Source organism: Rattus rattus, chromosome 5 (genome assembly GCF_011064425.1).
Source record: "Rattus rattus isolate New Zealand chromosome 5, Rrattus_CSIRO_v1, whole genome shotgun sequence".
Classification (NCBI taxonomy): Eukaryota; Metazoa; Chordata; class Mammalia; order Rodentia; family Muridae; genus Rattus; species Rattus rattus.
The window spans coordinates 136,159,497-136,265,751 of NC_046158.1; the positions used below are offsets into that span (position 1 = coordinate 136,159,497).

A 106,255-nucleotide genomic window follows, 5' to 3' on the forward strand; every position below is an offset into this window, starting at 1 on the left:
ACCTTCTCCTGGTGTTCCTGCTGGCCCTGGTCCCTCCTGCTGACAAGTTCCAATTTGCTGAGGCCTGGCTGTCTCTGTTAGGTCATGCCACCATTGCTGATTTGTAGTCGGTCTTCTGACTGCCCAACTGGACTGCTAGTGTATTCCTGAAGTATATTCCAGTAGATCCAGCTGACCTGTGAACTGAACTGCTAATTTACTGACAACGTGGATGGGAATTAATCCAAAGAGCCATTTCTAAACAGGTCCCCTTCCCCCATATCCTTTCTTTTCCACAACCTCTGGTGGGTGGTGGGCTAGGAGGGAGGTTAAAGCATGTAAGAATGATCATTAAAAAAGTTACGGGCTGGAGGGATGGCTCAGTGGTTAAGAGCACTGACTGCTCTTCCGAGAGGTCCTGAGTTCAATTCCCAGCAACCACATGGTGGCTCACAACCATCTGTAATGGGATCTTGATGCCCTCTTCTGGTGTGTCTGAAGACAGTGACAGTGTACTCATATACATGAAATAAATCTTAAAAAAAATAAAAATTAAAGTTACACCTGTCTCAAAATTCAAGAACGCACAAAGCCCTGTGTTCAATCTCCAGTACCTCATAAATAAAACCAGACACAGCAGCGAACAGAAATCCAAGGTCCTCCCCAGCCACAGAGTGAGTTTGAGGCTAGCTCATGGGAAAACTATGGTAGCTCATGTCTGTAATCCCAGTTCTTGGGAGGCAGAGGCAGGAGGAATGTCTCAAGTTCTAGGCCAACATGGACTACATAGAAAGTTCCAGGTCAGCCAGGTCCACACAGTAAGACCCTGGCTGAAAAAAAAAAAAAAAAGCAAGAAATAATAGTAAATAATCTTTAAAGTAAATAAATAAACACGGGAGGGGGACTTGTGTTGCATACCTGCAAGCCAGCACTCAGAGATGACACAGGCTTTATGCTAGTCTGGTCTACACAGTGAGTTCCAGGATAGCCAGGGCTACGTACAGAAATCCTGTTGGAAGAAAAATGAAATTTGGGTGTTTTTCTGTCGCTCTTTTGAAATGGAGCCTTGTGTCGGCAGACTGCCTTGATCTAGTTTGCTGTGGGGTGAGGATGACCTTGAATTTCGAATCCTCTTGCTTCCCAAGGCTTTCGCTATCGGGCCTGGGTTTCTGGATTCTGCTGTTTGTTCGGGGCGTGTGTGTGTAAGATTTTTCTAATCCTGAGCACACTGTCTCACTCATGCTAGGCAGCCTCAGCCCCAAACTTTAAGGCCTCAAGCACTCCTCGTACCCCAGCCTCCTGAGTGGCACAGATCGCAGACACACACACATCAGCCCAAATGGGCTCACTATTAATCGATTTCTTGTAATGATGGTTTTATAATATCACGTTGTACAGAGAAAAGGAAGGGAATTCCTTCTTCTACTGTTTGTAATGGCATTTGTTGTGTAACTACGTTCCTGGCGGGAGAAAACTTTAGCTTTTTAGTAATTATTGCGTAAGAACTTAAGTCCTAGGACTGGAGAGATGGCTCAGTAGTTAGGAGCACAGACTGCTCTTCCAGAGAATCTGGTCTCCACTCTCAGAACCCACAAGTCGGCCCACAGAGGGTTGTAACTGGAGTTCCGGGGATCTGACGCCTTCTTCTGGTCTCCATGGGCACGGCATGCACACGGTATACAGACATACATGCAGGCAAAACAATCATATACATAAAATAAATCTTAAAAACAACAACAATGAAGTCCTCTAGTTAGCGTGTTGAAGCTCACAGTAGTCCTGGCCCTTGGGGGGCCACAGCAGGGGATCAGGATCAAGGCCAGCAAAGTCAGGTAACATCTGATCACAGAACTTTTATCCTTTTGTTGCTTTTTTTCCGAGACAAGGTTTCTCTTTGTAGCCCTAGGCTCCTGGAACAGGTCAGCCTGTGTCCTGTGTCCTCTGTCCTGACCTGTAGCCTCTGCCTCCTGAGGCCTGGGATGAAAGACACCAGCCACCATGCCAGGCAAGAATATTTTTTTAAAAATTAAATTTAAAAGATGGTGCTACTTCCATTTTTATTTGTATAATTTCATGTTTAGATGAATTTTTCACAGACTAGCTTCTAAGTCAAGTACTTCCAAACTTTTTTATTTAAAAAAGAAACTTCCTTTATAAAGGGACTACAGTCCCTTGGGATGGTGTATATTCTCTTACTCTATTCCTGACACTCCACTAGAACAGCTTGTCACATAGCAGGACATTCATTTCTGAACTGTCTATGAAAGGAACTGCAGATTCCATAAGGAACCCAGCTAAACGTGTTTCTAACTCAACCTTGGGCTAGATCAGCAAAAATGACCTGGGCTGAAAGCCACCAGGTAGAGGCAGAGGAACTCCCAGGCAGGAGCCACAGCAGGTCAGGATAATGGAGTGGAAGAGTTGCAGTGAACATTTCTCAGACATAAAAACACGCCACTCTCTTCTTCTCCAGTCTCTTTGGCCTCTCTGACAGAGGCAAGATGACGAAGGGAACATCATTCCTTGGAAGGTGTCACACTACGACACTACCGGGACTGGCGGTGAGGAATCTAAATTTGTCTGTCGCAGATTCAGATTCCGTGATGGAGCGTCGCCGAGGAGGGCAGCTGCTGCAGCCGTTCATCTTGAGAATTCCAATCATAAAATAATTGTTCTGGTTTCAAACAAACAAACAAACAAACAAACAAAAAACCAAAAATATACCACCCTTCCCCAAGGCCTTTTAAAGACACTTGTGGATTGTAAGGATCACCAGTGTCCTTACAATTCAAAGGTTCACAGGAGAGAATCTGTCACCCTCACGACAGGCTTTACTGTCTATGTACCCACTCTTTGGATGAGGACACCCCTTGGGTTTTGCGGTGAAATGAGGTTTAAGATAAAAGAGGGGAGGATAATTAAAAACACACTAATAGCTGGTGTGGTGGCACATACCTTTAGTCCCAACACTCAAGGCTGGTGGATTCTAAGTTCAAGGCCAGCCTGGTCTACAGAGAGAGTTCCAGGCTACACAGAGAAACCCTGTCTCAAACATGCAAACAAAAAAGGAACAAACCCTCATACACAAAACAATGTACCATGATTCTTACTGCAAACTGCAACCCAGACCGAATGACCAAGGCAGTGAAGGACTAATCGCTATACAATACGCCATTAGTAAACGAGCGGAGGTGTCTTGGGGCAGGGGTTCATGGATAGCAAATACTTTGAGGTATGCACGGCTCTTGCTTCTATCACAAGCACCCCCAGAAAAGAGAGTGAATAAAACTAGGAGTTGTAACACCGTCTGCAGTATCGGCACTGGGGAGGGAAGGGGATCGGGAGTCCACAGGAATCCTCAGGTACACAGCAAGTGCATTAGACACTGTCTCAAAACAACATCCACTCACCTCCCCCCAAAAAGGAGAAAATAAAACTCCTGACTCAGGAGCCCATTCCTACTCCATGCCACCTACAGCCATGTTGGAGGGGTTGGTCCCTGGTGTGGACAGACACAGAAGTAGAATGCTACAGGGATGGAGAGCTCAGCAGTCAGTCAGTCAGAGGACCCGAGCTCATTCCCAGCACCACACACAGTGGCTGCCTGTGACTTGGGAAAACCAGATTCCCTTCCCTTTTCCAACCTCCATGGTTATCGTATTCATATGCACAAACCCACACTCCAACACAAACATTCACACACACACACACACACACACACACACACACACACCACACACACACACACAGAGGCATGCTGGTGCACGCCTTTAATCCTAAGTCACGAGGCAGAGGCAGGTGGATCTCTGAGTTCTAGGCCAGCTTGGCCTACAGAGCGAGTTCAACAGCCAGAGCTACATAGCCAGACCCTCTCTTAAATAAATAAAATTGTTGTTTTCTAAATCCTCTTCCTTTTTTGACGGTTTATTTTGTGTGTCTGGGAGTTTTGTCTGCATGTCTGTCTGTGTACCATGTGCATGCAGTGCCCGCAGAGGCCAGAGGAGGGCATCAGATCCCCTAGAACTGCCACGTGGGCGCTAGGAGTTGAACCTGGGTCCTCTGGAAGAGCGGCCATTGCTCTTGACCACGGAGCCATCTCTCCAGCCCTCTCTAAATCCTCTTAATTAACATTTACTTATCTGTTTACTTATTGAGGCCTTCCCTCCCCTCTCTGGAAGGCTGTGGGGGTGGAGCATGGAGGTCAGAGGATAGCTCTGGGCATCAGTTTTCTGCTTCCACCAGATGGGTGTCAGGGACCAAACACCGTCGCCCTTGGCAGCAGCAGGTACTTTTGTCCTTTGAGCCACCTCAGCAGCCCCTAAGTCCCCTCCAATGCTGAGGAAGATAGTACCTGGAGTCTTCTACATGCTAGGTAAGCACTCTACCACAGAGCTACACCCTGACCAGTAAAACTGCTTATTCCTCAATTAAAAGCACACCATTCCACGGTAGTACTTAATCTGTGCCCGGGAGCCAGACAACATCAAGGAAAGAGCCTTCGGCACCCCTACCCAAGTCTGACCGCACCCCTGCAACACTTCCAAGTTGGCATGTGGTAATAAGCTCACTGACATATGCCTTTGAGGCAAACCGTCTGCATAGAAAATCTTTCTACTAAGTCTAAGCAGACCAAGGCAGAACTGACTCTAAGAAGTGATACAACTTTTAGTAATACTCCTCTCTCTCTCTCTCTCTCTCTCTCTTTCTCTCTCTCTCTCCCTCTCTCTCTCTCTCTCTCTCTCTCACACACACACACACATACACACACACACACTTACTTTTTTTTTTTCTTTTTTCTTTTTTTTTTGGAGCTGGGGATCGAACCCAGGGCCTTGCGCTTGCTAGTCAAGCACTCTACTGCTGAGCTAAATCCCCAACTCCCACACTTACTTTTAAAAACACACAAGCCTTAGATGGCAGAATGCCAAGGAAGTGAAGCGATCTCTACCTGATCATGCACAGGCCTTTTTTAAATTACATTGTGTGTGTGTGTGTGTGTGTGTGTGTGTGTGTGTGTGTGTGTGTGTGTGTGTGTGTATGCACGTGCTTAGAGGTCAGAGAGCAATGCAAGAGTTGGTCCTCTCCTTGTACCACATGAGTCTCCGGCCATCGTAACTGTCTTATTTTTGGAGACAGGGCCTTACTGTGTGGTCCGGCAGGCCCTGAGCTCACAGAGACCGACCTGCCTCTGCCTTCAGAGCACTGGGAGCTTCTTTTCTAAACAGATGAACAACTTGGAGGTTACACAAGGACAGTCAGCACCAGAGGCAAAGCTGAGACGCCATGATAATCACACCTGCCCTCCCGTGAGCACAGGCTACTCGAAAAAGACTAACAGCTGTGATATCTTTGCCTTACCAAAGCCTGATCTAACCACAGACAAGAAACCTGAGGTTCAAAGGGTGGGCAAAGTTACTGAAACGACCCGCTATAACCCCAACTTCCAGCGCCACATGCTTCCAACCACAAGGAACTGTTGGCCAAACTCTTGGGGTAGCCCAACCAATGGGCTCCCCAGGTTGAAGCATACAGCCTGCCAAGATAGTCGCTCACAAATTAAATAGAGGTTAGGACTAGTGGTTCGTATCTTTAATCCCAGCACTTGGACAAGGCGGACGCAGGTGGATCTCTGCATGTTAGACGCCAGCTTAGTCTACATAGTGAGTTCCAGGCCAGCCAGACCAATATAGGTGCAAAAGAGACATTAAAACAGGGACGCAACAAGTTGGCTCAGTGATAGGAACTCTCTCGGCTGAGCCTGACAACTTTGAGTTCAATTTCCAGAGCCCCGCAGATTATCTTCTGAGCTCCACAAGTATACACAGATACTAAATAAAATGCCAAAACAAAATTGTCTTTTTTTTTTTTTTTTTTTCCGGAGCTGGGGACCGAACCCAGGGCCTTGCGCTCGCTAGGCAAGCGCTCTACCGCTGAGCTAAATCCCCAACCCCAACAAAATTGTCTTAAAGAGGGGACTTTCGTGAGGCTTGATGGGAGAAGGCTTGCTAGCATGCAGGAGGGCCTGGATTCTACCCCAGCACCAGGGGTAGAAGAGGTAAAAAACTCGGACGACCAAACTCAACAACATGAAAGCTAAACGGCATGGGCTTGACTGACAGGGTAACGGCTTTAGGTAGTTAAGTGGGAATCCACGTGAGACAGAGACAAGAACCTCTCGTGAGCCACCGTCTCCACCCTGAAGGCTGGCCTGCTATGGCTCCTCCTCTACCCACTCAACCTGATCTCTAAGCTCTTCCTTAGTCTTTAGAAGAGGCCCGGGGGGCCAGGCACGCAGATCCAAACCTCTTCACCACATGAGGTGACTGCCTGTCACAGCTGGTCCCTTTGCCACTCTGGTAACAAGGGCAGCAGCCAGTGATTTCTTTTCCAATCAAAGTGGACTCCTGTGACATTTACTGCACCCTTGTGACCAGCAAGTATCCTAGGAACCAGCAGCATGAAGGCTCCCCAGAGGTCAGGACCCCAAGCTGGAACCAGGAAGGCTCTCTCCTTCGAAGGCTGGGCGCAGTTTCTCAGTATAGGTGTTTGGTTGTTCTAGACAGGGTCTCCTGCTCTACAGTGGCAGTTCTCAATATGAGGGGTCGTGACCTCTTGGGGTGTTGCGTATCAGATATCGTGTATATCAGATATTTACATTATGATTCATAACAGTAGCAAATTTACAGTTACGAAATAGAAACAAAATTTTATGGTTGGGGGGTCACCAAAGCACAAGGACCACAGCATTCGGAAGGTTAAGAACTAAGGCTCTACAGCTAAGGCTGACCTTGAACTCATGATGCTCCTGCTTTTTTTTCTAGAGTACTGGGATTACTGACATGGTTCAGAGAGCTATTAAGAAAACCTCCAAGTCAATGGGTCATCCCCACCCCAACCCCCACCTCTCTACCCCCCTCCCCTAGTTTTATGGGGGAGCTGAGGACCTTGACTGGCCTGGAACTCTCTTTGTAGACCAGGACGGCCTTGAGCTCACAAAGAGCCACTTGCCTCCACCTCCAAGTGCTGAGATTATAAATTTGTGATACCACGCCCAGCACAGTTTCTTACTTTGTGGGGAAAACAGTGGTGGGGGAGGGGGGAGGGCCGGGGTGGGGGAGGGGAGGTTTCTTGCCACAACAATAGTAATGTATTCTTAGTGCTGGGGTCCAAATTCACGTTTGCTAGAGAGGTTTGACCTTACCAGAGCCAGGTGTGGCAGGGTACACGGATTCAGGAAGCTGAAATACAAGAAGGATTCCAGACTAAACAGGACAACATAGGGAGACCTTCATATCGAGAGAGAGAGAGAGAGAGAGAGAGAGAGAGAGAGAGAGAGAGAGAACTAATAGTGCTACTTGGGAGTCTGAAGCAGGCATAGCCTTGAGCTTGGGAGTTTGAGGTCAGCCTGAGTAACAGACAGACTTTGTCGCAAACCAAACACCAGTCGGAAAGTTTTCTTGTCAAAATTATCAACACATCTGGCCAAAGCCCCTTCTAGGCCGAATATTATAGCTGAAAATAAACTCAAGCCAGACCTCACTGGCTTGGAGCACACAGATTTATGATATTGTATGGTTCCGTTGTTATCAATAACGATCCAGAGGCCAGGAAGGGCACCTAGATGTTTGACTTTTCCAGAACAGCAGCGTGAAGAATAATCTCACGTGAGTTTTAGCTTCGTGTGCAGCTGCTTTGAAGACATTAACCCAGGAGTGGAAGTGCCTGGTGTAGAGACGCGCACATCTTAAACTATATTTACCAAGAAGACTGACCTGGCAACTGTCAAATTCATGGTATATTTAGGCTAGGGAATTTGTTTATGGGAAATCCTGACACAGAGCCAGCCCCCCCACCCCCAACTCTGGATCCTTCTAAGAAGGTTAGGGAGAATCCAGACCTGTGACCCAGCATTCAGTTCCCTCTGCTGCTGGCCATGGGAATGCATCACTCATCTGGACAGACTTGGGGACACTGGCTTAGCAGGCTGTCACTGGTGGAATCTGTGGGGAGTTCTGTGGGCTTGTGACTGCCCACCAGAGGCTCCTGTCCCAAAGAGAAGATATGGCTCTCAGACCTGCTACACATGCCTAACATGAGGTCCAACTTAGCAGCTAAGAACCAGGTCACATCTCCAGGTTCACCGGGCTGTCCCTCTATTTCCCCTCCATGCCACACCTATATGAAGGTCTCTGCCTCTTGCCAAGACCTAGTTGGTTCTTACCTTACTTACCTAAGATTTCCCATCTCCTTCATTCTTTCATAGGTCTGTGGATGGAATATGACTTGGCCAAGAAAATGCTTGTGACCAACTCTCTGAGCCTTGGTTTCTCCATGGGTAAAAAGGAGGGTTCTGGGCAATGTTTTAGATTTTGGATGGCCATTTTGGTTTAAAGTATTTTCAGGCAAGTCTGGCTTCTATGACACCCATCTTAAGAGGCTTTTAATCAGCATCCTGACTGGCTTAGGGCTTTCTGGGCGAGAAACTTAACTTTTGTTCCCAAAGTTTCTGTGACTACAATGCAAATGAACAACAAAAGTTGAGTCTGATGTAGCAATGACAGTTGTTGTCCCTGTCCCTTAGGTAGCCTCAGCAGGGTGACCCCAAGCTCAACAATAAAATAATGATTAGAAAATGATAACATTTAAAAAATAATAATCAAGGGAAGCCTGTTCCAATGCCATTGGTACTGGCACGAGGGTCTCAGGTTTCTGGGCCTGTATGATCACAAACCCAGAAAAGGTCTCTGTGAGCTGGAATTAGGATATGCCAATTAATGCAGACAGCAAGAGACAGTCGGCCAGTCAAGTAACTTGTTAGTAAGGAAAACTTGAAGAAAAAAGACACCAGCCTGGACTGTTGACAGCGCCTAGATTCACCCTCTGCATCTGGGTTTAGCCACCAAGGGAAAGGCTCAGGCTCTACCATCAGACCCACCTGGGCCAAAGGACACTGGCAAACATGGTAAGTCAGGGACCAGCGAGTAACTGTGGTCATCTCCAAATTGTGACACAGTGCCCGCCTTTCCCACGCTCCTGGGGCGCAGCCTGTACTCACCCCTGGCCGACCCTCTGTGCTAGGCTTGGGGTGTTATCCAAAGTGGCCTTCGCCGCGACCCTACAGGCTGACAAAACAACTGGTCCCTTAGCACCTGGGAGTTAGCCTCCGTACCTACTGAGCCTCAGTTTCCCCATCCCCACATGGGCAAGCTCCCAGAGGAGGAGACGAACTTACGGGGACTGGCACCCTTTATGCTCGGTAGTGCCCCCACCCCCATCCAGGAGCACACAGTAGGCGCTCCGGAAACACTCTCTGAAAGGAGGAGCGGGCCACTTCCTGCCCTGGAGCTGACTCCGGGAGCCCTGGTCCCACCGCTCCGCCCCAGGCCCGGGCCATGTGGCATTCCTAAGGTGGGTGGGCGCAGGAAGGAGGTGCCGCGGGACCGCCCCCTCCGGCGCGTGGGCGGAGCGAAGCCCCCTAGCTCTGCGGGCCCGCCCCCAAGGGTGGGCGTAGCTGGCCACGCTCTGCACAAAGTTTGTTTCTGCCTCGCGGCGGTGGGGGAGGGTGCGGCGGGCGCGATGGGAGGAGAGGGGATCTGACGTCAGGTCGCGAGGTGCTTTCCAGCCGCGAGCTGTCAGGCGGGTGTCAGACCCGGCAGGTACCCGGCGCGTTCCCCAGCGCCCCCCGTCCCGGCCCGGTCGTCCCTCACCCCACCGAGGCCGCGTGGGCCGGAAAGCCGCCGGGGAAGGTAAGTGCGGGGCGCCGGAGGGCTGGAGACGCGGGAGGAGGCGCGCGGACAACTTGGAAAGTTTCTTGGGGCGCCGGGGCGGGGGAGGGGGCGTCGTCCCGGCGCGTGCGACAGTGGGTGTGTGAGCCCGGGGGTGTGTGTGAGTCGGGACGGCGGAGCGCTGGCGTGGAATGTCCCGGGGGGTCCTGTTCGGCGTCTTTGTGGGAGGGGTCGGCTCCCAAAGATCCCAGTCTGGGAGAGGGCGGCCGGTGCCCTGCAGCGGGGTGAGCGCGCGGGGAGCGGGTTTGTTTGGTTTCAAAAGTGCACGTTGCTAACCGCCCGCAGCCCCCCCTCCCGCACGGTGGCGGAGCGGGACCGGGGGCCGCCGAGTGACAGCTGGAGGTGGGGGCCGCGGGCGGGGCTCCGACGGAGAGGGCTTGGGAGCCCGCGCGAGTTCCCCTTTCCTTTGGAACAAAGGAAAGTCTGTCTCCGAGGCATCTGTCACTCCCGGGCGGGCCAAGGCTGTGGGGCGCGTGGGGCTGGCGACGCGAAGAAAGTTTGTGCGCGCCGGGACCCCGGGGCCAGGCGAAGGGCAGCCGGGCGTCTTGCGGGGGCTGTGCGCGTCCCCGATGCAGGGGGGCGGCCAACATGGAGTCTGGGAGCAGAGTTGGGGGGGCGGCGCGGAGGTTGGAGCCCAGCCCCCTCTTTTCCCCTCCCCCTCCGGGCCGAGTTCGGAGCACAAAGCCGAGCGCGCACGCTCCGGCGGCCCCGCGCCCCAAGAGTCAGTCTGCGCGGAGTACCAGGGAAGGGGCTGAGAACTAAACTTTTTCCTGTCCCAGAATGGACACGTGAGTTTTCTTTCTTGCAGAGTTCGCCCCAATTCCCAAGCGCCGGGTGGCGGGCCGGCAGGGGAGCTGTTGCACGCACCGTGACTCTGGTGGGGGACAGTTGAGTGAGGGTGCCTTGAGCGCCGGCGGATTCGTCGGCGCCCCATGAGCCATGTGCTCCGCTGCGTCTGGGCCGCGGGGGAGGCTGCGCGCTTTGTGTGAACTGCTGGGAACACCAGCCTCAGTGTGCGGCCCTGGAGAGAGTATCTAGAGCTGGGCGAGTTGTCAGAAAAGTTCTGTGGGAGTGGCTGCAGATGGTGTTGTGGGTGTGTGTAGGAGATTGATGGGGTGCAGTGTCCAAGGGGTGCCTCCAATAACCCAGTTAGTGTAAAAACTGATGGATGGCTGATGTGGTGACGTCTGTGTCCTGGATCGGAGAGATCGTGGGTGGGCAGGTCACTTGGGGTTCGTGGGTGGGCGGGTGCAGGAGTTGGGCTAGTTCGGAGAGAGCCTTAGTCGTTGGTCCTAGGTATGGGGTGTAAAGCTGTGTGTTTGTAAAATTCTGGGAACTTGGGGATGTGAGCAGTGGGTTGGGTCGGTTTTCTGAGCAGTGTTCAACTTGCATGAGGGGTATTGAGGTATCACTGGTGTGCGTGTGCGTGTGTGTGTGTGTGTGTGTGTGTGTGTGTGTGTGTGTGTGTGTGTGTGTAACCTGCAGACAGCCCTAGGGTGCAGGACCCATAGGTAGAAAAAGTTCCCGCTGAGGGGTGCTCTTCTGGCCCCCACACAGGGAATTCTGAAGACTGAGTTCTGGCAGGCAGCCAGAGTGGAATTCGTAAAGATAACCTTGAGTAAACTTCTCACCCACTGCCAGGGCTGCCTCCCTGAGCTGGTATCCCAGCTGTCGTGGTGGCCGAAATGTCTGCCCTCAGAATGCATCCAAGTTGTGCTCCTCTGAGTGAACAGTGCCCGTTTCACCTCCAGGTGGCCTGGCTGAAGGTAGACCCTTCCCTCGAAAGTCTGGCTTAGCCAGCCCAGGGATCTGGGCTCAGGCCCAAGTCGAGGAAACAAAACCTGGGAGATGCCAGAGTCTTTTGGCTAGGCCTGCTGGGGAGCTGTTAAAAGGCAGAGAAGGGAGGAGCCTTGAGATTCGGGCCCAGCCTTGGCCTAGAACTTGTGCTATTAAAATGTAAATTTCTTTTGCTTTTGTGAACTGGAACTTTGTCTGCTGGAGGGGCAGCTGATACGAGTTATCTAGGCAGAAACCTTCCTTCGCGGACCAGGGGCGGAGGAGGGCTTCTAACTCTGAAAGGAGGACATTTAACTAGGATCGCACAGCCCAGTGGGAGTTAAAGCTGGGACCAGAGCCACACTTCATTGGTCAGGATTCTGAGATTAAGTCTCAGACCAGGTCAGAGGCCGGACCAAGGAAGACCGTCCAAGAAACAACCATAGGAATGACTCACTACCCACCACATGCACAGTGGCTGGCGGCAGGACGTACTGAACAGTTACCAGACCCGCCTCTGGGCCTTGGAGGGAAAATTACCCCATACCAAATCCTTTATAATGAATCTTAAACGATGGGAAGTTTATTTTTTCTACTGTGTGTGGATTTTCATCTGCACCTCAGAGGTCAAGAGAAGGCATCTGATTTGCTGCAACTGGACCTGTGGTTGGTTGTGTCCTCCACGTGGGTGTGGGGAATGGAACCCACGTCGTCCGTAAGAGCAGCAAATGCTCATCAGTGCTGAGCTATCTCTTCCAGTCCCAGAAATTCACTTTTAAAATAGGTGTGGGGACCGGGGGGGGGGGCTGGAGAAATGGCTCAGGGGTTTAAGGGGTTTAAGAGTACTTGTTGCTCTTACGGAGAGCCTGGGTTCGGATCCCAGCACAGACACAGGGCTCACAACAATCTTAACTCCAGTTCTAGAGATCTGCCTCTTCCTCCTGTCCTACCAGGACTCTGCATACGTGGTGCACAGACATACATTAGACAGAACATCTGTATACGTAAAATAAGGAAAATCCTGGAGGTGGGGGGGAGAAGGGATTTGGTGGGAGGGGAAAAGGTGAGAGAATAGAGCACTTCGGTCAAAGAATATTTATATATATATATATATATACTAAAATCCTTCTATCCTCCCCACCCCTAACTGACTGCAGAACCGTTTTGTAGAAGCAGCCTGTTGCAGATTTCCCTTCACACGTGGAAACCTAGCAGTGGTCCTTTATGACGGGCCTCTTCCAAGCATGTGCTCAAGGCCCATCCATGTTGTAGTAATTATAATTTATTTTGTTTTATGTGTGTGAGTGTATGTACACACCACATGGATGTCCGTGGAGGTCACAAGAAGGCATTGGGTTCCCTGGAGCTGTACGTGGGTTGTGAGCCACCTCGTGCTGGGAACTGAGGTCCCCTGGAAGAGCAGCCAGTGCTCTTAACCACCGAGCCATCACTGCAGGCCACTGTATTTCTTTTTATGGCCAAGTAGCTCATTCGCTCAACCATCTGTTGGAGATGTCTTGGTCGTTTCCACCTTTTGGCTCCAGTAAGCATTGGTGCATGGGCTTCTGCATGGGACGAGGTGTGCGTTTCTCTTGAGTAGCTAGAGAGCAGCGAGACTGTGAGTTTCCCCCTTTTAGGAGTTTTCAAAAGAGTTACGTGAGGTAATAGGAGTAAGTTTCCAGGACAGCCCAGAAAACAGAATTAGAGCTGAGCATTGCCCCCAGGGAGGCAGAAGCAGGAGGGTCCACCTGGGCTGTGTAGTGAGTCTGTCTCAGGACCACGGGAGGAAGCTGTAGTTCTTTCTGGTCCTGTTCTGTTTTTAGAAGAGGTGCCACCCATGTCTCAGTCATCCCTCTATGTTCCATGAATTGGTGGCATTTAGGATTCATCCGCCTTGCTCAGGCTATGGTGCCACTGTCCGGGATTTGACACCATGACCCTGCTTGTGAGGGAGAACTCACTAGGAGACTAAGGAAAGGGGGACAGACGCTAATATCCCCATCCACTTTGTCACTTGCCCCAGGCTGCCCAGAGGTCCAGCTTAGTCCCCAAGCACCATGTCGGACAGCGATCTAGGCGAGGATGAAGGTCTTCTGTCCCTGACCGGCAAGAGGAAGCGCAGGGGGAACCTGCCCAAGGAGTCAGTAAAGATTCTCCGAGACTGGCTGTATCTGCACCGCTACAACGCCTACCCCTCTGAGCAGGAGAAACTAAGCCTCTCTGGACAGACCAACCTCTCCGTGCTGCAGGTAAGAGGGGACCAGGCCCCAGTCTCCAGCTCTGTCCCCCGGGCCCTGTGGCCTTGACCTACCATAACCCCTGCTGGGATAAGATGAGAAGCCCACTCCTGGCCCTAAGGGAAAGACACCGAAGTGAGGTTGCTGATGCCGCTCTTGAGGCTTTGGTCCCTGTGAGGGGATGAGGAGTTGTTACTGTTGGCCTTGAAAGTGAAAAGGCACAGGAGCAGAGAGAGGTGCATCCCACAGCACTGTTGGAACGGGACTTGCTTAAAAATGAGTTGAATGGACTGAGGAGATGACCCAGGGATTAAGAGCACTCCCTGCTCTTCCTGTGGATCTGTGTTCCGTCCTTGGCACACATCAGACAGCTCAGAGCCTTCTGTAACCCCAGCTCTCAGGGCCTCTCGCCTCTGCAAGTGCACGTATGCCCGTGACTTTCTTTTTTTAAATTTCTTGATGGAAAAGAGAAGGTCTTTTAGCAATTGAGCTGGAGGTAGACAAGCTGGTACACGCCTGTGATCCCAGCCCTCAGAAGGAAGAGGAGGAGGCTAGACATTCCTCTCCTGTGCCTAGTGGAACTGTTAGGAGGAACACATTTTAAACAGGATATAAAAGGACCTTTGTGAACCACATTCAGGGGCACTCGAGACGTTTGTACTAGAAGTTGTGTCTCTTTTCAGTTGTCCTGTCAACCAGCAGATGGGTTTGCTGTTTGCATAGTGCTGACCCACCACTGCTCTGGGACTGGGTTGGCTCTCACCTCCCGAGTTTATGCAGTAGGCCCTTGGCCTAGACCAGAGTCCTGCCTCTGTCTTGCTGGCCTCACTGCTCCTTTTGTGAGCCAGCAGGCCTCCTCTCGATTCTCTTCTCTGGCCTGTCTACCATTTCTCCAACCCACAAGCTGGCTCCTTCCTCCAGTTACCTCACCTGATCCTGCTACTTGCCAGGCTTCCCACCTTTTTGTTCCTCCTTCGGTGAAAAGGCATGGCAGGTGGTCAGCCTGTAAAAATCCTGGGACCTAGCTCTGTGCCTTAGATAGTGGTTACCCCAAGTCTGTCTTGAGACACAGTCTAGACTCAAGTTATAGGACTTGATTGTCACCTCACTCTTTTCGCAAGGACTCTGGACCTCAGCCAGTCTGCTGCTGTCGCTCTGAGCCTCGTCTCTTCATCTGACAGGGAGCGTTCTCGACAATTCAAACAACAGTTGGGGTGCTGGTCGTCTTTGTTCTTACCCTCCAGGAGCCCATAGCCAGGGTGCTCTGTAGCACGGAACATTTACATTTAATTCCGGGGCCCTGCTCTTCCTCCTAGGATACTGTCAAGGAACTTCTAGGCTGGGAGCGTGGGGTACAGATTGATGGATACTAAGACAAGCCAATAGAGACTGGGTGACACAGAGCCCAGGGCCTCTGTCAGGACGCCCTGGAAGGTGTCTTTGAACTTATGTGCACTAGAGGCACATAGGCAAGAACAAAGGCCTAGAGTTTGAGACCAGAACTGCATAGACAGCCTTCGCTGGTCCCCCTGCCTCCAGCCTTTATCTTTCAGTCACAGAAGTACAGATCAGATCATGTCCCACACACTCCAGGGACCCCACTGTCCTCAGATGGGCTCCAGACTTCAGAGCAAGCACCCCAGCTTCCTTTGCAGTCCTTCCTGGGACTGGCTGTTGGGTATGAACATCCAGGGTCAATCCTGGCCTTTGTTTGCTTCACTCCTCAAGCACGTGTCTCTCCCTCTAGCCTGCTTCCTGTTTGGAGCCGTTGTCACACATCCCTGTGGCACCTCACACCTGTCCTGTCAAGCCACTTGCCACACAGAATTGAAATTGCTTCTTGTCCAGGATACTATTTCTCAGAGCTGAGAAATGGACTGAGACTGACCCTTTTCAGTAATGGGAGAATGGGCTGAGTGGTAAGGCACTGACTGACTGGCTTAGCACACCAAGAAACGGGTCCCCAGCACTGCACAAAAGCCATTCCTTGGCCCTGCCTCCCCTCACGACGCTAACTTTAATAATTTTCATTATTGTGTCGTAAGTGTGTAGTGCAAACATAAAACTGAGTTTAAAACCTTTATTTTTGCTCTTACATATAGCTATAAGACCAGTTTCCCAAAGTAAATAAATTACCCCAGTGTTTTCTGCCGCCAGCTCCAGATGTGGGGCCCGGTAGTTGGGCGCCATGCATGACACAGGCCAGAGTGAAAAGAGAAAGTCAGAATATCCTTGCAGAGACCAGTGGGGCCTACACGACCATAGCTTCACTTCAGCATCCAAGTAGAGGGCAGGGGTCAGCCACTGGGGTGTACGGAGAGTAAGGGACAAGTGGAGGCCATCTGGCCCTCCCTAAAGGATACCTCACGGCAGCCTCAGCCGTACCCTCTCCTGGAGACTCTTCAGGCACTTCAAGTACCTGAGTGGAAACCTGACAGTTCAGCTGACCCTGCCCTTTCTCACGCTCCTGTGAGAGCTCCAGCTTCTCTTCAGGGTTATGGAATATCAGGTTTTGGGTTGTTTCTTGAGGCAAGGTCTTGCTATGGAATCCCGAGGTGGCCTTGTCTCATTAGGAGAGCTAGCTGCCTGAATCTCCCAGTGCTGGGCCCAAAGGTGTACCCACCACAGTAGGGGACTTAGCTTTTTTTGTCTTTTGTGTGTTTTGTTGCTGTTCTGGTTTTGTTTGTTTGGTGGGGTTTTTGGCGGGGGGGGGGGGTTGTATATTCTGAGGTAGGTCATCCTGACCTAACAACAGTCCTGGAACTCTGTGTGGACCAGACTGGCCTCTGGCCTGTAACTCACAAAAATCCACCTGCCTCTGCCTCCAGCATGCTGGGATCACAGGCATGAGCCACCATGCCTGGCTGGAATGTAACTTCTCTATTCCACGCTTCTCCCTGTCGCTCCAAGACACCAGTTGCCTGTTATAAGTCGGTCTCCTCTCTGGCCACATTCCTGCTGTGTACTCTCTTTACCGTTTTCCTTATTCTGACCAGGGAACCCCACCTCTGTAGGAGTTGGCTGTTTCCACAGGACCTGGGCCCAGCATTAGGCCCTTTAGCTGGCTGCATGTAGGTGGCACAGAGTTCGTGGGTGTGGGGAGCAGAGACCTTAGCTTGCTTCGCTGTCATTGCTCCACTCTGGGTGCTCGTTCATCAGGGAAGGGCTAAGTAACTGCAACTGCAGAAAATGGTGTTGGAAATGGACAGCTTTGTCTGTATATAGTTTAAAGTTTTCCTTTGCTCTTAAGGACATTGGTTTCCAAGCTCGCCCCCTAAGCACCACTCCTGCCCCGAAGGAAGAACTTTAAACTAGCCACTGCCCCAACAGGTACCTCTGCATTGTGCCAAGCTGGTTTCTTCTCCCCGGGGCACCTCTTTTGATGCTGGCTTCTTACTTGCCCTGGAGCCATGTCATTAGCAAGTCAGTGAGTCATGCAAGTAAATGGTTTGCTAGGTTTTGTCCTGGGTGAGGCAATTGGGAAAATAAGACACCCCCTCCCCCACCGAAAACAAAAAACCCCCGACCATTGTGTTTTGGAGGATTGTTGTCAGGTCCTTGTGGCAGTCAGAGCCTAAGTTACTGGTTGAGTTCATCTGGTTTCCTGTTACTGGACTGACTGCCTGGAGGGTCCTGAGTCCGTTTCTTAGTTTTCCCACCACCTGGGCTGCACTGGGAGGGCTCTGTGCTGTGCTGCAGGCAGTTCCACTGCTCCTCTAAGTCCTTTCCTGACAGTTCCTGAGCCCACAGGCTGCATAGCTATTTCTCTGGTAAGACCCTTCTGTCCCCCTATGCAGGCAGTCACTGCACGCACTGTGGAAGCTTCCACAGGCTACAACAGGTCACTTGTCCTCAAGGCCCTCCTGTGTGTGTGAGCTTCTTCTGTGTGACATAGTTAAAGAACTGGTGGTGCTCACCAGAGTGGGTTAGATAAACCCCTGTCCGTAGGTCTGCACAGCAGCTCTCTGCAGAGCCCTGGTTTAAAAATGTGTATTGCCAGGTGAAGGTAGCAGCTCACGTCTGTGACTACAGGAGGATTACCACAAGTTCAGGTCAGCCTGAGCTATAGAGACCCTGTCACAAAAGAAATCCAAAGTCTGGCATGGTGGTGCATACCTTTAATCTTAGTACTCAGGAATAATTGGAGGCAGGTAGATGTTAAGTTCCCGGCCAGCCAGGGCTACATAGTGAGATGTGATACCCTAATCTGAAAAAGAAAAAGTGAGTAAGTCTAAGAACGGAAACATCTTCCCAACTCCACCTCGTCCTACCTGCATATAAAGTCTGTAAAGCAGATTGAAAATGGCCATTTTAACAGATTTTTAAAATCCCTCCAAGGATCAGGGATGAAGCTGAGTGATGGGGCACTTCTTAGACACATGAGAAGACTGGCCCTGGGGCAGGCCCTAGTACTGGGGCAGGGAAGGGTGAGGAGCATCTGTGGTAAAGGCTCAGTTCGTAGAGTACCGTCCTAGTAGTCAGCCCTGCTGTGGGTCCCCAGCACAGCGTAAATCTAGGGGTTGCTCTCACTCCCCCTCAGATGTGCAGTTCTATGGGATGAGTAGTTCAGCACACAGTCTGTGGGACAAGGCTAGTGTGGAGGTACCCTGGGCTAGGGGCCCATACAGCCGGTGGCCAGTGCCCAGAAAGCTTCTAGCTTTCTCTGAAGCGCATTTCTCTTAAATTTGCTAGGCAAGTTACTAAAGTGGTACCTGCTTCCTGCTCCCGTACCTCACAGCCAGATGTAAAGGAGAGAAGTGCAGGCTGCTAATGGCTGAGGGAGGTAGGAAGCAGGTGGACGGGAGCTGCCCTTGGTGGGAGGAAAGGTCTAAAGCCTGCTCCCTTCTGCTGTCCTACGCAGCCTTCAAACCTGAACTCCTAGTGATGGCCTCTAACTCAGCAGTGGAGATCGCCACCAAAACCATGTCATGGACTGATAAAGACTAAATGAGTAGAGTGGACGGGAGCTGAGGTTTTGTGTTTGAGTGATACTTTTTTTTTTTTCGGGGCTGGGGACCGAACCCAGGGCCTTGCGCTTGCTAGGCAAAGTGCTCTACCGCTGAGCTAAATCCCCAACCCCTTGAGTGATACTTTTTAAGATCGAGGTTCACTTAAACTGTCCCTGTGGCAGTCGAAGGAAGATGGAGACCTCTGGCCAAGAGATCAGCTTGTGAAACCAGCTATGTAGCTCAAGGCAATGTGACTTTAGGCATGTCTCTTCATCTCTGTGTTCCTCTTTGTAAGGTTTTGGGGACACTGCTTACTACCTCCCAGACTTGCATACAGATTTAACAAAATGTCTCCAAAGTTGTTCCAAGACATCAATGTTAATCCTGCTTCCAACCAGCCAGCGGTTCAGCCTGTCCTTTGTAAAGGACCAGTGCCTGCTGTGTGTAAAGCACCGAGGTGAAGAGAGATAAAAGAATCCTGGGCAGCCCTCTTGAAGCTGGATCGGAGAGGGGAAGAGGGACCACGGATGCCTCTGTCAGGTTAGCTCGACAGGGCTCTTCTGTGGGATTTGGTAAAATTGCAGCTGGCTGTTACAGATCACTCTCTGTCACGATGGGTCTCTTGTCTCTTTGGCTAGACGTGGTGGAGATCTCATGAGAAGACTATACTCAAGAGCTTGCTCAAGAAATGTACCAAGAAAGAAGCCTAGCACTAGTCAGGGCCAGAAGAGAGGCACAAGAGCTTGGGTCTCTGATCTAAGCAGGATGGAGGAAGAATGAGGCACTGCTGCGGCCTTCTAAGAGAGAAGACTCCTGACCTTTCTTTTTCCTACAGCAGCTGGCACAGGCTCTGAACGTGTCTGCTGATGAACTAACAGGACAGAAGAGCCTAGGGTGTGAAACTTGTCAAACTGCATGTTCCCAACTGGTGGATCAGCTCTGATACTGAGAACTCCTCACCTACCACGACCTCTTCTTGGACCTGGGATTTTTACTGGGCTGCTTCCTCTGCCCAGGCTCCTGAGTAACAAGGACCACACAGACTACACATTCACAGCCTGTCCATTCACTAGTCCTGCTTATCGGAGGCCAGGTCTTACTCAGTAGCCCAAGTTGGCCTCCCATTGCTGGAGTTGCATGTGTGCACCATCATAGCTGACTTCATTAGCTCAATGACCCTTTAGTATTTGCTGCTGTGGCCTCAGTCAGTGCTCCTTTGGTTGGCCCTGGCCCTTGCTGTCCTTTCAGCCTCAGCCTTTCAGACAGACCCATTAGCTCTGTCTCTGATGTTTAGTATTTATTTTAATTAAAGGGTTTTTTGTTTTGTTTAAATCATTCATAGTTGCAGGGGCCTGGTCCGTGGTGGTTTGCTCATTGTTTCTGAGCTACTTACGAAGCAGTGGCATTGCAGTGTGCTGGACAGTGGAGGAGCTGTTCACTGCCAACAGGAAGCAGTTAGAGAGGGATCTCAGAGGTTGATAGACTGTTCCTTCCTGTTTCTGGGCTTGTCCTGGTGGTCATTCACCTGTTTGTTTACTGCCTTTGCACAGCCAGATGATGTCAGCACCTCAGGGCAGGGCATAGAACTGTTAAAGGCAGCCCCAGCAAGGGACTGGCCTAAAGCACAGCAGGCAAACAGTGACGTGAAGAAGTCCTGGAAGAGGAGAGTAGGGGCGCGTGGAGGCTCTAACTCAACTGTTTGAGGGATTACAGAGAGCTGGGCTCTGGGCTCTGCCAGGTGCCAGACGGACCTTTCCGTGTGTTCACCAGCAGTGCTAGAGACGGCCCAGCTCCTTTTACAGAAGAAAAGTCTGACGCTCTGTGCTCAGTAAGTAGCAGCTGTTAGAGAAATCGGCACTGGAGGTGCAAAGCCTTGGTCCACCAGTAGGCAAGAAAGCATTCCAGGAAGGAGGGAATGTGCTATGTAGAACGTGTACTGTTCTTGGGAGGTTAAGTTTGGTTTGGGTTTTTTGGGGGGAGGGGGTATAGACAGGGTTTATCTGTAGCTCTGGCTGTCCTGGAACTCACTGTGTAGACCAGGCCTGCTTCTACCTCCCAAGTGCTGGGATTAAAGGCATGTGCCACCAACACCTGGCTTTCGTTTAGTCCCATCCCCCACCCCACAGGGTTTTACACATCCAAAGCCTTTGCATCTGGAGTGTTGAAATTAAAGACTATCTTGTGTTTTGTGGTTAATTTTGTTTTGAATGAGCAGGGCCCAAAAGCAGTTGCATGTGCTGACCGCAGAAGAGCGGGAAGGAATGGTGCTGGGTTAGAAAGGTGGACGAGGCAGGAGGGTGTTAGTTTCCTGGCTCCTGAATCTGGACTCAGACTAGTGGTGGTAAGAAACAAACAGCCACTTCTTAGCCAGATCACCAGCCATCGCACTTTGAGAACATTACACTGGCAAAGAGGTCAGAAAGAGAGCCTTGAAGCTGAGGGTCAACTCCGTGAAAATCACTTGCTTAACGTGAGCAAGACTGGTGCTCCCTCAGCACTAGAGATAAGTAATGGGCACACGGGGCACCTTGAGCTTCGCAGCATGACCCAGCATACAGAGGGGTGACAGACCGCATGGCACTGGTGTGGCTTGGAAGCACTCTTTCTTCTCCCTGATCGCCCCTTCGCTATCTCTGTCTGGTCTCAGCCGCTCTACAGGCCTAGGAATGCGTCTCTCAGCATCACTCTTGCCACATGTACCACCCACACCTGGTGGGCAGCTCGTTTCCTAAACACTCTCTAACCTCTACAGACACGTGATGCACTGTGTGTGTGTGTGTGTGTGTGTGTGTGTGTGTGTGTGTGTGTCTACCTCTCAGGAGGTAAGGGCAGGCAGAGCTCTATGAATTTGAGGTCAGCCAGAGTTCAAGAACAGGGATACACAGAGACTCCGTCTCAGAAAAACAAAAATATAAAGCCAAGTGTGGTATCTCAGGAGGTAGAAGCAAAGTTTGAGGCCACCTCGGTCTAAGTAGTGAATTCCAGAACAGCCAGAGCTATACAGTGACACCCTGTCTCAAAAAATAAGCGGTAACTTGTGTGGCTCCCTGTGTTCTTAGTAAAACTAAATCCTCACCCTAAGAGGTGGCCTCTAATAACCACATTGAGCTGTGCCACGGCCTGCCTTTCAGCGGTTTTCATAGGTACGCTGCAGCCACTTTTGAGATGTGGTCTCACGACTTAACCTTAGCTTTCACAGAATTCATTTAGACCAGGCTGGCCTTTAACTCATGGAAACAGGTACATCTGCCTCTTGTCTCCCAAGTTTCAGTTGAAAAGTATTTCCTAGACTCTGCATCCTTCACTCCATTGTCCCACCATTCCACTGGCCAACATGTCTGAGATGTTGGCTGCTGTCTGTGTCTTGGTGTCTGAAACACCAAACATTTTGTAGCTGTTTTGAATGAAGTTAACTGATAAGTCTCTTTCACTCTTTCCAGATATGTAACTGGTTCATCAATGCCCGCCGCCGCCTTCTCCCTGACATGCTTCGGAAGGATGGCAAAGACCCTAATCAGTTCACCATCTCCCGGCGTGGGGGTAAGGCCTCAGATGTGGCTCTCCCCAGGGGCAGCAGCCCCTCTCTGCTGGCTGTGTCTGTTCCAGCCCCCACCAACATGCTCTCCTTGTCTGTGTGTTCCATGCCACTCCACTCAGGCCAAGGTGAAAAGCCAGCAGCGTCCTTCCCACAAGTGGAGCTGGAATCCCCCAAGGCCCTGGTGACCCCTGGTAGCACACTCACCCTGCTGACTAGGGCAGAGGCTGGAAGCCCCACAGGTGGACTCTTCAATACACCACCACCCACACCCCCAGAGCAGGACAAGGACGACTTCAGCAGCTTCCAGTTGCTGGTGGAGGTGGCGCTGCAGAGGGCTGCTGAGATGGAGCTTCAGAAGCAGCAAGATCCAGCGCCACCCTTACTACACACTCCGCTCCCTCTAGTCTCAGAAAATGCCAAGTAGGCACTGCTCCCAGGCGGCTTGAGGTCCAGGCCAGCTGTCCCAGGTTCCTGGTTCACTTCCCTTTCATACAGAGGGTTATCTATGTACGGATCACTGCCAAGCATCAGGATCATCTGTCCAGCGGGCCTCAGCAGAAAGAGGCCAGCTGATGTCGCTGCACTGCACCGTTAACAGGGCCTGTACTCTGCTGAGTGCCATTCCTTCAAGAGTCCTCTCCGAGGAGACCAAGGCACCAGAGCCAGGTGTGGTGTTGCTGCTGCTGCTTCTCCAGAGAGCCCTGGGACACCTGCACTCCAGCCTGCTTTCCAACCCAGGCTCAGGAAACCTGCCAAGTTCAGACTTGAGCTGGGTCCAAGCCGCCCCTAAGCTGTGCCTCTTGGTCGAGCCAGGTGCACACATTCCAGCCTATTCAAAGGACAAAGGAAAATGCCCAGCAGATGTCACAGAGCCGACTCCAGTTGAATGTTTAGATTTTTGCTAAATTGTTTTATTTTCCTTTTGCTGTGGTTTGTGTTAATGGCAGTAGGTAGCCCAGAAGCACAGGTGTGGGGAGAGAGCACCTTACGTGAGGGATGGGGCTGGATGAATGGGGTAATCTACGGCTGCTCAGGATGACTGTATAAGGGACCAGCAGATAATCTATAGTGCTGAATTCAGACTATGGTGATTGTTTAATCTTGGTTTGGTTTACCCTGTTATAAAAGACAGAAGGAAAATATCCACAGGTGGTGGATTCCAGACGGGGAATAAAGCCACAATCAAGTCCAAGCAAAGCAGACAGCCATTTAGACACAGCAGAGACAGATGATAAGAGACACACTTGTTTCTATTGTAGTTTGGGGTGGTTAAGCTAGACTGAAACAGTTTTGTTTTTCTCTCTGTTCTGGGTAGCTATCCCCGCTTTTGTAGCTTGTTTCAGACTTAGTCCAGCATCTCCTGCTTGGGGAAGAGTGAGCCATCTGCTGGTCAGGAGGCCCTTCAGACATGCCACTTGTTCCTTCACCTAGGCAGTTGGAGCCTTCCTGGAGGAGAGGCTAGTGCAGCTACAGCCGCCTGGGAGCTGTGTCTGTTCACCTCCCTTCAAGTTGGGATTGCAAGGGGCCTGCCTAAGTTTCCCGGGAAACAGACCACACTTGGTCTTAACCTCCTTCCTTCCCCCTGTTTACTTTGCTTAGTTTTCAGCAGCACTATACCCCATCTTTATATATCCTAAGAAACACTAACCCTAGGTTTTTATTAATCAAAATATTTGTGTTCTGAATAACCAGAAGATGTGAGGAGCCCTGACTGTAATTTCCTGGGGTCTACCAGGTTGTGCGCACAGATGGGGCTCTTGGATGTTGACTGACTTGGAGTGCCTGTCCCAGAGGAAGGCAGAAGACGACCACTCTGGCCTTTCTGGGAGCCCCTGACGTTTACCAGGCTTCCATACCTCTCCTGAGTGGCTGTGCCCCATTCCTTGCTGTGCAAGTGGAATGAGAGATTTGCTGTTTGTAGGGACTGCTCTCCTAGGCTGTCTCGGCCCCCCTCTGGCTTCCTGTACTGCAGGAGACCCAGCAACCTCACCTGTGACCTGGAGGCACTCCTGGGAAGGGCATGGTGGGTTCACTGAGTTTGGTTTGCCCACTTCTGCCCCACCTGTCTGAGAGCTCCCATGGCTGTGTAGGATGCTCCGGTAGGGGGTGATACTAGGATGAGGGATTTTCCCCCCACAGTGCACTGAGCAGGGGAGGAGGGAAGGAGCCATGCTGCTGACATATTCTGGCATCCCCCTCCTGGAGTGAAACAGGGCATCTGAAGGGTAGAGCAGTCTCTGCTTAGGTTGCTTGTAAGGTAAATCTGGAGAAGCACAGTTGTCCCATTGAACAATATTTGAGCAAAAAAACTACTGTAAATAACTGGTTTTTGTCTTTTGTCAAATAAAATTGTTTTGGTTTTGTTTATGTTTAAAGTCAAACTGAATTGTTGATTGGACCTACTGTGCTTTGGAGCAAAGTTTTATTTTTTCTTGTAGCCTTGGCTGTCCTGGAACTCACTCTATAGACCAGACTGGCTTCAAACTCACAGAGATCCTCCCGGCTCTGCCCAGCAAGTGCTGGGATTAAAGGCGTGTGCCAGTCCCTGGGTCTTTACTCCGCCTTACCTCTGCTGCTCTCCTCTAGCTACCTAGGTATTGTGTAAGCCTTTCCTGGTCTGCATCTGTCCTGTCCAACGCTGTCTACAAGGATGCATTCCCTGTAAACCTGGCCAGTCTGCTGACTACAGGCAGACTCGGCTCTGTGGGGTGAAAGGATCTGCCACTTCTGAGGTGGCAGTTTTGCCCCCTGGGGGAGGAGAAGCACGCGGTTGAGAGCTGCATCTGACCCACATCTGCTTCAGCCATAGCTCAAGGCAAGAAGACCTCCGCTTCTGTTTTGTCAGCCTGCAAATTCTCATTTGAGTTCACTAGCTATGGGCATAGTTTGCTACATCAAGATTATAATTGTGGCATAAAGCACAAAGCAGTAGTAAAGAGCTCTGCTGTGTGGTGGGCCTGTGCAGTGCTCATCTAGTTGTTTTTATACACTCACACGGGAGATGCCCACACCCTGAGAAAAGCAATCGAGTGAGGATTTAGGTTACAGGACTGAACTCGGCCAGTGTAGGTGTGGATTTGGGACTTTCAAGTGTCTTGCTTCAAGGTCAAGAGATGTCCAAAGCCCAGTTAAAGCAGTGGTGAGTGGTTTACCACTAACCAGCATCCGGCCATCTTTAACTTCAATGTGGGCTACGCACTTCACAATCAAAGCAGCTGGCTGCGCTTTTTAAAAGACACCAGAAGTCAGAAAAGGGTGTTAGATTCCCTAGAATTGTAGTTAAAGAAATTGCAAGCTACCATGTGGGTTCTGGGGACCAAACTCAAGTCCTTAGCAGAAGGAACAAGTGCTCCTAACTGCTAAGGCCACCTCCCCAGCCTTGATTTGTTGTGTGTGTGTGTGTGTGTGTGTGTGTGTGTGTGTGTGTGTGTGTGTGTGTGTGTGTGTGTGAGAGAGAGAGAGAGATAGTGTCTCCTGTAAGCATGTGGTCTAGCCTTGAACTCCTGTACCCATTAGGATTCATCCAGGGTCTGTTAGTGTCCCCTACAACTCAACAGGCCCAGAACTTACAGGAATAGGTAACTCTCAAGAGGTTTGCTTTTGCTGGGCTTAATATGCAGGTCCAGTATTCCAGGAGTAGAGGCAGGAGGATCAGTGACTCCACGGCTAGCCTAGGCTACACAGTAGGATATTACGCCATCTGAAAAGTGACATTCCCTGTGTTGCCGTCTGGATCTGAAATGACCCCTGAAGGCCCTGTAGGCAAGAAACTATTGCAAACTGATGGGCTTTGGGGAGGGAGGGGCTTGGGACTTGTTTTCTGGGATATAAGGGCTCTAGGCGACTAGTCAGTGGATGAGTTTATAATTTAGGGGGTGTGGCAGAGAAGAGAATAAGCATCATCGACACTTAAGCAGGTTACTGGGTGGGTGTGCCCAAGCAGAACCTGTGAAGATCCCATCCTTTTCCTGTTTCCCTTCCTTCCCTGCCGCGCCTTTTCTCCACCTTAAACCTCCAGGCAAGCCTTGAGCTAACGCAAACCCTCATTCCTTTAAACTATTTCTCAGGGAATATGGTCGTGATGATAAAAACATGACATACCCCGAAAAAGAGAAGTGTTTTGAGGGTTCCACTTTGTAAAAAAAAAAAAAAAAAGGCTTCTCTAAATGGAACCCTCACCTTTCAGAGAACTAAAAGTGAAACTTTGAGAGCTAAAGCCGCAGCCCTGTTGACAGAGTATTTGCCTAACATTCACAAAGCCCTGGGTTCAATCCCGGGCACCACTCTGGAAGGATAAACCAGACGTTGTAGCTCAAACCTGTAATCCCAGGACTTCTGTAGAGTCAGGAGAATCAAAAGTTCGAGGCCCAGCCTGAGCTGGCTCAGTGTATGAATGAATGCCTGCTGCAGAGCCTGACGACCTGAGTTCATTCCTAGGACCCGTGACAAAAACAACCAACCAAAAAAACCCAAAGAGAGCTGACTACTACAAATTGTCCTTTGGCCTCCCATGTATAGTGTGACACACATGTATTCCCACATGCACACATGTAACTTTAAAAAAAATTTCTAAGTTCAAGATGGTGTTCAGCTTTATAGCCGAGTTGGAGGCTACCTGAGATACATAAGGTCCAGTCTCAAAAACCCAAAACAAACAACAACAACAAAAACAAAACAAAACAAAAAAACCCTGAGAAGCTGTGGGTTGATAATTTGCTTGAATTTACATGTTGACTGTGACTGATGCCTCTTGTTTTTAGGACAAGTCTCACTATGTAGCCCAGGCTAGCCCCAAAATCAGGGTCTTTCTGCATCAGTCTCCCAAGTCCATCTCTTTCTTTGTGTGTGTGTGTTGGGAAGAAAGTCAAACCAGAGACTTTCCCACCTACGAGGTACACTACAAGTGAGCTAGCCCCCAGCCTCCCAACCTTAACAGTGTGTTACAAGATAAGGAAAACAGGTCTTGGGCTGGAGATGGCTCAGCAGTTAAGAGCATTGGCTGTTCTTCCAGAGGATCCCAGTTCAATTCCCAGTACCCACATGACAGCTCACACCCACCTGTAACTCCAGTTCCAGGGGATCCACCACCCTCACACAGACATGTATGCAGACAAAACACTAATGCACATAAAAAAGAAAGGAAAAAGTTCTTCCCTGAATCTTTTGACTTCTTAGCCCTCGGCAGTCTATAGTGACCTGAAGGTCACCTTCCTGGGATTGTCACTTTAATCACTACCTTTCCATTCCTGGACTCCACATCATAGATTGAACCAAAACTGTACCTGCTACACAAGTACACCTTCCTTCCCTGTCTTCATCCACTGTATAACTTGGGTAGTGGCTTTCCCCACAGCATGTCAGGTTTCTGCAGTGCATCAGGGTTTATCTAAGGCCAGCAGAGCATACCTTCAGCTCCAGCTCCAGTGCAAGCAGCTGCCAGGGACACAGGCATTCTAGTGAGAAGGAAGTAGCTGCGGCCATGCTTGACTTGCTAAAACCCTACACCTCACAAAGACAAATTGTGCCCTACTTCCAAATCTGTCTTCCACCTCCAAACCTGACCTCATCAAGTTCTTAGGCTCCATCTCAGACCACCCACGATGTTTATTTTAACCAGATGGATGCCCTGGGATTCGGCCAGATTCCTCACTTCCTAAGATAAGAAAGCCTTAGAGAATTCAGAAAGGGAACAAGTCAGTCTCACACCTTCTAAGCTAGGGCTTACCCCGCTCAGCCTCAGAGAAAACCAGACACACAGATGGGCTCCAGTGGGTCTTATCCTCTAAGCTGCTGATCACCTGAGCTACTCAGCAGGATCCCAGATCCTTCCAACTTTCATAAACTCGCCTGACTCCTATGAAAAAATTTTGATAAATTTAAGAATTAAAGTTGAGGGGCTGGAGAGATGGCTCAGTGGTTAAGAGCACTGACTGCTCTTCCAGAGGTCCTGAGTTCAATTCCCAGCAACCACATGGTGGCTCACACTCATCTGTAATGGGATCTGATGCCCTCTTCTGGTGTGTCTGAAGACAACTACAGTGTATGCACATACATAAAACAAACAAATCTTAAAAAAAAAAAAGTTGTACTTCACGCTCTATAACACAAATAGCGGTGTTTTTTGTTTTCCTCTCCTGTAAAAGCTACCTGCAGGAGTTTTGGGCTGGGTGTGCTGGGTGTGCTGGTGTAATTCTGTAATACTTGCACTGGGGATTTGCAGGCAGGAAACCCTGGGTTCAAGTCCTATTACTACATAAAACTAACCAGGTCTGATAGTGAATGCCTATAATCCTAGCACTTGGAATATCCAGGCAGGAGGATCTGAAATATAAGGTCATCCTTGACTACACAGCAAAGTAAAGGTCAGACTGGGCTACATAAGAACCTACTTCATTTAAAAACAAAACAACAAAATTAATCTGTATTCAAAGATAATGCAATCTGATTGGTAGGAAACCCTACAGAGGGCCTTCGAGGTGGCTAAGTGGGTAAAGGTGCTTGCTGCCAAGTCTGACCACTTGACTTTGATCCCACATGATGGAAGGAGAGAACTCCTATGAGCTGACTATATGCATGCTTTGACATACCCAAATTTAAACTCTCTTTAGTCCCAGCACTTGCGAGGCAGAGGCAGGCCAATCTCTCTGAGTTCAAGGCCAGCATGGTCTACAAGCTTTACAGAATACAGGCTGCACTCACATGCTGCTCACAATCACAACGCGCCTCTAGTTCTGAGGGAATCGTACAACCTCTTCAGGCTTCCATGGGCACCAAATACAAATGTACTACAGATACATACATGAAGGCAAAATATACACATCAAAACAAACAAACAAAAAACCCACAAAACGTTAGAAAAAATGAACATGAAAGTCGGAGGGGACTTTTGGGAAAAATAGGTTCAGAGGGAATGAGATGAGGGAGGGTAATAAGAGACTGAAAATAACCAAGATACGTTCTATACAGGTATGAAATCATTTTCAAAAAAAAACTACAGTTAAGCTGGGTGGTGGTGGTACATGTCTTTGGGAGGCAGAGGCAGGTGGATCTGAGTTCGAGGCCAGCCTGGCTACAAAATGAATTTCAGGACAGCCAGGGCTACACAGAGAAACCCTGTCTCAGGAAAACAAAACCAAACCAAACAAACAGACAAAACAAAACAAAATAAAAAAACAAAACAAAACCAACCTACAAAGTTCCAGTAGTGGCACTGGCATGAAAACAGACATATTGACCAATAAAGTAGACAGAAAACCCTAAAATAAATGAACCCTTACATGCATGAAGATGGTCAGATTAATTCTCAAGAAGGGCCCAAGGCCAATGCGGAAAAGACTTTGGGAGGGGACTAGGGTCTTGATAGTTGTTTCAACAGATGGTGGTAGAAAATCTACAAGCAAAAGAACAAAGTTGGAGCTTTCATGCACACACAGAAATGACCTCCGAGTAGATTAGGAAACTGTAGCTCAGTGTCAGAAGGCCTGCATAGCCAGGGCTAGGCCCTGGGTTTCACTAACATCGGAAAAGAGAATGTAAATGTCATCTGCAATTCCTGAAATGCGACGGCTGGGCATAGGGATGCCCTGGTAGTAGGCCAGCCTAAGAAACTCCGGGGGTCTGGGGAAGGGACAGAAGAAATCCTGATGAAACTAATGATTTGCCAAGACTTTATTGGATTTTACACCAAAGATGTGTAGCAGAAGGAAAGATGGAAAAGTCCGACTTCAGCAACTTTGAGGTCATTCATCTGTGCTCCCAGCCACCTGGGAAACTAGAGCAGGAGGATGGATCACTTGAGCCTAGAAGTTTAGGACTAAACTGGGCAATGCAGGGAGACACCCTTTTTCTGTTTCAAAACATAATGAACAAGCTGTTTGGCCTATACAGTAGCACAATCCCAGGAGGCAAGAGAAGAAGGATTGAGGCATCTCTAAGGTCAGCTCGGTCTGCATCTCAGAACTTTGTCTCAGACAAAATCAAAGAAAAACCTTTTACTAAATAAACAACATTGTCAACAGAATAAACCCACAAAATGGCTAAGAATGAAAATCATGGGGGTTGGGGATTTAGCTCAGTGGTAGAGCACTTGCCTAGGAAGCGCAAGGCCCTGGGTTCGGTCCCCAGCACCAAAGAAAAGAACCAAAAAAAAAAAAAAAAAAAAAAAAAAGAATGAAAATCATGGGTGTTGGAGAGAAGACTTCACAGTTAAGAGCACTGTCTGAGGCTGGAGAGACCGCTCAGTGGTTAACAGCACTGACTGCTCTTCCAGAGGTCCTAAGTTCAATTCCTAGCTACCACATGGTAAACCACCTGTGGCTAACAAACATCTGGAATGGAATCTGATCTGATGCCCTCTTCTGGAGGGTCTGAAAGAGTGAACTCACATACATTAAATAAATAAATAAAACTTAAAAAAAAAAAAACAAAAAACAAAAAACACAACACTGTCTGCTCTTCCAGAGGTCATGAGTTCAATACCCAGCAACCACATGGTGGCTCACAACCATCTGTAATGAGATCTGATGCCCTCTTCTGGTGTGTCAGCGACAGGATGCTCATATATATTAAATAAATCTTTTTTAAAAAAGGAAAGAAAAAAAGAAAAAAAGCACATGTGAGTATTAATATTCACAATGAAAAACTAGACTACAAATAAACTAAGACACAGGCAAAGCTCTTGAACAGACTTTTCTCCACAGACACAAACAAGAGGTCAGCGTGCGCATGGAAAAACACTCAGCATTCCTGAGTTAGGAAGATGTCCATCAAAACCACAGGGAACAGTTCTGCTGCTGCAGTTCTGGGATCCCTTCACTAGGGAGGCCGACAGAGGAGGCAGCTTGGCTACATAAAGAGTGCAAGGCTAATCGGGGATACATTAGGAGGGTGGTCCTGTCTCAGGAAAGGTCCTGGAACCAGCCAGGCATGCAGTACCACACCTTCAATCCTAAGAATAGGGACTAGGAGGCAGGCAGATCTCTGTGTACTCGAGACCAGCCTAGTCTACGCATAGGGTTCCAGGCCAGCTGGAACTATACAGTGAGATCCTGTCTCAGATTTTAGAAAAGAGGGGTGGGGCAGGGGTGGAAAGTCTGGGAAACCTTGTTAGTAGACACCTGAAGACCCAACTACTAGTGACTGTTGATATATAAAAGAGAGGTTCTGGCTTTTTGTTGTGTTTTGTGTTTGGGTTTTTTGTTGTTATTTTGTTTTTGAAACAGGTTCTCGGGGTTGGGGATTTAGTTCAGTGGTAGAGCGCTTGCCTAGCAAGCACAAGGCCCTGGGTTCGGTCCCCAGCTCAAAAAAAAAGAAAGAAAGAAAAAAGAAAAAGAAAAAGAAACAGGTTCTCTTTTCTTTATACAGTCCTGGCTGTCTTGAACATATAGACTAGGCTGGCCTCAAACTCACAGAGATCCACCTGCCTCTGTCTCTCAGGTACTGGGATTAAAAGCTGTGCCACCTGAAAAAGAACTCAATGTCACTCTGCGACTCAGGCTGGTCCTCCTGACTCCATCTTCCAAATGCTGGGTACTGCAAATAGGATCAGGCAGTCCTGAGTGTGCCACATGGGCACAGTCGGAAATACACACATAAATAAAGAAAATAAACTTGGGGGATTTGAAACACTATGTAGTCCTGGCTGTCTTGGAACTCACTGTCTAAGATCAGGCTGGCCTTAAACTCGCAGTGATGCACCTGCTTCTTCAGTCTGAGTGCTGGAAATAAAGGTGTGGACCACCACACTCGGCAAAACAAACCTTTAAAAGCACACACAGGCTGGCATGGTGATGCATGCTTTTAATCTCAGTACCCTGAGGAAGAAGACACAGCTGAAACTGTGAGTTTCAGACTAGCCTGTCTATATAGCGAATTCCAGGCCAGCCAGGGGCTATGTAGCGAGATCCTATTTAAAACACACACACAGGGGCTGGAGAGATGGCTCAGCGGTTAAGAGCACCCGACTGCTCTTCCAGAGGTCCTGAGTTCAATTCCCAGCAACCACATGGTGGCTCGCAACCATCTGTAATGAGATCGGATGCCCTCTTCTGGTGATTGAAGACAGCTACGGTGTACTTATATATAATAAATAAATAAATCTTTAAAACACACACACACACACACACACACACACACACACACACACAGATGTCACAGTGCTTACAAATTTTGGCTTAAGAATTCCAATTCCGGGTTGGGGATTTAGCTCAGTGGTAGAGCGCTTACCTAGCAAGCGCAAGGCCCTGGGTTCGGTCCCCAGCTCCGAAAAAAAAAAAAAAAAAGAAAGAAAGAAAAAAAAAAAGAATTCCAATTCCAAGCCCTGAATGACTGCTCACAATTGTCTGAAACCCAGTTCTTGGAGATATGTCGCCCTCTCCTGGGCAGTAGGCACACAAAGTGGTGCACAGACACACAAGGCAGGCAAACCCCCCATACCGTGGAATGAAATAATTCTTTTTAGAAAGAAAAGAACATGGACTTAGAGGCAAATAGACCCAGGCAGTAACTCAGTGAATCTAGACAAATTACTTTGCCTCTATAAACTCAATGCATAAAAATGATGTTCCAGGGGTTGGGGATTTAGCTCAGTGGCGAGCGCAAGGCCCTGGGTTCGGTCCCCAGCTCCGAAAAAAAGAAAAAAGAAAAAAAAATGATGTTCCAGGCTGGGGAGGTGGTTCAGAGATTAAGAACACTCTCTGTTCTTCCTGAGGTCTGGGGGTCAATTCCCAGCAACCCACATGTGGCTCACAACCATCTATAATGTGATTTGGTGCTCTCTTCTGGCACGCAGACATACATGCAGGCAGAGCACTGTATACATACTATATAAATCTTTCTTTTTAAAAGTGATGTCCCTTGATCTATTGGCTTAGCATTGCACATTCTGTGCAGCGCAAACTAGAGCATGTGATTAGTTTTGCTCATTTGTTCGTTTAAGACAGCATCCCTCGCTCTGTATGCTAGACCATCCTTGCTATGTAACCCAAGTCAGCTGTGGCGCAGGATCTTGGAATGCAGCCAGGTCGGCCTAAAATTCCTCTCTGGGCTGGGATTGCAGACAGGCCATAGCATGCACTAGAATGTGTCTTCGTACAAGTTCGCAGGGGGTGCAGCTCCTTCTGTCCGTCCAAAACAGATTCTGAGACGTGCTACCAACACACAGTAGATATCCTGACACCTACTACTTTTCCACTTCCCCTAGCGGAGTTCTCCACTGGTTCCAACTTGCCTTATCCTTAGAAAAGAATGTTTCTCTTGAGATCTCAGGCTCACATTTGTCAGAAGAAAATGCTGAGCAAGATGAGACGTTAGCTTTCTCAGAATTTTTTTCCTATTGAGACAGGTTGACGTGACCCGGGACTCACCATCCTCCAGCAGGTAGATAGGCTTGCACCATCGCCGGGCGAGGGAACTTTATTATTTTTTTCCATAGTCAGGGCGGTGGATGAATTTACTTCGTGAATAAAGTCGTGAATAACGTGTAGGTTTAGGAGGAAAGCACAGAAGGTAACTCCAGCGGGGCAGCCCAGAGCTTCCGGGGACCAAGGACACGGCTCGGGAGGCGGAGCAGGATGCAAGGCCACTTCTACTGGTCGCTCCAGGGTACGAGCCGCTGCTCCCTGGGCAACGAACCGTCAAATCTCGGCTTTCCTTAGAGGGGCTGTGCCTCACTCAGTCTCCACAGCGCCTCCTCGCGTACAGGCCGCCTCCAGGCCGCACTTGTCCCTTCTCGCTCACCTTACCTAGCGCCTGACGGAAACTTACGTCACTTCCGCCCACGGGAGGACGCTCGCGCTGAGGTGTCGCCGAGCTTTGGAGCCGACGGCTGCATGGCCGCCGATTGGCTGCGTGCGCACGTCGTGAGGGTTCCGCCCCTCCCTTCGCGGCGCCTGCTCCGTGGAGTTAGCGAGCCGGCAGCTTGGCAGAGCGAGCGGAACCTCGGCGTGCCACGGTATCTCACAGCCTAGACTGTCGCTGCCGCCCCGCGCGCCGAGACCCGCCATCCCAGACCCCGACTCCCTTTGGCTCGGCCCGCGCGCCCCACGCCCGGCTCGGGCGGCGCGACGGGAGGATGAGCGGCGGGCGGCGGAAAGAGGAGCCGCCTCAGCCGCAGTTAGCCAACGGGGCCCTCAAGGTGTCCGTGTGGAGCAAGGTGCTGCGGAGCGACGCGGCCTGGGACGACAAGGTGCGGAAGGCCGGGCGAGGGAGGATGGGGTCGGGTTTCTCTCGCCCCGGGCGCGGCCGTGGGAACAGGGAGCGGGGTGGCGGGGGTGCCAGCGCGTAGTGGAGCGAGCGGAGCTCCTGCCATCCTTCGCCGTTTGCTCAGCAGGATCTGGAGTAGTTAGCGCTTCTGAAGACCGCGCACGTGCCGGGTGAGGAATCCCCGAAGTGCCATTGGGAGGGGTGGTTCTGCCCTTGCTGGATTAGATGAAGAAGACGACATGCCCTACGAGTTTTAAGATTCGAGAGCCGGTCTAAGACCACCTTAGGAGGGTGTGAGTTAGTAAGAAAGTCGCTAGACATGGGTAAGAAGAGGTTGGGGACTTCAAGATGCACTCGCTGGATCTGAGCGTGGACTTTGCTCCATTCTGTGGTCTTCAAGACCGTCACCATGCAGCCTGATTCTAGATGGTTTGAAAAGAATGCTATATTTGGGCTCCTTCCGTTGTTTGGGCTGCTGAAATTGGGCTTTCCTTCCTTCAGTTCCGCCATGGAAGGGGGAGTACTTCCTGAAGGTGCCCTTGGCCTGCCCCCAGCCCTGCCCAGCTCTTGCAAAACCTGTAGTGATCTGCTGTGTCATTTTTTTATCTTCCCCGGTCCAAGGACTGGTGTCTGGAGTCCAGGGCAGTTCACAAACCTGAATGCTTTTTGTTGGGTGAAACTTAGATGAGTTGGCAAAGGCCTAAAGCACTTCTCCAACTCCGTACTTTGCTTCCTCTGTGACTTTCTCAAAAGTCACTGTACAGGAAGGGTGGGTATTGATGTTAATAGTTTTTCTCCTTGGAGACTGTCTAGAACTTAGCTGGTCAGGGAAGGGTTATCTGTGGCCAGGAGCACAGTGCCCACAGTCACTTTAAAACTGTTTCGTTCATGTAGTTTCTTAGTAGAGTACAGGCTCTGGAATTAATCACTTAATGTCTAAATATATCATTTCCCATAACACTTTAGTAGAAGAAATGACAGAAGAACCACATATGGAGCAAGGTGGCGGCGGTGCACACTTTTAATCTGAGCACTGGGAGGCAGAACTGGGGGATCTCTGAGTTGCAGGCCAGCCTGGTCTACATAACGAGTTCCAAGACAGCCAGAGCCACACAGAGAAACCCTGTCTCGAGAACAAAACAAACAAACACAAAAGAACCACATATGGGGACTAGAGAGGCCTCAGCAGTTTAGAGTGGGCTCCAATCCCAGCACCCATATGGGGAATTACAACGGTCTGTAACTCCAGTTCTAAGGGATCCAGTGGTCTCCTCTAGTATCCATGGACAGACAGAAGGCGCATACACAGTGCACATGCATACATTAAGGTAAAACATACATAACAGAGTAATAAATTTGGGGGAAAAAAGAACCACATGCCAACCTAGACGTAGTGGTACACAACTTTAATTCAGTACTCCAGAGCTAAGGCCTAGTTTACACAGCTGACTCCAGGCCAGCCAAGGCTACATGAGATGGTAGGAAATATTTAGTAAGTGTTTGCTTTTCCACTATAGCTGTCCTGTGGTAGCCATTCCAGATAATGCATACATTGTGTCTTTTCTATAGGATGAATTTTTAGATGTGATCTACTGGTTCCGACAGATCATCGCTGTGGTTTTGGGTGTCATTTGGGGCATTTTGCCCTTGCGAGGCTTCTTGGGAATAGCAGGGTAAGTCTTGGGTATCACAGTCTAGTGGTTTTGTCTGTCTGAGACGAGCTCACTCTGGAGCTTAGATACAGTAGTTCTAAGCCTAGTACATGCTGGGGTTATGAGCAAGCAACTATGCTCAGGAGCCTCATTTCTGTTTTGTATTTTAAAAAAAATTTTTTTTAAAGGAACAGGGTCTTATGTAGGGAACAGGTTGCCCCTTGATCTCCCAATCCTCTTGCCTTTTTTCCCAAGCGCTTTTGATGTTTACAGGCATGCATTAACGTGCCTGGTTGGCTCTTGGTTTCTTTTCAGGTCAAGGCTCTGTTTTCCTTTTATGACTTCACTGTGTGCATCTGATTACTAAAGTAAAGAAGTCGGTGTAGCACTCCTGGGCTGGTGCAGTGTTCCTTAGTTCCTTGGCCTGGGAGCATCTCATGTCAGGCTACTGTCCTAAAGACTGGGCCCATCTGTTTATTCCTGGGTCTACGTGCCTTCTCGCAAGTGTTACATTACTTATTGCCAACAACTGTGGCCTTTGTGGAAGTTTGGGAAGTAGAGCAGCTTTGTAGTTGACCATTTTTTTATGCTTTGTATTTTGCTTGATAAACAGTTCTGGGCTTTGGCAGGAGTTATTTTTTTAGGTCCCTATATTTTAAAAATGGAGGCTTGGCCTTGCACATTTTACTTTACTCCTGGCCAGTGACAACATTCGTGACACCTGCTCATGGTTCAGGTTAGCCAGTTAGTGAAAGCACGTCTGTGCTGGTGAAACTGCATTTAGAGGAATAGGAAAATCCTAAACTTGAAATGTGAGAAAGCGGGTTGGGGATTTAGCTCAGTGGTAGAGCGCTTGCCTAGCGAGCGCAAGGCCCTGAGTTCGGTCCCCAGCTCTGAAAAAAAAAAAAAAAAAAAAAAGAAATGTGAGAAAGCGCTTACAGAAGTGAGGAAGGAGTCTTATCTTTTCTCTTTTCACAAAAGGAATAAAAGTGCGTACTCTCCTACTGTCTCACCCCTCCCCATGGAAAGCCATGCTGGTTGGTTGAGGGCTGATGGTGTCTCTTTCTAGGTTGTTTTTTTTTTTTTCTTCTTCTTCTTCTTCTTTAAATGTGCATTGGTGTTCTGCCTGCATGTGTTGTGTGATGGGGTCAGATCTTGGACTTAGACATTTGTGAGCTGCCATGTAGGTTCTGGGAATTGAACTCAGGACCTCTGGAAGAGCAGTCAGTGCTCTTAACCACTGAGCCATCTCTCCACTCTCTTATTAGTTCTTTAGAGAGGGAGAAGTGAGTTTCAGAAATAGAGTTGGATAATTTTTGGACAGTAGTAATCCAAAAAATATATATAGTAGTCCCTCTTGTTGACGATCTATTCCAAGACCCTCAGTGGGTACCCACAACCAATTGTATATCTCCAAGAAAGTTTAAATTGTAAGTGAAGCTTTAGACATGATGGTGCATGCCTGTAATCTCTGTACTTACGGGCATGAGACAGGAGGCTCGCCGTGAGTTTGAGACCAGCTGGACTGCATAGTGAGTTCCTGGCCAGTCAGCCAAGGATATGAAGGACGACTCTCAGAAAACCATTTTAACAAATTACAGATAAAGCATCGTGAGAGATTAACAGCGGTAACTAATAAAATAACAACTGTAGCCGGCAAGGTGGCACATACCTTCCATCCCAGCCACTCGGGAGGTAGAAGCAAGCAGATCTCTGAATTCCAGGACAGCCTGGCCTACAAAGTCAGTTCCAGGACAGCCAGGGCTGTTACACAGAGAAACCTTGTCTCTAAAACAATGAAAACAAATGGAAAAACCAACTATAACAATGTAAACTGTGTAATAAAATTACATGGTTCTCCTCTCTGTCTCAAAATACCTAATTGTCATACACTACTTCGGCCAGTGATAATGTTCGATATCTGTAGAAGTACTTAATGGCGTTTCTAGTCTATCCAGATTGTTAGAATCGCTTTATTTTGAGGCTGTTACTAAGTAGAGCCAGGGTTGTTTGAGCACAAGCACTGACACTGTCATAGGTTGTGATAACCAAGTCACCATTGACTGACAGGCAGGATAGTCTACAATGTAAATGGAGGGATGCTGCCGTGAAACAGGGCAGCAGATTTCACACAGCCTGCATGCATGGTACATGTTTGTTTGTGGGATTTCCCATTGGTCCATGGTTGGCGGTGAATAACTGAAACCACACAAACACTGAGGAAGGGGGACCTACAACTCTGTGCCTCCTAACCAAAAAGGTGTCCTACATTTTTTTATACTGAGCAGGCATTATATAAGGAATCCATTAAGGGTTCATGTTGGATGCCTAAGACATGTTAGGGGTGACAAGATATTGGGCCTAGGTTTCATACAGCTCTTCTTCTGTGGATGAGGTGTAAGGACAGAATGTTATCACCTCACTTGAGCTAAATGAAAAGGCAGAGAACAGTGCCAGAGGACCATCAGATCTTACAAGACTGTTTTTTTCTTAGCTGCATGGTACATGCACATGAGTATGCAATGTATGTGCATACAGAGGCCGGAACAGGATGCCAGGTGCCTTCCTTTGCTGCTCTGTGCGACGTTGCCTTGAGACAGGGTCTCACTGAAGTGGTAGCTCACCGTCCCGTTAGGCTGGCTTGCCAGCGAGCTCCTGAGATCTGCTTGTCTGCAGCCCCCGAAACTGGAATAACAAACATGTTGCCAAGACTGGGCTTTATGTGAGTGGTGGGGATTTGAACTCAGATCCTCATGTTTATAGAACTACTGTTCTTAACCACTAAGGTATCTCCACATCCCTTAAGACATTAGAAATATTGTTTTTTATTAGTTTTCATGGCAATCAGAACAACTTAAGGTGTTGGTTCTCTCCTTTCACCATGTGAGGTTGAGCTTGGACCAGCAGGGACCTTTGCTCACTGAGGCCCTTTTGTAAGATTTTGTTATGGTTTCCTCTTTTGAGATGGTGACTTAACTGTAACTCTGGATGCCTGGAACTCACTTTGTAGACCTGGCTGATTTTGAAGTCACAGAGATCCATGTGCTTCTGCCTCCCTAGTGCTGGGACTAAAGGCGTGGGATTCTGAAAGGATTTCTCTGAAGACATGCAGTCTGGGAAGGTCTGACAAGTACCAGAGTAGTTCATTGCTCCTCTCCTGTGTGCAGACAGCCCTTAAAACCTTCAGAGAGAACTGTGCTTAAGGTCTAGGTCTACTGCTTTGAAGCTATATAATCTTGGACTTACCTGAGATCAGTTTCCTCATCAGCAAAATGGGCACAAGGAGTGAGTGACGGGTGAATTAAATGGGATGAATGAGTAACTTGCTAAATGGAGACCAGTTCATCAGGCATGCCGTGAGTCAGTCCACTGCTATTGTCACGTGAGTAGATTTACAAAAAGTGGTAAGATGTGGCTGAGAGAACAAGAAACTGAATGCACTTTGTACTGACTCAGCCAGTGTGTGGGGCCATTGTGCCAGAGTTGCCCGTTTCTGGGATTCAGTCCCACACTGTCACTATAGCCAGTTTCTCACCCAGGACAAACCCTGACTTCCTCTGGGTTGGCACTCTCCTCTGCTTTGGAAAGGCCAAGAACTCTGATTTGTTATTTCTCTGTTACCCCCCCCACCCCCCCAAGTTTCCTTTGCTTTAGGGTTGACCTCCTGGGGCTCGTTTCTAGTGAATTTCCCTCTCTAGTTTAGCTGCCCTGTCCAGCTCCTGTCTTGCTTTATTTCATTCTGTTGTGGGTCAGTTACAGTAAAGTCATGCTTCCTGTTCTGTAATTTGCTCTGTAATTTGTTCTGTAATTGTACTGGCTCACAGCTCTTCTGTCTACTAAGGTATTGCATTGACGACCCACCCCTGGGTCTCAGCTCAGCATAGGTTCACTGCTCAGTTAATGCTTAACTTTTTTTTTTTTTTTTTCTTTTTGGGAGCTGGGGACCCAACAGGGCCTTGCACTTGCTAGGCAAGCGCTCTACCACTGAGCTAAATCCCAGCCCCAATGCTTAACTTTTAAACTGTTTCATTTCTGTGTATATACTACATGGATTTATTTTGTGTGTGTGAAGGGGACACCCATCCATGTAGAAGTAAGAAGATAACTTGGGAGTCAGTGTTGTCCACCATGTGAATTGAACTCAGGTTGGCAGGCTTGGCCTTAACCATGAGCCTCTCACTGACCCTTTTGTTGTTTACTGCAGTGGACAGGGGCTCACTGTATTGTGCAGGCTGACCTTGGACTTAATCTTCCTCATCCTCCCCAATACAAGAATGACCTTGAACTATTAATTTGTTTACCCCTCAGATACTGGGTTTACATGCTGTGTGACTCTTCCTTATTTAGATAGAGCGATACTCGTCCTTGAAACACAGTCAGGAGGAGGCCCTTCTAGGGCTTTCTCACCCCTGCCTCTAACCTCACTTACCATAGATTTAATGCCTTTATTTCTGTGGCCTCTGTCTGCATCGTGTATTACCTCTGAAAGGAAGTGCCTGTGTCAGCTTTTTCCTTGTCAACCCACTTACTGACTTTGACTTACTTCTCCACATCAGCTTATTGTCACTGTGGGCTAATCTGGTTTGGCTATTCCAAACCCATCCCAGCCTCATGACGGTTTCTCTGTGTGGCCTTCGATGCCCTGGAACTCACAGAAATCCAGATGCCTCTGGGATTAGAGGCCTGCAGCACCATCACCAGCTTCTTTCAGAGAGTTGTCTATTTTATGTATTAGATGTTTTAACTGCACATCAGAAAAGGTCATCTGATCCCATGAAATTAGTTATATATGGCTGTGAGCCACCATGTGGTTGCTGGGAATTGAACTCAGGACCTCTGAAAGAGCAGCCAATGCTCTTAACCACTGAGCCATCTCCCCAGCCCCTTTTCACTTTTGGTTTTTAAAGACAGTCTTATTCTAGCCGAGACTGCCCTTGAAATTCAGCAGTCTTTCTTGCCTCAGTCTCCCAGGTATTGGATTACAGACAAGGGTGATCATTTCCAGAGCTAGCTTATTATCTAAGCTTTTCTCTCTCAGTCTCCAGCTAGAACCAGTAAGCCAGCCTGTCCAAAATAAAGGCCCTTTAGGGGATAGGCGGTGGCCAGATGCCAAGATTTCTGGCAGAAGATGAGGGTGTGGCTACAGTATACTCAAAAGCCTAGTTTCTTTGAAATCCAAGAACTGTTGCAGTCACAGGCATTGGGTTTAAAATGCCTTTGTCTCTTACCTCTTCAGCCACATGCTTACCCCCAAGACACATTTGCTCTCCAGTCCTGAGACATGGACATGAGTAGCAGATGTAAAGCAGACTTCCCCACTCCTGGTCCTTCCCTCTACTCATGAGAAACCCATTCTACCCCTAGCCACAAACCAAACCTGTGAAGCCTGTACACCCCACCCTCACCTCAGCCACTGCCCACAGGACACCAGTGATTCCACCAAACACCAGTGTACTTCTTACACCAGTCTGTTTCACTCCTTGGAAGCAGTCCCTGCATCATCCCACACTCACTCACCCCCCACCCCATCCTTTCTGTTCATTGTGTTCAATTTCTGCATCAGCTCAATACATCCTGGGTCAGATGCTTCCCTGGGGGTGGGAATGGGCGTCATAAGTCATCAGGATGGACTCCATTCCCATTGCTGTTCTTAGCCCCTAGTAGATGACAACCTGGAGGCAAAGGTATCCGGTTTACCTCTTCACTGAGTCAGTAGCAAGCAGTAGAAGTTCATAAATGGCCCGCTCTTGGGAATTGATGCAGAGAGCAGACGGTGTTTTTATTTGCTTTATTAGGCCAAAAGCAATTAACTGTCTGTCCCCTGACCAGCCTTCAGCTGGAGCTTCGTTGAGACTCATGACTGGTTTAGGTCTTGTTTAGGGTGGCATTAACAGCCATTGACTTCTTCAAGGAGGTGGAGAGAAATTCTGTGTGTTTTAACTGGAGAATGAGCGAGTGTAGTGGTGTGCTTCTTAATCCCAGCACTCGGGAGGTAGAGACCTCTTATGAGCTTGAGGTCAGCTTGGTCTACACATAGATTTCCAGGCCAGCCAAGGCTACATAGTGAGACCCTATTTCAACAACAACAAAAAAAAAGGTAGATTGGAGAATTGGGGCAGTGCTAGGATTGGAACTCAAAGTTGAGTGTGCTAGACAAGTGTTCTGCCATTGAGACCCCTGCCCCCTGCTTTAAATGTTTTATTTCACACTTTTGGCTAAGACTAGTTGTTCCTTCCTTAAATCTCCAGCTTAGTTGGATAGGCAGCTCCACTTAAGGTCTAGACATTTTTATGTGTTATTTCCTTCACTCCTCCAGCCCTAATAACTATCAGAGTCCCCCTGTTTTATATGCATGAGCTGCAGCCCCTCTGGAAAGACTTACCCTAACTCTCATGGTGATGAAGTAGACAGACTGGGCCTGTCTTCCTAAGCTTGGAACTTCTGAGGGTCAGCCCCTGCTTGGGCAGGGTGGGGAGACAGCACACAAAGAATAAACTGAACATGGTGGGGTGAGGGAAAGAACCTGTGGCCTCGGAGCTTTCAGTCTGTGTTTGGTGTTTTTCCCCCTCACTCCAGATTCTGCCTGATCAATGCAGGAGTCCTGTATCTCTACTTCAGCAACTACCTACAGATCGACGAGGAAGAGTACGGTGGTACATGGGAGCTCACCAAAGAAGGGTTTATGACGTCATTTGCCTTGTTCATGGTATGTGCAGCTGGTAGTCTTACAACTGTTCCTGTTCATCTTACGGGATGTCAGGTCACTCAGAGAAAACACTAGTTGACCTGTGCTATGTGGTTGGGCTACTGTTCTTTTCAGTGGCCTCTCAAGCAGAATCCTCCAAAAGATGTGGTCTAGGGTGCTGTACAGTTGTGCAAATCCAGGGCCCACTGTTAACTACATGTTAGAAACTGGGAAATGTTTTGGTACATATTTTTGGAGCTGGGTGTGGCTGTTCACAATTGTAACCCCAGCAAGTGAATTACAAATTTGAGTTCAGACTGAGCTATACATAGAGACCTTATCCTCAAAAGAAAGGAAAAAGCCAAGAATGTAGATATGTGCATATGAAACATATCCATTATTCATAATAGGGAGAAGTAAACCACTCAGATGGCGGTCATCTGAAGTGTAAAGTGTTTTCTAGCCATGCAGTAAAATAATTGTCTGTGGTCCTGCAGTATAGGTGAACCTTGAAAACATTATGCCAAATGGAAGAATCTAGACATAAAAGGCTACATGGTTCCCCTTAGTAAAATATCCAAAAAACACAAGGCCATGAGGCAGAAAGTAGGTTAATGGTTGTCAGTACTTGAAGGGAGAGAGATGGGAAGTAAGTGACCATGGAACAGACCTTTTCTTGGATGGTTTGGAATTTGCGAACATCCTAAAGACCTCAGAGTTGTGTATTGCCATCTTCATGTGGGGGAGGGGCCTGCATTAACCATCCGGTGACGACATGAATATTGCTTGTGTCTCCCATAGGTCATTTGGATCATCTTTTACACGGCCATCCACTATGACTGATGGCATTTGCTCCCGTCCCTTCTGTCCAGTCCAAAGGACCCTTTTATTACAGCACAGATACATGCTTATTGGGGCACTCCTGCTGTGTGGAACCGAGAAGACCCACGTCTCCTGGACTTAGAATCAGCGTGTTGGGCATCAGTGTTTTCCTGCAAGGGTTGTGAAACTTTTTAAAGAACCATCCGCCTTTGGGGAAGCATTTCTGAGTTTGTCCATTGTCAACAATCTGTCCTTGGATACCATCATGTAACAGCTGTTTGCCAAGTGGAGCCGCTGTTGAATCTGATGCGCCTCTGGATCCGGATGAAACATTGTCTTCCTTGGTTCTCCGTCAGGTGTACAGTTTTTAAACCATCACTGCATCTCAAGTCTTCTGAAAACACCATGTGCGTGGTCCATGGTACAATACAAGCAGCCATCTACTAAGTTCCATTGTAGGATGTTTTCAGATACTTGAATAAACAAATCTTTAACTGAAAGTGTGTTGGCATGCCTCGCAAACTAAAGCCTTGCTTACCTACTGACCATACCCTCAGACCCTAGGAGGAGTGTGTAGCATGGCCCCTGCTTTCTTCCTTCTTCCCCCTCCTCCCACAGCAGCAGTAGCAGCCAGATTCTCTCTTTTGGCTGGAGTTGGTGAAGGTTATTGCCTTGGTTTTGGCATTTCGGAGAGGGTCCACCACCTGATGTCCTGACCCAGCACTTAGGTGACTGGTCTAGATTGAGATTTAAACGGTGTCATTTTGTGTTTGACCACCAGATGGCAGGACTGGTGTACAGGGAAGACCTGGCCGAGTTTGGATGAACACTTGAGCTTGGCTGAAAGGACTTGGGCGATCAGGGGAAGGTCTGGATTGTCAGTCTTCCTGTGGTGTGGGAATTAGGTGGTCTGCTGTGCTAAAGCCATCAAGGGTTCTGCTTGTTTTTGCAATCCGACCATTCTACTGTCTCAAATGTGTTTGCATGCTGAATGAGACTTGTGGATTTCCCTAATATTTTTTCTCTCTATGGTAGTGAGGATCTCTCTCCATTTTAGTAGGGCTGGTTAGCTGTTGTACTGGACATTCCTCTCAGGAAGTGACTTACCAGACCTCGGAAGTATCTTGCTTTCCGTACAGGCCTGGCCCTGCTTTGAACTGTGCTGCACACAAACTAGAACTTATAGGCAGGGATGAGGCCTTGGAAGATCCAGGCTTATCAGAAGGTCCAGGTGAGGCCCTGAATGTGTGTCCCCACCCCCACCATCTGCTTTCACAGCCTTGCCTCTGGGGAGCTTTGTCAGGGTCAGCCAAGTTAGAGTTCTAGGTGCCACTGCCTTGGTTCCCTTTAGCTTCCAGCTTCAGGACTAGGCATCGTCCAAGGAGGTCTCCTCAGTCAGGCTGATGTAGGAACTGAGGGATTCCCGGAGGCCCTCACTGAGAAGAGAGGCCTCCCCACTGGCAGGTGCGTCCAAAAACAGGAGGCTCCTGGGGACGGGGAAAAGCAGGGAAAGGAGTCACTTCCCCTATGCTTGCCACAGATCACTACCCTGAACAGCACCACGTCACTGACAAACTCAGGCTCCTCATCTCTTAACTGATCTTACTCCATCTTGACCACATTCTGGACCATGCTCACCCACCCACTCTACCCTGGCTTCCCTGAGTTCCGGGCCTCCCTTTCCCTTGGCATTGCCTTGTCCTCTCTACTACTCAAGGTTGGGCTGGATTCTAGAAGTGTCCCTGAATGTAGCAGACCCATTATGGGTTGTGAGTCTATTTCTTTTTCTTTTCTTTTTTTTTTTTTTTTTTCTTTTTTCTTTTTTTCGGAGCTGGGGACTGAACCCAGGGCCTTGCGCTTGCTAGGCAAGCGCTCTACCACTGAGCTAAATCCCCAACCCCTTTTTTTTTTTTTTTTTTAACTATTTATTTTTATGTATAAGAGAACAACGGCACCAGAAGAGGGCAGCAGACCCCATTACAGATGGTTGTGAGCCACCGTGTGGTTGCCGGGATTTGAACTCAGGATCTCTGGAAGAGCAGTCAGTGCTCTCAACCACTGAGCCATCTCTCCAGCCCGTGAGTCTATTTCTTATTCTGCCTTTATGTTCCAAATATCCCCCTTACCTGTCTAGCTTTTTCCAATTCAGTGATGATGTTGGCACAGTCACAGGTAGAGGTGTATCTTTGCCAGGTAGCGGCCCAAGCTTCTGCAGGACACAGGGCTCCCTGAGGGCACAGCAGATGCCATCTGCTAGCTCTATGGAAGAGATCCAAACCCAAAGGCACATTGAGGGCATGGTCGCCAAAAAGTAATAAGAAGCGAAGTCTCAAGCTATGGGTCTCATAAAGGCTGAGATGTTAAGAGGTCATCTGGGGCAAAGTTATGGATACTTAGTTCAGTGTAAAACTGAGAAGACCAAGTAGGGAGTGGTCAGGCTGACATCCATCATATCTACTGTGCAGAACCACCTTGTAGGAAACCCCAAGTCAACTTTCTCAAGAGGTGTCCCCCTTACACACATCACACACACACACACACACACACACACACACACACACACACACACACACACACACTGCCAATAAGGTTTTCCCTTTGTCTCCTTGACACCAGAAATGCTAGTGATCGCATTGCGCCCAGGGACAGCACAGTCTGGCTCCTGTGGGAAGAACCCAGCATCAGGGGACATTGATTTGGAATCACTGTTGCCTGGGAGATTCTGGCCAAGCTCACAGTTGGCCTGTAGGACTTAGTCAGCATGGGACGGAGGCAGCTTCCACCCAAATCTCAGTACAAGGGCTGTGTAAGGATGGAGAGGAGACGCCTCCTCTGTCTATATAGCTCCTCCAGCAGGCCAAGCATCCAGGGGCACAACTGGCTACCTCCTAGGCCCCCTCATCCAGTCTGCAGTGGAGGCAAAATGTTAGCCATACCAGAGTAATGTTCCACCAGGGCGTGGAGTGAGGGGAAGGTGAGGCGAGGTGAGATGTACAGCCAGCCGTTGTCAAGACGCTGTATCCTGTAGTGTCTGATCCGGTCCCAAGAAGCAGGGCGGCTGAGGCGGATGGACAGGGAATAGCAGCCTGAGGAGGAAAGGGTCCAGGGTGGCTCTGAGGTCCTGCTAGAGACCCAGCCCTGCCTAGGTTGGAAGAAGGAGAAAGCCATAGCCACGGCCCAGTCTTCAGGAGGATGCTGGAGTCTAAGGCAGCATCTGTTAGTTGTAATGGATAGGATTCTGTGCTCCTTGGAACGGGTGAGGTGTGAGTGAGCATTAAATGTTGGTTGTGTGGATAAAGACTCAGGTGCTGGGGCTGGGGATTTAGCTCAGTGGTAGAGCGCTTACCTAGGAAGCGCAAGGCCCTGGGTTCGGTCCCCAGCTCCGAAAAAAAGAACCAAAAAAAAAAGACTCAGGTGCTGCAGGGTTGGAATGAGAAAGTAAGTAGATGTCACTATGGCCAGAGAGAAATTCATGGAAAGTTTGGTGTTAACAGTTGAGTTCTACCTTCACACCTAGCAGAGCTCTTCATAGATACCACACTCACAGCCTGTTTGGGCCCCAGAGCACAATAAAGTGCAGAGGTTGTACTCGGTGGTAAAGCGTTGGCCTAGTGTGCACACTACTTTGTGTTAGGAAATTCCCCACTACCTCGCACAGAGTAGAACAATGCCTTACACAGAACACAATGCTAAGTATGTAGCAGAGAGTGCTGGGACACTCCTGTAACCCAAGGACTCGGAAGGTGGAGGCAGGAGAATAGAGTTCAAGGCCCTTCTTGACTACATGGTAAACTTGAAGCCAACCTGAGCTATCTGAGACCAGACTGTCTCAAAAGAAGCAACAAGTCACGGAGTCACTCTGCCTAACTCAGCAACTTCAAAACCGGCATCGGGGGCTGCAGGGGACATTCACTCGGCAAGGTTGTGGAGAGAGGCAGTGGCTCAAGGCCAGCCTAGTTGATATATTGAGGTCTAGGCGGGGTGGGGCTGCATAGTGAGACTGTCTCTAAAATGAAAACTTTAGCCATTCCTGAGGAACTGCATTCTCCCAGTTCTATGACACCTGTTTTATAAATCAGACTGCCTAGGTTTCAGTCTCTCATGGAGCCGCATTCTGTAGAACCCCTGCCACCCACACCCAGCAGCCCTGTTGCTAAGGCACACCATCTGGCACGCAGGTCTTTTTTTTGTTTGTTTGGTTTTGTTTTGTTTTGAGACAGTGTTTCTCTGTGCAGCTCTGGCTGTCCTGGAACTTTGTCTGTAGACCAAGCTGGCCTTGAACTCAAAGATCTGTCTGCTTCTGCCTCTCTAGTGCCGGGATTAAAGGAGTGAAGGGGGTTAATGTTTATCCTGATCTCCACACTGTGAGCATTTAGGTAGTGAACTCTGGCACACGGCGAGCACCCCTAAGTATTGTCCGTACTCTGGCTATGTTCCTGCTGTTCCTTTGTGGTGGTTTGAATATGGATGGTCCCCATGGTCTCATATTTGAATGCGTGGTCATTAGGGAATGGCACTGTTACAAGGTGTGCTTGTTGGGCTAGTTATGGCCTTGTTGAAGGAAGTGTCACTATGAGGTCTCAGATGTTTAAGCCAGGCCCAGTGTCTCTCTTCCCTGCTGACCCGGATGTAGAACTCTCGGCTACCTCTCCAGCATCACATCTGCCTCCGGGCCACATGCTTCCTTCCCGCCATGACAATGGTGTACAAATCGTCTGCACTTGGAAGCCAGCGCCAGTCAAACACTTTCCTTTAGTAAGAGTTGCCACGGTCACGGCGCCCCCTCACAGCAGTAGAACTCTAAGACACCCTTCTCTGCGGACCCTTCTCTCTCCTGCACAATGCACACCTGCCTTCTAAGGAAAGAAGTCTTCCTAAGGATGGTTCTGGGATATCCTGCCAACTTCCCATCTTCATAGCCGTCCATCCCTGAGCTCCAAACTCTGGAGTCACTGACTGCTTCCTCTCACACTATCTTGATTTGGATCTGGAATGCCTTCCCAAAGCCCCCGAGGTGAAGGCCTGGCACCAGGGCAGTAGTGTTCAGAGGTGAGGCCTTTGGGTGGTGATGGGATGATGAAGGCTTGGGCTTTTCCCAGCAAGCTTTTCTGTTCTCTGACTGTTACAAAGCACGCGCCTTTTCTCCCTAGGCGACTGCCAGCAGACACCTATTAAACAAGGAGCCAAGACAAACCTTTTTCCCTGTGAGCCCTGTGATTTTTGACACAGCACCAAAAGTTAGCAGGGCCCTCCTGGCTATATACAGAGCACGCCAGGAATCTGACTACCTCTCAACCAGACAGAGCTGTGACCGTTTTCCACGTGGTGGTTTTCCACTTCCTGCTTGTCACCTACAGCGTAGGCCACTCCTCTTTGGAGCCCTCCCTGTCGCATTTATAGTCAAAATCCTCCCCTTTGAAAGGCTTTGCAGAATTGACCTCTCCTTGATCTACTCCAGCCACACAGGCCACACTTCCTCAAGGCGTACCTTACCCCACAGCCGCACCTTAGCTCTGGTTTCTGGTTTCCTTGTGACACTTAAGTATGACAGTGACAAATGTTCACTGTCCACTCTGCCATTGAGACTGTGGCTGGAATCTAGCTTTTGATACATTGGATCTTCAGTGTCCCACTTGGTTGTTTTTGTTGTTGTTGTTTTATTTTTTGACAGACTCATCATAAAACTGAATCTGGCCTTGAACTGTGACCGCCATGCCTATGCCTCCCGTGCTGGTATTATAGTGGGATTCTTGAAGACTTACTACCCTTGCATTTCTTGTGGAAACCATTGAACATCTGCCCCCTGCTGGCCATGGGACCCTCCCAGAGGTAGACCCTCGTGAGGGTAGAGTGCTAAGGTGCACAAGGGCAGGCCCAGCTGCCGGAGTGGATATGAAGGAGCTGGTGGTATGGGAGGCAAGGTTGGGTCTGCCCTTGGTAGTCTGATATTAAACAGCCCTCACCTTCCTGTCTGGAAGGCTGTCTATTCCAGCTTTTCCATCCTGCCTACCCAGGCAGACTCGACTCATTCATCTCTCCAACAAATGTCTGCTCAGCCCCTGCTCAATGCCAGACACTGCACAGGCGCAAGCATAGGTGTGAGGGATGCGCTCTCTGCCCAGCCATCTCCTCACCAGTGTTGTCCTTGAAGCCCTCATGTTCTTCTCTTAAAGAACAACTTCCAGTTTTGTTACAAGAAGCCAGTTCACCCCAGCTGCAGGGGAGCACTGCTTGGATGTTGTGGGAGTCTCAAAAGAGTGATGGTGGGGGGAGGAGACGATTGCTTGGACCACGAAGGATGGTCCCAGGGGAGAAATAGGGGAACACATGTTCTCAGAGTACCTGGTGGGCAGTGGAACTAGAGGACACAGGCAGAAGCTAGAGAAGGACCTACCAGACCAAAGGCAGTGGAGGTGTGCTCGGCTTTACATGCTGGGACCTCTGGGGAAGCGAGGGGTGCCATGGGGATCTACCTGTTGGAAATGCCTAGCAAACTCTTCCTGTACTTCCTCCTCTGAGGCTTCCAGGAGCCAATGGTTTAAAGCCATTCTTGACCTGTTGGTTCTTAACCTGGGGATGATGACTCCTTTGGCAAACTTCTGTCTCTAAAAGCAATTTACGTTATGGTTCATAACTAGCAAAGTTAGAGTTAGGAAGTAGTAATGAAAATAATTTTATGGTTGGGGATCATCACCACGTGAAGAACTGTATTAAAGGGTCCCAGTGTTAGGAAGGTTGAAAGCCACTGGTTTAATCACTGCTGGGCCCTAGGCCGTTCCGTCTGTAGCTGGAGCCTGGGAGCACAGTGTGGGAGTCTGACCCTGCCAGTGTTGGAGAAGGGCTTACCACCTATATCGGGCAGTGCTGAGCCCCTGGGTGGAGGAACTGCGTCTTCACCAGTCTCCCGTACTGTATCCAACACAAAGCTGGCACAGGTGACAGCAGGAGAGTGGAGGAATGATACTTGTTGGAAACTGTCCCTCATACTGGCACGGCTCTCTGGAGCAGTCCTGTGGCCTGTGCAGTTTTAAGGACCTCCTTCATAAAGCAACACTCTGGGTCAACTCAAGCCTGCCGCTCCCCAGGCCTAGATCATGACCAGGTAAGCTGAGGGAACTCTGATATGATATGGGGGGTGGCTGAGAGCGTGGGTGGTCTTGGGAGCTCAGGGCTGCGGGCCTTTCTCCTTAGTAAATGCATAACCCCAGCCTTAGAGCTGCAGTGGGGTCCAGGCTGATCCTAGAATCAAACACAATGGCTGAAGCCTGTCATACTGGCTACTCAGGTGGAGGCAGGAGGATCAGAAGACCTGCCTGAGCTACAGAAAGAGCCTGGACAAACTCAGTGAGACCCTTGCCTCAAAACAAAAAGTACACCAGGCTCTGGGTTCGATACCCAGCACTGCAGAGAGAGAACAGATGACGTCACACAGGCAGGGCTTACCACGCCGTGCGGGACCAAATGCACAGGCTGTAAGTGAACGTCCCTCTTCCCTCTCACCGCTGAGCCACACTTGACCCGACTTCTTCATTACCTCTTCCTGGGTGCTCTTTCGTCACTTTGAGAGAACAGAGAACCACCCAGAGAGGGAGGCAGATTTCTGGCCTCTGTCCCCGGTAGGTCTGTAGTGACAAGAGCTGGCACTGTCCCCAGGTCCAGAGCATCCCAGTAACCCCTGTGTATGACGATCCGAGAACCAGCACTCTATAACATCGCTCAGGATAATAAGGGCTTTGTGTCAGTTTTGACTTTTGGCCCTCGAACCACAGAGTAAAACTGCACACTCACTCAGTATCTGAAGCAGGTCTGACTCCCAGCGCTCCCGACTGCAGTGCACACTTGGGCTTCTTGCTCTACCTCACCACAGACATGCCTCACCCAGTGAGAAGCCTCACTTGAGGGACTCTCAGATTCCAGATCCCAAGACACACTCCTGACCAATTAAACCAGCTCGACCTCGGTGTGCAGGCATTCGTGTTATAAACCTCTCCAAGGTGATGGCAACATAGCTGAGAGCTAGTTCTCCGCGTGAGTTCCCCAGGCCACCGGGGCGTAAGAGAGGAGCGTGTTCAAGCCCAGCCTCAGACTCAGTCAGCAGGTCTAAAAGCAAGGGACTAACGCGATCTCTTTCCCTAGGCTAGGTAGGTACACCCTTCAGCTTAAGTTGTGCTGTGGAAAGGAAGCTTGGAGAAGAGGTCGGGGTCACGCTTGGGAGACAGCCATTCTAAAAGGTCAGCATGGGGAGGGGTTTGGTTTTTTTTTTTGTCTTGTTTTTTTGTTGTTGTTTGTTTTTGTTTTGTTTTTGCTTTCTATGTGTAAGCTGTCACTCCCAGGGACCCCCTGTCCTGTATCCCCAGGACTAGGATACAAGCATACGTCTCCATGCCAGGCATTTTACAAATGTCTGGGCCTTGAACTAAGCCTCGTGTCTGGGGATACGGGACAGGAGGGTCCCTGGGAGTGACAGCTTACATATATAAAGCAAAAAACAAAAACCAAAACAAACCAACCAAACAAGAAAAACCTTGCCATGCTGACCTTTTAGAATGGCTGTCTCCCAAGCTTACACGTGCTTACAAAGCAAACACTTTTCAGACTGAGGCATCCCCCTCCCCGCCCCCTGACTTAATATTTTTTTTTTTTTTTTTTTTTTTTCAGAGCTGGGGACCAAACCCAGGGCCTTGCGCTTGCTAGGCAAGCGCTCTACCGCTGAGCTAAATCCCCAACCCCTTAATATTTTATTTTGTAGATGAGGGCCTTGCCCTGTACCTCCGGCTGAGTCTAGAACTCACTATTAGCCTAAGTCGGCCTTGAATTCCTGCGTAGTCCTCCTGCCTCTCCTTCTGAGTGCTGGAATTGGTGCACCGTCACTATCAGCCTTCCCTGGCGTGACAGCGTCTCACACAGAACGCATACGCCCTAAAGTCTATGTAGCTCAAAGTGACTTTGAATTCTGGATCCTTGAGGCTCTGTCTCTGAAGTACTGGGTTTCTGGCATGCACCCCTATGCTCTAACTCAGGGTCTTCTGCTTCCCATGAGAGTAGCCTTCTAGTTGACCCCCCACCCCACTAGGTACTAGCATTGGGGACGCTGGTCCCAACGTTTCTGTGGATCCTTCTACAGCTTTGACGATCTTTATGGCTCCCCTTTGGCTTCTCCATTACCACTCCATGAACCTCCTGTGTGTCTGCCCCTTCTGACTTAAGAGGGCAGAAAGAGCAGCACACAGGGTGGTCAGCGGTGCTCCTGGGACTGCACCAGGCCAGAGGTAGGGTGGGGTGGGTAGCTCAGCACTGAGCGCTTCCTGTGGCTTTTCTAGCTCACAACTGGCAGGTCTGCAGGGCTCCAGTCCCAGTCACCACCACCACTGAGGTTTCCTGTTTGCAGCTGCTGCACTGGGGCCAGCTGCTCCACCACCACCCCCAGCCAGTGTGTGTGAGGTTTGTTTGAGGGTGAGAGGTTGATGTTTCTTGGAAATTAGGAAAGGCTGGGGAAAGGGTCATTCAGCAAGCCCCTGAGGGAAGTGCATGCAGGGTGGAGGTGGAGAACAAGGACTCGGACAGCCTACCTCAATTAGGGCAGACACCCGAGGTCCGCCTGCACTTCGGAGGGTCTCATCTCCTCCTTCAGCTGTCACTAGCAAACTCCATATTATTGACCCTTGAGGTTTTGGGGGTGCTGGCTTGTGGTGAACATTTGCCAAAAGATCCTATCATATGCTATCTTGTGAAGGGGGGATCACCACTGCTCCCCGTTGCCAAATACAGACTAAGCTTGGATCCCCATTGGTGGACTCATAGCCACTTTGCTCTATAGTCAAATGGAAACACTGTGGCTCAACTCCAAGCCGAGTTACCCGCTTGAGAGAGTCACCTCTTGACTTGTCTTTCCTTTGTTCTCATAGGCTGGTGGCTCCACCTCAGGGCCTTTTACAATTCAGGGCATGGCTGGACTCAAGAAACCTCTGTTGATTGTTTGTAATAGCGACGGCCTGTCTTCTATGGCCTCCTGTCCTGAGCCCCAACTCTAGAGAGGTGTGGGTGGAGGCTGAGTTACCTACCTCTCCTGGTCTGGCTCTCCCTGATGAGGAAGGCTCCTCCGGGGTTCCCAGGTAATAAGAGAAGTTCCTCAGCTTTCTCCCGGCTCAGGCCCTCATACAGCCACCTGGAGGAGCAACGAGGGACAGGGTAGGCTTGTGGGTCTTAATAGAACCTTCCACACCTCTGTATGACCTTGATGAGATCTGCCCTCCCTTTCCTTCTGGGCCTAGAAGTTCTCTGTACCATGAGGAGCAGGCACTCTGCAGCTTAGAGGTCCCTCTGGCTTTGCTCGCAGGGTCCTGCTCCAGAGACTTTGGGAGCAGCCCTGTGAAGGCAACCTCAAGCTTTCCTTGCCTGGAGACTCTATTCCCAAGTGTCCTGGCTTATTCAGCCTTTGTCCCCTCGCTGTCTGATCCAACCTCTGGCCTCTGTCCCACACTGCCTGGTCCTCCAGCTCTAAAGTTGGCCCACTCATGTTTGTGAGAAGTGCCCCTCTGTGATCCGACTTCAGATTGTCCTTATAGGCCATGCCTGTCTCCTACCTGTACCCTTCAGTGTCCTCTACACTTGATTCCGGCCACCTTCCAAAGCCCCACACCATGATACCTCCTCTATGGGGCCCTCTCTGGGCTCCTAGGTCTCCTAGGCCAAGCTGAACAAGACATGAGAGTTGTTTCTCTGCTCTGTTCAGCCTGTGGTCCTGCATAAAGAGAGCAATGGGAAGAGTGGAGGAAGGTCCCCAAGATGGAGCTGGGTCAGTTACTCACCCGTGGGAGATTTTAGCCACATACACACTGGGGATATGATACTCTCTGCCTGAGACTTCCGACTGGACTGTCCACCAATCTCCATCCCTATGGAGAGATCACAGAGGGCATCACCTTCATTCAGAGGTTGTAAGAACTCATTTCCCAGAATTCCCTACATCAGGCAACTCCAGGCTCCTCCTTGGGTGAGGGCCTGGCAGGGTGGCAAATGATCCAAAGCTTCCTGTTCCACGGTCGGCCCCACTGCCTCCCTTCCTGCAGTGTGTCAGGCTGCCAGAAAACCACCCAGAGAATGCTTACATGGGAGCCTTCCAAGAGTAGCCCTGTGCCTCCCTGTTGGCTTTGGAAGAACCCCTTGTCCCAGGGAGCAACATCAGGGGCCCAGTGTGGTAGACTTACTCAGATATGATGGTCAGTGGTTCCCCGACTCTCAGAGATAGTCTGGCCTGCTCACCTGCTGGGAAACTGCCCAGGGCCACAGCCGAGACCTTCTGTCTTTCTAGAGAGAGAGACAGACACACTTACTCTCTTGGTCAGTCCTCTCTCAAGATGTGAGATCTAATTGAGTTTTGCCTTGGCTCCCCTCAATCACCCCTCTACAAACTAAAAACCTGCAGTCCAGAGGCAGGGGATACTGCTTAGTAGAACAGCGCTTGCCTAGAGCAGGCAGGGTTTATATCCCTAGCACCATAGCAAAACAAAACAAAAAGCCCACCACAGCTTGGAGCCTATATCAGCATGGGTCTGAGGTGGGCCTCTGAAGGCTGGTGGGACCACACAGCAGCTCTGAGGACAGGGGAGGAACTCAGGAAGGCTAACAGCTTGGCCTGGGGTCCCAGGAACGAGAGCACAGTGAGCTCCAGCACTGACATGTGCTGTCTGTCGGGAGACAGAAAGCAGGGTCTATGAATGGAGGACCACCTCCCTTTCCAGCATAGGGTTCTTTCCCACCCACATGACTCTGGTTTTCATGCTCCTGTGTCCACGTGAATGGGCTCTGTAAGGCTAGAGCACTGTGCAAAGGCACAGAGTAGATTTCCAGCGGCCTATATCTGAGGTAGTGAGTGAAGGCCCTCACTGCCCTGAAGTGCCACCAAAGGCTGCTATTGCAGGCCTGACCAGGACAAGGGCCCCGAGGGAACATATGACTAAGGGTACCTGGACCTTGCACATCAGACCCTACTGGAGGCTTCCTACATCATTTTACTTTTTACTGGACCCTTACCACTGCCCGGGTGTGTGTGTGTGTGTGTGTTTGTGTGTGTGTGTGTGTGTGTGTGTGTGTGTGTGCACTCTGTGTGTGTGTGTGCACTCTGTGTGTGTGTGTGTTCTATGTGTGTGTATGCTCTGTGTGGTGTTTGTGTGTGTGCTGTGTGTGTGTGTGTGTGTGTGTGTGTGTGTGTGTGTTTGGCTATCTCCAATGTGCAGGAAGGTCTTTTTTTTTTTCCGAGCGCTGAGGACCGACCCCAGCGCCTCGCGCTTGTGAGGCAAGTGCTCTCCCACTGAGCTAACTCCCCACCCCCAGGAAGGTCTTTTTTTTTTTTTTTTTTTTTTTTTTTTTTGGTTCTTTTTTTCAGAGCTGGGGACCCAACCCAGGGCCTTGCGCCCTAGGCAAGCACTCTACCACTGAGCTAAATCCCCAACCCCCACAGGAAGGTCTTAAGACCCCGATGCAGCCCTCAGCAAGGAGAAGGCATAATTCCAACCCCATACCGCCCAGTTCACAGGCTCAGACTGGGGAAGAGAGGAGGGTGAGGGGCTGGTTGACAGCTGCACCTCTCAGAAAGGACCCCAGCTTCCTTTGGCCTGGGTCAATGGAAGCAGAGCGAAGCTAAGGCATCAGTCACTCTAGAAATGGTCAAGAGAACTTAGTGGGTATGAAGTCCAATTTGGAGGCTGGGCATTAGGTGGCAAGCAGAAGACAGCTCACTCAGTCTAACCATCCCTTCCGAAGCCTGCAGAGCCTGCAAGTCTCTGTTGAGACCTAATTCACCCCCTCCCATCTCTTTCCTTCCCTCTGTCCTTTCTCAGTAAGGGTCTCCAAAGAGAGGCTTGTTAGCACATGGATGGAGGGGCCAGGAAAGGCAGTCAAGGTCAACAAGAAGGGTTCTTTGTCCCTAAGGAGCTCCAAGGTACCAAAGTCCCACAGGACTCTGGTATGCGCTCAAGAAGGAGCTGAGACCCAGGAGTGGGAGAGGAAGAACAGACAGACAGATATACAAGAATCCAAGAGGTAGGTGAGGATGGAAGGTCTCCGTTGTAGGCAGGATGGAACCTGCTCCCCAGTCTTCCCTCTTTAAAGGTTAACAGAAACCCCCACAGCAGGAAGCTTCTTAGAGCCCAGAGTCTTGCCTGCCTGCACCTGGTGTCCCTGCATCGGAGAATGCCTGACCCCTGAGGCGGTCGCTGTCTCTTAAGAGTGGAACAAGAAGCCAGTGGCCCAGCTCCACACTTTCCTTCAGAAAGGTGGCTCTGACCTGCCCCTCCTCACACTCTTATCCCTGCAACACCCTGCCACCAACCCTAACGCAACCATCACTGGTAACCGTTTAGTTTCTGGCTCTGGGACAGAGACTGGGCCCATCTAGTCCATTGTTGTGTCTTCAGTTTTTTTTCTCAAGGCTTGGCACCTAGCAGGGCCTCGGTAAGTTTAAGATGGAGGTAGACCTGGGAACAAATGATTCCTAGACTGGGCTAGTCACAACACCTATTCCTCCCGGGACAAGGCGACCCTCCTTTCCTTGGAGAGCAGCTGAAGGGAGAAAAGTTCCCCTGAGTCTGGTACACCTGCTCAGAAGCACGGGATGACTCAGCAGCCTGCGGCGGCAGCTACCTCAGTGGAAAAGGAGGCGGTGCCTGTGGTCTTCAGGTCTCTTCCTGAAGGTGTCCCACTGCACCTGAGAGGGCTCCAGGGCCCCAAAGGCACCTGGGATGTCAGGGCCCCGTGGAGACTGGTACTAGAGAGATAAGAGGCTTAGGAAAAGAAAACCCACATCTTAAGGGATCTGGGGGTTGAGAAGTAGTAGCTTCTGCCCAAGCTCAGCTCTGCAGCCTCCGTGGAGGTAATTTACTACTCCAGCCCCTCCCTAACAGTGCTGCTGGGTTCGGATGATCTTATCTGTCATGGTTAGTTCTCTGGCCCACCAAGGCTCCCCCACACAGCATTTAGATAATGCCTGATCAGACCAGTCTGGCTGTTTCTGTGAGGATAGTTTTCAAACCAGACAATCCCACCCCAACCCCATCCCCCGCCCCCATCCCCACGCCCAACCCCGTTTTGAAACGAAAGACAGGCTCTTCCAGTGTAACCCAGGCTATACACAAACCCATGGTTCTCTTCTTTCTGCCTTCTAAATGAAGTATAAGCTTGAATCGCTGTGCTAGCTTCATGTTCAAACTGTAAACGCATTTTTGTACACGTGCTGGGAGTGGAACCACAAGTTCCCAAAGTGCTAACCATCAACTATTCTTAACACTGAGTTCCACTCACGAGCCCTCACGGTTCACGCTCTAACCACTTCTGCAGGCTGGCAGAAGCTGGGAGCCATCTGGCTCACTGGGAAGGGTACCCATAGACTTTCACTGAAGCTTGGGGTTGTATTGGTGTAGTTGGCCAAAAAGACCCAGAGGCACGAGACTTAGGCTTCTACAGCCTCATGATGCTCAGAAGGGTCCGGGGGCTCCACAGACGTCACCTACCTGCTTGTATGGACACAGGTTCCGGGCCTGGACCAGAGGAGCTGGAACTGGAGCTTGGGCTGGAGTTTTTCCCTCTGCTGGGCAAACTTCCCATCATTCCTCAGCACACTCTCAGAAGCACACTGAACCTGAAAAGGGAGCTGCTATGTAGACAGAGCCCTGGATCCCAGCTTGGACCCAGATAGTTGACTGTCACAGGGGGATGACCTGATCTGCCGGAGCCGAGGGAAAGGCACCATGAAAATGAATTATCTTAACAGGCAGCCTCTCAGGACCTTGCAAGTCATCACTATGCCGGGCTGACTAACATAGACTCTAAGCCGAGACCATGGACAAGTTGCAGGTGATTTTCTCTGTGTCCCATCTTTTCTAGGCAATGGGCTTTCTCCAGTCAAGTCTTCTGGGCCTTTCTTGTGACCCCGCCCATGGGTTAACCTGCCTTCTCCATTCTCTTTGTGTCTGTCTGGACCCCACTCTTTCTTAGGAAGATCCCTGGGAAGCTTCAGCCTATGCTGATGATCCTCCTTAGAATTCCTGTGGACTGGAGACTCATCCATTCCTTAGGCCTGGGGTCTGCTACTTAGTGGCGAGGATAGTTGGGAGACACTGAGGTCTCTCCAGGCATGCCAGGGACCATGGCTACAGTTATTAGATGGGCCAAGGAGGAGCAAAGAGGTCTTGGGATGGGAGTCATAAGCAGAGACGACACTGAATATTGGTGCCAATGGCACTGGGTAAGACTGCTGGTTATCTGTCAGTCTATGTGACATAGTAGTGGCTTGCGAGGCTCTGAGGGACTGACTGGTCACTTCCCTTCTTGGTGTTCCCTTTCCTCATCTCAGAACTAGGGATAACCACACCCTACATTTGGGTTTGATAGATAGTGCCCTGGAAAGCCAGCCCTGGGACCACACTTCCTTCCTGGTCTTGAATGTTCTCTGTGACAAATTCCTCCAGGAACTCTTCCTTTTTACTTTTCTGTCGTGTTTGTTCATGGTTTCTTTTTGTTTTTGTTTTTATATGAGACTATGAACTGGGAACTATGTCCCCTGGGTTGTCCCTAAACTCTTGGACTCAAGTGATCCTCTTGCTCCTTAGCCCTGTGACTGGCAGCAGGTGCAGTTGGAGTGTTCATTCAGTCAGCCATTTCCCTGTAGTCCTGTGCCCTGTACTCAGCATTCAGTTAGGCCACCGAAGGCATCAGCAGACATCAACAGAATGAACCGAAGTGAGCAGAGTGCCTTGTCCTCAGATTGAGCAGATCCTTGGTTTCTAGAAAAAGCTGCTTTTCCAACACTATGGTAAGTGGTTCAGTGAGGGGGCTGGGTTCTCTAATCCTTTTCAGATGGTCTCTTTGCTCTCAGCAGGACAAGATGTAATTTCACCTGTTTCGTTCCATTCAGTTGGCCAGGTACTGCCAGGGGTTGGAAGCATAGCTCACAGAATAGCATGAGGACACAATGGGTGCCTTCCTTGCCCTAGAGATACCCGTTGCCTGGATGAGGATGTTGCTTATTAATGCCATGGGATGACATCCATGTCCTGGAATCCTTGTAGGGATGACAAACCCTCTGTACTAGCCGTGCCCCGCTCCCCTGCCTTGCAGCCCTGTGTCATCATCTGGAGAAACAGCATTTGTCTCTGCTGCCTCTGTGCAGGACCCCAGTATCACGGCACAGAGTTTAGAACACTAAGCAGGCTGGTGGTCCAGGGTTGACTCTGGACAGCCCCTTCCTCTCTCTGACTTTGGGGATTGGGCTGCTTTGGTGAGGGTGGTGGTTCTGCTGCCTCCTGGGGGCTGGCATTTGCTCACTGCCAAGGCAGCTCTTCCATTTGAGCTGCCATGAATACAAGGTCCAGGCTAAGTGCTTGGCTTTCTGCTTGCCATGGGTAGCATGGGGGACTACCTCAGACCAGCTGGTGACCTCAGACACAGCATGCAGCTTGTGGGGTCTCCTGTGATGAACGGTCCTACTACTGACTCGTTCGCTCCACAGGGGTCACTACGCAGGGCTGAAGGGAGCACTGGAGGTGATCAACTCCCTTGCTCTAGTGCATCGAGACCACAACCTTCAGGACCCTTGGGCCACAGGGGACCTGCTCTTTGCTGGACACCTCTCCAGGACTCTGCAACATTCCCTTCCTGGTCAGGCCAAGCATGGTAACTACTGGGGAAGATGAGGCCCAGGCAGCGGCAGTGAGGCCGAGGAGAAACAGGTGCCGGCCACTTTTGCACAAGAGATCAGATCATTTGGCAGACATCTGAGCGACATCCTATGTGCATAGGCACTCACTGTCTGTGGTGTCCCGGCGGGAGGGTGGGCAGAGCGCTGGAGAAAGGCAGCAGAAACTGCCCAGTACCCAGGTTGCTTTGCTTCTCCCGAATCCCATCCTCACTGCGATGACCTCATGCGGAGGACGAGCTGCTGCCTGCTGCTCAGGCACCAGGTTAGACCGTGCGGAGCTGGGAGGGCCATCTTGTCTATTGTGATTTTGTGGGCTTGATTTCGCCTCTGGGAACTGAGTGCTAAGGCTCAGTGACTCTACCTTTCCTTCATTTTCTCCTTTTCAAACTGAGACCCTCACCCTGTAAGGACAACTGAGATGCTGCAGGTCTTTGGAGAGTAACCTAGAGCCCTTTTATTCAGTGACCCGCAGGGCCTCATACCGCTGGCTACCAGTCGCCCTCCTACAGCACGACTACAAAGCTCACTCCCAGTCAGAGGGGACCGTTCTTTTTCACCTGACCCAAGTTCACCAGAAAACAAAGCAAGCATACTTACAGGTTTGCCATCAGAAGTTTGGTGAGGGCAGTCAGCCAATGTGCACGCTGGCCCGGCAGGTCAGGCCTTTGCAGGTCCTAAGGCAGCCTGCATCTTAGGCCCTAGCAGGTTGACTCTCAGAATGGAAGATCGATCACCAGAGAGTGGTCAGAGTAGGTTGAGGTGTTGAGGTAATTGAGCTCCTTTGTCAGCAGACAACAATCTCCACGACACGGGTACTGTAGCCCTTTGCTTCTCGGGGAGACCAGATTGGGCACTCGTACCCAGCACAGCAGGGCTGAAGAGTGTGGCCTAGGGGATCTGAGTCCCGGGTAGACACAGGTGCTACTCCTCAGAGCTCCGGCTCCCAGCTGCAGCCTCTGTGGTTCTCATAACCCCACAGTCCCCCCGCCTCTGTTTCCTCTGACGCATCACATCATAGATCATGGAGGAACCACCTTGCCCCTTTCCTGTTTCTAGGGAGCAGCTGTGCTCCCCCCATGCCTCAGGCTGGAGGGCCTTCTTGGCTTTTTGGCTCCATCTGGTCCAAGAAATAAAGGCATGTGGAGAGAGACGAGAAGGAGTTTCCCAGGCAGACCTGGCCACAGTAATCACCAGAGCACTCAGTCTCTGCGATTCTGAGTTCAAATATTCAGAGGGGACTAAGCATAGGAATCACCTGGGATCTTCTTCAGTTACAGACTCTGAAGTGGGGCTCATTTCTAGTCCAGTGTGATGGCTGGGTGGATAAAGATGCTTCTCACCCGGCCTGATGACCCAGTGCAATCCTCGGGTCCCAGTGTTAGAAGGCGAGAACTGACTACTGAAAGTTGCCTTCTGACCGCCACTTAAGCATATCAGTGAGTGACGTCGGGGGTTTGGGGGCGAGGATTTCTAACAAGCTTATGGGTAATGCCCATGTTGTTGGTGTAGGAACTCTATTTTGAAAGTTCAGGTTTGGGACTGATGTGTAGTTTAGTAGTAGCTGTGTGCTTATAATGTTCTAGACCCAGGGTTCGATCCCAAGCACATGAAAGAAAAACTAGAGTGGTCTTCAAAATATGGTTCCAGTAGCCACAGTGTCAGCCAGGAGTTCATTAGGTGTGCAGGCCTATCTCAGATCCAGTAAGTCAAAAAATACCTCAGCTTCAGCTTGGAGAGGGGTTCCAGAGAGAAGGGGTGTCTGGGAGCAGCAAAAAGAATGACTCAGGGTCAAAACAAGCTGATAACCTCTGTTCTTTGAGGTTTGTGAAACCCCTTAAATAATTCATATTGCATCCTTATATTTTGCGTAGTTGAGAAATTATATATTTCTGAACTCACGTTTTCAGAGTTCTTTCCCACAGTCTTTTTTTTTTTTTTTTTTTTGTCCGAAGCTGAGGACCAAACCCAGGGCCTTGCGCTTGCTAGTCAAGCACTCTACCACTGAGCTAAAGCCCCAACCCCTCTTTTTTTTTTTTTTTTAAAGATTTATTTATTTTATATATGCGAGTACACTGCAACTGTCTTCAGACACACCAGAAGAGGGCATCTCATCCCATTACAGATGGTTGTGAGCCACCATGTGGTTGCTGGGACTTGAACTCAGGACCTTTGGAAGAGCAGTCAGTGCTCTTAACCACTGAGTCATCTCTCCAGCCCTTTCCCACAGTCTTAAAGGCTGTCCTGAAGGTCTGAGCTTTTACCATTTTGCTGAACTATAGACACACCCTTGTCCCCGGATTCACACTGCTTCTAGTGATCATGGAGTCATTAACCTTGGCAGGGAGAATATTTCCCAGAGGAGGAACATGAAATAAAATGTACATGTCTTTATACAAACAAGCCTTACACCCACAGCAACCATCATGGAGGCCTGCGCCCTGCTCACTCTGTTTTAGGGGAGGGAAACCCTGTCACTCCATCCCCTACATGGGCAAGCCTGACTCAGCATGACAGGACTCTGCATTCACATTTCTTGAGTATTTTACAAGTATTTCGGGTGATTCTGAGGCTCGAGCCTGAAACTCACAGGTGTCCTGTCCAGAACTGACAATTACCTTGACTTTCCCCGCTAACAGTGAGCACACCTGCCTACTGTCCCCTCTTTAGTGGCCGCTCTTTAACACAGGGACTCACCAAGCTTCAACACTAGATTGAGTTCAGGTACCACAGCTTTTCCTTGGGGCTCTCTGTCTCCCCTTGCTCCCGAGGAGGTGCTCAGTCAGCATGCAGGGCGGAAGGGCTGGCAGCAGCATTTTCTCTGTAGGAAGGCATTATATTTGTTTAAGGTTGTTGGAGGGAAATTAACGAGGATTCACCCTCCAAGCCTTGGCTCCAGGCAATTCTGATGCCCATCAGACTGAGTGAGGGTTTTCAGAAACAGTGGAGGTTACAGAGACAGTTCCACGGTGTCACCCGGCAGGCTGAGGGGCCCTTTTCCTTTATCCTTTCTTTTTCTGTATTTATTTCTATGCCTGTGTATATGTCTGTGGGAGTATGAATACCACAAATGGCAGGTAAGAGACACACTGTCGCCTTCTCTGGGACTGAGGGATGGAGAACCGCTCTCCCTCAGACCAGGAGGCACTTCCTGCAGATGCGTGGGTGTTAAGTGGACTCAGATGCTACAGGGACAGCACTTTCTCTCTGTAGAGCGAAGCCTGGTGCTTTGCTTTCCACCTTTCTTGGCTAAGCGAGGGCTTAGGCCAGTTCTCTGGAGAAAACTCCATGGTGTACCAGACACTCACAGGCTTCAGATCCCTCCCTCTGACTTACACGATGACAGGTATGGGTCCACGTGGATGGGGAGGTGACTGCCACCCTGCCTGCCTATCTGTGTAATCGTTACCCCGTCTACTGGTTGTGGTAATTATTTAGTCTTGGCCCGGGCTTTCTACCCGGCCTTAGACCGTTTACAGTCCCGGATGAAATACAAACACGCTTTTGTATTTACCATGAGCTTTAACCAACACAGGAGCTGGGCAGCTGCGTACCCTCTATGCTGTTACCCCTAACCCAAATAGGGACCCTCGGATAGTTTTGTATCATTTTGGAAGCTCTGTCTTTGTGCTTCCTGCATACTCAGGTAATATTTAACCCCTTCTCAAAGCTCTGAAGGGGTTGAAGACTGGACAGTCATAATCTCACAATTAAACTTAAGTTCTTTAGCATTGAAGGTGTTCTAGACTTAAAAGGAGTTTTCAGATGGTAATAAAGTTAAAATCAAACCCGATGAGGTACAGAATTGTAAACTCTTTAGGTTAGGATGGATGATTACATTTTTTTTCTTTTTTCTTTTCTTTTTTTTTTTCCGGAGCTGGGGACCGAATCCAGGGCCTTGCCTTTGATAGGCAAGCGCTCTACCACTGAGCTAAATCCCCAACCCCTACTTTTTTTTTTTTTAAAGATTTATTTATTTCATGTATGTGAGTACACTGTAGCTGTCTTCAGACACACCAGAAGAAGGCATCAGATCCCATTACAGATGGTTGTGAGCCACCATGTGGTTGCTGGGAATTGAACTCAGGACCTCTGGAAGAACAGTCAGTGCTCTTAACCACTGAGCCATCTCTCCAGCCCGATGATTAAATATTTTATCTAAATTACCAAATATAGTGGACTGGATATTAGAAGTGTATATCATGCCTTTATAATTTGCATAATTGTTATAATTGTGTTCGATTTCTATCTGAGACAAAAGAGCCTCTTATTGGACTATGAAGGGGGATTGATGAAGTTTGTTAGCTGTCGCAATGCTAAGTGTGGCCCAGGAGACCTGCAGTCTGCTGTAGCCCGTGACCCCACCCCCCAAGTCATCTATGATTGGTAAATAAACATGCCAGCAGCCAATAGCTTGGCTCCGCAGACCTGCTCACTCCTGAAATCACTCTGCAAATACTGTTGCCCAAGTGGGACCAAAATCCAACCTTGTGGCCTAACCCACCCAGATATCCATCCACTCTGCATATTTCCCTTAAAAATGGCACTGAGAATTCAAAAAAGTCCCATCTGCCGAAGCGCTACAAGAAAGCATGTCTAAAATCATAGAACTATGCACACACAGACACAGACACGTGTGGTCACACATACATGGAGAGGGAAATAAAAAAGTCTTATACTTGAGGGAGCACAGGGAAAGGCTGACAAGTGCCCATATGGCGATCAGATGGATCAAGATGTTGGATCCTGGGGCCTGTGGGATGGCTCAGCGGATAAAGTCACTTGCTACCAATCTGAGTTCAATCCCGGGGGTAGGAGGAGAGAACCAGTTCACGAATGTTGTTCTCTGACCTCCTCCTGTGGACACACACTCACACACACTGAATAAGAAAATGTGAAAATAAGACATAGAAATGCTACAGTAAGGGCATGGGTGTGGTTCTTGACACACATGAAAAGGGGTGTGTGGAGGGAATGATAATCCAGCCCACTAGAGAGAGATGCTGTGGCCATGCATGAGTGAAAGAAAGTGGAGGCCAGCTGACGGAATGAAATGTTCTATTATGGAGTGGTCATTTCAAGGAGGAGGGACTTGCATGGTCCAGGGGAGGAGCATCTGCTTAGCAAGACACTTCCATGGTCTGGTGTCTGTCCAGGACATCAGGGGACTCACAGGATTCTTGAGTTCCATCTGACTGATTGCTGGTCACAGACCTGCTGAAGGGACTTTCTCCAGAGCCAATGCTACTTGAGGTGGAGTGGGTTCGTGATCGGGCGAGCCGGGTCATGCTGGCAGATGGTACTGTAACAAAGAACCAAGAGGTCAGGAGCAGGAGCCTGGGGAGCCCAGATGCTCTACAAGTTTCAGCAAAGACTTTACCTTTCCCAGCCCACCTAAGATGGTGCCCAGGGGACATGAGAGATCCCCACTTTGCATTATTTGCTTAGGTGAGTGACTGTACGCAAGGCTGCTCTGATCCTCTGCGTCTGGATTCTCCTCAGATTTTCCTTCAGAGTAGGATGGGAAAGCCTACAGAGTAAAGCCTCTTAGCTGTGCCCCCGCCATTCAAACAGTGATTAGGAAGGTGGCTTTGGGAACAGACAGTGGTCCCCAAAACCTGCAGTGCATGCAAGACTAAACCAAAAGAAAGAAATGAAGATAGACAGACAGACAGACAAGTAGGAAGTGTATCGCCATAGTGTAGGTCCAATACGGGAGACTGCTATTCAGTCCCAAGGGCTGCCCGGCTAAGGCAGGCGCTGATGAGTGTCCGCCCAGCTCATACATGTGCAGGTGAATGTTCCACTCCCTGCTGGTTTCCGCTCGAAGTCTGATTGGTTGATGGGTTATAGACTGAGAACTGCGGACTCGCAGATGTCAAACTTACCCTATCACAGATAAATAGGGAGCTCACACTACTCACTGTAGCCCGTCCCCCGCAAAAAGTACTTGAAGGCCTCGGTGAGCTTCCCAGGCTGTGGGGACAAACAAAGACGGCATTAATTTGTGTGTGTGTGTGTGTGTGTGTGTGTGTGTGTGTGTGTGTGTGTATAACTGTATAATTATTACGAACACTTCCTTACCTGAACTACTTGGGGCAGTCCTCCACAGTCTGCCGTCTAGAAGAGGAAGAACACCGAGGTCAGTGGAGGGGAGTGGCCTCGCCATCCCCCCTTCACAGGGGATATATACATATACACATATACATACACATACACACGTACACGTACATATACATATACATATATATATATATATAGAGAGAGAGAAGATGAGGGAAAGAGAGAGGGAGGGAGGAAGAGGGAGGGAGGATCATCTCCTGGCTGGAACTTTCTATGTAGACCAGGTTGGCTTCAAACTCCCAGGAATCCTCCTGCCTCTGTCTCCTGGATGCTGGTTGTAAAGATCTGCACTACTATGCCCAGCTTTGACTTGTCTCTATCTAAAGGAATGTGAATCCCATGGTTTCATGGCTAGAATTAAAACTTTATTTAAAAGGGAGTCAATTATTTAAGCTAAAGAATGCCACAAAGATCCTAGGAGTCTACGTCTGGGCTGAGCGTGGTTGACTGAGTGCTCCAGGGTTCAGATCCCCAGCATCAACCTCAGTGCTGCTTGTCTGCCATCCTGTGGTTGGAAACCAGGGCCAGAGAGAGGCATGTCTCTCCATCCATTAGCTTGTTGGCCTAGCTGAGTCTATGAGAGGCCCTGCCTCGGGGCTGGAGAGATGGTTTGGTGATTAAAAGCACTTAAACCGGGGTTGGGGATTTAGTGGTAGAGCGCTTGCCAAGCAAGGGCAAGGCCCTGGGTTCGGTCCCCAGCTCTGAAAAAAAAAAAAAAAAAAAAGCAAAAAAAAAAAAAAAAAAAAAAGCACTTAAACCTCTTGCACAGGACCCAGATTCACATCCCAGCACCGGCATGGTGGCTCAAAAACATTTGACTCCAGTTTCAGGGGATCTGGTGCCTTTTCTGACCTCCAGAGGTCAGGCGCGCGCACACACACACACACACACACACACACACACACACACACACATACACACACACACATGAAATAAGTATTAAAAAGAGAAAGGCCCTATCTCAAAATATAAGGCAGAGAGGCACGCATAGTACCCCACACTTTCATCCAGCATTTGGCAGAGGCAGGTTGATCTCTGTGTTCAAGGCCAGCCTGGTCTACGTAGTAAGATTCACAGCTAAGGCTACATAAGGTGACCCTGTCTCCAGACAAACTGAAGTAGAGAGTGACCAGGGAACACACCCAGTGTTGACCTCGGGTCCCACACATTTGCATGTGCCCCTCCAGACATGTTTGTACGCAGAGGGGTACATATCCCACCCCCAAACACACACACACACACACATGAACATACGAAGTCTGAGATTAACAAGGAACCTCCTTACAGTTCAAGGAGTAAGAGGAGAAATGCGTATTCTCACAGATATCTAAGAGACTTGACTGGCCAAGGGTTTGTTTCAATGATGGCCACGCTGATGTGGTAAGTGCCTGTACATGCTGAGCTGTCTCACTGGACAAGGAGACACTCTTCACACACTCACAGCCGTCAAATAACTCAGCATCCGTCTGTCTGCCACAGGCACTGGCTGCTGTGTTCTGTGGCTGTGGATGGCAATGGAAACCTAGAAATAACCACACCTATGGCTGTCATAAAGCGTTGTTTGTGGTTGGCAATATTGATTCAGGCCTGCCATGAAAAGCTAATTTGAAGCCAGACTTTTTAATCCATATTTTAGAGAAGCCCATCATCGATCGTCTGTGAGCTCGGCAGACACTAAGCCTCTGCGTGTTCTGAGAGCTGATGTCTCGGCTGGTAACAGGGCTTCCCTTTGACACACGCTTGAGAGAGAAAGGGGAGAAGGCAGGAGCCGAGTGGACGGAGACAGAGCAGCAGCCACTTTAAACACGAAAACACATGAGCGGAGTTTCCGGTTTGGACAAATGCTCAGCCAGAGCTTCTGTCAGGGAATTAACAGGGGACTTTTTTGTTTGTTTGTTTGTTTGTTTTGTTTGACAAAGTCTCACTATATAACCCTGGCTCTGGCTGTTTTTTTTTTTTTTTTTTTTTTTTTTTTTTTTCGAGCTGGGGGACCCAACCCAGGGCCTTGCGCTTCAGCCCCTGGCTGGGTTTTTTTTTTTTTTTTTTTTCTTTTTTTTTTTTTTGGTTTTTTTTCTGTGCAGTTTTGGGCTACCCTAAAACTTGCTTTGACCAGGATTTAAAAAAAACAGTCCCCCTACAGCTTCTTGGTTTAATGGAATTTTATTTTTTTTTTTTTTTTTTTTTTTTTTTTTTTTAGATCAAGCCTTGATTTTTTATTACTTAAAAATTGATATTTTCATGATTTTCTGCTCCTCAATAAGGAAGCATTCTTGATCCTGTCTCAGACACACTCAGCACACATGGGCCCCCACAGGTCCTGCTGACCATTCTCAGCTTTAGACAATCTCATAAGGACTTTAGGTCTTATAGCACGAAACCCTGGTCGTCTACCTGGGTACACAGTACATGTGGATTTGGTGGTTTCCCAGCCTTCTTGGTATAAAGGTGAACAATCCTATTGTCAGGGGTTTGAGACAGCCTAGTCTTGTTAGAGGATGGGTCATAGGAGAGCCTATGATGCTATGTCAAATGCTGGGCCATTCTGAGTGCCTCCATGCACTGTCCTGTAAGAAGAAAGAAAGGGTAACAGGGGATGGGGAATCTTCACACTCGCTCAGAAATCTAGGCCCGAGTGGCTGTCTGCAGGCCAGCCGGGCCCTTGCATGCCTTTAATCCCAGCAACGCCCAGGCAATTGGGTCTCCATTAGCTCGGGGCCAGCCTAGTCTGTATAGTGAGTTCTGGGCTGGCCAGGACAATGTAGAGAGACTCTGTCTCAAAAAATAAAAAATAAGGGAGTTGCCGTCTGGTGTGGGGATACAGGATTGGTAGAGTGTGTGCCCAGCATTCACAAAGCCTCGGACTAGATCCCTAGCACCGCAAAACTCTCATCAGTGAGCCAAGCATCTGGCGGTGGAAGCAGGGAGAGCAGAAGCCCAAGATCATCCTCAGTGACATGGCAACTTTGTGGCCATTCTGGGACACATGAGACCTTTCACTTAGAAAGAGTGCTGTCTATCTGCTTAGAGTGCTCCTATCCTAATTTATCAGAGTATTTCTGGAAGTTTCTTACCAATATAGCCAGGTTAAGACTGTAAAAACATTTCCATCCTATTTTAATTCTCTCAATAACATTGAGTTATTAACTTTAAAAAATATATATCTTCTCTTTTAAAAGAACCATGGACTGCTCCTCTGCTCCTCTACCCCGGGGACAGGCTCTCACTGTGTATTCCAAGACCAGGCTGGCCTTGAACACAGAGATCTGCCTGCCTCTGCCTCCCGAGTGCTGGGATAAAAGGTGTGTACCACCACTCATGATCTTAATGATATAAAACAGCATAGGACAAAGGTACCAACACCTTTACCATACATCATCTTTTGTACTCGAATTCTGAGCAATTTAACTTTTTTCTTCTGTTTATTCTATTTTTCAGTATCTGTGATGACTGAGGTGGTTTGAAATACACTGGCTCTCATGGGCTTACCCATCTGAACACTTGGTCTTCAGTTGATAGAACTCTTTGGGAAGTATTAGGGAGTGTAGCCTAGAGGAGGTGTGTCACTGCGGGCGGGCTCTGAGGTTTCCAAAGACTGAACCATTCCCAGTGTGCTCTCTGCCTCCCATTGCGGATCAGGGCGTGAGCTGTTCCTGCTGCACCGTCTTTGCACCTCTGAAACTGTAAGCCCAACGGAACGCTTTCTTTGATAAATTGCCTTGGTCACCAGGTTTCATCGCAGCAACAGAAACATAAATATCACAGGGAGAATGAACTCAGGAAGTTTCAATTCATTTTGTTTGAAACACGGACACAATCCTGAGGAGAGGCTTTCCTGGAAACACCCTCATGTGAAATCAAGCTAACTCACTCACGAGTGGTCGGCGGTGACAGAGGACACATTACCTTCATTAACGTTGTAGTTATAGGGTTGAGGCGGGAATTACATTCAACCTTTAAGAAAAAATAGGGGGTTGGGGATTTAGCTCAGTGGTAGAGCGCTTGCCCTAGCAAGCAAAGGCCCTGGGTTCGGTCCCCAGCTCCGAAAAAAAAAGAAAAGAAAAAAAAAAAAAAAAAAAAAAGGGGAGGAATGATTTTATTAACTGTGAGGAAATGATCTGTAGCTTGGCATCAGAATGATCCTACGAGATCGACAGCTCAGCTTGCTGGTGGTCAACCCACTCAGAGAGAGTGCAGCACAGACTGTGAGTCTTCAAGTGACTCTTGTCACGTCCGATACTTTAGGTCACGCCTACCGATCTGGACGTGAGCAGGCGAGCTGGCTCAGCAGTGCGGGTGATTGCTGCCAAGTCTAGTGACCCATATCTGATCTCCAGGGCTCAAATGATGGAAGCAGAGATGGAAGCAATTTTTCCATGTTGTTCTCTGACCTCCACATGCGCGCGCGCGCGCACACACACACACACACACACACACACACACACACACACACACTCACAGAGTAAGAAAATGTATATAAACAGATATCTGGCCAATTCATCTATGCAGCCTGTTACTCTTTAATGAACAGCACGGTGACTGTAAAGTCCATAAGACATGTAGGCAGGTACCTCCCTTCTCAGAGAGGTGAACAGGCCTGTGGCCCCACCCTGCTGGGATCTCCATGCCTTCCCAGCACGACTGGACTACCCACCCGCCGGGCCTAAGCACTGTGTCCACCTCCCTGCTCAGCCCCTCCTGCCTGGAGTGGACGGCTGCCCCGCCCCAGCCTCTAACTCTTGTGACTCAAGGTCTCCCGCTCTCCAGCGTGAAGTTGAACAACTCTGTGCCTCTATTTTTTTCTTCGCAACTGAAATCTTATTGGCTGAGGGGCAGTCCACAGATATTTCCATTCTTAACAACTGTACCAAAACTTTTTGAAGTTATCTCAGTGATGTTCCAGCCTCAAACTTGGCAGTCTTCCTTCCAATAAATGGTAGCATAGCAACAGTCAAGCCCTCTTGCTCTTTGTTTCCACTGACTCACAGTTTTGCCCCACACACGTTCACACTCAACCTTTCCATCTTCTGGAGCGCGTCGCTAGGACAGGCAGAGAAATGGACTGCCGTGACCAGAGGCACTACAGTGCTGACAGGGCAAGGTTCTGTAGGAAATGCTTCTAGTAGGAACAGGAGGCCAGATGTAGTTGAAAATATCCCACAGCTGGGCAGTGGCGGCACAGGCCTTTAATCCCAGCACTCGGGAGGCAGAAGCAGGCGGATCTCTGAGTTTGAGTCCAGCCTGGTCTACAGAGTGAGTTCCAGGACAGCCAGGGCTACAAAATAATCCTGTTTCGGGGAAAAGGAAAAGAAAAAAAAAAAAAAAAGAAAAAGAAAAAAAGAAAGAAAAGAAAAAAAGAAAGGAAAGAAAAGAAAGGAAAAAAAAATGTTCCAGACACAAACTCACAACTAAGACCCCAAGTTGCCATTCTAGGAGAAAATGGGCTTGGAGTCTTCACCAGGAACAACCCAGGTTCCAAATCTGGTAGATATATTTTTAAAGATTTATGTTATTAATTTTATTAATATGAGTACACTGTCTCTGTCTTCAGACACACCAGAAGAGGGCTTCAGATCCCATTACAGATGGTTGTAAGCCACCATGTGGTTGCTGGGATTTGAACTCAGGACCTCTGGAAGAGCAGTCAGTGCTCTTAACCACTGAGCCATCTCTCCAGCCCAAATCTGGTATATTTAGTACAACCAGGGCTATGATAAAGTTTGTGTCTGGGTAATGGGAACACAAGTGCCCAGCCTTCTGCTTTGTAACCTTCTCTCATTTTCTTTTTCTTTTCCTTTTTTCGGAGCTGAGGACCGAACCCAGGGCCTTGTGGCTTGCTCTACCACTGAGCTAAATCCCCACCCCATTCCCTCATTTTCTTTTCTTTCTTTTTTATTTCTGATTCTATATTTTTAGGATTGTTTTCTTTTTCTGTTTTGCTTGTTTTCTTATGTTTTTTTTTTTTTTCTGGAGCTGGGGACCAAACCCAGGGCCTTGCGCTTGCTAGGCAAGCGCTCTACCACTGAGCTAAATCCCCACCCCCATTCCCTCATTTTCTATGGTGGGCACCCATCACTTCTTTTTAATTCGAGACACACTTCAGAAGGAAGCAGGAAAGGCTATGGGCCCTTGACCGCCTTCTGCCTGCTGGATCTGTGGGAACTTCCTCCAGGTGGAAGGCAGTGACACAGTGCTGAGTGCCAGCACTGTGACAATAAACACACGTGTTTTATTGCATTAGTTGCCACAGAGCCATTAAGGACCACACTGATCAATCGATGAGGCCTGGTGACACCTCTGAGGAACCCGGTAGATGCGGTTGGACAGCGAGACCTGGTGTGGTCCTGTTTCTGTGGGGTCAGCAGGGAGCCTGCCACACACGCTGGACGACTACACTTCCATCCCTGTCTCCTCACATCAGCACCACTTACCACAGCCTCCACAGCAGGTGAGTTGTCCCCCACCACCAGTAGAGTAGAACACCTAGGAACAGGGGCAAGAAGAGGGCTCAGTCAGCCAGGAAGGACAAACACTGCTGCACATGGATCAGTCGGGACAGGCACTTACTTTAATGTTTTCAATCTGTTATCGTTTTGGCCCAGAATAGGTCTTTCGATCTCCAAGTCTCTGCGCCTAGACAGACAAAGCATAATCAGCATCACTTACAGGAAAGCCATGGCCCTTCCCGTGTCTCCTGGACATGGAATCCAGAGTATGACGGTCGGGTAACACTGTCTTTTCCTCACACCCGAGGACAGGAGGGCTCTGAGCTGTCCCCTGAGCGGCTGCTTCCATGGTAGCATGCATGCCATAGAACAGGGGTTTGTGGGATGCTGAAAAGGGGGAGAACTTCAAAACTCAAGCAGCTGCACCACTGAAACCCTCAAGGCTGACTGAATTTTCCAAGTAGCATTTTCTGTAGAAATGAGCCCCGTAGGAGGAGGGAAGGGCATCCTTTTTTTGTTTGGGATGGAGGAGTAGGAGGGCTTTCTTTGTAAAGGTCTAGTACAGATTTTTACTTTCAGAGCTGGGATCAAACACAGGACCTTGTGCATTCAAGACAAGCATCCTATTAAAAGAATTTTAACTAAAAATAGGGGCACCCTGGAGAGCAGGTTCAAGCCTGCTGGGCTCCCTGCTAGCCCTGTCACTCTGGGGAAAGTTGCTCTGACCCATTCCTCCGCCTCTCCATCCTCCCAGAGACCAGAGAGGCAAGAGGGGCCAAGATTTCACTCTGAAGAGGTCGTTCCCTGCATAGGAAGCAGCCCACCGGGCTGGAGAGATGGCTCAGTGGTTAAGAGCACCGACTGCTCTTCCAGAGGTCCTGAGTTCAATTCCCAGCAACCGCACGGTGGCTCACAACCATCTGTAAAGAGATCTGATGCCCTCGTCTGGTGTATCTGAAGACAGTTACAGTGGACTTATATATAATAAATGAATAAATAAAAAAAAAAAAGGAAGCAGCCCACCTTCTTCACTCAGGCGATGGAGGAAGGCGTGTGTAACTTCTGAACACACACACTTTGGTCTGTAGTTCAGCACCCACAGGCTACGTCTCTTATGAGACAGTTCCAGCCAAGAGCAAGTAAGTCGAAGCTCAAGTCCTTTACCCTTTGTTTTTCTACACGCGTGGCCCAATAGCACACATCATCTGTCGCACAGCACAGGGCATGTTCCCTGCCTCCTTTCTCTTACAGACACCTGTCGTCTCTTTTGAACTGGTCTTCAGGAGTGGGTAACACCATACCTATCATAAGAACGCAGGAAAAGCTCTGGGTTTCCTTGATTGATATCTTGGGCAATTTGTAGTCTGAAACTTTGAATCAGTTCCAGGTTGGTTTTCAACTCCTCCTAGAGTAAGCAGAAGACATGTTCTAAGCTGCAGAGAACAGAGAGCAACACACACACACACACACGCACACGCACATGCACACACACACGCACAAACACACATGCACACGCACACGCACACACACGCACATGCACACGCACACACACGCGCGCATGCACACGCACATGCACACACACACATGCACACACACACACGCGCACATGCACACGCACACACACACACACAAGGAGTCAAGACCTGTAAGGAATGTAATCTTACTTGGAATACTACATGGAATTGCACTGGAGGGAAAGGTATATCAGGAATCATTAGGAAGATAATTTCAGAACGGTATGTAAATATCACCAGGAAGCATCGTGGAGAACAGAGATAAGGAAAAAACCTGTTTGCCTTCTACAGCACAAGGGTGAGAGAGCCGAGAAGATAGAGGCGGCTCCCTGAGTCTGAAAGTGTGGGAACGATTCCTCCCAGGAAACACGGCTGAAGTCCTAACCTCAACCTGAAGACATGACAATGAGAAATGTGAATAGTGGAGTCGGGAGCTCAGTCAGTAAATACCTGCGGTGCAAACGTGAGGACTGCGAAGGAGCACCCCTAAAACTCAGACCTGAGAGGCAGGGATGGGGAGATTCCTGGGGCTCCCTGGCCAGCCAGCCTGGCCTAGCCAGGAACAGGCCCCAGTGAGACTCTGACTCAACAACAGGACATCTCCCTAGGACAAACTGTCACTAAAGAAAAACACCACACATGCGCACACACAAGCAAGAAACGGATACTATGAGACAGTAGTACATTACATAGTAATCACACTGAAATGACTAGCCGTGGAGAGAAGCTTGAGCAGCAGAACTAGAGGTAAAAGGGAAGGAATGGTACTTTGAGACAGGTAGAGATTGTTGTGAGGGGCAAAAGACAAATATCTCTGAATTCTTCACCTATGATCCGTTAAAGCGTCTAACAGTTTTGTCACTGACCACCAGATTCTGGCCCAGGCCAGGGCGATTGATCCTGTGCTGGATCAAGGTACAAAATTGCTGGGATCTGAGAAGCCACACAAACCTCAAAGGCCAGGAGGAGCTGTCACTAAAGGAAAACCAAAGCTCTCCCCAGCTCACCGGCCCTCAGTCGGCTTAGACAGCACTGACTTGGAAGTCACATAGCTGGGCAGCCCATCCTTGCTCCCACTAGCTTTGCTGTAGGGGACACCTTTGATACGTGGGTTATGATAACAGTTGCCTAGGCAACAGCAGAAGCTTGAAGCCTGCTTTTGTGGGAAACACTGACCCTGTATTTTGAGCCTGTAACTATCGGATGGGCTTGGAGTTGGGTCAGTCTTCTTTGCTGTTCTGATATTTGGATTGGATCCCCCTCAGCTCCACCTGTAGACACGTTAGTCATCCAGGAAACGGTTTGCAGAAACGTTACCCTGAAGACTCTATTCTTCCCTGTACACAAGCTCCTTCAGCATCGATCACAGCTCAAGCTCTTCCACCCACACAAGATCCAAGCTGACTACGAGGCCTGGATGTGTGTGCAAGACAATCATTTTAACAGCAGGAGAGACTCAGCTGAAAACCTTAAGAGCAGGAGTTTCATAAGTAAGGAAGACATCTTTTGAAATGGTGCTCATCATGCGGGGGAGGGGACCTCCAGCATTAGCGAACCCCAGAAGCCCAGGGCTTCTTGCTGCTGCCTTTGTTCAGTGAGTAGCAGCCTGACCCCCACTGAGACCCCTGCTGTTTCCTGTATGCTCAAAGCCTGGGTCAGCCATCTGCAGGAGTTCCAGTAAAGCCTTGTCTGTCACGGCCCTGATAAATGGTTTTTGGCCTCTCTCTCCTGCTCCATGCCACCAGAGCCCACTCTGTAGCATTATTGGTCTATGGAGGGCAAATAAGGACACGGTCACTAATGCAAATATTTAAGGCAAAAGAAAATGATAGTAATTACCCTCCCTCTGCCGGTACACATGGATTAAAAAAAAACAACCCATAAACCGTACTCTTACATACATCCTGCTAACACACACTTCCACTTGGGCCTGGGAGAGAGCCTAAGGACATGGAGAGCAATAGCATTTTTTTTTTATATTAACTGTTTCTTACATCCCTGCTAATGTCACTTTTTGTTGTTATGGGAGACAGGGTCTCACAGAGCCCATGCTGACCTCCAACAATATATAACCAAGGACGACCTTGAACTCCTTCATCCTCCTGCCTCGGCCTCTTGAGAGCTACAGCTACAGACTAGCATTGCCATACTCAGCTAATACAGTGCTGAGGTCACACCCATGACCTCATGCAAGCTAGATAAAGGTTCTGCTTCTGAGCTGCATCCCCAGCCCACGGTTACTGTTTTTATCTTTTTTTTTTTTTTTTTTTTTTTTTTTTAGTGTATGTGTAGGTACGCACGTCCCAGCATGAGTGTGAAGTCAGAGGACAGTCTTGTGGAGTAAGCTCTTTCCTTCCATCCTTACGGATGCTCCAGGATTCGAACTATGCTCACCAGGCTCGAGTGGCAGTCACCCTTACCTGCTGAGCCATCCTGCTTGTCCGTCATCACTGTTTGGTTTTGCTGCTTTGCTAGATGATCAAGTGGGAGGGTGTCGTCGTTCCTGGTGTGTGTGTGTGTGCGCGTATGTCATTTGTGTGGGGGTACACGTATGTGTGTGCATTCATGTGTACCCTTCCCGTGGAATTTTGTCAGAGGGGAGCTTTTTGGAGTCTGTCCCTGGGATCAAACCCAAGTCCTCAGGTTTGGTGGCAAGTACTTTATCCACTGAACCATTATGACAGCCCAGTTGTCTTTTTCTGAGTAGTGAAATGAGCATTATTTATGAGGTGAGGTGGGTCTAGGCTGACACGGAACTCACTCTGTGGCTGAGGCTGCTCTTTAACTCCTGATCCTCCTGCCTCCACCACCCAGGTGCTGAGGTTACGGGCCTGCTGCAGCAGCCTGGCTCTGCTTCATGTTTAAAATCAATTATCTAAATCCAGATAAACTAAACCAAGGCCAGTCTTGTTTGTCACTTACATTTAGCCAATGAGTGCTTTAAAAATATTGGTTTTATTACTTTTTTTTTGTGATGAGGGTTTGCATGTGTGTTAGTGGCCCATGCACATGAGTTGTACAGTGAAGCTGGAAGAGAGTGCACTGGGTCCCCTGGCACTGGGGGCATAGCTGGGAGCTAAGCCTGGGTCCTCAGCAAGGGCAGCCAGTTACACTGTCTTCCTTCTTAAGTGAGATGTGACTGACTCTGGGCATCCTCCTGGCTCTGACAGGGCAAAGCACAGGAGCGTCACTGAGGACTTCAAAGACAATCTTCCCTCAGAGACAAAGGAGGAATTGCAATCTAAATGCCCTGTGGAGCAGTGGAGGGAAGGATCAGATGGTCTTTCCCATACTCCTTGTCTGTCCTAGGTGAAACACTCTCCAAGCTTGACTTCTGCCCGGTCTGCCAGCTCTTCAGTCTAAGGTATAAGTATGCAGCTCTCTCTCTCTCTCTCTCTCTCTCTCTCTCTCTCTCTCTCTCTCTCTCCTCTCCCTCCTCCCTCTCCCTCTCCCCCCTCTCCCTCCCCTCTTCCTCTCTTTCCCCCTTTATTATAATTTTTAAACTTATCTGCTTCAGATCTGACCAATCCAGTGGTAGGGTCCCAAATCCACCAAGAATGAAGCATGAGTAAGAAAAGGGGAATTTTAATGGGATCCTAGGAATCAGAACTCCTGGAGGAAATGCCATGCTGGGAATGAAAACTGTGCCCCAGGAGAAGGTACTCCCAGCTCCAGTAACAGGCACACGGCCATGTTCGCATCTGCACTCCTTATGGGTTTTGTTTCTTCTTCTCTTTAGGTCCTGAAGCCTCTGTAGCAACATGGACACAGACTGAGGATTCTCCCTCCCCTGTTTTGGTCAGAACTAAAAGACAAACTAATTTTTCTTTATGAGAATCTGTACACACAAAATGTTGTTTTATTTTGATGTGGGCAAACGTGCGGACCCAGAGCCAAGCATTTGGCCAGGTTCCCTGGTGACAATTAGGTAATGTCGTCAGCTGGAAACCAACCAATGGGAAGGAGGCTTAGTTAGAAAGACAGAAGGAAGACCTCTGACCTCCACTTATATGTGTACACATGGACATAGGTACTACATGCATACAAACACAAATACACACACACACACACACAAACACACACACACACAAACACACACACACACACACACACACACACACACACACACACACACACATACACAGAGAGAGAAAGGATATGGGCTTTGAAGTTGACACTGGTTTCAAATGTCAACTCCAAGGAGAAAGAGGGGTAGAAATGATGTGATTGCATGTGTGCTCACGTATAAAATTCTCAAAGAACTAAAGCTAAAATAAAACAAACAAATAAACAAACAAACAAAAACTAAACAAAAACAAAAAAACCAATCACCAGGGCTGGAGAGATGGCTCAGTGCTAAAGAGCACTGTCTTCTCTTCCAGAGGACCTGAGTTCAATTCTCAGCAACCGTATGGTGGCTCACGGCCATCTGTAATGGGATCTGATGCCCTCTTCTGGTGTGAAGACAGCTACAGTGTACTTGTATACATAAAATAAATAAATCTTAAAGAAAAAAAAATCATCAACTCAGTTTACAACACGGATAACATTAAACCTGGTCCTCAGTTTCCCCACTGTATGATTAGGCCACCAAACTTGGAAAAAAGTAAGTTTGGGTATCTGAAGCAATAGTTTTGTTTGTTTTGCTCTTTTGAGAGCAGATCTCTATGTAGCCCTAACGAAACTGGAACTCAATTTGTAGACCAGACTTTCCATCCTGGAACTCACAGAGCTCTACCTGCCTCTGCTCTCCAAGTGCCGGGATTAAAGTTGTATGCCACCACACCTAGTTTTTGTTTTAATTTTACTGAAAATTCTTATTTTGGAGGCTAGAGACATGGCTTAGCAGTTAAGACCACTGGCTGCTTTCCCAGAGGACCCTGGCTCAATTCCTGGTCCCCACATGGCAGCTCACAACTGTCTGTAACTCCAGATGCAGGTGGTCTGGCCTCCTCACACAGACATACGTGCGGCCAAAACGTCAGTGCACATAAAAATAAATAAATCTTTAAAAACCAAAAAGAAAAGTATTCTTTTATGTGCGAATGTTTTTGCCCACATGTCTGTTACGCACCAGATGTCTGCAGTGCAGGCAGAGGCCAGAAGAGGGTGAAAGATCCTCTAGGAATACAGATTCAAACAGGATACGGTGCTAGGACTTGAATCTGGGACCTCAGGAAGAGCATTCAGTGCTCTGAACTGTTAAGCCACCACTCCAGCTGCCTAAAGCCGCTTTCAAACCTCTCGGCACACACATAATCGGTCGGTGGTAACCACCTGATCTGTGCCAACCGTCCATTCTCCTTTAGGCATATTTAGAATTAAGGATGCAGACTCACTGAGCAGCCTCTGCTCCTCCCTGTAACTGCCCCTCCACACTGCAGCCCTCACAGCTCCCCACCTCATCACTCAGTGTCTCTGTCACTCACTTTCCCTTAGAAAACAGGACTGGAGGCAAATCCCCCACCAACAACCATCCCAGGACAGCAGCCATCCTGCTGGAGAAGCCAGCGTCCATCAGCTCATGGTTGGATAAGGTTAACCTAAGCTCCTTCCACAATGGCTCTTCGCTTGCTTCCTCTGGAATTTCCATTCCTGTGAAACCTCTCCCGAGCCTCCTGGTGGCTCTAAAGCTGTCTGGTGAGGCACGGTGTTGTCAAACATTCACAGATGGCGTTCTGCTCACGGGGGACAGGTGGGGGAGAGGCTGTTTTCTGTCGCTCTCTGAGTGCCAAGATCCGTAAGGCTGAGAGAAGCCTCTCCAGTGGGCCTGGCCTTTGCAGACCCACATGCCCTTCAGACTGACTGGGCCATGCTGTGTGCCAGGATCCAGACATTGCAAGGTTTCTCTTTCTTCCCTGATGCACAGTAAGGCTTTTTGTGCGAGCCAACGAACCCAGCTCTTCTGGTGCATGGGTGCTTACCTGCCCGAAGTGATGAGCCAAAATTATGTCCACGACGTTGGTGGTCAAGCCGGAGAGCTAAAAGATAGAAACCGTGATAAGGGAGTGAGCACGTGTGAGCATCTCACAGGCTGCCCACTAAAGGAAAGTGTACTTTACCCACAGTGTCCTTCAAAAGCAAATAAAAACACAAGTCAGTATCATTTCAAAGAAATGTAAAAAAAAAAAAAAAAGCAAAAATATAAGGAAGATCTAAGTATTCCTTCCACGGTATGAGCTGAGTTTGCTTTGAAACAGGGCTGGAAGAAACAGTGGCCATTGCTTTGAGATGTGCAGTTGGGGACTGTGGCCTCTGCTGCCTCCTTCCTGCCCCCATTCCTGCATTTACACTGGGTTGATGGCAGGTAGAGATGACTTACAGCCCTGCCCAAGACATCCAAGACACAAAAAATAAGATTCCTTCCAGTTTTAGCTATCTTTATTTCAGGGAGTGGGAGGAAAAGCTATATTTACAGAATGTTCTCACATTTGAACATTTTTCTCCCAATTCTTCCCATTTGAAAACGATGCATCTCAGTCTAATAAATGCAGCAATCTGTGTAAATCTGGAGACAGGCTATTTTCAGAAAAAATGTCAGCTCAACTCATCTTGCCAACTCCCCTTTAAGCTGCTGCCTGGGTTCTGGATGGAATTCCCACGGAGGACTTGGAGGAGTTGGAGCTGGGGATGCAGGGAAGGAAGCGAGGGAGAGCCATGACATGAGTGAAAGGTTAGGGAAGAAAGATGGCCTGAGATCACCCGTGGGCTGCCAGTGAGCCCCAGGCTACAAATGAGAGAGGAGCATGGGTAATGACCCGGCTCACTTCATGAGCTGCACTGTCCATAATTAATGCTCAGAGACCCAAAGTGCTCCATGAATGTCATCAGGCTGCTGCACATCTAAGTGTGGGGGTCAGGATATCCGCATACTAGACAGGCATTTTACACAGGGCAGGCTGGGGAGGAGTCCACAGCCCCTGGCAACAGTGTTGTTAGCTTACTCCATCGAAAGCCAGGAAAGGCAATATTCTCCAAAATGTACATGCATGTGGGGAGGGACAGACAGACTGTTCAGAATCTGGTCTGCTGGTAGGCAGAAAATATATGCAGGATTTCATCTACCTGGAATTGGATAAGTAGACTAGGCTACCTTGTCTCAGCCTCCAGACACTGGGATTAAAGGCAGATGCCACCCTGGGTAGGTTTTTTTCTTTTATTTTTTCATTTCTTTTTTTTCCTTGATTTTTCGAGACAGGGATTCTCTGTGTAACCTTGGCTGTTCTAGAACTCACTCTGTAGACCAGGCTGGCTTGGAACTCACAAAGATCTGCCGGCCTCTGCCTCCTGAGTGCCGAGATTAAAGGCGTATGCCATCACCAAGTGGCAAACAACATATTTTTTATCATATGTTTTGCTATTGTATAAAAAATTTTGTGGCTCTATTATTGGTACTTTAGAATTTTTCCCCGTATCCGTTAGACGGACAATCAATGCTTGGATGATTATATTGCTCCTCAGACCATCTAGCTTAGGTAAGGGACATATCTTGATAGGATTAACACATTCCATTTCTCTGAGTTGTCCTGAGAACAAGAGGTTAAATATACACAAACCATATGAGGACAGTGTCTGGTACTCAATAAACATTATGCTGGTGACAAATTTTCTCCTAATAAAAGCACTGGTGTTGCTTAGCTGGCTCAGTCAGCAAATGCACCTGCTGAGGACCACAAGCCCAACACGGTAGGAGCATAATCAAATCCGGAGGGCAGTTTTCTGACAGCCATAGGCCTGATATGGCATGAGTACACTGCGATGTATGTATGTATGTATGTATGTATGTATGTATGTATGTATGTATGTATTCATTTATCCATTCATTCTCTGTTTACTTCTGGCTATCCTGGTGGGTAGCACATATGGCAAAAGTTAATTCTGTTTGCCAGCCTGACCGTACTAAGGACTGCCTAGGAAGCCAAGCATGGCGTAGTTGCCTGTGATCCTAACACTTGGGAGGCAGAGGTAGGAGGATTGCTGCAATTTCAAGGCCACACTGCTTTGCATAACAGTTCCCAGTGAGCCAGGTCCAGGCAATGAGACCCATTCAAAACAAAATAATGACCATAAATACTTAGGGTCAGAGAAACAAGAGATGGCCAAGCAAGGGCCCTTGCTGCCAAGCCTGAGGTCCTGCTTTCAATCCCTGGAACCCACGTGGTAAAAAGAGAGAAGTAACTTATGGAAATTGTTTTATGACCTCTACAGGTGCATCATGGCACAAATGTACACACACACACACACACACACACACACACACACACACACACACACCCACAACAATAATAATATAATCATTTGTGTCAGGAGCTGGCTCAGCAGGTCAAAGTGTTTAGCTGCTTAAGCCTGAGTTAATCCCCAGGACCAGGGAACCCCTGTAAAAAGCCAGATGGCCTAGAGTAAGCTGCAGGGCAGCAGAAACAAGAGAGACTGCTTTAGCAAGGTGGAAGGCAAAATGAACGCCACAAAGTTGTCCTCTCACCTACGCATGCACACACACACACACACACACACACACACACACACACACACACCAGTTTTTTAAAGGCGAGGGCATGGTAGTACCGCCTGTAACGCCAGAACTTGGGAGCTGAATGCAGGAGAATCAGAGGCTGAAGGGCATCCTCAGCTACAATAGGAAGTGCAGGGCAGCCTGGGCTATATAATGCCTTCTTTTAAAACAACACAAAGCAGCAAGAAACTGGGTCTGAAGACTCACAGAATCTAGCACTCGGGAGGCTGAGGCAGGAAGAGTGCTAGAAGGTTAATGCTAGCCTGGGCTACAGAGTAGGATCCAGTCTAAAACTACTAAAGCCAGTCAACCAACCAACCAAACAAACAAACAAGGACCTTTTCAAATAAAAATAAATACACAAAATTACAAGCAGTAGAGAGAGACGCCTAGGCAATCACTAAGACAATCCTTCGGTGTGTCTCTGTTTGCTTTCCCAAACAACAGGATCTGAAGGGTTCTGACCTGGAGGTGAGTCAGTTCTCTGGACTCATAATGCCCTGGTAGTATTGGAAGGCAATACAATGTAGAGAGAGAAACTGGGCCACAGGGTAGGGAGGGTGGGTGGGTGGGGGTGCACCTAGGGCTGTGTCCTGTCCTTTCTGTACTGCCTTTCCTGTGTGCCCAGATGTCACCTGCTTCTTTCAGCAACCCTCTCTCTGCTATGACCAACTCAAATGTCTGCACTGTGAGTTGATATAAATCTTGCCTCCTGTTGTTCTCCTGGATAATTTGGTCCCAGGTACACAAGTGTAAGTAATCCATGCATCTCGCAAAGGACTTCTACGCAGATCATTTTTAAAAAAGAAATGCCTGGTGATGCGTTACTACTTTCTGGCCCAGAACTCTCTAAAGGTCTCCACCCGACTTGCTAAATTCCCATGCGGCTGCCAGCTACTCTCTGAGCTCCGGGCTGCCATGGCTAGCACCAGGAGGGACCACCCTTCTAGTTCCCATGGCATGGGTCACTGCCACAACAGCCCCATTCAGCCATCCACCTGCTGTGGTTATAGTCACAAGTCCCAGTAAACTGTTAAAATCGAAACTCTAAAAGCTTATAATTTATAGTTCAGATTTATATCAGTAAGTTCTCATGCCACAAAACATCCACACAATAAACTCAGAGCCAATTGATATTGGTATAAACCGCCCACCTAAAAAAGACAAATTGTCCTATAATTATCCATCCCTTATAAGGTTTTCATAACTACCTGTGGTTATTTAAAGCCACAGAGGGGTGGGTCATCCTTCCCCTCCATCTTTATTTCTTCTTTCTCCTATCTCTCTGGCCTCTCAAAAACTCTGTCCCCGCCTTCCTTTTTCACTGCCCAATCACAGGCCTTGCCTTATTTTGTGCCTGCTCTCACCTGCATACAGACATCAATCCACATACATGAGAGGCTGAGGGCTGGGAAGATGGCTCAACAATTAAGAGGCTGCTCTTCAGAGGACCTAGGTCCCAGCACCCACAAGATGGCTCAAGCCTTTCTGTAACTCCATTTCTAGGGGACATAACCCCCCACATACTTTTGACCTCCATGGAACTGCATACACGTGAGGCACAAACATTCATGCAAGTAATACATCTATACACAAAATAGAAATGAATTTGTAAAAAAAATTAAAAAGTAAATGTGATGGTTTGTATATGCTCAGCCCAGGAAGTGGTACTATAGGAGGTGTGGCCTTGTTAGAGTAGGTGTGTCATGTGGGCGTGGCTTTAATACCCTCATCCTAGCTGCCTGGAAGCCAGTCTTCTTCTAGCAGCCTTCAGATAAAGATTTGGAACTCTCAGCTCCCCCTGCACCATGCCTGCCTGGATGCTGCCATGCTCCCACCTTGATGATAATGGGCTGAACCTCTGAACCTGTGAGCCAGCCCCAATTAAATGTTGTCCTTATGGGGTTGGGGATTTAGCTCAGTGGTAGAGCGCTTGCCTAGGAAGCACAAGGCCCTGGGTTCGGTCCCCAGCTCCGAAAAAAAGAACCAAAAAAAAAAAAAATGTTGTCCTTATAAGACGTGTCTTGATCATGGTGTCTGTTCACAACAGTAAAACCCTAAGACAGCCAAGCTTTTTTTTTTTTTTTTTTTTTTTTTTTTTTTTTTTTATGAAGGTACAAGAGAAGTCTAGTTTAGTGACATGGGCCTGAAATCCAAGCTTCTTAGGAGGCTGAAGAGTCACATGATCATGGCCAATTTAGTGAGATCCTGTCTGAAGGTAAATAGTAAAAAGAGATCTGGGAATGTTAAGTTCTGTGACAAGATGAGTGCCTAATGTGCATGAGACCATGGCTTTAATCTCCAGTACCACCAACAGGAGGAAGAGGAAGAGGAAGAAGAAAAAGAGGAGGAGGAGGAGGAAGAGGAAGAAGAGGAGGAGGAAGAAGAAGAAACAGTAGTAGTATGGAACTGAGCTCTGACATCTTCTTGTCCTTGGTCTTCAAGAGCCATCCATCTTGTGGTATCCTGCAAAGTGTTCCACTCCAGCCTCAATATGGCTCGGGATTGGAGCCCACTGCGCACTGGGTGGTGGATGCTCAGGGTCACCCTCTACAGTCCTAGGGCCCAGGGAGGTGGGCAAGCACTACTCCAGCCAGCCCGGCCCTAACATTCTTGGTACTGCCGTCCTGCCATGGGCCCCATCCCCAGAAGCCCTAACTTCCTGCCTGGTCTTTCCCTTTGCACCCAGACTCAGGAGTGCCTGGGCTATTCCAAGCTGGGCCTGGGTGCCTGGCCTCCACATGCCTTGGGCTGGCCCTGTGCTCTCCAGCTGGCCCACTCTCTTATGGTTGGACAGCTAAACAGCATCAGGGATGAGGGCCTTGATGTGTCCCCAAGAGACACTGCATTGAGTTCCAGGCACAGGCCAGCAACCTCTGTTGGTACAGAGGGGCCTGACCGCCACCCTCTACTCCAGTTCCCCCAGTTTGGATCTGGTGGCTCACATCGGTGCTACACAAGCTAGAGTAGATATATTTAGAGAGAGAAAGATATTTTTAAGGTGAAGCCCATGATTAGCTGTCCTTTAATGCCGCAGAACACTCCCTCTTACCTGCTTCCCCCAACCCCCACCCACCCAAAAAAAACTGGTCATTTGGATGGTCTGAGTAGATCAGGCCTCGGCCATTGCTTCTCTGGAAGTGGCAGAGCCAATACGCTCAGCCATCAGATGTGTAAATATACCGCTATTTCCTATTTTACGGTTCTTCAGATTTAGTACTTGTAAATAAACACACATTAAGGAGAGATTAAACATTTTTGCTAAAAAAAAAAAAAAAAGAAACAGTAGTAGTAGAAAAAGAAGGAGGAGGAGGAAGAGGAGGAGGAGGATAGGAAGAGGAGGAAGAGAGGAGGACCAGAGAATGAGCAGACAACTCCACCCCTTAGTACTTACTTTGGAAGCTGCCCAGTCAATCCAGCCTTTAGCACACGGGTCAATGTTAATGAGCACAAGACCTTCTACCAGCTCCGGATGATTGAGCTGAGAGAGATAGAAAAAGACAACTGTGTGAGACTCCCGCTCCCACTTCTGCAGGAGAGGTGCTATGGAGCATTTACAGACAGTGCCTCCTGAAACCTGACTAGCACCTGGAAACCAGTCTCTCCAAAGGGATGAAGTCACCTCCCCTTGAATGGGCAAGACAGGATTTTTGTTGTCACAGCAGATGGGGAGCTGCTGCAGTTGTCCAACTCATAGGGGATTGCTTATGGGCAAGTGTGGTAAAACACTTGGCACGAGTGCTACTCGGGCTTATGTGGGCTGTTTTGGTACAACATGGGCTCCTGGAAGTTTTTTTCCTAAAGCCATCTGAATAATAGACAGTGCCACCCTAGGAAACCCTTTCCTGTCACCCAGGAGGAATCTCACAACAATCCTGCAGGATTTGGCACATTAAGGTGACATTTCAAGGTCTTTTCAAGATCCCTTTTATGGCTTTAACCATCTTCTTAGAAGCCACATCTGGGTCTCTTTAGAATGTTCTGTACTCATTTGTAGATTTTTGGGTCCCTCTACAGACAAAGCAAGTCTTGACACACATGTGCCTGGAGCAGCTAGAACTCACAGAGCCGACACAAGCCCAGAGCAGCACTAGTCATTTGACGCACTCCCCAGCTGGGACCCCCGCACTGCCTCAGGGGCTTGAGACCAATCCTTCCTGTACTCACTGCAAACCCGCTGAGGATGTGGGCTCCTGCTCCAACTCCAACGCCAATGATGCTCTTCATACTGAATGAGGCAGAAGGACAATTGACAACACCTTACTTCTGTGGCAGCATGGCAGAGTGCGGTGACTACAAGCCGGCCTCCCAGCCATAGCTTTATAGCTATGAGAACTTGGGGAACTTTCTTTTACCCTCAAGCTTTAGCATCCTCCTTATTTGACAAAACCACTACCTCCCCCGCCACACACACACTTCCTTCCCTCCCTCTCCTTTCTTTTCCTTTTTTTTCTCACAGCCTTGCCTACCGAGGGCTGAATCTAGGACTGCATGGATACTGATCGAGTACTTTACCACTGAGCCATATATACCCCAGCAGGCATGATACACATTTTTATAGTTAAGTGATAAATGCCTGGAATTTAGAAATCATCTTCATTTTCCCACTGCCTCAAAATTCATCAGCAAATTCTGTCAAATCTACCTGTGAATATTGTCATCGGTAACGGTCACTTCAGTTCATCCCATGATTTCTTGGTACCGAAGTGCTAAGGCTCAGTATCAGAGTGTGGGGCTTGCCAGACATGTGCTCTATTACTGAGCTGAACGCCAGCCCCGCTCTGTCTAGGGCATTGTATTGTGATTGCTGATCAAGGTCAACAAACATAGCCATTGACTCTCCTGTTTTGCTCCTTAAGTCCATTGACACCACAGCAGAGTTAGAACAAAAGAACGAAGTAACAGCTTAGCTCAGCCGGAGAATCTGTTTATCTGAGTGAAAGCCTGCTCTCAATTGTAGCAATGACAGGAAGACAGTGGAAGACTGCAGAAGACACTCACCTCAGGTGTGTAAGAACGGGAGGCAGCATCTCAGCCAGCTCATCCATGGTGGGGTACTGATACCTGAAACCCAGAGTAACCGCTCCTGAATTAGAAAGCACCACAGTTCCTAGACACTAGGAGACCCTGACCACTCCAGGAGTCTTAGAGAAACACAGGATTTATTCTAATTAATTAATTAATTTTACCAAAGGCTCAAAGGAGGTGTTGTGGTGCCTAGAAGTAAGTGTGGCAGGCACCATGATCCTCCATGATTGCCATGTAAGGAAGAAATAAAGGGCCACCCTCCTTGTACCAGAGCAGGCTACAGGAAAAGAACTGGTTACAGGGCCCACTATGTGCTATTTCCACAGCCTTAACATGCACTCCCAGGCTCAGGAATGCCCAGCAACAGGTCTGCCAGTCATACTTAGGCAGTTACCTTAGCAGGAAACAACGCTCTCCTGGGCCTGTGCATCATTATAAACTCAGGATCCTCAGAATAGACGCTCGTTTATTTCACTTAGGCTAATGCATTCACTTTATGAACTACTTACTAATAATATGAACTGACTCTGAAATGGCCAGGCAAGCCCAGAGCTGACCCAGAGGAGGGAGAGTAAGGAGAAAGTCACAGATGACAGAATCAGAAAAGGACAGGACACTTTAAAATGAGACTGTGTGTGTGTGTGTGTGTGTGTGTGTGTGTGTGTGTGTGTGTGTGTGTAACAGTCTCCCATGTTTGGTGGCCTCTGCCCCACAAGCCCAGGGCCATCTGCTGCACTGGAAGGAGTGGAGTGTCTCACACCATTGTGCACAAGTTGAGAACAATCCTGACAGACAGCACCTGGACAAATGACAACTGTATCTGAGACACAAGAGCGTGGACAGTCGGCTAGGACTCTGTGTGACAGGACATCTTAGGCTGAATCCTTGCACACTGATGAAGAATTGCACAGGCCTGTTGGGCCGAGAGAGCTAACACCACAGAGCATTAAACAATGTCTGGCAGAGCCTGGGTCCTGTGCAGGGGCAGACTCTCCCCTGTCAGGAATGCTTACTCTACAGAAGTCACTGGCAAATGCAGCACGAGGGGGAAGGGCTCCCTCCTACCCCAAAAGCTCTCATTGGCGCCCTGTCCAGGGGGCACTTGGGAGCCTGTGACTGACAGGTAGAGCAAGTTTAGGATGATGGTGGGTGTCAAGGCCAGTCAGATGGTGTCTTTGCCCATCAATGTGGCTCCAGAAAAAATGGCTCTCCAAGTGACCAAAATCCATCCCTAGGTGGGAACTCAGATGGGACCACCCTCCCAGAACAGGGTCAAAGGAGTCTGGGCTCAGCCTATGTATTTGGAGATTCAGGAAGCAACACAAGGTGACAAATAAAAATGGATGAGTCAGGGGACAGATGAGGGAGAAGTGGGTACTCCAAACACATGACTTGTGCGTACAGGGACACAGGTCCTGGCCATGAAGAGGCTTTTGTAGGTTTGTGAAAATACCAAGGAGCCATCAATACACGAGCTTCTGAGACCAAGGGCAGAAAGACGAGCAAGCAATACCACCCGTGGGTGTGACGCCATCAAGTGGGAGGGGAGCACAGCATACAGTCCCCTACAGCCACCCACAGCTCTTTGGCCTGCATGCCTCCCACAGAGCTTCCCTGGGGCCTTACTTACCCTGTTGGGAAGGAGGGTGCTGCTTCCTGTTGGCCTGGGGCATCCACGTGACAGACAGCAAAGTGCTGGGTGATCTCTTGCATATCCTCAAAGTTGAAGAACGTGTTGAAGCAGGACTTATCTATGAGACAAGGATTCCTGTGCATCGGTTCCCCAGTTCTCCCTGCTTCCCCTCAGCCCTGCAAAGCTGACCAGTGTTCTCTCAGTCCCTTCTCCTCAGCAGTCCACTCGAGTGAGAGGTCTGCCCACAGCCTGTGCCTCAAGCCGCCCAAGGAAGACTCTGTAGGGAGCACCTCAGTGCCTGGAGGACGAGTGGTTCTCAATTCCATGCAATGGGCTCAGAGCAGAAAGCATCTTGGGGATAGTTGCTGGGTTTCCTGGTGGTGACAAAACAATCTTCTACCCACAATGCTGTCTTCTATGCGCCTTGTCCCTCTACCGGATGAGGAAGGACTCTGAGCTCCCTGACCGTGGCTAGGGCTATCCTCAGCTGCTGACACCCACCACATCGGGCTTTCCATTGTCAGGACTGCTGTGTGCCTGGAGGAGATGCTGCCTCGTTCTTAACCCTCTCAGCACAGGTCCTTCCTCACTTCTCAGGCTAAGACTCAGCCCTGGGCTGTCAGCTTAACACTCTGAAAGGCAGAGCAGCATGAAGGTGACATGTTTGCAGAGCCTGGTCCCACATCTAGATCCTAATTCTATACTGTCTCTTGAAAAGCCACTTGTAAAATGCTTGGTGGCTAATTCGGTGAGGATTTCAGCTTTGGATATATTTGTGGAAACAGAATGAGACGTCTTGGGGACTGATCTAAAGATGAACATCAACAGACTTTGTCTTACATATGCCTAATGCACATAGTCTGCAGTGACTGTTAAAGTGAGGGCTTCGTCTTTGTAAGTCGGGGACTCACAGGGAACAAGAACACAGGTCAAGCAATTGTAGTTCTGCTGGGCCTGTGGTGTATCTAGCTGTTTTCTGTCAGCATTCAGTGTCAGACTCATAGCATTTTAGATTCTGAATTACTGGACTAAGGATGTTCAATCTATACTAGGCAGAAAAGCCCGTTGGAAGAATACTTTTACTACTGAATTCAAAACTCTGGGCTTTCTAACCTGAGATATGAATAAAAATCAGCCTTCAAGGCTGGACATGACAGTGCGCACCTTTAATTCTAGCACATGGGAGGCAGAGGCAGGCAGATCTCTGTAAATTGAAGGAAAGTCTGGTCTACATAGTGAGTTCCAGGTCATTGGAGCTATGGAGAGAGAAAGAGAGAGACAGAGAGACAGAGACAGACATAGATAGAGAGACCCTGTCTCAAAAATAAATAAATAAATACATAAATACATAAATAAATAAATCAGACCTCAATTCTAATTTCTAAAATGTAATTCCAGATGCCCCACCATACTTGACCCAGCTCATACCCCAGGAATATTAACCTCCCGTTAATAAGGGTTTTAAGAGGAGAAGAGGGATGTGTGTGTCTTATTAGAAGTGTGTTATTGTGCTCTTTAATACAAAGATTACGCATGGTTCAAGGGAGCTGTTTGGGGCTGGAGAGAGAGTTCAGTGCTTAGGGGCCCTTACTGCTCTTGCCGAGCACCAAGGTTCCATTCCAGCACCCTTGGGATGACTGGCAATCATCAGTATCTCCAGTTCTGGGGGGGGGGTGTCCAACGTCCTCTTCTGGCTCCCACGGGGATTGCATGTATGTAGTGCCTGTGTATCCATGCAGGCAAACACTCACACACTCAAAATTAAACTATTTCCTCTTAAAAAGGGAATGTGCAAAATCAAATACCTACGGTTGAGCCCGATGCCATGGTATGTCAGGATAAATGGTCTATTTCTCTTCAGAGAGCCCTTTATGGTGACGTGGACCATACCATGGGGTGTTTCTATGTCATGCTCCTATAACAAGACAGTGTAAGGTCTTAGGAAGGCTTCAGGAGCTATAAGCCCACCAGAGAGATGCTGTTTACCTAGTATTCCCACTCTCTAGGTCTTCTTTCTAGACAGACAACAAACACAGAGAAAAGGTCTCACTTTTCATCTGAGAAACCTCATCATGAGGCCAGAAATACGTGTTGAAAATGAATTTGTAATTGGTTGTGGGGAGGGGATCAGCCAGTTGGATAAGGAGCCAGGAAAAACTTGGGAGCACAGCTAAGGAAATGGAAACATGAAGTTCTTTGTGGGTAAAAAGTCACAGGTTTCAAAGCTCTGAATGCATGTCTCGCTGTGGACCATTTCAGTGGTGTAAGAATATGTCATTAGAATCAAGCATTTCTCTTAGATCCTGGCAGGTACTGCAATATGACATCATCTGTGAGCCCTTAGCTAACCCTCATCCCAGTGTCATCCCAGTGTCAGGATTTCTTACCTGGGAAGTGAGCTAACCTCACAGGGGCATTGGTACCACACACATCCTCTTCTCCATGCCCTCTCATGCTTCCTGCCTGGTAATCAGAAAGCCCAGCTGAAGGTTCTGGCTATGACTCCCCACCATTCCAAGAATATAAGGTAAGCCTCCTTTTCTGCCGTATGGGCTGATTTCTCTCTAGAGACTCCCATTGTACTGTGCCTGTTGGTCTATTCCTGGCATCAACAATTCTTCCAATAAACTATTTATCAGTAAACTGTCTCAGTCTCCTCTTTACGATTTTGGGTGGGGTCTCACTAAGTACCCCTGGTAGGCCCTAAATCCACTATGTAGACCAGGCTAGGTTGGAACTCACAGAGAGAGATCTACCTGCCTCTGCCTCCTGAGTGACTGTTCGAATTAAAGGTTTGAATCACTATATATACCTGGCCCAAGGGTTTATTTTGTGTGTATATGCGAATTCCTGAATATTGTATGTGCTCCATATGTGTGCCCGATGCCCCCCAAGGCCAGAAGGTGGCACTGAATACCCAGGAATTGAAGTTACAGGAAGTTGTGAGCTGCCATGTGGGTGCTGGGAACCAAACCCTGGTCCTCTGCAAGAGCCTAACCCTTCTTAAGCACTGAACCATCTCTCTAGCCCTCAGTATCACCTTGAGCCTCACAGGCCATCCAAACCACACCTAGTAGACACTGAAAGGTATATTGGCATAGAATCTCTCTCCTTTCCTGCCTGTCTCACACCACCTGTCCCTTAGAGCAGTGACTCTTGGCTGTCGTGTTCATAGAATACATTCCTAGACTAGAACCTTTGGGCCATGGCTTCCTAGTGGCGGGAAGGTATCAGCATCCCTCTCTAGGAACTGTGTTTGAGACTGAGAGAGTGCATCTGTGACTTGGTGCTTCTCCTGAAACTGGAGTAACCCTGGTAGCTGTTAGGTGGTCTGCCACCACTCTCACTCCTGGTCCTTGTGTGCACCCTTAAGTCCTGAGACATCCTGGACTGCTCCTGGTTTAAGGGTGCTGGGCAGTTTGTTCCACCTGTCCCATGAGACATGAAATGAAGGAAAAGTAAGTTGAGAAGCTGTTAGAGTAGAGCTCAGCTCAGGGGACTGAGTAAATCCAGAACGGTTTGCAATTGTTTGTGTGGGGGATTGCCTACAGCATGGAGAATGATGGACAGGAAAGGAAGAGAAGCAGAATACTGAGATTTATTTTCTCTATTCCAGTTTTAACATTCCTAAAAAATAAACAATCTGATTAACTAATGCATCTCTGCTGATGATACCTGCATCCGTCAGTCTCACGTTAGGTAGATTTAAAATGCAAAAACCACTGTGCTTAGTGATAAACGACTTCAATGACAGAACTCAGGAGCTGGAGGCGAGAGGATCAGAAGTTCAAAGTCATCCTTGGCTGGACCAGGAATTTACCTGCATTGGAGAACCTATCTTAAACACAAACGTCCCACAAAAGCCTTTCAACATAACTCCATCTCGACAGTGAACCGCATCTTTGCTGGAGGCCACAAAAGAGTGTGTCAAGCTGACCGGATATTGCCACATCTCCACAGCACGAGCCAGCAAGATGGCACAGCCCTGCAGGCATTTCTGCCAAGCCTGACCACTTGATTTCCATCCTCAGACCTCATGTGGTGGAAGGAAAGAACCAATCCCTTCAAGATATTTCATGGCTTCCACATGTGTGCTGTGTGCCCCTCAAATAAATAGGTAAGTCTGTACCATAGGATGCCCTGTGTTCATGATGACCCTCCTGGTCCATCCTCCCGTGTGCTGAGATTATACACATGAGCTACCATATACAGGAGGCTTCGCAGTCACTTGTCCTTTAATGTTTTGCTTTTGTTTTCTGAGAGCCTTGCTAAACAGTTCAGGTGGCCTCAAACTCATGAACATCTTACCTCAGCGTCCCCTGTGCACCGCCACACCCTGTTAGACACCAGTATATCAAAGCCCAAGCTGGAGTAGATAAAGTCAGGCATGTTGCTTCCTGTCGCTGATTTCTTTTCTCGAAGGCTAGTGATGGTTTAAAATGATGGAGGAGACAAGGGGGTAGAAACAGATGTGAGCTGACTTAGAAGGAAGAAAGTACAGGGTTTGTGAAGGAGAAATTAAAAACTCCTGTGGCTGCATGTTTTTTTTTTTTTTTCATAATAAGGGAGGACAGAAAGAATTTAAAAAGGAGAGGATGGGGACATGTTGGGGTACCTGGGAGGAACAGGAAGAGTTGGGGGTAGATATGATGAAGCTATTTTGCTTCCAAAGACAAAAGGAAGGAAGGAAGGAAGGAAGGAAGGAAGAAAGAAAGAAAGGAAAGAAAGAAAGGAAGGAAGGAAGAAAGGAAAGAAGAAAGAAATCACAACTGAGGAGACAGAATGGTTGGTATGCCTGGACAAGCATGAGGGATGCATAGGGAAAGGGACAAACAGATTGACCAAAGGCTCTATCTCTTGTAGCCGTGTATGTGCAGGGAGGAAGCAGAGACCACATCCAGAAAGTAAGCCAACCATTCCCGGTGAAGAGACTGGCAGCTTAACCACAGGGCAAGCCTGCAGTTTTGTGTGTCTTAAATCCACTGGGGTTGGAGTCTACAGAGACAGCTCAGTGGTTAAGAGCGCTTGCGGCTCTTGAAGAGGACCCAGGTTCGGTTCCCAGCGCCTGCCTGGAGGTTCATAGCTGTTTGTAGTTCCAGTTCCAGAAGATCTGACATGCTGTTCTGCACTCCCTGGGCATCAGGCATGCACGCAGCATGCGCGCACATACAGGCAAAGCCCTCATACACATAAATTAAAAATAAATTCTTTTTAAAACTCCAGTGGGGGAATTTGGTGTTATAGTGACTACTCCTCCCTTGTGACAAGCCAGCACTAGGAAAGGTCCTATCTTGAGAAACGTGTGGTTATTTGAGACTGAACTATTCTGGGAACCTAAAAGCAAGGACGAGTCACACATCTGGTAGCATCCTGCCATAGTTTCTGGGTGTGAGACAGCCATGTGAGATGAGTGTGGAGACAGCAGCTCACATCTGGACGTGTGATAAGGTCTGTGGCATGAAGCTCGGGCAGTTAAGGGCACAGTAGTCAGTGGCTGGCTCACCCTCTGTGGAGAGATCAGATCCTATCACTGTGATAGCCGATCCCCATTGAGACGCAGAAGCCCTTGTCAGTGATCTGCATGTGACCATGTCTGAAATCATCTGTCACATAGCTTAATGCTTGCATGCTGAGAATCTCAAAGCTTGATTTGTACAGCTATCTCGGTGGGTGAGATATGGGGCGCTGTGACCGATCTTCCAGTACAGATCTGTTTGGTTCCTATTCTCCAACACACTCAAAAGATCCCCCTTTGCTTAGACATTAGCTATCCCATGGTATTCAAGTTTCCGGGGGAGGGAAAGGAATCTGCAGTGAGAATCCATTTGGCCCCTAGGTTGAAATGCAAAGTGTGACTATCAGGGGCTCCTGGTAAACACAGAAAGGAGCTTTTAGGATGGAGGCATCTGTCAGACATCCGGCCCTTGATTGGTCCAGGCTTAGCACTACTCAGATGGTGAGCAAGCCAAGAGACCTAACGCAACAGGTCACCCCACCCCCAGCACAGGCTGTGGTATTTGTAGACCCAGGAGGAGCAGCTCCAGCCTCCTCTTGTGCTGCACCAGAAAGAGCTCCAGGCTCCTCCTGCCCCAAGTCTGCCTTTCCTCTGTTTTCACTTTTAGTTTAACTTTTATTTCTAAAAAGCTTTTTCGTTTTTGTTTTCTTCTTGTGACTGCCTTTGAAGTTGTTTTAGACAGCTCCAGCTGTGATCTCATGGCTGGCCTCGAGGCGAGCCTGCTGCTATTGCCTCCCAAGTACTGGGGTTAATATGCATGAGCCACCATATCCTGACTTTGACATATATTTTTTTTACATAATTACACTTATTTATTTATTACAGTGTGTGTGGGAGGCAATGCATGCCATGGTGTGTGTGGCAGCAAGAGGACAACTTTAGGAATTGCTCTATGTTTTTCTTTATTACATATTCTCTCTCCCTCCCCTCCTCTCTCCCCTCCCCCTCTCTCCCTTTCCTTCTCCCTCTCCCTCTCCTTCTCTCTCCCTCCCCTCCTCTCTCCCCCTCCCTCTCCCTTTCCTTCTCCCTCTCCCTCTCCTTCTCTCTCCCTCCCCTCCTCTCTCCCCCTCCCTCTCCCTTTCCTTCTCCCTCCCCTCCTCTCTCCCCTCCCCTCCTCTCCCCCCTCCCTCTCCCTTTCCTTCTCCCTCCCCTCCTCTCTCCCCCTCCCCCTCTCTCCCTTTCCTTCTCCCTCTCCCTCCCCTCCTCTCCCCTCCCTCTCCCTTTCCTTCTCCCCTCCCCTCCTCTCTCCCCCCCCCTCTCTCCCTTTCCTTCTCCCTCTCCCTCTCCTTCTCTCTCCCTCCCCTCCTCTCTCCCCCTCCCTTTCCTTTCCTTCTCCCTCCCCTCCTCTCTCCCCCTCCCCTCTCTCCCTCGCCATTTCCATCTCTCCTCTGTCTCTTTCTCTCCTCTCTCCTCCCTTTTCTGTCTCCGACAGATCCCACAACCATTTAATTTACACAGCTCCTCCTGCCTTGGTCTCCAGAATGCTGGAAGTATAAGACCTCACGAGCTGTCATGCCTGATATATTTTTTCTCTTCTTTGTTTGGCCTGGTTTCTTCCCTACTGACCCTTCCAGACCCTTTTCCTTTATTTCATTCCTGTACTGTTTTTACACTTATCCTAACTAGTTTTTAACTTCACAGCTCATTCTATATAACTGCAGAATTCTATGATTTATTCTTTTCTGCTCTGTGGTCTCTCTCTCTCTCTCTCTCTCTCTCTCTCTCTCTGGTGATTGGCTTTAATTTATAATGCATTTCCATATCCAGTTTGGTTTGGTCCCATTGCTATTAAAATTACTTTCTCATCTCTGAATAGCACTGAAGATTGAGCCCTCAAGAGGAGGATGCCTACTAAGAAGATCACAGAACAAACTAGAAAGAGACAGCCAACAGATGCGCGACTTGCAGTCCAGAACCAGACACGAGAAGGCAACACGACCCCTGAAAATGTCAGCTCCTCAGTCAACAAATCCAAAGAAATGCAAAGAATTCAAGATACTATTTGTAAAAAAATTCACTTCAAATGAACAAGCCTGTGGATGAAACATAAAAGGAAGTGCAAATGTGAGGTTTGTGCATGCTTGGCCCAGGGAGAGGCACTATATGGAGGTGTGGCCTTGTTGGAGTAGGTGTGGCCTTGTTGGAGTAGGTGTGGCCTTGTAGTGGGTGTGGCCTTGTTCAAGTAGGTGTGGCCTTGTTGGAGGAAGTGTGCCACTGTGGGTGTGGACTTCAAGACCCTCATCCTAGCTGCCTGGAAGCCAGTTTCCTCCTAGTTGCCTTCAGAACAAGATGTTGAACTCCAGCCCCATGTCTGCCTGCAGGCTGCCATGCTCCCACCTTGGTGATAATGGGCTGAACCTCTGAACCTGTAAACCAGCCCCGATAAAATGCTTTCTTTATAAGAGTTGCCTTGGTCATGGTGTCTGCTCACAGCAGTAAAACTCTAAGACAAGTGCTGGCTTTGCAGTTTTTCCCCTTGTTTTGTGCATGCCCACACACAGGGATGCACACATATGACCTTGCATAGTCGTGCACACATATCACATATACATATGCAAAAAAAGAAAATAAAAAGCCCTGAGAGTCAATTAAAGATGACCCTAGACGGGTCACCACAAGCTGTTGTCTGACCAACAAGAAGCACTTGGCACATCCACATATGCACACTCATACACACGTGTAATATTTTAATTACATGTAAGATATGACCCGCTAATCCCATCACTGAGGAGGAAGAAGCAGACAAACTTCTGAGTTCCAGGACAGTCAGTCAGGCTTACAGAGAAACACTGTTTTAGAAACAAACAAACAAACAAAAAAACCCCGCAAATTAAAATTGGAGGGCCCTCAAGATGGCTCAGTGAGTAGAGGCACTTGATGGCGAGCCTATGGCCTGAGTTCAACTCCCAGAACCACAAAGTGGAGGGACAGAACCCCACACAATGTCTTGTCTCCTCAGGGCACTGAGGCACGCAGGCTATAAATAAGCTGATAAAATGGAGGAAGAATAACTTTTAAAACATCCAAGTTAGGTGCTCCAGACATCAGCTGAGGACACCGACTGTTTTTCCAGAGGACCCAGGTTTAATTCCCAGCACCCACAAGGCATCTCTCACCTGCCCCTGACTCTGAGATCTGACACCATCACACAAGCATACATGCAGGCGAAACGTCAGTGCACAGAAAACAAAACATCGAATTCATTAATGAAACATGGAAGTTAGTGCTTTGTATAAAGAACTCAGGAAGGTAACGAAGGAGCGCACGGATTGGACAGTTGTCAGAGGCAGCCAGTCCGTGGCTGGTGAGGTAGCTCGGCAGCTGAGGTACTTGCGGCCCGAGCCGGTAACACCAGTCTGATCCCAAGTAAAGGTGGAAAGAGGCGACAAAACCGTCTTCGCATCCACATGTGCCGAGGCATGTGCACGACAACCCTTCCCTTCACACTATACACGCTGTAATAATACATAGAAATAAAACCAACACATTCTGAGCTAGCAGGGAAATGTCGATAAAAACTGCGCTGGGATTCCATCTCCCCTCAGTCACCCACGTGGCTGTCGTCAAGATGAATGAAGGAAGCGTGACGAGTCCGTACAATGGAGTTTGACCCAGCCACAAGGGAAACGAGGTCATGTTATTGAGAGGAAAATGAGCGTCGCCCTACTTTGGTCTCCTGCTTTGCATTGTCGGTGTCTCAGGGTTCATCTTTCTCTTTGAAGAACGGGAATGAAAACTGTCTGCGAGCGACAGCGTGGAGAGAGGGGAGGCGCTCACCTCCACAGGGATTTGGACACATATCTGCTGTAAACAAGTGCACGAGCAGCCTGAAGGAGGCTCCATGTGGGGAAGCGGGCAGAGGTGTCCGCTGTGGAGCTGATTGTCAGACTAGAGGGTGGGAGTTACCGCCTTCCTGCTCTGCTCAGCCCTCATCTGCCTGACTGGCTTTCTCCAGGGACTGTCACCCCAGAGTTCTAGAATGTGGCCCACAATGGCAGCCTGTGCTCAGAGGGCAGAACTCGAAGCGGCCTCTCACGGGCTCTGGTGTCCATCCCTGCGGTGTGTACTTTAGGGACACATCCCGTTGCACTCCAGGCTTATGACACAACCTAAGCTCATCCAGGTGGCCGACATCTCCATCTGTGCCGACTGCCTCCCCCGTCACCCACATGGCATCCTAACCAGAGCCTGGTAGAACCTGAGCCAGGTGGCACCAGTTTGATAACCAGCAACTTTGGACTTTATTTTTTTTTTTAAGATTTATTTTTTTATTTAATATATATGAGTACACTGTAGCTGTCTTAGACGCACCAGAAGAGGGATCAGATCTCATTACAGATGGTTGTGCCACCATGTGGGTGCTGGGATTTGAACTCAGGACCTCTGGAAGAGCAGTCAGTGCTCTTTTTTTTTTTTTCTTTTTTTTTGGAGCTGAGGACCGAACCCAGGGCCCACTGAGCTAAATCCCCAACCCCGCAGTCAGTGCTCTTAACCACTGAGCCATTTCTCCAGCTCAACTTTGGACTTTCTTACGTCCTTTCCCTTTGGTTAAACATGCTGTCACAGTATCACTGGCCCTTTATCTCTGAGACCAGTTAAATCATGATCGCCTAATGCCTGACACTATTTCTTCTCCATTCTAGCAATTTTTTTTGCTAATATGAAATGTTATTTTTTCTAATAATTAGGCTATCGTATGAGTTTTCCAATGTTATATATGAATTGTGTGTTTGTGTGTATATGTATTTGTGTGTGTGTGTGTGTGTGTGTGTGTGTGTGTGTGTAAGCTTCATGGTGTTGCTTTTTGGAACATGAGTCACTTACAGGCACATGGGAATGCTATCAATGACTGTACCGCAGGGGAACTGTATTTCTTCCCCCTCAGTGATTATTAACTTTCTATAGACCCTTAGGGATGGGTGGGGTCTTCTCAGCCCCACTTCAGGAATCTCTGATACAATTCCCACTGCTGCACCTTTGTAGGGGTACAGCCTCGCTTCCGGTTGCGTTCAATCTCACAGTGAAGCGGTGAATCCGCTCCTTAGCCTCTGCCCTCTGACTTGCCATGGCTCCCCACCTTCGCCTCTCACACTTTTTCAGCCTGGTTCTGCCAACACTTTTCAATTCCTGTTTCTGCTTGTCACCAGCCACGCCACACTCAGTCCAAAACCCTCGTTGGCAATGTCAGCCTAAACTATGTCTTCTCTTCCTTCAGTCTTTACAGACGTAGTCCACGATGAGAAGAGAAATAGCGAGTGACTAACTCCACCAAACGTTTAGTGTTCTCCCCGGCCGTAGTGCTCCATAGTTGGGGACCTGGCCCAGTTACACTGTTATTACTTTTTGCTGTTGTGGTAAAAACATCCTGAGCAAAAGCAACTTACGGAAAAGTTTAGTTTAGTTCCCTGTTCCAGAGGGTGAGTCCGCAGTGGGAGGGGAGGCCTCAGAGCAGTTATAAGAGGCTGAGAGATCACATCTTCAACCCAATTGGAAGTGGGGTAAGGCTAAAGCTCTCAGTCTGTTCCCGGTGACATACTTCCTTTAGCAAGGCTACCCAAACAGGACCTCCAACTGAGGGCCAAGTGGTCACATGTGTGAGCGTGACAGGGATGCTACTCAAAACACCATGGCCATGAAGCTCAGTACCGCCCTGGACAACAACTCTCCACAGGTCTTCTCCCTTCTCACCAGTTCACCTTGGCAGCTTCGCGTCCACACACGCAGATTCCTTATAGTCAATCTGTGTACCTACGCATGCCTGATAGCCATATGCACACATGATTGCTCCTGTTTCTCTAGAGAACCCTAAGATGCTATTCAAACTCTAAATCAAGATGCGATTTTAGAAGAGATTTATATAAACAGAACCCAGTTGTTGGAAAAACTGCATGCTCTCTCCAGATCCTAGTCTCTACTGTATACAAGTGTGTGGATATAACACGTAGACAGGAGACTAGGGAAGAGTGTTATTACACGGTGAGGAAGGACAAGAAGAGGTAATGGGCACAAGTCATGAAAAATAAATTACCTTTTTCTAGTTTTCACTCTATCATGGATTTTTGTTTTGTGTGTGGACATACATAAAATGTAATTGCGAGGGAAAGTGTAAAATCCGAAGTGAAACTCTATGGCTTCTGAATGGCTGCTCTAACTGTGCAGGAGTTCGCTGTGATGGACAGACTTTGGGTCTAGGCAAGGGCTTGTTTGAGTGGTTATATTAATATGTGTGATATTTTTATTTTCAAATTCTACAGTAAAGTGATTAAAAAAAATATTATTTATGTATGTGAGTACACTGTAGCTGTCTTCAGACACACCAGAAGAGGGCATCGGATCCCATTACAGATGGTTGTGAGCCACCATGTGGTTGCTGGGAATTGAACTCAGGACCTCTGGAAGAGCAGTCAGTGCCCTTAACCACTGAGCCATCTCTCCAGTCCAATAAAGTGATTTTTATTAAAAAAAAAAAAGCAAACATTTATCGGCTGTTTTGGGTTATAAGAACTAGACCTAAATCTATAGTTTTGACATAAAAATATTAAAATTTCTAGGATGATTTGTTTATTCAGCTATCTTAAATGCTGGGACTTTTGCTCAGCGATATCTTAGAAAATTATTATTCTTATGCTCCTTCATACACACCTGAAGAAATTCAAGTCAATAAACCATGGTAACCCTGTACATCTCTATTTTATCATCTTCATGATAGGCAAGCTTTAGAGTCAGCCTCGGTGTCCATGAACAAATGAATGGAAACAGAAAAAGTATCATGTACAGGCAATGGCGTTTCATTTGTCCATAATGTTCAGGAAAATGTATGCAGTTAGAGATCATTGTGCTTCATAAAATAAGAGGTTGCATGTTTTCTCTCTCATTTGTGGAACATAAGCTACACAAACCCATGAGTACACACACACACACACACACACACACACACACACACACACACACACACACACTGATATTAAAGTAGAGAGGGAGAGGGAGGATTGGAGAGGTGAAGAGAAGTCATGGAGCCAGGTGGTGGTGGTGCACACCTTTAATCCCAGCAATTTTGAGGCAGAGGCTGGCAGATCTCTGTGAGTTCAAGGCCAGCCTGGTCTACAGAGCAAGTTCCAGGACAGCCAGAACTACAGAAACTCTGCCTTGAAAAACAAAAACAAGGTGTGTGTGTGTGTGTGTGTGTGTGTGTGTGTGTGTGTGTGTGGCTAATGGAGCACGAACATGATCATTGTACTTACCACAAGTATGAGCTACACTTTTTTAAGCCAAGAGAACCTAAAACCCACACGAGTGTTTGTACACACTTGTGGTCCCAACTTCAAGGAGTCTGATGCAGAAGGATTGGGAATTCAAAGCAAGTCTTTCTGTAATAGCAAGTGCCTGAACACCCTAGACTAAATAGCAAGAGTATGTATGTATGTATGTATGTATGTATGTATGTATGTATGCATGCATGCATGCATATGAAAGAAGGAACTAGAGAGTTGCCTCCGAGGCTAACTTTTGTCCCTAGAGCCCATTTCAGGTAGGTAAATTACAAGTGCCTATAACTCCAGCTACATGGATCTAATGCCTCTAGCATTTATTAATACGTGTATTTATGTGCATGCCCCCCAGATTAAAATAGATTAAACATACATGTACAGCAGGAAACATGGTTTTGTGTCAAGTGCTTCACAACACCTCGTAGGTCAAGAACTTCCTGCAGCAAACAACGTCAATATCCTATTTCTATGATATACAATAAGGTAGCCACTCAGTCCGTGAGGCCACTGAGCACTGGGGCTGTAGACAGTGTGACTTCGAGGCTAAGTGTTTTATGTGTGTGGGTTAGAGAGGGAACCCATAGCTTCCTCTGTGCAAACCAGGTGCTCTGCTGCGGAACTCCTTGCCCAGCCCCTCCTATTTCCTCTTCTTTCTGCTCCTTGGATGTTCTTACCACTACTCCGAGCTCAGCAGAAGCCAGGAGCCCTTGTTTGGCTCACTATGAAGGGTGCTCATAGGCTCTCCTTGAAGCTTGGGGTAGTATAGGAGTTGATGGCCAAAGTCCGAGAGGTAGTGAGATCTAGGTGCAAATCGACTCATGATGTCTTGGAAGGGCCTGACGATCCCACACACATGAACTACCTGCTTGTAGGTCTCTGGCCTGGACCAGAGGTACTGGATCTTGGACTGGGCAGGCTTTCCCTCTGCTGGGCAAACTTCCCATCATTCCTCAGCAGTCTCTCAGAAGCACACTGTCAAAAGAAACCAGAAAAGACAGATACTGAGGGAACACAGCCCATAGATCCAGCTAGGATCCAGACACTTGACCAACACCAGGAGTAACCCCCTTCTTGTCAGGTTCAAGCCCTGGCCCTTTCTTCACAGGCAGAGACTGCTAGCAAGCTGTAGGTGTTTGCTTTGTATTGGTCTTTCCTTGGCTGTGGCTTTGCTCTGGTCTCTGCCACCTCTGTGTAGCAACTTTGAAGCGCGCGCGCGCGCGCGCGCGCGCGTGTGTGTGTGTGTTTGTGTGTGTGTGCCTTCTCCATTTCCTTTGTGTCTGTCTGGACCCCACCCTTTCTCAGGAAGCTCCCTAGGAAGCTTCAGCCTTTGCTGATGATCCTCCTTTGAGTTCCTGTGGACTGGAGAACCTGCCATTACTTAGGCCTGGGGCCACATTCTGCTACTTAGTGGCAGGGATAGTCGGAAAACACCGAGGTCTCTCCAGGCATGCCAGGGATCATGGTTAGGGTTAGAGTTGGGCCAAGGGAGAACCATGAGGTCTTGGGATGGGAGTCACAAACAGAAGGGACACTGAATACAATTAAAAATGTCAAAAACACAGGCTAAGATTGCTAGGAGTGTGTGTCTATGTGACATAGTAGTGGCTTGCAAGGCTCTGAGGGACTGACTGGTCACTTCCCTTCTTGGTGTTCCCTTTCCTCATAACCACATTTGGGTTTGAATAGATAGTGCCCTGAAAAGCCAGCCCTGGGATCACATTTCCTTCCTGGTCTTGAATATCTTTTTGATAAGTGTTTCCAGGAACTCTTCCTTCTTCGCTTGCGTGGTTGGGTTCCTTCCCAGTTTTAATTACATACTTATGTCTTAGATGTTTTCAAATATTCTTTTCTTTTTTAAATGACACTATGAACTGAGGATTATGTTCCCCAGGCTGTCTCCAAACTTCTGGGCGTAAGTGAACCTTGTGAACCATTCCCAGTTTGAATGTCTGCTTCATCTGTCATGACTGCACAATCCCTTGCTCCTGGTCCCAACAGTCAGTGAGGCCCACAAAAGGCCGTACACATTATCAACCGTGTCTCAGATAACACTGCTTTTCCAACACTGTGGTAAGTGGTTCAGTGAGGGGGCTGGCTTCTCTAATCCTTTTCAGATGGTCTCCTTGCTCTCAGCAGGACAAGATGTAATTTCACCTGTTTGGTTCCATTCAGCTGGCCAGGTATTGCTAGGGGTTGGAAGCACAGTGCACAGAATAGCATGAGGACACAGTGGGTGCCTTCCTTACCCTAGAGATACCCGTTTTGCCTGGATGAGGATATTGCTTATCAATGCCATGGGATGACATCCATGTCCTGGAATAGTCCCCATTGAGAAGAGACACATCCTTGTAGGGATGACAAACCCTCTGTGCTCCCCCCACCCCCTAACCCCACCCCACCCCACCCCATCTTACAGCCCTGTCTCATTATCTGGAGAAACAGCATTTGTTTCTGTACAGGACCCCAGTATCACAGCACTGTACTGACTGGTTCAGTTCAGTTCAAGAACACTGAAATGGTTGGTTTTGTGTGTCAACTTGACCCAAGCTGGAGTTATCACAGAGGAAGGAGCCTCCCTTGAGGAAATAAATGCCTCCATGAGATCCAGCATTTTCTCAACTAGTGATCAAGGAGGGAGGGCCCAGCCCATGGTGGGTGGTGCCGTCCCTGGGTTGGTTTTCTGGATGAGAAAGTGAGCTGAGCAACCCAGGGGAAGCAATCCAGTAAGCAGTATCCCTCCGTGGCCTCTGCAGAAGCTCCTGCTTCCAAGTTCCTGCCCTGCGTGAGTTCCTGTCCTGACTTCCTTTGGTGATGACAGCAATGTGGAAGTGTAAGCTGAATAAACCTTTCCTCTCCAAGTTGCTTTTTTTTTTTTTATTTAAAAAAATTTTTTAATGTGAGTACACTGTAGCTATCTTCAGACACACCAGAAGAGGGCATATGACCACATTACAGTTGGTTGTGAGCCACCATGTGGTTGCTGGGAATTGAACTCAGGACCTCTGTAGGAGCAGTCAGGGGTTGGGGATTTAGCTCAGTGGTAGGCGCTTGCCTAGCAAGCGCAAGGCCCTGGTTCGGTCCCCAGCTCCGAAAAAAAAAAAAAAAAAAAAAAAAAAAAAAAAAAAAAAAAAAAAAAAAAAGGAAGGAGCAGTCAGTGCTCTTTAACCTCTGAGCCATCTCTCCAGCCCCTCCAAGTTGCTTCTTGATCATGATGTTTTGTGCAGGAATACAAACCCTGATTAAGACAGACACTAAGCAGGCTGGTGGCCCAGGGTTGACTCTGGACAGCCCCTCCCTCTCTCTGACTTTGGGGATTGGGCTGCTTTGGTGAGGGTGGTGGTTCTGCTGCCTCCTGGGGGCTGGCATTTGCTCACTGCCAAGGCAACTCTTCCATTTGAGCTGCCATGGATATGAGGTCCAGGCTAAGTGCTTGGCTTTCTGCTTGCCATGGGTAGCATGGGGGACTACCTCAGACCAGCTGTGTGACCTCAGACACAGCATGCAGCTTGTGGGGTCTCCTGTGATGAACGGTCCTACTACTGACTCGCTCACTCCACAGGGCTCACTACGCAGGGCTGAAGGGAGCACTGGAGGTGATCGACTCCCTTGCTCTAGTTCAGCGAGACCACAACCTTCAGGACCCTTGGGCCACAGGAGACCTGCTCTTTGCTGGACACCTCTCCAGGACTCTGCAACATTCCCTTCCTGGTCGGGCCAAGCATGGTAACTACTGGGGAAGATGAGGCCTAGGCAGCGGCAGTGAGGCCAAGGAGAAACAGGTGCTGGCCACTTTTGCACAAGAGATCAGATCATTTGGCAGACATCTGAGCGACATCCTATGTGCATAGGCACTCACTGTCTGTGGTGTCCCGGAGAGAGGGTGGGCAGAGCGCTGGAGAAAGGCA

General features: G+C 48.7%; 3 protein-coding genes and 1 long non-coding RNA gene across 7 annotated transcripts; 2 read left to right on the forward strand and 2 right to left on the reverse strand.

The window, feature by feature from the left end:
* Window positions 1-13,422: 13,422 nt before the first annotated feature.
* Tgif2 (TGFB induced factor homeobox 2) lies at window positions 13,423-24,645 on the forward strand. 2 transcript variants are annotated; one of them, XM_032904609.1, is made up of 3 exons: window positions 13,423-13,789; window positions 22,167-22,266; window positions 22,384-24,645. In XM_032904609.1, exons 1-3 carry the CDS (start codon window positions 13,598-13,600, stop codon window positions 22,686-22,688), a joined length of 597 nt encoding a protein of 198 aa, XP_032760500.1. In that variant the 5' UTR covers window positions 13,423-13,597; the 3' UTR covers window positions 22,689-24,645. The 2 variants fall into 2 exon arrangements, with proteins under 2 accessions (XP_032760500.1, XP_032760498.1); XM_032904607.1 differs by having other exon boundaries at window positions 22,167-24,645.
* A 9,487-nt stretch (window positions 24,646-34,132) lies between these two features.
* On the forward strand, window positions 34,133-44,124 carry LOC116902212 (uncharacterized protein RAB5IF homolog). The gene is made up of 4 exons (XM_032904613.1): window positions 34,133-34,448; window positions 36,035-36,138; window positions 42,694-42,823; window positions 43,604-44,124. Exons 1-4 carry the CDS (start codon window positions 34,335-34,337, stop codon window positions 43,643-43,645), a joined length of 390 nt encoding a protein of 129 aa, XP_032760504.1. The 5' UTR covers window positions 34,133-34,334; the 3' UTR covers window positions 43,646-44,124.
* On the reverse strand, window positions 43,179-63,137 carry Sla2 (Src like adaptor 2). Of its 3 annotated transcripts, none has more exons than XM_032904612.1 (8): window positions 60,915-61,591; window positions 58,132-58,259; window positions 54,832-54,931; window positions 54,433-54,519; window positions 53,686-53,789; window positions 46,561-46,710; window positions 45,751-45,883; window positions 43,179-45,111 (listed from the first exon to the last, which is right to left on the reverse strand). In XM_032904612.1, the coding sequence occupies exons 2-8, from the start codon at window positions 58,226-58,228 to the stop codon at window positions 44,991-44,993; spliced, it is 792 nt and encodes a 263-aa protein (XP_032760503.1). In that variant the 5' UTR covers window positions 58,229-58,259; window positions 60,915-61,591; the 3' UTR covers window positions 43,179-44,990. The 3 variants fall into 3 exon arrangements, with proteins under 3 accessions (XP_032760503.1, XP_032760501.1, XP_032760502.1); XM_032904610.1 differs by lacking the exon at window positions 43,179-45,111 and adding an exon at window positions 63,012-63,137 and having other exon boundaries at window positions 45,713-45,883; window positions 60,915-61,434; XM_032904611.1 differs by lacking the exons at window positions 43,179-45,111; window positions 60,915-61,591 and adding an exon at window positions 63,012-63,137 and having other exon boundaries at window positions 45,713-45,883.
* Window positions 63,138-65,355: 2,218 nt separating this feature from the next.
* LOC116902214 lies at window positions 65,356-65,959 on the reverse strand. Its single transcript, XR_004388050.1, has 2 exons — window positions 65,695-65,959; window positions 65,356-65,616 (listed from the first exon to the last, which is right to left on the reverse strand). It is a non-coding gene; the product is annotated as an uncharacterized LOC116902214 (long non-coding RNA).
* Window positions 65,960-106,255: the final 40,296 nt, after the last annotated feature.

Coding starts and splice junctions, on each gene's coding strand:
- Tgif2 (XM_032904607.1), top strand. CDS start 13,598: ATGTCGGACAGCGATCTAGGCGAGGATGAAGGTCTTCTGTCCCTGACC. Junction 13,790..22,166: donor CCAACCTCTCCGTGCTGCAG/GTAAGAGGGGAC, acceptor CACTCTTTCCAG/ATATGTAACTGGTTCATCAA.
- LOC116902212 (XM_032904613.1), top strand. CDS start 34,335: ATGAGCGGCGGGCGGCGGAAAGAGGAGCCGCCTCAGCCGCAGTTAGCC. Junction 34,449..36,034: donor ACGCGGCCTGGGACGACAAG/GTGCGGAAGGCC, acceptor TCTTTTCTATAG/GATGAATTTTTAGATGTGAT. Junction 36,139..42,693: donor GGCTTCTTGGGAATAGCAGG/GTAAGTCTTGGG, acceptor CCCTCACTCCAG/ATTCTGCCTGATCAATGCAG.
- Sla2 (XM_032904612.1), bottom strand. CDS start 58,228: ATGATGGGAAGTTTGCCCAGCAGAGGGAAAAACTCCAGCCCAAGCTCC. Junction 54,520..54,831: donor CCACTGACCATCATATCTGA/GTAAGTCTACCA, acceptor ATCTCTCCATAG/GGATGGAGATTGGTGGACAG. Junction 45,112..45,750: donor AATTGGAAAAAGCTAGACAG/GTAAGGGGGATA, acceptor CCCCGTCCCCAG/GAGCCTCCTGTTTTTGGACG.